We start from the raw sequence: 144,179 nt of genomic DNA on the forward strand, positions 1-144,179 counted from the left end.
TCTTGAATCTCTCCAAATTTCAGAACATTTGGATGTCTGAGTAAAACGTTATGCTAAATCTCCCAACATGTGTCATTGGAGGAACGACGAAACGCACGACACACTTCGGGGCACTTTTGGCTTATCTTCCACAATGATTTGAACAAAACCCAAAACAAGAAAGTTATAGCCTTATTCTTATCTTTCTAATGGAAGAGGCCTCACCTTATTTGGATCTATATACAATTTATCATGAATTTAATCGCAATGCTGCTACAATAGCACTACACATCATCTATAACCAACCATACTAAAATCATAAATCGAAACTCTTAACATCCAAACTATACTTAAACTTGACCAAGTAGTCAATAAACTTATGAAATCTTAAACCGTACCGTACACCAGGCTTGGCTATTACAATCTCCCCTCCTTAAGGAATTTCGTCCTCGAAATTGACGTCACTGCGAAAACAACTCAGGATACTTCTCTTTCATCTCATCCTCTGGTTCCCACGTGGCTTCTTCAATCATATGATTCCTCCAAAGGACTTTAACAATGCCGATCTCTTTGTTTCTCAACACTCTAACTTTGCGATCTAGAATCTGGATCGGAATCTCTTGATACGTCAAATTCGGCATCAAATCCAATGGCTCGTGGCGAAGAACATGGGAAGGATTCGAAATATACTTCCTGAGCATTGATACATGGAAAACAGTATGAACTCTGTCAAGATCTGGCGGTAGGGCTAATTTGTAAGCTCGATCACGAACTCTGTCCAAAATCTCAAATGGACCAATGAATCTCGGACTCAACTTTCCTTTCTTGCCAAATCGCATCACACCCTTAAGAGGTGCTATCTTCAAGAACACATGGTCGCCAACCTCAAACTGCAACGGCATTTGTCTCACATTGGCATAACTCTTCTGTCTTGACTGCGCTGTCTTCATCCTTTCTTGAATAACAACAACAACATCAGCTGTCTGTTGGACCAACTCTGGACCCAACATCTTCCTATCACCAATCTCATCCCAATACAAGGGAAATCTACACTTCCTGCCATAAAGTGCTTCATAAGATGCAATGCCAATCGTCGCTTGGTAGCTATTATTGTACGTGAACTCAACCAGAGGCAATTTGGAATCCCAGCTACCAGGATAATCAATAGTACAAGCTCTGAGCATATCCTCTAAAATCTGAATAACTCTCTCTTATTGACCGTCGCTCTGGGGGTAATAAGCTGTACTAAATGCTAACCGTGTACCCATAGCTCTGTGCAAACTCTTCCAAAACTCTGAAGTAAATCTAAGATCACGATCAGACACAATCGACACAAGAACACCATGAAGTCTAACAATCTCTGCTATGTACTCTTCGGCATACTGGTTCATGGAGTACGTCGTCTTGACTGGAAGAAAACGCGCTGACTTGGTCAACCGATCAACAATAACCCAAACAGAGTTAAAACCTTTCTGCGTTCTGGGAAGACCAGTCACGAAGTCCATCGAAATGTGCTCCCATTTCCATTGAGGAATCGACAAAGATAGCAATGTCCCAGAAGGTCTCTGATGTTCGATTTTCACCTGCTGACAGGTTAGACACTGAGAAATAAACATGGCAATATCCTTTTTCATACCTGGCCACCAATAAAGCCTACGAAGATCCTGATACATCTTGGTACTACCTGGATGTATCGAGTATGGCGCGGTATGAGCCTCTGTCAGGACGTCTCGCCGAATATCATCACCAGCAGGAATGCATATACGACCTCTAAAGGTCATCAAACCATCTCTATTCATCCCAAACTCTGAATTACCTCTCTCTTCTGCTCTGGCTCTCATCTCTATCAACTGTACATCAATGACCTGCTCTCTATGGATCCTGTCCGTCAATGTAGCCCGAATGACCAACGCTGAAAAGCGAGCAATGGTCCCCGGACCCACCAAAGCTATCTCTTCTCGCTGCAAGTCTAACAACAATGGCTTCAGAATCATAGAACTCAAAGAAGAACTCGACTTACGGCTCAAAGCATCCACTAAAACATTCGCTTTCTCTGGGTGGTAACTAATCGTCACATCATAATCTTTGACAAGCTCTAACCACCATCTCTGTCGCATATTAAGTTCTTTCTGGGAAAACAAATACTTCAAACTCTTGTGGTCTGTGAAAATTTCACACTTTTCGCCATATAAATAATGTCTCCAGATTTTCAGGGCGAAAACCACAGCTGCCAGCTCCAAATCGTGTGTAGGATAATTCTTCTCATAGTCCTTCAACTAGCGAGAAGCATAAGCTATGACCTTTCCACGCTGCATTAGCACTGCACCAAGACCTTTCTTCGACGCATCGGTGTAAACAACAAAGTCCTCTGAACCACTGGGCAATGCAAGTACAGGAGCTGTTGTCAATCTATCTTTCAACTCTTGGAATCCACTTTGGCACTCATTGGACCACTCAAACTTCACAGTCTTCCTCGTCAAATTGGTTAACGGCAGGGCAATCTTGGAAAAATCTGAAATAAAACGAAGATAATAACCCGCCAAACCAAGAAAACTGCGTACCTTTGATACAGTGGTAGGGATAGGCCACTTCTGAATCGCCTCAATTTTCACAGGATCAACAGCTATACCATCCTTCGAGACAACATGGCTTAAGAAAGAAATCTGCTCCAACCAGAACTCACATTTCTTCAATTTAGCATACAACCGCTTCTCTCTCAACAACTGAAGAACAACTCTGAGGTGCTCTGAATGAAGCTCTTTGGTCTTGGAATAAATCAATATGTCATCGATGAAAACAATGACAAAGCTATCCAAATACGGCTTGAACACTCGGTTCATAAGATCCATGAAGACTGAAGGTGCATTGGTCAGACCAAATGACATCACAAGAAATTCATAATGACCATACCTAGTCCGAAACGCCGTTTAGGGATATCAGACTCCCTAACTTTCAACAGATAATAGCCAGATCGCAGATCAATCTTCGAGAACATTGTAGCCCCTTGTAGTTGGTCAAAAAGATCATCTATCCGTGGCAACGGATATTTATTCTTGATAGTCACCTTGTTGATCTCTCTATAATCAATACACAAGCCGCAAAGTCCCATCTTTCTTCTTGAAGAAAAGTACCGGAGCTCCCCAAGGCGAAGAACTCGGTCGAATAAAACCTTTATCCAAAAGATCCTGCAACTGCGTCTTCAACTCTTTCATCTCTGTCGGGGCCATTCTATACGGATCCTTAGAAATAGGAACCGTACCCGGAACTAGATCAATCACAAACTCTACATCTCTGTCCGGCGGTAAACCCAGCACATCATCCTCAAATACATCAGGGAACTCTCTCACAACATCAATATCATCAATATTCAACATAACCATTCTATCCATATCAACAATCGAAGCCAAAAACCCATCACAACCTCTAAACAACAACTTCTTAGCCTCAAGACACGAAATAAAAGGAAGGACCAGCGAAGTACTTGCACTGGCGAGCATACCTTCCTTATTGCCATCATCTGCAAATTTCACCGTCTTAGCAACGCAATCAATCACTGCACGATAGGTTGATAGCCAATCCATGGCAAGTATAATATCAAACGCAACCATCGGAATAACAATCAAATCGGCATAAACCACTCGTTCATCAATTTGAATAGAGTACGCATACACAATAGATGTCGGGCACAACACATCTCCCGAAGGCAAAACAACATTAAACTAGAGGGGAAGAACAGAAGAAACTATACCCAAAGATCTCAAAAATAGTTCAGACATAAAAGAATGAGTAGCACCTGTATCAATCAATGTCGTAGCTACTCTGCCTGAAATTAAAATAGTGCTAGAGATCACAGAAGAATCATGGTTTATACCTTCCTTTGTCATGGTGAAGATGCGACCCTGCACCTTCTCTTTGCTCGCTCCTCTTGGACAATCCTTGGCAATATGGCCTGCAGTGCCACATCGATAGCAAGTGTGAGTACCAAATCTGCACTCTCCCCTATGATTCCTACCGCACTTGGGACACAACGGCTTCTCTGGATCCGATGGAACTATCGTGCTTTCGGGCTCGACTCTATCTTTCTTTTCTCTTTGAAATTGCCTTTACCTCTTTGGTTCGAACCCTGGCCTCTTTGAGCAATAACCTGCTGCCTCGCCTGTCTCTCTATGGCAATGTCTTTCTCATCTTGCTCGGCCAACAAAGCCTTAGCCACAATCTATTTGAATTTCACCGCTTTAGACATGTTGATGTCTCTCCTGATTTCTGCCCGAAGGCCTCTAATGAAATGAGCACCCTTGTCCTTGTCATTGGAGGTAATATACGGGGCAAACAGACAGCCCTCCTTGAATTTCAGAATATACTCATCAACATTCATACCTCCTTGACGAAGCTCTAAAAACTCAGTCACCTTCCGAGCTCGAAGTGCATCTGGGAAGTACTTGTCATAGAAAAGATCAGTGAACTCTGGCCACTTCAATGCCGGAACATCCACACTAACCTTGGTAGCATTCCACCAAATGCGTGCAGCTTTGACTAACATGAACACTGCAAAACTGATTCTGTCCTTGTCTTCATAGTTGAGATGATCGAAAATCGCCTCAAGAGCTTTGATCCACTCTACAGCCACCAAAGGATCACTGCTTCCTGCAAATTCCGGTGGATCCATCCTCTTGAAAGCAGTAAAGATCCCATCGGTTCCAACCGCTTGAGCCACTTGGCCTCTCCCTTGACCTCTACCTTGTCCTCTACCTTGTGGTTCACTAGAGATCTATAAATTAGGGTAGGCTAAACGAACGGCTCAGATGATGCGAAAGAAAATGGTTTGAACCTAATGCCTTTATTATTTTGTCTATGCTCCTAATCCACCACAAAGTGTTGACAAAGACATGTATAACAATGCAAGTTCTAGAAAAATTAACAATGCAATGAAAACACACAATCAAAGAAAATGGAGCATGATATCATAATTGCTCATAGACTCAAAGCTCACCCAAGAAAAAAATTATAGCAATTGTGTTAAATCCCACACACTGGTCCTCTCTAACAATCATCAAGAGTAACTTATTCATAAGGCAAAAGTGAGAATGCAAAAAATTTGCACGCGAAGAAAACATGATTTTTTTTTATTCGCATCGGAGGCAATCAGGGTTCAGAAGAAAGAGATAACAAATGAACTAGGTGCTTGGAACTAACAACGTCACTATTTATTTTTTTAACCCAAAATGCAGAAAAATTAAATCAACATCCTAAAAATCAAATAAAAATCTCACAGTCAAGTCAAACTTCTCACACAAACTCCCACACCTAAACTTGGCATTGTCCTCAATGACAAAAAATAGATGCTCAACCAAAACGATAAAATAGTAGGAAAAATTAGAGAACTCCCCTGAAAAATGTTGAGCATCGTAAAGAAACATCATCTACTGCGGCGGTTGAGAGGTGAGAGCGTGGCTGCTGTGGGAGAGAGAAAAAAAAAGTAGGTTATGATTTTTTTTTTGATTAAAAATTTAGTAGAGGTGTTTCAACAAGGCGTGGCCACGCCTTGTGCGAAAACTTCTACTGGGCCAAATTTTATTTATTTATTTTTTCTTTTCAGTAGAGGTGTTCGAACAAGGCGTGGCCACGCCTTGTTCGAACACCTCTACTGGAACAAAATAAAAAATAACAAGAACTAGAATTTGGGTTGCCTCCCAATCAGCGCTTGATTTTTAGTTGTCGGCTTGACCCTCAAAAGCACTCATTCAATGAGTGGCTGACGCCCAAAGTACGTGTCATATGACACCATATATGGGTCTTGGTTCCATGTGCCCTCAAGTTTGGCTTGATGTATGCAATGTAAGCTCGTCTCCTCAACAAAACGTGACTTTAAATAATAGGCATGAGATGAGAGTATCATCGTTGGCTCTTGAAGAACAAAATCTGTTGAAATCGGCAATGGAGGAAGACGAGGATCTCCTAGATGTATGTATGATAATATTATCGATGAGCTCATATCGATAGTCTCAGGAGTTTGTTCATCTCTCAACTTCATTGGTGTCTCATCTTCGTGTGATATTTCTTCCAAAACTTCTTCAGACTGAGGTTCAACAGTTTTCTCATTCAATGCCACACGCTTGTTTACCATATCATTCAATCGACTTATGATTATTTCAAGACTATATCCCTCATCTTCTTGATGCTTGAAAGGTTGGTCTGTAAAATCAGATTGGCTAATTTCTGGAGGGTATTGGTGGCTCTAACTCTGCAGCGAAAGATTCCAATATTGATGGTAGTCAAAGCCGGCCATATCATTTAGCAAATATATCACACCGTCTTCATGTCGACTAAGTAATGGAATACCAGTTGTCAGTGCTCCATTAAATACCCATCTTCGTGTAACTGCATCCAAACCTTTAAGGAAAAGTCGAATAAGAACATAGTTATAAAAATCATGATTCCTGAATTTTGTTATTAAATTATTGAATCTCTCCCATGCTGCGTAGAATGACTCTCCGTTTTGTTGGGCAAAAGTTGTGAATACTTGTCGATGAAATATCTCGAAGTATTTCACAACAAAAAATTCTAAAATTCTTCTTCTGTTGATAATCACCTGTAAGAGAAGAACAAAGCATAAAACAAAAAACAAAACAAAACTCGAAAAAAACTAACCTTGCACCGTTCCCCGGAAACGGCGCCAAAATTTGGTGTGCTGTCGTTGTGCCACCAAACTTAAATTCCTATTCTTTAAATAAAATTAGTATAATGGTGAGCAGTGTCGAATCCACAGGGAACGGGAGGTGATTTCTTTCGAGTAAAAGTGCAAATAAAAGGGGGGATTTTTGGATATGAATTTAATAAAATATTAAAACTAAAATTAGAAAGCAATAAAAAATAATAAATCTAAACTAGAATTAAATTACCAAACTAATTCAAGGGAATTTTCACTATTCAATTGTGTCACTGTTCATCGGCTAACATATTATTTATTCATGCAGTTACAGGTAATAACTTTAGAATTATACGGATAGCCGCTAAAATCCTTGTGTTTTCCTAATTTAATTGACCAAACCAAGCATCCAGTCAAAACTTATCAATAATAAACTAGGCACGATAGCGTTCCATATTAATTAAAAATAGCATTTTCGTTTTGTGAAAACAGTTAACCCTAAATCTAACAACCGAGATAGCTGCAATTGATAGATTGAGTTTCGTTGATTTATTTAGATTAAATATGATATGATAGCACAACACACATAATCTATTGCTACTCATGTACCAATCGTTCATGACAATTACGGATCAATGAATTCATGGATAACAGTAGAAAATTATATATCGAATTAAATTGTCAGATTAATCAACACACAACTTTCATATAAATAAATCACAAATCAACAAATACTTGAACAAAACACGAATATCAAATTAAATCATAAAAGCATTACAGTGATAAATTGAAATAGTAAAAATATCTCCTGAATAGAAATAAAACTTAGCCTAAAAGTGTGGAGAAAAGATGAGAAATTCTCGCGTCTTCTTGTTCTTCACGTTTGTTGTTGGAGAAGGTTGGAGAAATCTTTTCTTGTGTAAAAAATCAGCCGCCTCCAAGTCTTGTGTTATGTGAATAGTGGTCAAGAAAATAAAAGAAGAGAGTGTCTTGTACGTGAGGTAGGGTAGGAAAGAAAAAAAATTGGGTCCAACAAGTTTAAAAGCCCAATACTCAAAAATAAAACCTAATCATATGCAGTAGAAGAGTAGTCACAAGGCGTGGCCACGGCTTATTCTAGAACCTCTTCTGGTTTTGCCAATCTCTTTCAAACCTATATCTTGGAAACTTCAAATGTGATAAACATCGTCTTTTTAACTCAAATTTGCTCCAAGACCGTAAAAGTTCCTCTTACAATAGAAGTACACAAAAATGTATCAACTAAACATATCGGAGGTTGGAATAATGGGAAATATGAAAATAAAAATACTAACTATTACGAGTCTATCACTATCTCACTAAGAGATTCTCCTGCTAGGAGTGATTCTTTGGTTTCTATCGAATTCATGTCGCAAGAAAATTTAACTGATCCCATAAGACTCATTTCCAGAAGTTTAATGAAACTTCTCTGTTGAGATCAAGTGTTCCTGCTGCGATTCTCATAGCGGATGTCCAATCATCTATGGGATCTTCTCTGTTTTTGAAAATCTAATACATCTAGGTTGAGCATAACACCATAAAGATGTATAGGTTCTACAATAGATTTCCCACAGGGTGTTTGATGCAAAGAAATTTAATTCCTCCTTGATCTTGTTCCCGCTGGGTGTGACTCTTTACCAGTATGGCAATCGGTTTGGTATTCTCTCATATTTATATTTTGAGATCCTACACTTTCCCTTGGTGGTTCCTGAGAAGATGAGCAGGTTATGGAGGGTTGTTCACCTCCCGTTGCGTTCATCTTCAGATCCACGATCTTGGGATTTGCAAATGATTCTGCAAGGTCTTGGAGATCCTCGAGACCAATCTTTTCTAAATTTGTCATCAGATTAATTTCTTCTCTGAGACAGATTTAATTAGATTAATCATTTTTTCTTCTTCAGTTAAAAGTTTTGGCATAACTTTGCTCTTTCCTCGTTGATGTAATAGAGGCTCATTACCAAAGGATGTGGTAACCTTCTTTCTGAAGTCCTTTTGTTAGAACTTGGTTGTTGTTCTATGGTTTGAAGTCTTTTTCGAATATTATTTATTATTCCAAGAATTTCTTTCTGGTTTTCGCGGATTTTCTCCATATTTTAGGGTACATAATACATCATATTATCATAATTTTGTACTGTCTTTTGAATTTCTCTAAGATCTCCTGAGAGTTTAGAGGACTCAAGGTACTATTTCTAGGAACAATTTGTTTTGAATCATAAGTTTATCTTAAGACCCTGATAAGTTCCTTCTTCATATCTAACTTTGGTTAGATCTTCTTGTTGCAAATATTTCAGAGTTGTGGAATAATTTCTTTAAATAATTATTCTTGAACCTGTGTTCGGATTCATGTAACTTGAGAAAATTCTCCTCCTCAAACATTTTATTACTTTATAATAATAAATTTTTATATTTGAAATAATTTTACTTCGGTTCTGATAATATTTTAGAGCGAGGAAATCAATCAATTGAATTTATCACATATAATGACAAATATGGGTATTTTTGTCTTTTTCAAATACTTTTAGTGGTGGAACAAAGTTTTTTAGTATAGGGAGAAAATTTAAATTTTAATTTGATTTGGGTATTTTTTTCACAATTTACCCTTAATTAATCAAAAAAAATTAAAAGTAAAAAAAATAATATTGTTTTAAAAAAATTGTACATACATGGAATCGGTATTATTTATTTCTTTTTTACCATAGATTTTCCGACAGCAAAATATATTTAATTATGTTGAAAAGAAAAATTAGGCGAAATGGGTAAAAAATTCAGAAAGTAGAGAAATCTTTGCGAAGTTTCCTTCACAATCTACCCCTCTGGCGTATGCTCTTACAACTCGCAACTGTATGTATGCAAATTATAATTTTTTTTGATCTTTTTCGGCCTCGTTTTTAGTTGTTCTTGTTTTTTGAAGCTTTTCTTGGGAACAAATTTAGTGTGGAGAATTGATGCTTCTTGTTCGAATTTGGGGTGGTTAGTCTGTATTTTGGTTGATCATCTTTTTTTTCCTGTTTGATTAGCTTGTATCAGTTAATAGTTTCTAAGTTGTGGGTGCTGGGGCGTTTGGCTTGTTTTTTGTGAAGTCTGTGTTGGTTTCTGTAAACTAATAAGAATTCGGAAATTTTATGAAATGGAAGTTGCACTAGATAAGGCAACTTGGTTATATGACTGAATTTTGATCAATAAGTTCAAGTTTCAAATGGGAACAAATGTGTTGATATGTTTTCTGCTGCTAACCTGGGTGTGTTTTTTTGGATGTTAGAAGTGTCATGTCTGCTTTGATTGAGACTCGTGGTTTTTTCAATTGATGGAGTGTCAACATTCTTCGGAACTTCCCTTTTCTTGTTTGGTTTGGTGATGGAATAAATTGATCTAAATTTTGATGTGCTGATGAGATTTTTATCTGTTCTGTTTATAGTGTTATTGTGTTTTATTTACATTAAAGAATATTGGTTCTTCCTATTGGTGGTAATTTGTTTTGATTTTCCATAAAAAAATTGATAGGTCCTGCTCAAGTTGCTGCTAATATTTCAACTTGTGCATTTAAATTTCGCGTTGACAAGGGAATAATCTCATCGAAGTCCATTAATTATATTTACAGGGCGTGATCTTCAACAGTGTGGTGCTAGTATTAGCACGTCTATCGTGGTTATCTCATTTTAATCCCATATTCGAGGTCTACAACCTGTTTCTACATTTTCTCATTTGAACTGGTGTTATGAACCACCAACAGTTTGTGAGGTTAGTTCTCATGATCACTCCCCCATCCATTTTAATGAAGTGGTTAAGGTTGAGTTGGCATTTATGGAAATATTTCTCAGTATTTCTGTAGTAATCAAGAAGTAATGATAATGTTCATAGAGATAATAAATAATCTGAATTGAGAGAAAGGGAATAGTACTTCATTTATGAGGCATTGACTGATTCTCGGTTCCTAAATACTAAACGTAAAGATTACATAACTTTTTATTTAAAGGAATACAAGATGGGTTTGGGGTTGTGAGAAAAAGAGAAATGAATCAAAATTGTTCCGTCCTGAGTTTCTTCATGAGCAGTTTAAGTGTTCATAACTTCGCGTGATTTCTTTATTTTCACATTCTTCTCTATATCTATAAAAGGAAAAAGGTGGAAATTCAAGATCTGACATGATACGAGTGATATTCTTTGTGTATTCAGATCTTCGTAAAACTGAGGGCATTGTTAACTTCGTTGTTCCCCAACAATCTGATAACCTTAACTTTAGGTTTCAGAATTGGAAATCAGACAAAAGCTTTGATGGACTAACTCCATCTAAAAGTGGAGCGCAACCGGGGAGATTTAGATCAGTCATGTACTCGGTGTCAGACAAATTTCAGAGAGGGTTAGAGTCGGGCTCTGATAAAGTCAAAAGATCAATAAGATCCTGTTCTTTAAGAAAGTTTCTGGCTGATGATGAAGTATCTCGGAAGAAAAATCTCGATCCTCAAGGATAATTTCTTCAGAAATGGAATAAGATATTTGTACTATCTTTGTGATTGCTGTCTCCTTGGATCCCTTGTTTTTCTATATTCCTATTGTTGATGAGGAGAAAAATGTCTTGATTTGGACCACAAATAGGAAGTCACAGCCAGTATTCTACGTTCCTTTACAGACCTATTTTACCCCAGCCATATCGTTTTTCAATTTCGAACTGGTTTCATTGCCCATCTTCACGTGTGTTTGGAAGAGGTGTTCTAATTGAAGATTCTTGGGAAATAGCAAAGAGATATCTGTCTTCATACTTTATAATTTGATATTCTTGCAGTTCTTCTGCCTCCCCAGGGGAGAAAATTTCCATGAGCACACTATAAGCTGGTTGCTAGCTTGTCTGTTTCTACTGGGATTAAACTATACTTTTCTTGTGAACTTGTTTTGTTACGTGACAAGAAATCCTGAGGCTGTTCCATGCAAATGTTTTAAAACTTCAGAGGAAGATGCTCATCTCTCAAACTTCCTTATGAATATTATTGATGCATGTTTTTTCATATATTGCATTAATAGCAGTTCATATTCAGATTATATTTGGCTGGAACATGTCCATGGATTTGATCATCTCATAACTTTCCCAGGTTATTATTTGGATTATCATTCCAAAATTGAGTGGTGCAACATCATTGCATACAAAGAATCTGTTAAAATTTACGGTGATATTACAATATATACCGAGGGTTCTCCGAATTTATCCTTTTTATAAAGAAGTACTAGAACTTCTGGCATACTCACCAAAACATCATGGGCTGGAGCTGCCTTGAATCTGTTTTTTTACATTGCTTGCTAGTCATGTAAGTCTCCTTATAAAGTGTGCTGTGAAGTTGAATAAATCAGTAACGTACCTTACTTTTAAATTATTTTAAAATTTGCGGAAAAATAATTTTTTTTAAAATATAAAATAAACATTCAAATTGTGATCATAAATAAACTGTCCAACCAAAAGTATTTGCAATAAGATAGATCACATATAAAGTTTGTTAAAAAAAAAGTACTTGTTTAAACATCATAAACCAAAACGTATAATCAGAGTAGATGAAGCATTGCAATAAAAACTAAAAAAAACATGGGCGGTCCTCGGGTTTAGCCTCTCGCTTAGTCCAAGCCAGCTCATTGGTCATCACCTCTCGTCTCCTCAAATTCAGCCTCACTGCATCGGTCAAGTCTAATGAGTCTAAAGACTCAACACATGCGAAAGATTTGCTAGGTACTTTCTCAGTATCGACACGTGTAACACATTGTGTACACCGGACCGATTCGGCGGTAGGGCTACACGATAAGCTAGTGTCTCAACCCTATCAAGAATTTAGAACGGCCCAATAAACCTCGAACTAAGCTTGCCTCTCTTCCCAAATCTCATAACACCCTTCATGGGTGAAATATTTAAAAAAACGTGATCACCTACGGCAAAATCTAGATCCATTCTCCTCTTGTCAGCGTAACTCTTTTGACGACTCTGTGCTGTTTTCATCCTTTCTCGGATCTTGACCACTACGTTTGCAGTCTGCTGAACAATCTCTGGACCAAGCTCTGACCTCTTACCGACTTCATCCCAATGAATCGGCGACCTGCACTTGATCCCATACTATAATGGCCCGAAAATTCGTGTTTGAAAATTTGTCAAAAAATTTAAAATTTTCTTTTTAAAATAATCAAAATGCCTCATTCATAAAATAAACTGATAAATCAAGTTTAATGTTCAGAATAGCAGCGGAAGAAATTATTGTTTGCAAAATAACAAGTTAAAGTAATCCAACAACTGGAAAAAATGTTTGAGCATAACAAAATGGTAAATGCTGAAAATGAGGCCCTCGGGTTCCACTACTGTCGACCCGAGCTGGCTCACTGGTCCCTGCCCTCAGTCCCGTCATCAACAGTACCTACAACAATCAAGTCTAGTGAGTCTAAAGACTCAGCATGCATATATCGTAATTAACAAGTAAATAATATAATAAAATTGCATGGGAGTAAAAATATCATGTCATGAGGCATAATGTGAAAATAACTGATCATGAGCAATTATAATACGTGCATAATTGAAATGAGAATCATAAGTGAAATGCTTGCTCAATAAAGCCCTGTAATGAAATAGCATGTAATAATTTTCTGTTGATATTATGTTCTACGCAAGTGGGCCCTGCACTGAACTGAACTGATCGGTAAGTGACCACCGTGCGAAGTAATAATCCCATGATAGTGAAATGGCCACAATCAATATCGCTTAAATATCAAAAAAATGATTATTTTATATTTTTATGCACGTAATATAATTAAATGACTAATTAAATATCCTGTATTATTTTTACCATATGGGTTGGACCGTTCCCAGGCTCGCTGCGACCTAAATTTAACATGAAAAATAAGCAAATGATTTTCTTGACCAAAATTTGTAATTGAATCCAAAAACGAGACAATTACGCCCAACGACTTCGTATTTAATCATGACTCCGTGTCAGCCCGAACCAACACCGAACCATCATTTAGTCATGATTAAAATACACTTAAAATGATGAAATAATGCTCCTAAAAATGGTAAGAGCCAAAACTTTGGTGAATGGAGGCCAAAACATGAAACGCTCTTTCGAGAGTCAATTTGGCACATCGCACCGTAATTTCTCGTACGACCTCTAAACTTAACCAAATGACAAACGGCCAAAAACATGACCTTCCTAACTCGATGGGGCACTGTGCAGTCCAGGGCCATAGGCTAAAAGCCAACCAAGAACTCAAACGAGCCTCTGAACCGAAGCAGCAAGTTGCTGTCCAGAAATTCCAGCAACCACACCTGTACTTACATCGCTTCGTTTGCGAGACTATTGGTCATTGGGGCTTGAACCACCGACCAGAGCCTCTTCCCAAAATCCTAAGGTGTGGCTTGAACCATGGCTAAGGGCCCTAGGGCAACCACAATCCAATCCAACACCTAGGACAACACCAAGCTTCAACCGAGAACTCAAAATCTATGTTGTGATGTTTCTGAAATTTTATCGTGTTGTTGTCATGCATCATACTAGTGGCCATATGGTTGACCATGGCTTGATCTAGACATCATGGGGTATTGTGTGAACCAGGACTAAGGGCCAGAGGCCAACCAAGTTCCACTCCAAACCACCAAAAACCGAGGGACACATGCAGAAGTGAAATGGGGATCGAAGGGGCTGTTCTTGTTTTGATTTGAAAACCGATTCCACCATGGACCAAGCCTCGAAAGAGCGACTTGGTCACGTATTAGACATGATAGGGGGGTGTTCTAACCATGGCTATAGGCCCTTAGGGCAGCCAAGATCAGAAACTCTGCCCTTGACAGCAAGGTGACAAAAATTCGAACCACAAGTGACTCTAGGAGGGAGTTGCTGTCATATCCGATTTCGAGCATGCATGGGCTTGAACTATTGGACCAATATGATCCTAACATGTCCTAGTACATGTCTAGATGCAGCCTTGGGAGTCTGGACATGAGCCAACCACTTGTACTCACAAAAACAAGCGAACCGTGAAGCATGAAAGGAGTGGCTGAAAATTCTGCACTTCAATTTTTTTTTAAAGTGGTCATGTATTTCGGTTTTGCTTAAATAAAATCATGAGTATGTTGTTTTAAAATGCTAATATGGCTTGATTGAAGAGCAAATAAAAACATATACATGCCTTGGTTCGTTTTGAATAGAAAACGAACGAATATGACGACGCGGTGCGGAGGAGACAGAGTGATCTCTTTTTTCTTGCTTCTACTCGATTTCTCTCTTGTGTTTCTAAGGCTTTCATATGATTTTTTTTCTCTCAATTATCTCTGAATTTCGGTGGTGAGGAGGGGGAATAATGGTTAGGAGAGATGGAGGGGAGTTGCAATATAAAAGGGATTCAAATGGCATGACCAAGTCTTGCTCCCTTTTGAATTGTTGGATGAGGAAGTGGTTGGATATCCAAGAGATTTTTGGAGGTGCAATGACCGATTCTACCATGCTAAAACAAGGCAAGGATAATGATTTATTATTAATTAATGATGATTAAAAGTGAAAGGATTATCATACGAAGGAATAATAAAGAAAGAGTCAAAGGTGGTGAGTTGTCAAAGAAATGTATTATCACTTAAGGGGTGGCTGAAATTAAGCTATTAAGTGGAGGGGAAATATTGCTTAGTTAGTGTATTTTAAATCTTTAGAGCCTTACCTATCCTTTAAATAATTTAGTGAATTAACACATTAATTATGGAACCTAAATGAACTTATTTCCTACTTACCTCAAGTTACTTAAATAATTCCTTAATAATTATTTTACCTTAAATTAACTTATTAGTTAGCTAAAATAAATTATGGAAATGTTTTCTTAATATTAAATTTGATCTCAAAACTCCAACTCCAGTGGTCTCACTTATTTAACTGAAAAGATAATAGTTAAACTACTGCATAAAATAATTAAATTTAAATACTCATGCAATAAAATCATTTTAATTTAAAATACTAAAATTATGCATGCCTTATACGTAGTCTAATTTACGGGTTCTACAACCCTCCCCCTTAAAAGAAATTTCGTCATCGAAATTAAAACTCACCGGATAACTCGGGGTACCGACTCCTCATCTCTGGCTCAGACTGTTAGAGTAGGTGCCCGTCGAGCCAAGTGTTGGCCGAGTGTTCAAAATGAAGCTCTATGTATAAGCAATCTTTATTTTAATAATATTTGAAATTATTGTTTTGGCACATCTTTATCTGTATACTCATGCAAGTTGCATAGATAAAGTCCTTGAATATACAAATAGTAGAAATAATATGAGATGCTCATATGATGAGTATCATGAAACTCATATTTGGAATACTGTATATTCTAAACAGTTCCTAGTCGATTCAGCCGCCGCTAAGAAGGATATAGGCCGCTCGAGTTCGAGACTAGTATTTGCGATGTGAGTACCATGTTTCATTGGTAGGGGACATTGCGATGTCCGAGCATGCAGATAGGTGCTCCTTGTAGAGTGCACTGAACAACCCTCCATAAAGGACTTTCCAAGTGGTTCTCACTTATCGAGTGGAAACGTCCTAGTTTATGGTGGTACACCATTAGTCCTTATGACCCGGGACAACATTGAGACTCTATGTGCTAGCACTACACTTTGACTTGTTTACCGACTCTCAAGGGATCATTAGGTGGCAAGGTTGGATGCTATGTCGAAACATATAGGAGTCGATGCATTGTAGTCGGGGATTCACCGCTTACCTTCGGGTATGGATATCCTATGTGATATCATGTGTATGTAGTTTGAAATCTCTGATCAGAGTATGGTGGTAATTAAGAAAGAGGTTTCTTAGATTACACCATCGATGCAACTACGACATGACACATAGTATCGATTCATTGACAACTCTCGATATACCAATGGTTAGGTATGTAAATGAGCCGAGCTGTTCGCGACTTTTTCGGATCTCGGCTCGTTAAAAAGCTCGTTCGGGCTCGTTCGTTAAGCTTATCGAGCCGAGCCCGAGCCTTATTTTGGGCTCGACAATTTTGTTGAGCCGAGCTTGAGATTAATGATGTTCGGCTCGTTAGATCGTGAACATGTTCGATAATAGGTTCGTGAGCTCAATATTGAGCTCGGCTCGTTTAGTTGGCTCGTGAGCTCGAGTTCGAGCTCGGCTCGTTTAGCTGGCTCGTGAGCTCGAGCTCGAGCTCGGCTCGTTTAAGTGGTTGATGGGCGAAAAAAACGGAAATATCAGCGACGGTTTTTAATAAACCGTCGCTATATAGCGACGGTCTGCATTAAAACAGTCGCATATTAAATTTAGCGACGGTTTATTAAAACCCGTCGCTATTATAGCGACGGTTTACATCAAACCGTCGCTATAATAGCGACTGTTATGAATAAACCGTCGCCGATTAATATAAGCGACGGTTTTAGCAAACCGTCGCTGATGGCAACGGTTTTGGGGTTTAGGGTTTAGGGTTTTAGCAAGCTGTCTATAAATTTTCGCGTTTAGAGTCGTTTGTAACATTTGTACTTAGTCATCCTGAGTGTTTATTAAATAGATATATCCGTTGTCCTTACAATCGAAAAAAATGTCAGAACAAACCATATTTAGACGAAATTACAAACCATTTGTGTTTCCTAATAAAAAGTACAAAATTGTTGATCTCAATCGAAAAAAGAGTCTTGGATACTACGAACCATTTGTGTTTCTTACGCAAGCCTCGCAAGTTGTGTATTTGACTTATCCAACAACGAAGAGAGCAGAATCAGATTGGATGCATGTGAATACTCTACGTAGGCGAGCTTATGTCACTGATGTTGAGCAAAATACTGAGCATAATCAAATTGATGCGAACGATGCATTTCTAAACAACGAAAGTGGACCTCATGACATCTCAACTCAATTTCTTTTATCGTCTCAAAATCTAGTCGATGTTAATGTTATGTACGACAACGAAATTGATTTGAACTGAAAGTGAAATAGAAGAAGTTCAATATTCGAGCGACGATTTTCGTGACATTTATTGAATTATACTTTGGAAAAAATATATATTTCATTAATTATAAATGTTAATGTTTTACAATTATTGAATTTATTTTAGCGAGCACGACATGGCAGAGATCCAACGTCATGGGAGCTATACGTTCACACACATCGACATGCAGATGCATCTTCGTTGACACGCGATCCCGCCTGCTCCACGTAAGTTTATTAAATTTCGTTATTCTCATCAACGTTACATTAAGAAAATTCAATTTGATTCATTTTAAATCAACATCACAGGAGGAGATGTAGCGCTACATGGCTGATTCATTTTGTATGAAACACTTGTATTATTATTTGCAGATTAATAATATGATTACATTTCTCAAATTTTGTTAATTTTTTTTCGATTATACATCACAATATATTTTTATTTCAGATTTAAATAATTATAACATTTTTTAAAAAAACATTTAGCGGTGGTTTTTGTTCAAACCGTCGCGACATTAGCGACGGTCTAAAATAACCGTCGTTTTTTGGCGACGATGTCTGTAACTAGCGCTATTTACGACAGTTGTAGAAAAACGTCGCCGATCCAGATCGGCGACGTTTTTATAAATACCCGTCGCTATTAGCGACGTTTGTGTCAATACCCGTCGTTATTGGCGAACCCGAGCCAGGCTCATTAAACATGATAAACGAGCCATTAACGAGCCGAGCTCGAGCCGAGCCCGAGCTTCATAAATTCCGAACGAGCCGAGCCCGAGCTTCAAACCCGAGGCTCGTAATGAACTCGAGCCGAGCCCGAGCCGAGAAAATAATGAAACGAGCCGAGCCCGAGCCAGCTGTTGCTCGGCTCGGCTCGGCTCATTTACATCCATACCAATGGTTGTCGAATCGGTCGGGATATATGAGTTGAAGGGACCGTACTGTACGCTAATCATAATTGAATGGTTCTTGCAGGCACTATCATTTGATACCTAGGGAATCATGTAAGCGATGCTCCTAGGAGTTTAACATGATTGGTTGGGTACTATCAGACTTGAGTTCTGACGTTCTTGTTATCAAGGAGTTGATAAGTAAGAATGGAGCAATTGGGGTATGCTCATATAAGGACATGTTTAGTCTGAATCACATGGAGATTTGAACCCACAGCTAGTTGTATCAATGAACCATTGAGGACCACACAAGTACTAGCTCTCTAGATCCCATTGAGAAGTAAAATAGTTCAATGTGTTGAACGGCTTATAAACGAGTCTATAAGCGTAAGGAAAAATAGAAGTATGACTTCTATTAGGAGAATGTAACTTTTTAATTTGAGGAAGTGTTCCTAAATTAAAAGTTGGCTAAACAAATAATGTATTTGAAAATTGTGATTTTCATGAACATTATTATGGACTAAATTAAATTAATTCAAGTGTTGAATTAATTAAACACTAGTGGACCTAGTAGAGTCCAAATAATTAAATTAATTCAAGTGTTGAATTAATTAAACAACATTGGGTCTTGTAGAGCCCAATTAGAAATAATTATTAAACTAGTGGGCTTGATTACAACCAAGTAATGGTTAAATGGTCTCAAATGTGTTTGAGACATTTAAATAAAAGTCCATGAGCCTTGTAATTGTTACAAGTCCAAGTAAAATACATGCTTGGAAGGTGAAGGGTTGGAGACAACTTTTGAGTTAATTGCATGGCATGCACATGCAACTTTTTGCTTTACTTTTTCCAAAAACCAAGAAAAGTCTTCCTCCTTCTCTCCCAAGGTGTCATGGCCGAAATTTCACTCAATATTATCACCAAAATTTTGTTCTTCAATTGTTGAGGAAACACTCTCTTCTCAAATGAAAAATGCTCTAATTTTTCTAGTGCAAAATTAGAGTGGATTTAGCTTGTTAGTGGTGGACCTAATTTGAAAGAAAGATTTCAAGAACAAGGAAGCTTGTAGATTGGGTCATCCATTGAAGAGCTTAGTTGTTTGACAACTAAGTTGGAGCCACAATCAATCTTTTAAGATTGATAGGTAAAAATTCTAAAACACCCTATGTATGACATATTTTGGTGTTTTAGTATTTGCTACACACTAGTACATTAGGGTGCTCGATTTTTGCCTTGCAAAACAAATTTTGAAACTTCCGTTGCGTATTCGGGCACCTTAATCGATCCTCTTTCACAGACTCCCACGTAGCTTCCTCCTCTGAATGGTTGAGCCATTTGACTTTCACTCGCTTAACCAGCTTGTTTCGAAGCTTCTTCTCCTGCCTTACTAAGATCTGCACTGCTCACTCCTCATAAGACAGGTTCGGAGTAAGCTGCAACGGCTCAAAGTTCAAGACATGCCAAGTATTCGCCATATACTTCCTCACAATAGAGACGTGGAACACATTGTGTACTCCGGCCAGATTCGGCGGAAGAGCCACACGATAAGCTAGCGTCCCAACTCTGTCGAGGATCTCAAATGGTCCAATGAATCTCGGACTGAGCTTTCCTTTCTTCCCAAATCGCATGACACCTTTCATAGGTGCTACTTTCACAAAGACATGGTCGCCCACGGCAAACTCCAGATCTCTCCTCCTCTGATCTGCATAACTCTTCTGTCGACTCTGAGGAGTCCTCATCCTATCACGGATCTTGACTACTACATTGGCAGCCTGCTGAATAATCTCCGGACCCAACTCTGATCTCTCCCCTACTTCATCCTAATGAACAGGAGATCTACACTTACGGCCATATAGTGCTTCATACGGATCCATACCTATAGACGACTGGAAACTGTTGTTATAGGTGAACTCCACTAATGGCAAGTTCGACTCCCAACTCCCAGAGAAATCAATCACACAAGCACGGAGAAGATCTTCCAAAATCTGAATAACTTGCTCTGACTGACCATCTGTCTGAGGGAGGAAAGCTGTGCTAAACAGCAACTTCGTACCCATGGTCGAATGCAAACTCTTCCAAAACGAGGAAGTAAATCTGGGGTCTCTGTCAGACACGATCGAAACTGGAATACCATGAAGTCGGACTATCTCCCGGATATACAACTCTGCATACTGAATCATGGTGAAAGTAGTCTTAATAGACAAGAAGTGTGCTGATTTGGTAAGACGATCTAAAATCACCCAGATGGCATTTGATCCTCTGACTGACTTCGGCAAACCTGTCACGAAGTCCATGGTAACATTCTCCCACTTCCACTTGGGAATAGGAAGAGGCTTGAGCAAACCTGCTGGTCTCTGATGCTCCGCTTTCACTAACTGGCAAGTCAGACACTCGGATACAAACCGTCTAATGTCCTTCTTCATTCCCGACCACCAATACAATAACTGCAGATCTTTGTACATCTTTGTACACCCTGGATGGATAGAGTACGGCGACATGTGGGCCTCTGATAGAATATCTGCTCGGAGAGAATCACTGTTAGGAACCCACATTCTATCTCGGTATCTCACTATACCATCGCTCACTGTATACAAGACACTTCCCTTGGCCTCATCTCTCTGCTTCCACTTTGCTAACTGCTCATCTGCTGACTGACCACTGCGAATACGGTCTAGAAGAGAGGACTGAATAGTCAAGATAGATAGACGGGGAACTCTACCTTGAGGATATGACTCTAGATCAAACCTCTGCATCTCAAGCTGAAGAGGTCTCTGAATCGTCAAATGAGCCATCACTGCGACTTTTCTGCTCAATGCATCCACAACTACATTAGCATTACCCGGGTGGTAGCTAATGTCACAGTCATAATCCTTCTCAAGCTCCAACCAACGCCTCTGACGCATGTTCAGCTCCTTCTGCGTAAAGAAATACTTGAGGCTCTTGTGGTCGGTAAAGATCTAGCACTTCTCTCCATACAAATAATGCCTCCAAATCTTCAAGTCAAAAACTATGGGGCCAACTCTAGATCATGGGTAGGGTAATTCTTCTCATGAGTTTTCAGATGTCGAGAAGCATATGCTATCACCTCCCCATGTTGCATCAACACTGCGCCTAAACCGAGCTTCGAAGCATCAGTATACAAAACAAAATCTCCGAGCCCTGACGGCATGGCAAAAACTGGTGCTGAGATAAGAGCTTGCTTCAAAGTATCGAAGCTCTTCTGACACTCCTCGCTCCACACAAATTTAGCATTCTTCTTGGTCAATGATGTGAGTGGAACGGCAATAGAGGGGAATCCCTTAAGGAACTTCCGATAATATCATGCTAGCCCAAAAAAACTGCGGATCTCTGATGCATTCTGCGGCACAACCCAATCTCTGACTGCGGCAACTTTCGCTGGGTCTACCTCAATACCACTGCTAGAAACATTGTGGCTTAAAAACGCCACCTTCTCTGACCAGAATTCGCACTTACTGAACTTTGCGAATAACTTGTGCTTCTGCAAGGTCTGCATCACTGTGGTCAGATCTCTGCTGTGATCCTCCCGATTCTTGGAGTAGACGAGAATGTCGTCTATGAATACTATCACAAACTGGTCAAGATACGGCTGAAATACACGATTCATGAGATCCATCAAGATTGCTGGCGCATTTGTCAGACCGAACGACATCTCAAGGAACTCATAGTGGCCATAACGAGTCCTATAAGCAGTCTTGGAAACATCAGCATCTTTCACTCTCAACTGGTGATAACCGGAACGCAGATCTATCTTGGAGAATATCGAAGCTCCCTGCAACTGGTCCAACAAATCCTCAATCCTCGGAAGTGGGTATTTGTTCTTCACTGTAACCCTGTTCAATTCCCGGTAATCAATGCAAAGTCTCATCGTGTCATCTTTCTTCTTTACAAACAAAACTGGCGCGCCCCACGATGAAAACTCGGGCGAATGAACTCCTTGTCTAGAAGTTCCTGAATCTGCTTCTTAAGCTCCGTCATCTCTGTCGGTGCTAATCGGTACGGTGCTTTGGAGATCGGAGCCGTACCTGGCATAAGTGATAAGTGTAATTTATTTCACTTTTATTACTTGTTTTTAACTTAGAATTATATGATTCTTGAGCAGTTTATTTGATTTGTTGTTGTTTTTGTTGTTATAGTTTGGAAGTATAGAATAAGAGTGTGAAGTGTTAAAAGTGTTGAATTGGAAAGTGCAAAAAGATAAAAAAATACAGTAGCTGCAGCGCACCCGCGTTACTTTTTATACCGCATCCGCGGTAAGCTAGTGCACCCGCACTGAAACAGGCAGCGCATCAGCGTTCTTACACCAGAACGAGGACCGCACCCGCGGTCTGTTCTTCACCGCACCCGCGGTCTTCGAAAAACAGAATCCGGAAATTCTGTAACTTTGTGTGCTGCGCGTGGAAGTTGGAGACTTTTGTGTGCTACGACTTCATCTTGTCTGGACTATATGAAGAGATCATTTGCTACTATCTAGGGTATTGGGGAGCCAAGGAAAGGAAGATCAAATTCATCAAGTTTCGAAGAAATCTTTTGTACAACTCCGGGAACGGAATCAGCTCTTCCAAATCTTGTTCTAAGTTCTTCTTTTCTTTGTTTTTCATTTGTTATGTCTTATTTCAAAACCATGTTTTGTTGTTTTGATTGTGTTATTATGAACTAAGTTTTAATTCTAGAGGAATGATGGAACAAAACTAGAAACCATGTGTTAGAAGTTATAAATTAAGTTATTTAAGTTCTTCATATTGTTTATTTGTATTGTTCTAATCTTAATGCTTTCAATTTATTGGTCATATTTTGAATGATTTATATGTTTACAATTTATCACTCGGAAGAGGAAATTATAAACAAGAAAAATATCAAATACATCAATGGTATTTATAGTGTTCGGAAGGCCTATGCTATCGAAGCCTATAAAGAATCTAGTGCTTGTTGTGTTATTTAATTGTAAATTGTTGATGGGAATGTCACAATTCATTTTTAGATAACAAATATCTACTTATTACTTGGAAGAGGGAGTAGATAATAATAGGATTTTTGCTAATGAATAAAAAGGACTTTTATAGCAAAGCTAATAAGAATTACACATGGTGGATAGTTGCGTGAAATCGGACCTCTAGATCATTTATATCATTGTTATTTGCTAAAATTTGGTGTTATATATATATCTATATTTATTTATTTTTAAATCCATTTTCAATTTAGTCATTCATAAAATCAAATCCTTAAATTGATTTTTCTAAATAAATTCAAGACTATTTTAATCACAAGCATTAATATACGTTTATATACACACTCGTCGTGGGATCGACATTTGTACTCAATAATATATTTTACTATAACTTGACGTCATGCACTTGCGAGCAATTAAGAAAACACGCAACAATAAGCTCAATAGAAAACTCCACATCTCGCTCGGGTGGTATACCAGAGACGTCTTCCGGAAAAACGTCTAGAAAAAATTTAACAATAGGAACATCTGCGGCTGACTGACTGGGTGCCTCGGGGACAGATATAAAAGTTGCTAAGACTGCCCGACACCCTCTATGCATGAGCTTCCTAGCCCGGACATAAGGAATAATGCACGGTAAGGGAAAGTACCTGTCCGGCTCGAATAAGAATTGCGTCATTCCAGGCGGTCGGACTAGAACAGATCTCTGCTGGAAGTCAATCAAAACTCTGTTCCGCAATAGCCAGTCCATCCTTAGGATGATGTCAAACTCAGGCATCGGCAACACGATCAGATCCGCATAAACGAGGTTGCCATGGAGCTCAAGATCTATGTCTCGGATCACATTGGTAGCTGCCATCTCCTCACCAGAAGGAAATACTACTGAATAGGCTACATCTAGCTCAACGGTCTTGACCTTGAGGAAATTAGCAAAGACCTCCGAAATAAATGAGTGAGTGGCCCCTGAATCTATCAAGGACTTCGTAGCTGAACTAGATATAAATATTCTCCCTGAAAGGTTGGAATACTAAGCTGAACCCAATAATCACAAGAACTAACTTATAGACATGCAAAGGTCAAAGTTCTTCGAGCTTAAATTCCCAAAATAATAATGAGTAGAGCATGCAATCCTACTGCAATTCTATGTTCAAAAAAAAATCTTAACCCAAAACATTAAATCCCAAATGCAAACTTAAAGCTTTAAGGTACCTGTCATAAGCATGGTCTCCGGTTCGTCTCCGTGGCATGTGAAAGGGATCGATTTTAGGTGCCCGAATGCGCAACGGAAGTTTCAAAATTTGTTTTTCAAGATGAAAAATTTGAACACCTCATACTAGATGTGTAGCAAATACAAAAACACAAAAATGAAATTCATAGTGTGTTTAGAAATGTACCTATCAATCACAATGGATTGATGATGGCTCCAACTTAGTTGTCAAACAACTAAGCTCTTCAAAGGATGACAATCTACAAGCTTCACCTTGTTCTTGAATTTTTCCTTCAAAATTAGGTCCACCACCAACAAGCTAGAACCACTCTAATTTTGCACTAGAAAAATTGGAGGATTTTTCATTGAGAAGTGTAGGCTTTCCTCAACAATTGAAGAAGCAAAAATGGAGAATTTTTGAGCAAAAAATTTCGTCCAAAGGGGTGGGGAGGAGAGAAGGAGGAGTGTTTTTCTTGGTTGTGGAAAAAGTAGTATCAAAAAGTTGCATGCCAAGCCTTGGTTATACAAAACGTTGTCTCCCAACCTTTCACCTCCCTTGCATGCCTTTCTATTTGGGTTTGTAACAATTACAAAGCCCATGGACTTTTATTTTAGTGTCTCAAACACATTTGAGACCATTTAACATTTACTTGATTTTACTCAAGCCCACTAGTTTAATAATTATTTATAATTGGGCTCTACAAGACCCAATATTGTTTAATTAATTCAACACTTGAATTAATTTAATTACTTGGACTCTACTAGGTCCACTAGTGTTTAATTAATTCAACACTTGAATTAATTTAATTTAGTCCATAATAATGTATATGAAAATCACAATTTTCAAATACATTACTCGTTTGGCCAACTTTTAATTTAGGAACACTTCCCCAAATTAAAAGTTACATTCTCCTTATATAAGTCATACTTCTATTTTTATTTACGCTTACAAACTCCTTTATAAGCCGTTTAACACATTGAACTATTTTACTTCTCAACGGGATCTAGAAAGTTAGCACTTGTATGACCCTCAATGGTTCATTGATACAACTAGCCGTGGGTTCACACCTCCATGTGATTCGGACTAAACATGTCCTTATATGAGCATACCCCAATTGCTCCATTCTTACTTATCAACTCCTTGATAACAAGAACGTCAGAACTCAAGTCTGATAGTACCCAACCAATCATGTTAAACGCCTAGCAGCATCGCTTACATGATTCCCTAGGTATCAAATGATAGTGCCTGCAAGAACCATTCAATTATGGTTAGCGTACAGTACGGTCCTTTCAACTCATATATCCCGACCGATTCGACAACCATTGGTATATCGAGAGTTGTCAATGAATCGATACTATGTGTCATGCCGTAGTTGCATCGATGATGTAATCTAAGAAACCCCTTTCTTAATTACCACCATTTCTGATCAGAGATTTCAACCTACATACACATGAGAACACATAGGATATCCATACCCGAAGATAAGCGGTGAATCCCCGACTACAATGCATCGACTCCTATATGTTTCGACAGAACACCCAACCTTGCCACCTGATGACCCCATGAGAGTCGGTAAACAAGTCAAAGTGTAATTCTAGCAAATAGAGTCTCAATGTTGTCCCGGGTCATAAGGACTAATGGTGTACAACCATAAACTAGGACTTTTCCACTCGATAAGTGAGAACCACTTGGAAAGTCCTTTATGGAGGATTGTTCAGTGCACTCTACCAGGAGCACCTATTTGCATGCTCGGACATGACAATGTCCCCTACCAATGAAACATGGTACTCACATCGCAGATACTAGTCTCAAACTCGAGAGGCCTATATCCTTCTTAGCGGCGGTTGAATCGATTAGGAACTGTTTAGAATATATAGTATTCCAAATATGAGTTTCATGATACTCATCATATGAGCATCTCATATTCTTCCTACTATTTGTATATTCAAGGGCTTTATCTATGCAACTAGCATGGGTATACAGATAAAGATGTGCCAAAATAATAATTTCAAATATTATTAAAATAAAGATTGCTTATACACAGAGTTTCATTGTGAACACTCGGCCAACATTTGGCTCGACGGGCACCTACTCTAACAGCATGGAGAGCAAAAACTCTGCCTTGGGTAGGCAGATTCCTCTGAGGGCACTGCAGAAGTAAGTGGTCTGGACTACCACACTTATAACACTTCCCTGAACCATACATATATGCTCCAGGATGGCGGCGTGAGCACTTGGGGCAGACTGGGTGCTCAAAGGTCCTTGGGACTGCACGTCCCTGTTGCTGCTGCCTCTGTCCCCTGTTCTTGGGTGGGCCATGGAAAGGCCTCTTGTTCTGATGCTGCTGCTGAGGAGGAGGAGGGCGGTGTGGTACTGGGACTGGTCGCTTACCCTGGCGATCCCTCTCAATGTCGATCTGATATTGCTCTGCAGCAAGAGCTCTGGAAACCGCGAATTTAAAAGTAGTAGGGCCTGCCACTCTAACATCGCGGCGCAAGATCGGCCGCAGACCATCCATAAAATGTCTCAGTTTGGCTCCAGCATCACTGGCGATCAGGGGCACAAACTGGCAACCCCTCTCAAACTTACGGACGAACTCCGTAACAGTCAGATCACCCTGCCTCAGGGTCATGAACTCCCTGGTCAACCTGGAACGCACCTCATCAGTAAAATATTTGGAGTAAAATACCTCCGTGAAGCACGTCTAACTCAGTGTAGCCAAGTTCAAAGCTACTGATGCTCCTTCCCACCATAAGCGGGCATCTCCTCCGAATAAATAGGTGGCACAATGGACTCGGTCCGCATCTCCAAGCTCCATGAACTCGAAGATAACCTCGAGGGACTTGATCCAGCCCTCGGCAATCATGGGGTCCGTCGTCCCTGAAAACTCCTTAGGACGCATTTTCATGAATCTCTCATAAGTAGCCTCGGGCCCTGGCGGCCTGGCTGCCACAGCATGGTTCACCACAAACTGTTCGAAGAACTGAGTCATCCCAGCTAGTATCTGGGCATTCATTTCAGGTGGAGGTGGTAAGTCCCTCTCCTGCTTCTGGTTCATGCTGTCCTCCTGGCGAGGCTCATCTTCTCTAGTGCGCTCGAGTATGCGTCTAGGGGGCATACTGTTCCATACATAACCCATACGTAACCAACATGCATAATTCCATAATTTATTTAAATTTAAATACTGAATAATAAAAATTTGGACGTAAAATATTTCATGAAAACATGCTGTCCGAATATTTCATGCTTTAAATAAAATGCGTAAATGTAAAACTTACAGACCGAAGACGTGACTCCATGAGCTTCTCGTGGTCAGTAGTAGCACAACTCTTTACAGAACAATTGCTCTGATACCAGCTATAATGGCCCGAAAATTCGTGTTTGAAAATTTGCGGAAAAATTTAAAAAGCAGCGGAAGAAATTATTGTTTGCAAAATAACAAGTTAAAGTAATCCAACAACTGGAAAAAATGTTTGAGCATAACAAAATGATAAATGCTGAAAATGAGGTCCTCGTGTTCCACTACTGTCTACCCGAGCTGGCTCACTGGTCCACGCCCTCAGTCCCGTCATCAATAGTACCTACAACAATCAAGTCTAGTGAGTCTAATGAATCAGAATGCATAAATCGTAATTAACAAGTAAATAGTATAATAAAATTGCATGGGAGTAAAAATATCATGTCATGAGGCATAATGTGAAAATAACTTATAATGAGCAATTATAATACGTGCATAATTGAACTGAGAATCATAAGTGAAATGCTTGCTCAATAGAGCCCTGTAATGAAATAGCATTTAATAATTTTCTGTTGAGATTATGTTCTACGCAAATGGCCCCTGCACTGAACTGAACTGAACTGAACTGACCGGTAAGTGACCACCAGACGAAGCAATAATCCCATGATAGTGAAATGACCACAAGCAATATCGCATAAATATCAAAAAAATGAATATTTTATATTTTTATGCACGTAATATAATTAAATGGCATAATTAAATATCCTGTATTATTTTTACCATATGAGTTGGACCGTTCCCAGGCTCGCTGCGACCTAAATTTAACATGAAAAATAAGCAAATGATTTTCTTGACCAAAATTTGTAATTGAATCCAAAAACGAGACAATTACGCCCAACGACTTCGTATTTAATCATGACTCCGTGCCAGCCCGAACCAACACCGAACCAACATTTAGTCATGAAACACTTAAAATGATGAAATAATGCTCCTAAAAATGGTAAGAGCCGAAATTTTTGTGAATGGAGGCCAAAACATGAAACGCTCTTTCGAGAGTCAATTTGGCACATCGCACCGTAATTTCTCATACGACCTCTAAACTTAACCGAATGACAAACGGCCAAAAACATGACCTTCCTAACTCGATGAGGCACTGTGCAGTCCAGGGCCATAGGCTAAAAGCCAACCATGAAATCGAACGAGCCTCTGAACCGAAGCAGCAAGTTGCTGTCCAGAAATTCCAGCAACCACACCTGTACTTACATCGCTTCGTTTGCGAGACTATTGGTCATCGGGGCTTGAACCACCGACCAGAGCCTCTTCCCAAAATCCTAAGGTGTGGCTTAAACCATGGCTAAGGGCCCTAGAACAACCACAATCCAATCCAACACCTAGGACAACACCAAGCTTCCACCGAGAACTCAAAATCTGTACTGTGATGTTTCTGAAATTTTATCTTGTTACTGTCATGCATCATACCAGTGGCCATATGGTTAACCATGGCTTGATCTAGACATCATGGGGTATGGTGTGAACCAGGGCTAAGGGCCAGAGGCCAACCAAGGTCCACTCCAAACCACCAGAAACCGAGGGACACATGCAGAAGTGAAATGGGGATCGAAGGGGCTGTCCTTGTTTTGATTTGAAAACCGATTCCACCATGGACCAAGCCATGAAAGGGCGACTTGGTCACGTCTTAGACATTATAGGGGGGGTGTTATTACTGCAGCCAAGATCAGAAACTCTCCCCTTGACAGCAAGGTGACAAAAATTCGAACCACAAGTGACACTAGGAGGGAGTTGCTGTCATATCCGATTTCCAGCATGCATGGCATGAACTATTGGACCAATATGATCCTAATATGTCCTAGTACATGTCTAGATGCAGCCTTGGGAACCTGGACATGAGCCAGCCACCTATACTCACAAAAACAAGCGAACTGTGAAGCATGACAGGAGTGGCCGAAAATTCTGCACTTCATTTTTTTTAAAAAAGTGGTCATATATTTCGGTTTTGCTTAAATAAAATCATGAGTATGTTGTTTTAAAATGCTAATATGGCTTGATTGAAGAGCAAATAAAAACATATACATGCCTTGGTTCGTTTTGAATAGAAAACGAACGAATATGACGACACGGCGCGGAGGAGACGGAGTGATGTCTTTTTTCTTGCTTCCACTCGATTTCTCTCTTGTTTTTCTAAGGCTTTCTCATGATTTTTTTTCTCTCAATTCTCTCTGAATTTCGGTGGTAAGGAGGGGGAATAATGGTTAGGAGAGATGGAGGGGAGTTGCAATATAAAAGGGATTCAAATGGTATGAACAAGTCTTGCTCCCTTTTGAATTGTTGGATGAGGAAGTGGTTTGATATCCAAGAGATTTTTGGAGATGAATTGACCGATTCTACCATGCTAAAACTAGGCAAGGATAATGATTTATTATTAATTAATGGTGATTAAAAGTGAAAGGATTATCATGGCAAGGAATAATAAAGAAAAAGTCAAAGGTGGTGAGTTGTCAAAGAAATGTATTATCACTTAAGGGGTGGCCGAAATTAAGCTATTAAGTGGAGGGGAAATATTGTTTAGTTAGTGTATTTTAAATCTTTAGAGCCTTACCTATCCTTTAAATAATTTAGTGAATTAACACATTAATTATGGAACCTAAATGAACTTATTTCCTACTTACCTCAAGTTAATTAAATAATTCCTTAATCAATATTTTAACTTAAATTAACTTATTAGTTAGCTAAAATAAATTCTGGAATGTTTTCTTAATATTAAATTTGATCTCAAAACTCCAACTCCAGTCCGGCCTCACTTATTTAACTGAAAAGATAATAGTTAAATTACTGCATAAAATAATTAAATTGAAAGGAAGAATTTAAATACTCATGCAATAAAATCATTTTAATTTAAAATATTAGAATTATGCATGGCTTATACGTAGTCTAATTTACGGGTTCTACACATACAGTGCCTCGTAAGGAGCCATACCTATAGATGATTGAAAACTGTTGTTGTAGGCAAACTCCACTAGAGGTAGCTTAGATTCTCAAGTCCCATGGAAATCGATCACACAGGCTCGCAACAAATCCTCCAAAATCTGAATCACTCTCTCAGACTGGCCATCTCTCTGAGGGTGGAAAGCTGTACTGAATAGCAACTTCGTCCCCATGGCTGCGTGCAAACTCTTCCAGAAGGACGATGTGAACCTCGGGTTCCTTTCGCACACAATAGAAACTGGGATCCCGTGTAATCGAACTATCTCCCTGATATAGAGCTCCGCATACTGTGTCATGAAGAAAGTCGTCTTCACTGGCAAGAAGTACTCTGACTTGGTGAGTCTATCCACTATAACCCAAATAGCATTAAATCCTCTGATTGACATCGGCAAACCAAAAACGAAGTCCATTGTGATATTCTCCCACTTCTACTCGGGGATAGGGAGTGGCTTAAGTATTCCTGTTGGCCTTTGATGCTTTGCTTTCACCTGCTGACAAGTGAGGCATTCAGATACAAACCGGCAGATGTCTCTCTTCATACCTGGCCACCAGTATGAAATCTGTAAAACTTTGTACATCTTGGTATCCTCCTGAATGAATGGAATACGGAGATGCATGTGCTTTTGTCAGAAAATCCTCTTTGATCGAATCAACACTAGGCACCCACATCATTCCTGTGTATTTTACAATACCATCAGACACTGTGTAGAGTACACCGCCCTTGTCCTCATCCTTCAGTCTCCATTTTTGTAACTGCTCATCTGAAGGCTGACCTTGACGGATTCAGTCAAACAAAGAAGATTGGACTGTCAGATTAGATAGCTTAGGAGCTCTGCCCTTGGGATAAACCTCTAGAACAAATATCTGAATCTCTGACTGAAGAGACCTCTGCACTGACAAATGCACTACGACTGCAACTTTTCTACTCAAGACGTCTGTCACAACATTAGTTTTCCCCGGATGGTAGCTAATCTCACAATCGCAGTATTTTACCAACTCCAACCACCGTATTTGTCTCATATTCAGTTCTTTCTGCGTGAAGAAATACTTGAGACTCTTGTGATCAGTAAATATCTGGCATTTATCGCCGTACAAGTAATGTCTCCATATCTTTAACGCAAAGACAACGACAGCTAACTCAAGATCATGAGTCGGGTAGTCCTGCTCATGCACCTTCAACTGTCTGGAGGCATAAGCTATAACCCGACCAGTACTGCATCAACACTGCGCCTAACCCGAGCTTAGAAGCATCGGTGTACAACACAAAATTTCCTTGATCTTTTGGCATGGCTAACACTGGCGCTAAAAAAAGATCTTGCTTCAAAGTGTCAAAGCTCTTCTGACACTCGCCACGCCAAATGAATTTAGCATTCTTCTTAGTCAATGAAGTGAGTGGAACTACTACCGAAGAAAATCCCTGAATAAATTTCCTTTAGTAGCCTGCTAGGCATAGGAAACTGCGGATCTCAGAAGCATTCTTCGGTTCAACTCATTCCTTAACTGCTGTTACCTTAGTTGGATCCACTTCGATACCACTGCTACATATTATATGACCCAAAAACGTTACCGTCACCAACCAAAATTCACGCTTACTAAATTCACACTGATCTAGTTAGGGCTGAAATATTCGGTTCATGAGGTCCATAAAATCGCTGGAGCATTTGTCAGTCCAAACGGCATCACTAAGAACTCGTAATGCCCAAATATAGTCTTGAAGGCTGTTTTAGTTTTACTTTACAATGACCTCGAATTATGACTTTTCTCACAATCCCCAATATTAGAAATGGAGGTTCAAACTTATCTTATCTTACTTTCCTTATACTATATCCGTAATGTTCATCGATCTATTACATTAGCATTTATGCAGTTTATTCTAAGAAATCTTAGCACCAAAAGTTACTGATCAACTTCTATCCTTGGTACTACAATCAAAAGTTAAACCTTATCTTAACCCCGTAATAATATTGACCTACGATCGTTGAATCGAATCTTTATCTCACGATACCAAACTTACGTAACTTAGCTATTTACAATTACATCTCAAATAAATAGTGTTGCTAATCTTAAATTTCGATTAACATTAATCCATAAAACCCCAAAATATACAATATTGATTATGCTTAGATAATGAAACCTTCCTAGCATAAAAAACATGCTTAAATTACTTCCTTCCCAATTACATTATAGTTGAGGCCTAAGCCACTTAAACCTTCCTCATTGAAACGAATGTCACAATTTGACGTGTACTCAATACTTAATTCATTCTAACGTATAAAGCTTAATAAGTTTCCCTCTGTTAATGATGGACTAATTCTAATATATAAACTTCACTTATAACCCACAGAATTCTAAAATCCTCATATAAAGATTTTAGATTTCTTATTCGATAAAAATCTTAATATTCGACCATTGGTAACCTATGTTGAATACAACTAATTCCTTTTGTTTTTATTTCAGCCAATATCTCCGTATGATCAATTATTTAATAAACTTGAAATTAAAACTTACACAACCCAAGTAGTTTTAGATAAACTAATTCTAGTACTCATATTCACTTAATCCTAAGTTTCTTAATGACTTACAAAGATTCCTCAAAACAAGGTGCCTAATAGGGCCTCTTGCTATGCCTATCGACCTCAATGTCCCTCTGGTCCTGCCCTGCCACCAAAGCTCTCGACACGACAACTGTATAAGTTGTAGGACCAGCAACCCTGACATCACGGCGCAAGATCGGCCATAGACCATCCATTAAATGCCTCAGATTCTCCCGGGCATCGTTAGCAACTAGGGGCACAAAGTGACACCCCTTCTCGAACTTCCTGACGAAGTCTGTCACGCTGCTGTCTCCTTGTCGGAGCGACATGAACTCCCTGGTCAAGCACGAGCGTACTTCTTCAGCGAAGTACTTGGAGTAGAAAACATACTTGAATTCATTCCACATCAGTGTTTGTAAGTTCACTGACACTGACGCGCTTTCCCACCAAAGCCTGGCGTCTCCAGTCAACAAGAAGGTGGCACATATAACTATTTCTGCATCCTGCAGCTTCATAAACGCAAATATTACCTCGATGGACTTAATCCATCCTTCCGCTACCACCGGGTCAGTATTCCCCGAGAACTCCTTCGGATCCATCCTCCTAAACCTCTCGTAGACTGCCTCAGGTCTGGGCCTCGCCTCTGTATCTACTGCAGTCTGGTTCCTCGCAAACTGTGCAAAGAACTGGATCATTCCTGCAAGAATCTAAGCCTGCATATCTGGGGGTGGACGAGGAGGAGTGACCCTCTCCCCATCCTGGGCTTTCCTATTCTAATCGCCTACTTCACGCACAATCCTACGTCTGGGAGGCATACTGTTCCAACATTTACCCCACACGTAACCCAACATGCATGAACATAATATCATGACATAAGATGCACATAAATTGAATTATAAATGCACATGCTGAAATCATGATTTGATGCTTACTACAAGAAATAATTTAAAACCTTAAAACTTACAGACTTGAGGGGTGACTTCGTGAGCTTCTCGCAAATGGCAGTAGGTGTAACCGTACTTTTTACTACTTAAAATTTGCGGAAAAATTAAAAATTTTCTTGAATATGAAAATAAAATCAATACGGTCGTCACTACATCATCCATTCACCAATAAAAATCTTGTTAAAAGAAAAGTTTGCTCAAAGCATCTCGCATCAAACATAAAATCGGAGTATTTTAAACTTGCATAAAAACATTAAAATAATGTGGGCGGTCCTCGGGTCTAGCCTCCCGCTCAGTCCAAGCCTGCTCCTTGGTCTCTACCTCCTGTCTCCTCATAGACATCTTCACCTGCATCGATCAAGTCTAGTGAGTCTAAAGACTCAACACGTATAAACTACGAATAGCAAGTAATACATAATAAAATCGCATGCAACTTTAAAATAAAACATACATACTTGAAGCTTGGATTTGAAATGAACTTGAACTTGCATACATACATAGACGTGCCATAACTTAAAAGCTTTCATAAACATGCTTGCATACTTGATCATACTTAAACATACATGACTTCATTTTGCGTAGAGGCATGTTTCAAAGCAAGTGACCCATACATAATAAACGTTTGATCAAACAAACCACAGTACTGGGCTGACAGGGACGTATCCACGGCCACATACATGAGATCCCCGTTCATAATTTAACGGGCTGGTTGGTCCCCGTTCATAATTTAACGCTTTCCAACCACGATCTAACCCGTTCATAATTTAACGGGGTGGAGAGGTCCTCGGCCACGTTCACCGACTTCCAAACCCATTCATAATTTGGTCACAAGACATTTAGCATACCTCAAAAATAAAATATTTTCTTGCACGTCAACATACCTACTTGGCGTTGAGGGATTCGTTGGATTTCATTTGGGGCCGCTGCTGCACACTAACATGAATTTCAACACTTAACTTGCATAACTTAGACGTAGGTACTCGAGCTCAGCACCGAAGTGCATAAATAGCTTATGACATTCTAGATCACTCGGGACTTGACCTCGTTTAATCATACTAACCAGGACATCAAACCCCGGAACAAACTCTAAGATGCCGTGTGAACATTTCTCAACCATAAAAGGCATGAACTCACTATTAGAACTTGAAAAGAAGAAAGAACAGATTATTTGGACAGAAGGGGTGGCGCTCGGACGGTGGAACTATACCGCTCGGGCGCCAGGGTCCGTGCTCGGGCGGTAACAAACTTCCGTTCGGACGCCGAGGTTACGGGGAAAAACATTCGAACAGGAAGGATGGCGCTCGAGCGGCAGAAAGTTACCCCTCGGGCGCCGAGTAAAATGGACTCCGCGACTTAAAAGCTTATACTCTTCGAATTCGATTACACAAATGGTCAACAACGCCTCGAGACCAATCCTAGGACACTATGGCACTGAATCGACTCCACAAATGTCCCAAACATCTCCAAGGGACGACGCACCCCACGCAACACCATAAACTCATAACTTAAATTTTGATACAACAAAATATTTTTACGACTCCTCGATCTCTAATGTGCCTAACGACGCGAAACAAAAAGTCAAAGACCATCCCCACATCATTATCAATATACCTATACGCAGCAACGATCACCCGTCGATCCCCAACGAAGCATGCAACAACAAAATCTCGAGAACATATCAATACATAATTTCTGAAAACGCAGTTTGAGCAGTCCCACGAAAAACGTCATAACTGACTCAATTTTCATCCAAAAATTTCGAATTTTATCTCAAATCGAAGGTATCGAAAAGTTCTACATTTTTCACGGGGATCGTTTTCTCAGATTCGCGACCGAAAATTCGCAGTTTTAAGAAGAACAATAAAAACGTGATTTAGATCTAAAAATTTTCCTTCAAAATCGATCCAAACGATTAACCGCTCAAACTATGAACATCATACATAAATTTTTACGCATAAAACAACGCAACACATAATATGACAATATCGACGCAGCAAAAGAGAGATTATTCGTGCCTTTTGATGATAAACTTTACCGAAACGACGATACCGATGCGGGAACAGAGCGAGGCTTGATCCGGGACGAACATGGTAATAAAATCCTCAAAGAAACACACGAAAAGTTGCTGGAAATCGAAGAGGGAAGGGGGCGGCTGCTCTAGCTTGAGGAACCCTAGGTTTTCTCTCTCAAAAATAATAAAATCTTAATGTGAAGTGAGTGTGTGTGTTTAGTCGTGTACATGTGTGTGTAAAAGTGTGTGTGTGCATGTGTTTTAGTAATTAGGGAGTAAATTATGCTTAATTAAATAATTAAAAACTAATTAAAATACTAACACTCTTTAAACTTTCATAAAATCCCTCAATTAAAATAACGCACACCAAAAATGCTAATTTTAAAAGTTTTAACCTCTTAAATCACTAAACACATAAATAAAGTTTTAAATGCTAAACTAAATAAATTATTTAAAATGTCTCTTCCTAGCTTATAAAATAAAAATACCGCATTTTAATTTGCCAAGAATCATCCTTGGTCTTTTCCTCGATCCGGCCTCGAATAATCGCCTGAAACATGAAACTCGAAAAACATTTTGACGTGCATCACATAAACATAATTAATTTAAAATAATGCATTTAAATAAATCATGCACTACTAAGACTAATTTTAAAATTTAATAAATACTTTAATGATTAATAAATGCATGGGTTATACGTATACTGAATTTGGGCACTACAGTTCCTCCCCCACTTATAAAAATTTCTTCCTCAAAATTAAGTCTTACCGAACAACTCCGGGTAGCGAAGTCTCATATCTGCCTCTGACTCTGGAGTGGCTTCTTCCACTGCTTGGTTTAGCCACTGGACCTTGACAAGCTTAGTCACTTTGTTCCGGAGTCTGCGCTCCTGTCTGTCTAGGATTTGAATCGGTCGCTCCTCATATGACAGGTTTGAAGCAAGCTGCAACGGCTCGTAGCTCAGAATATGTGAAGGATTCGCGAGGTACTTCCTCAACATAGAAACGTGGAACACATTGTGTACCCCAGCCAGATTCGGCGGAAGGGCTACACAGTAAGCTAATATCCCAACTCTGTCCAAAATCTCGAACGGTCCAATAAACCTCGGACTCAGCTTGCCTCTCTTCCCAAATCTCGTTACACCCTTCATAGGTGCTATCTTGATGAATACGTGATCTCCCACAGCAAACTCGAGATCTCTCCTGCAGTCTTCATCCTGTCCCGAATCTTGACCACCACATCGGCAGTTTGCTGAACTATCTCTGGACCAAGATCTGCTCTCTCACCAACTTCATCCCAATGAACTGGTGACCTGCACTTTCTTCCATGCAAAGCCTCATAGGGAGCCATACCTATAGATGATTGGAAGCTGTTGTTGTAGGTAAACTCCACTAGAGGTAAATTTGATTCCCAAGTGCCCTCAAAATCAATCATACAGGCTCTTAGCAAATCCTCCAAAATCTGAATCACTCGCTCAGACTGGCCATCTGTCTGCGGGTGAAAAGCTGTACTGAACAGTAATTTTGTCCCCATGGCTGCATGTAAGCTCTTCCAGAAGGACGACGTAAACCTCGGGTCCCTATCGGACACAATCGAAATTGGGAACCCATGTAAACGGACTATCTCCCTGATATAAAGCTCCGCATACTGTGTCATGGAGAAAGTCGTCTTCACTGGCAAAAGTGCGCTGACTTAGTGAGCCGGTCCACTATGACCTAAATAGCATTAAATCCTCTGACTGATCTAGGCAACCCAATGACGAAGTCCATAGTGATGTTCTCCCATTTCCACTCTGGGATGGGGAGTGGCTTAACCAATCCTGCTGGCCTCTGATGCTCTGCCTTCACCTGCTGACAAGTGAGGCATTCAGACACAAACCTGCGGATGTCTCTCTTCATCCCTGGCCACCAATACAGAATCTGTAGGTCCTTATACATCTTGGTACCTCCTGGGTGGATAGAATATGGAGATGCATCCGCCTCTGACAGAATATCCTGTCTGATCGAATCAACACTAGGCACCCACATTCTGCCTCTATATCTCACAATTCCATCTGCCACTGTGTAAAGAACAATGGCCTTGGCTTCATACTTCAGTCTCCATTTCTGTAATTGCTCATCTGAAGACTGACCTGCACGAATGCGGTCTAGCAGAGAAGATTGGACTGTTAGATTAGACAGCCTCGGAGCTATACCCTCACGATAAACTTCCAAACCAAACCTCTGAATCTCAGACTGAAGAGGTCTCTGCACTGATAACTGAGCTATGACTGCAACTTTCCTGCCAAGGCATCCGCCACAACATTAGATTTTCCCGGATGGTAGCTAATCTCGCAATCATAGTCCTTCACCAGTTCCAACCACCGTCTCTGCCTCATGTTTAGTTCCTTCTGTGTGAAGAAATATTTCAGACTTTTGTGGTCGGTGAAGATCTGACATTTCTCGCCATACAAGTAGTGTCTCCAAATCTTCAACGCAAAGACGACTGCGGCTAATTCAAGGTCATGCGTCGGGTAGTTCTTCTCATGTACCTTCAACTGCCTGGAAGCATAAGCTATAACCCGACCTTACTGCATCAACAGCTGCGCCTAATCCGAGCTTAGATGCATCGGTATAAAGCACAAATTCACCCTGCCCTGTTGGCATGGCTAGCATTGGCGCCGAAATAAGAGCTTGCTTCAAATTATCGAAGCTCTTCTGACATTCATCACTCCACACGAATTTAGCATTCTTCTTGGTCAGTGAAGTGAGTGGCAACTGCTATGGATGAAAATCCCCGAATAAACTTACGGTAGTAACCGGATAAACCCAAAAAACTTCGGATCTCTGATGCATTATATGGCTCAACCCATTCCTTAACGGCTGCTACCTTGGCTGGATCCACTTCAATGCCACTGCTAGACACTATATGCCCCAAAAACTCTACTTTCGGCAACCAAAACTTGCACTTACTGAACTTCGCAAATAACTTGCGACTCTGCAAAATCTGCAACACTGTCCTCAAATGCTGGCTATGCTCCTCATGGCTCTTCGAGTAAATAAGAATATCGTCAATGAATACTATGACGAACTGGTCGAGGAACGGTTGAAATACTCGATTCATGAGGTCCATGAAAATTGCTGGAGCATTCGTCAATCCAAATGGCATTACTAAGAACTCGTAATGCCCATACCTGGTCCTGAAGGCCGTCTTGTGAACATCTGCATCCTTCACCTTCAGCTGGTGATACCCTGATCGAAGATCTATCTTAGAGAACACTGTGGCTCCCTGCAACTGATCAAACAAGTCTTCGATTCTAGGGAGTGGGTACTTGTTCTTGATTGTTACCTTGTTCAACTCACGGTAATCGATGCACAGCCTCATGCTCCCATCCTTCTTCTTTACAAAGAGCATTGGTGCGCCCCACGGTGAGAAACTAGGGCGGATAAATCCCTTGTCGAGAAGCTCCTGGATCTGCTGCTTGAGCTCTAACATTTCAGCTGGAGCTAATCGGTACGGCGCCTTAGAGATTGGCACTGTGCCTGGCATGAGATCAATAGAAAACTGCACCTCTCTCTCGGGTGGAAGACCTGAAACATCGTCTGGGAAAACGTCTGGGAATTCTCTGACTACTGACACCTTTGATAAAGACGGGGTAGGTATGTCAAGTGCAGAAATAATGCTGGCCAAGAAGGCCTGACACCCCTTAGAAATAAGTCTCCTAGCCTGCATGCAAGAGATCATGCGAGGGAAACTTCTCCATCTGGCTGGTTCAAAAAGAAATTGCTCCATGCTCGGTGGTCTAACCAATACTGACCTCTTCTGAAAATAAATCAGAACTTTGTTCCTTGTCAGCCAGTCCATTCCTAAAATAATGTCGAACTCTGGCATCGGAAGGAGAATCAAATCTGCATATACTAGATGGCCCTGCAATTCCAGATCAATGTCTCTGATCACGCTAGTCACTGACAGTTCTTCCCCGGATGGGACTGTCACCAAAAAATTTATATCTAGGCCAATGGACTTGATGTCCAGATGATTAGCAAAAGTCTCCGAGATAAAGGAGTGAGTGGCTCTGAATCTATCAGTGCCGTTGTGGCTAATCTCTTAATGAAAATATTCCTTGAGAGACGTTAGCACAATCCAAAACTTACATCCCAAATTACTAACATTAACCTCAAGCATAGAAGGAATTAACACTCCAAGTGACCCAAAAGTATTACTAGCACACTAATAACTCCAAATAAAATTCCACATGCAAGGCAAAATAATACCGAGCTTAGGTAGAAAAAGGTTACCGGTCAGTAGTGTAGTGTCTGGGTTCGCCTCCTGAGCATGCATGGCGAAAACTCTCCCTTGAGTTGGTTGCTTCCACTGTGGGCACTCCTTCGGCATGTGGTCACTGGCTCCACATTTGAAGCACTTGCCTGATCCATATAAGCATGGCCCTGGATGCTGGCGGTTGCACTTAGGACACGGGAAAATAAAAGGCTTCTGAGGTGCCCCTTGCTACTGAATCGGACCCTTGCCCTTCGGCGGTCCCTGATAAGGTTTCTTCCCTGGTGGACCCTGGTATGGCCTCTTGTGTTGGGGTCGCTGATGCTGATGCTGCTGGGGTTGCGGTGGTGCCTGATAGGGCCTCTTGCCTTTCCTGTCCGCCTAGATGTCCCGCTGGTCCTGTTCTGCCGCCAAAGCCCTGGATACGGTGAATGCATAAGAAGTGGGGCCAGCTACCCTCACATCACGGCGCAAGATCGGCCGCAAGCCATCCATAAAATGCCTCAGCTTTGCCTGGGCATCATTTGAAATGAGGGGTACGAAGTAACACACCCTCTCAAACCTCCTCACAAACTCTGCGACACTGCTGTCCCCCTGCCTCAGTGTCATAAACTCCCTGGTCAGGCGGGAGCATACTTCCTCAGTGAAGTACTTGGCGAAAAACACTTCCTTGAATTCTGTCCATGACAAAGTATGCAAATTCACTGCCCCCGATGCGCTCTCCCACCATAGTCTAGCGTCCCCTGACAGAAGGAACGTGGCGCACCTGACTCTATCTGCATCCGTCAGCTCCATAAAGTCGAATATTACCTCAATAGACTTGATCCATCCTTCTGCTATCATCGGGTCGGTGGTACCCGAGAACTCCTTTGGACTCATCCTCCTAAACCTCTCATACACTGCTTCCGGTTAGGGCCTCGCCCCCACACCCGCTGCTGTATCCTGGTTCCCCGCAAATTGCGCGAAGAACTGCGTCATACCTACAAGCATTTGTGCCTGCATATCTGGAGGTGGAGGTGGAGGATTGGCCCTCTCCTCATTTCGGGCCTCTCTGTCCTCTTCCCTAGCTTCTCGGTCAACTACACATCTAGGAGGAATTCTTTTCCAACAATTACCCAACACGTAAACCCAGTATACATGAACATGATATTAGTGACATAAGATGCACGTAATATAACTTTAAAACATGCACATGCTGAAATCAGATATTAATGCTTACTACATAACATAAATTTGAAACCTTAAAACTTACAGACTTGAGGTGTGACTTTGTAAGCTTCTTGCGAATGGCAGTAGGCATAACCCTTTACAAGAACACCGCTCTGATACCAACTGTAATGAACCGTACTTTTTACTACTTAAAATTTGCGGAAAAATTAAAAATTTTCTTGAATACGAAAAAAATCAATACGGTCGTCACTACATCATCCATTCACCAATAAAAATATTGTTAAAAGAAAAGTTTACTCAAAACATCTCGCATCAAACATAAAATTAGAGTATTTTAAACTTGCATAAAAACATTAAAATAACGTGGACGGTCCTCGGGTCTAGCCTCCCGCACAGTCCAAGCATAAAAAACATTAAAATAACGTGGGCGGTCCTCGGGTCTAGCCTCCCGCACAGTCCAAGCCCGCTCCTTGGTCCCCACCTCCTGTCTCCTCATAGACATTATAAACTATGAATAGCAAGTAATACATAATAAAATCGCATGCAACTTTAAAATAGAACATACATACTTGAAGCTTGGATTTGAAATGAACTTGAACTTGCATACATACATAGACGTGCCATAAATTAAAAACTTTCATAAACATGCTTGCATAATTGATCATACTTAAACATACATGACTTCATTTTGCGTAGAGGCATGTTTCAAAGCAAGTGATCCATACATAAGAAACGCCTGATCAAACAAACCACAGTACTGGGCTGACAGGGACGTATCCACCGCCACATACATGAGATTCTCGTTCATAATTTAACGGGCTGGTTGGTACCCGTTTATGATTTAACGCTTTCCAACCACGATCTAACCCGTTCATAATTTAACGGGGTGGAGAGGTCCTCGGCCACGTTCACCGACTTCCAAACCCATTCATAATTTGGTCACAAGACATTTAGCATACCTCAAAAATAAAATATTTTCTTGCACGTCAACATACCTACTTGGCGTTGAGGGATTCATTGGATTTCATTTGGGGCCGCTGCTGCACACTAACATGAATTTCAACACTTAACTTGCATAACTTAGACGTAGGTACTCGAGCTCAGCACCGAAGTGCATAAATAGCTTATGACATTCTAGATCACTCGGGACTTGACCTCGTTTAATCATACTAACCAGGACATCAAACCCCGAAACAAACTCTAAGATGCCGTGTGAACATTTCTCAACCATAAAAGACATGAACTCACTATTAGAACTTGAAAAGAAGAAAGAACAGATTATTTGGACAGAAGGAGTGGCGCTCGGGCGGTGGAACTATACCGCTCGGGCGCCAGGGTCCACGCTCGGGCGGTAACAAACTTCCGTTCGGGCGCCGAGGTTACGGGGAAAAACATTCGAACAGGAAGGATGGTGCTCGGGCGGCAGAATGTTACCGCTCGGGCGTTGAGTAAACTGGACTCCACGACTTAAAAGCTTATACTCTTCGAATTCGATTACACAAATGGTGAACAACGCCTCGAGACCAATCCTAGGACACTATGGCATTGAATCGACTCCACAAATGTCCCAAACATCTCCAAGGGACGACGCACCCCACGCAACACCATAAACTCATAACTTAAATTTTGATACAACAAAATAGTTTTACGACTCCTCGATCTCTAATGTGCCTAACGACGCAAAACAAAATGTCAAAGACCATCCCCACATCATTATAAATATACCTATACGCAGCAACGATCACTCGTTGATCCCCAACGAAGCCTGCAAAAAAAAAATCTCGAGAACATATCAATACATAATTTTCTGAAAACGCAGTTTGAGCAGTCTCACGAAAAACGTCATAACTCACTCAATTGTCGTCGAAAAATCTCGAATTTTATCTCAAATCGAAGGTATCAAAAAGTTATACATTTTTCACGTTCAAAGTTTTCTCAGATTCGCGACCGAAAATTCGCAGTTTAAGAAGAACAGTAAAAACGTGATTTAGATCTAAAATTTTTCCTTCAAAATAGATCCAAACGATTAACCGCTCAAACTATGAACATCATACATAAATTTTTACGCATAAAAAACGCAACACATAATATGACATGATCGACGCAGCAAAAGAGAGATTATACGTGCCTTTTTATGATAAACTTTACCGAAACGGAGATACCGATTCTGGAACGGAGCGAGGATTGATCCGGGACGAACGTGGTACTAAAATCCTCAAAGAAACACACGAAAAGTTGCTGGAAATCGAAGAGGGAAGGGGGCGGCTGCTCTAGCTTGAGGAACCCTAGGTTTTCTCTCTCAAAAATAATAAAATCTGAATGTGAAGTGAGTGTGTGTGTTTACTCGTGTACATGTGTGTGTAAAAGTGTGTGTGCGATGTGTTTTAGTAATGAGGGAGTAAATTATGCTTAATAAAATAATTAACAACTAATTAAAATACTAATAATCTTTAAACTTTAATAAAATCCCTCAATTAAAATAACGCACACCAAAAATGCTAATTTTAAAAGTTTTAACCTCTTAAATCACTAATCACATAAATAAAGTTTTAAAATGCTAAACTAAATAAATTATTTAAAATGCCCCGTCCTAGCTTATAAAATAAAGAATCGTCCCCGGTCTTATCCTCGATCCCGCCTCGAATAATCGCCTGAAACATGAAACTCGAAAAACATTTTGACGTGCATCACATAAACATAATTAATTTAAAATAATGCATTTAAATAAATCATGCACTACTAAGACTCATTTTAAAATTTAATAAATACTTTAATGATTAATTAAATGAATGAGTTATACGTGTACTGAATTTGGGCACTACAGTAGGCATAACCTTTTACAAGAACATCGCTACAAGAACACCGCTATGATACCAACTGTAACGTACCGTACTTTTAAACTATTTTAAAATTTGCGGAAAAATAAAAATTTTCTTAAATATAAAATAAACATTCAAATTGTGATCATAAATAACTGTCCAACCAAAAGTATTTACAATAAGATAGATCACATATAAAGTTTGCTAAAGAAAAAAAATACTTGTTTAACATCATAAACCAAAACATAAAATCAGAGTAGTTGAAGCATTGCAATAAAAACTAAAAAAAACATGGGCGGTCCTCGGGTTTAGCCTTTCGCTCAGTCCAAGCCAGCTGTGGGGCCCTTAGCTCCTAATCGTTATTACATTGCAATCTGATTAGGGTTAATTAATCACAGTGGAAAACGAGTTTAAAAATTCCTTTACAATGAGCCCAAAATATCTCTTCTGATATTTAAATACTAAAAATAGTATCTAATCTCAAGTCAAAATACACGCCCACACATTATCAAAACCAATCACATCCAAACATCTCATATCCTCGGGACATGCCCCGGTATATAGATACATATGCATATATACTGGGAACAAGACATAAACATAAACTTCATCTCAACAGTGACTCCCTCCAGAAGTACCCTCTCCGGTCTCTTAATATCCTGGAGTACCTGGCCATTGTCCACACACAAAGACAACAACAGCCCCCCTTGGGGGTGAGCAAAGCTCCGTATGGAACAACCAATCATATATACCACATATATCTAAACAATGATATATGGTATGCAATGCATGTATGTCGTGGAGGTATCAGGTCAAATGCCCATCCACTGAGCACCTGTCAGAATCAATCGAATCGCTATCAAATCAAATCAATGCTCGAGCTGGCACACCGGCCGATATGGGAATACACATATGATAGCGTCGACGAAGCGCCATCAATCCCACATCTCATATCCCATCATATGGGGCCACAATTGTCTATGCTTTACGGGTCATATAATACCGGCATAGCGATTCTGTTCACAAACCCCGGAATCCAATCAAATCATATCAGGGTATCCAAGGATCATTGCTCAACGTGCATGTCATGTATCGATGTATGCATAAAATGATGTGTGTTAACAAAACATTTATTTGGTACATCGATACTCAAATCTCAATGTCATGTATGCCACATCAAATCATCAAATAGGCACATAGACACGTATTCCAATCCAATCAAATCAATCCAATCATATATCATATAATACAGATACCTGTCGTATGTTACTCGGTCGCAACATACCTCAATTCTTCGTTTCCAGTTGATGTAGCCTGAAGATATTGATACTACACTTTATCTACATCAATAACATACTCATTCCAATCAATAACATACTCCAAAATCATTACTATGAGTTTCAAATATTATTTGAAACTTCAAAAATTCATATCAAATCATAATCATATCATAATTCAATTCTGACTTCGAATATGAGTTTCTCGTCGGTTATTCTACTACATATCAGAAATTCAACTTCAAATACATGCTATTCCAGCACTTTGATATTTAAAGCGGCTGAATTCAGAATAAAATTACCTCAGTCAGAAGCCCTCGACGCGAAAATCACAAATATATAATTTATTTCGCGTTTAGACAGCGTTTCGAAGTCGATTCGGAAGAAAGAAATTTAATTTTTCTCGTGTCTCTCGAAGTTGAAACAATAAGAAATGAAGAAAACGAACAACAAAAAGTGTTCTTATCTTGCCACCGCTCTCGCGCTCGGGCGGTAAACTTCTCGCGCCCGAGCGCGAGAGGTTCTGCCCCCGAACTTCAAATACACCGCGCTCGGGCGGTCACATATTGCCGCTCGGGCGCGGCATGTTCTGTCCCCGAGAATAGTTTGTGCCGCGCTCGGGCGGTTAAACAATAACCGCTCGGGCGCGGAGTGTTCTGCCCGAACATCACATTTCGGATACCCTGGCGCTCGGGCGGTAATTTTATACCGCTCGGGCGCCACATGTTCTGTACAGAATGTTTGATTTTGTACTTATTGGCGTCCGGCCTTTCAAATCAAATTCATACAACATCAATTCATATACAATATTCATTTTCTCAATTCCATTGTCATGATATACATCAAATACATAAACACATGACAATCTTCTTAATTATCGATAATCATATAAGATTTACGATAATACAATACACGGTCCTTACATTTCTCCCCCTCTTAAAAGATTTCGTCCTCGAAATCTCAAACATCACTATATACATAACATTGGCAAACATACATATATCACCAGTTATAGTACATATCAAAACTAAAATCAGTAAATGGATCATAATACATCGAATACAATGGAACAGATGTCGTAGAATCAAATAAATGCGGATACGAATCTCGCATCTTGCTCTCCAGTTCCCACGTTGATTCTTCAACCGTGTCGTGTCCATTGCACTCGTACCAAAGGAATCGATTTGTTTCTCAATATCTTTTCCTTTCGATCCATAATGCGAACAGGTTGTTCAACATAGGAAAGAGAAGGATCAATTTCAACCTCATCTGGTGCAAGTACATGTAATGGATCTGGTTCATATTTCCTCAACATAGAAACATGAAACACATCGTGAATGGCAGATAGAGCTGGTGGCAATGCCAATCGATACGCAAGATCACCAACTCGATCGAGAATCTCGTACGGACCAACATATCGAGGAGATAACTTCCCTCGCATGCCGAATCGAACAGTGCCTCTAAAGGGAGATATTTTCAAAAACACTCTGTCACCTTTCTGGAATTCCAAGGGTCGTCTTCGTTTATTCGCATAACTCGTTTGACGATCCTGAGCAGCTTTCATCCGCTGCCGAATCAACTGAACCTTATCGTTCATTTCCTGTATCATTTCAGGTCCAGTCAATTGTCTCTCACCAATTTCATCCCAGAATAACGGTGATCTACATCGTCTCCCATATAGAGCTTCAAACGGTGCCATACCGATACTCGTCTGAAAGCTATTATTATAAGAAAATTCAACCAATGGTAAGGCATCTTGCCACCCCATTCTGAAATCCATCACAATCGCACGTAACATATCCTCTAGAGTCTGAATCGTACGCTCAGTTTGGCCATCAGTTTGAGGATGATAAGCAGTACTCATAGCCAAACGCGTACCCATCGCTTCTTGAAAACTACCCCAGAATTTAGAAGCAAACCTGGGATCACGATCAGATACAATTGAGACTGGCACACCATGCAGTCTCACAACATTCTCAATGTATAAACGGGCCATTCTCTTATAGGGATAAGTCCGCTCATACGGAATAAAATGCGCAGATTTTGAAAGCCGATCAATAATAACCCAAATAGCATCACAGCCTTTGGGCGAACGAGGTAAATGAGTCACAAAATCCATAGCAATATGCTCCCAATTCCATTTCGGGATTTTAAGACTATGGAGCAATCCTCCAGGTTTCATTCTCTCGGCTTTCACTTGCTGGCAGACAAGACATTTCGAAATAAACTCAGCAATGTCCTTCTTCATACGTTTCTGATAGGATCGGTTAACTCAAGGTGAAAGTGTTTAGAAGGGGGGGGGGGTTGAATAAACACTTTCTAAATTAAAACTTCTTCGAAAGGTTGGGTTCAGTTTTGTTACAAACTGACTCTAGTATCTCGTCGGTCGATAACAATCAGTTAAACTGAATAAAACAGTTGCGGAAAACTAACTGACTGAAAGATAGAATGGATAACTGAAAGTAAATAACACAGGAAATGTTTCTGGATGTTCGGAGACTTGAATAACTCCTACGTCACCCCTTCTATCACAAAGATAGGATATTCACTAAAAGACTTTGATCAAATACAATAACGTGTACTGACCCACTTCAGTTTGGACTTATCTATTGCCAAAACTGAAACTCTTAGTTAACAACTCTTTTACATATCACAACTGATCTTAGCACAACTTGTACAATTTATCGAAGATTACAAAGTGCTTTTTCTAGCTCAAAACGTAGCCTGAATGCTACTGATAAAACTGCTAAGCTTGAGCTTTGATTTGACGAAGTTGAGAGAATATTTTCGCAGAGTAACAGCAAGTAAAATGAGTAGTTCAGAATCGGTAGTTCTTCAGCTGCTCTCTTCGACTATTTATAGGCTTCTGTCAACGGTAACATTTATTTGAATAACAGCCATTGTTTGCCACGTCGATATTCTCTGACAGATCGTACACTGCAACTTTCTGAAATGCGGCGTTCCACTACTACTGTTGCAGTTAGACTGTACTATATGTCGGTTGTCGCAATCAATTGATGACGTGTTCAGTTAGGAACACACTTTACTGATCGATGGTTGAGGTGCTTAAATAATAGCTGAACGATCAGTTACGTAACCAATTAGTAACTTCACTGCGTAAATCAGTTGCTTGATTCAGTTACTTGGTTCAGTTGGTTAATTTGTCAAACTCCGGAATAAGATTTCCAACAATTTCCCCCTTTATGGTGTTTGACAAAACTTAGTAACATAGGAAATAGTAACTGACTCCATTGTAACTAACATAAACTGAATAGATTCTCATAACTGAATCATACAATAAACAAGAGATTTAGGCTTCTCTCTGTTTCTTCAGTAGTTCTTTCAGTTCATCCCTGATTAGCTCTTTCAGTTCTTCCCCCTTTTTGTCAAACAGGGCTACTTGAACTGATAATCTCTGCACGTGATTTGATAGAACGGAGATGGAGGTAGAAAAATTTTCGATTGAAGTCTGGACGAGCAGCTGTAGCGCATCCATTTTTCTGGACATAAGTGTCTGAAATGCATCAATTTTACTGTTAGAAGATTTCTGAGAAGTAGTAATACAAGCAGCTATTCCTTTGAATTTTTGAACTTCGAGGAACTGCTGCACATAATAACGAATGTCCGCCTGTATTTTAGTCAATTGCTCTTTATTGAATTCATGAGACTGATCTTGTTTCAAGGTGTGGGACAGCTGAGTGTTTTGCATATTCGTCATTGCTGTCACCAAATTGTTCATGTTATTCTGCATATTTTGGATCTCTTTAAGAACTAGATCCATGTCTGAGACTTCTGGAGGATGAGAGAAATCTGATCCTTTTGTAGCTTGATCAAAAATGATCAACGATTTATCAGTCTTGTCCATCTCATGAGAAATATTGACATCAGTTGTAGCAATCTCTGCCTATACTGAATGAGGTGAAGAGAGAATTTGAAGAGTAGGCGATCCAGTGGTCTCTATAACTGGTACCTCTTTAGAATGATCAGTTTCGGTAACTGGTACTTCAGTTGGAGATAACTTCTCAGCAGATACATCTAGCTGAGCTAATGTAGAATCTTTTGAAATAGAGTGATCAACGGAGTGATCAACTGAATCAGTTCTAAGAGCATCCTTCGGAGATTCTTGCATTACTGTCTGGATTATTTCATCGATGGTGGCAAAAGAGAGATCAGCCTCAGAGTATAGTTGTTTTTCAGCAGCTGGTGAAGTCTGAACTGGCAGTTCAGTAGAAAGAAAAACCTGTTCAGTGTTTATAGTTTGCTGCTGTGGTTCCTCAGTCACCATCTCTGTATTGCTTTCATCATCAGCAGACGTGCCTTTGTGAAACACCAATTCCTGATCTAATTCCCAAAATTTGATTTGAGATTGGATTCCGATTAGATCAGTATCCAGCTGAGTGATCACGGCTCTATCGGAATAAGCAGTTGGATCAGTGGGAGTGTAGTTCTTTTTCAGAGATTCCAAAATCTACGCCAACTTCTTGGCCCTTACTTGATCAAAGAAATAATTCCTGCGATGCAGAGCCTGGACAATTGTAGCTGCCTTGACAGTTTTGAGAACGATGTCTTCCAACTTAATAAATTTGTCCAGTTGGGACTTTTTCTTCAGTTGTTTAGCAAAAACTTCTGTCCTGAAGGCTGTCCAGCTATCATATGCCACAAGTTGTGTAGCAGCAAAATCATTGACTTGTTCCCATACAAGATCAATGTGAGTTTGAATGGAGTTGGTGGGTCTGGGTTCTTCAATCAGCTTCTCTTTTCCCTTGTCTGAACTTAATATATGAGGAATATCAAGTCCAGTATTCGTTGTTTCAACTCTTTCAATAATTGAAATACCCTTTGGCCTAGCATGGGCTAATACAGCAGGGGTCTTGACCTTAGTCTGAGGAGCTTTGATCAAGACTGATTTTTCAGTTTGGCCCGGAATAACCACTTTTAAGGGCACTGCTTCAATGGGCTTTTGAGTGCTTGAAGAAGGAGGCTTTTCAGCAAGAACATTGACCTCAAATTTTGCTGGTTTGGACTTACGAGTCCTTGGTTTCTTTGATATTGTAGGTGAAGGAGTTTCCTCGGACTCAGATTCAGTTATTATCAGTTTTCTCTTAACTGATTTCGATTGAGCCAAAGACTTGGCCTTCTTAACTGATTTTGGAGCAGTCTGTTGATCTCCTATCTCCTTCTTTACTTCAATAAAGTTAGCAGGGGAGATATCCAATTTGATTTTGATGGGCTAGGAGTTTTTGGCATTAAAGACCTTGAACTTTGCCGTTGTCTCAGAATCATCACCCACCAAACCTTTGACTTTCATCAAATAACTGATCTGCACAGCAAATCCTTTAGACTTTTTCGGTGAGACAAACATATTCTTCAAAATTGTAAACAGAAAATGTTTCCAGTTAAACTCCCGTTCCGTCATGATGATCGTCATGGCTTGAAATTTCTCAAGGGTCAAAGCAGCGAAAGAACCTTCTTTAGCGAGAAGACCCTTTGCAACAATATCTGCTAACAACTGTACCTCTTGCTTTAGTTCCTTCTTTGGGTCTGAGACTTTGATCTTCTGCCCATCAGTTGAGAGTTTAGTTTGCATCTCCTCTACGTCTGATGCTTTTACCTCTGATAGAAGAGTCATGCCATCAGATGGCAGTAGAAAGGCTTCTCCGAATAAATCCTCGGATATTATCAGTTGTTGGTTGTTGATTGTTGAAACAATTTCTCCAGCATCATTGATTTGCCCAGAAGAATAGAATTCTTGAATCTCCTTTACGTATATTTCCTGAGAATATTGGCCCAAGAATTTCTTCAACCCAGCTGTGTCTAGTTTTTGAAATACTTTCTTTACTTCAGTGTCCCCAAAGGATAGAATGGATCCAAAATTTATCGCCATTGCATTCATTATGTATGCTGGTGTTTGATTCGCCATTTCTGAAGATGCGTAGATTCCTGAAACGAAGAGAGAATAAGTTATGTGATAAACTCTGAGAACTTAGAATAGCTGAAAGCGTAAGGACGATGAACTGAATTTAAGCGGGTAAAGTAATGAAATGTGTGACTGTTTGAATTATCGGACACGTGTCAGTCCATGAAAAATTTAAAAAAAAACGTGTGTATGTGTGTACTAAGCAAGTGGATAATTCAAATGATTTGGAAAGTGTCACGCTGTAACCTCTGATTGGTTGTCAGAGAGCATTTAATGCTGGTAAATCAGTCACGTTGGTACATCTGAATAAAATATGATTAAATGAATAACGTATGTGAGAAGATTAGAAAAATTCTCAACTGAACTGTCAGTTAATAAAAATTGAGCGAGTTCAGTCGAGACTTTGCTAACAACTGACTTCTCAGTTATCATTTTAAATCAGATTATTCCCCCTTAAAACATGCAGAAACTGAAGGTTTAAGCATTAAAACAGAAGATAATCTTATTGCTTAGGAGATTAATCGTCGGCTGACGTCATCAATTCATCTTGCGTCATCCTGTGCTATAAATACAAGTAAATCAGTTAGATTTAAACATATATCATTTAAGCAACAAACACAAATGGCAAGAGCTGGAAGTTCAAGAGTTCCTGACGATGCTACGACTTTCATGGAAGCAGCTGAGGCCAAAATGAGATCTGCTATAGAAGAGCAGATATATGATGAGGTGCAAGGCCTTTGGGAAAGACTGCAGGAGCTTCAAGTTTTGTACTATAGTGGAGAGGTGAATACTCCACGACTGATGGCCAAAATAAGCAAGTACCGGGAACGTTTGCACGTTTCCGAAACTTTTGATTTCTTTGATGACCCGCATATCTATCAGTTGATTGTGTACAAAGAAAGAGGAGCTTTGAGGAAGCTCATCCGCTCACACAGCTATGGCAAGAGTTCTACTCCAGCAATAAGAGGATGGGTGTCCATATGGATGAGCTATATGGAACAAAAATATCTTGATGTAATCAGAGAGAATTTCTTCAGATCCTGTTAATGAATGAATCTTGTTTCTTATTTATCAACTGCTGTCTTGTCAGTTAACTTCTTAACCCTTAATGTTCCCCCTTAATACAAGCATTAATAAGAAAGACAACACTTAGGACCAGATTAAATAAATCCTGAAATTTAGAAGATTGATCGACGTCGAAAAAGTAGAGTCCTTTCGTCTTCCTCATCCTGTTCTATAAATAAGATTGAAGCGGTCAGTAACAAATATCTTTATGAAACAAGGTTAGTAGAAGAAAATGGCAGGTGCTGGTACTTCTAAAACTTTGATGAAGGTAGAAGAGATAATGAAGACAGCTTTGGAGCGCATGAAGATGCAAGTAGAAGACGAAGTTTTCCTGTATATCCTACAATATCAAGAAAATCTCCAGGGGCTCCATTTCCTCTGGGAGAATGAAATGGCTACCACTCCCAAACAACAGAGAAAGCTCGAGAAGTATCGAGCCCGACTGCATGAGTTCAACGTGGAAGACGTTTTCAGACCTGACAATCTTTACGAGTTAATGCTCCGTAAAGAGAAGAAACTCCTGGAGAATGTAGCTGCATCACCCAGCTTTGTTTCCATTCAAGTTGAAGACTTGGGAGCATGGTTAAAGAACTGGAAGGAGTCTGTTGATCAAGAACTGAAGGATGTAATCAAAAAGAATTTTTACAGTTATTAATGAAAAGCTAGTATTTTCAGTTTTGTTATATTTTGCAAAGATCAGTTTTATCAGTCTCAGAAATTGATAAGATGCTAAAACAGAACGAAACAAAACTAATAAGCGACAAAAAAAATGAACAGCTGATGTACGTCCATTGAGCTGATTTAAGATAACTCAATTAAACCAAGTATATTTCTAAAATGAGAAAACTTAGTCTCGGGTAGTGGTTTGGTGAAGATATCAGCTGCTTGTTGTTCAGTTGAGACGTATTCCAGTCTGATTTCCTTCTTGAGAGCATGATCTCTGATGAAGTGATGTCTGACATCTATGTGTTTGGTTCGAGAGTGAAGAACTGGATTGTAGGTTATAGCAATTGTGCTTGTGTTGTCACAAAATATAGGTGATTCTTTAGCAGCAACTCCATAATCTCTCAGTTGTTGCTGAATCCAGAGCAGTTGGGCACAACAGCTTCCAGCAGCAAGATATTCTGCTTCAGTTGTGGAAGTTGCTATGGATGTTTGCTTTTTGCTGAACCAAGAAATTAGTCGGTCTCCTAGAAACTGACATGATCCACTTGTACTTTTTCGATCAAGTTTACATCCTGCATAGTCTGCATCTGAATAACCAACTAAATTGAAAGATGAGTCTTTAGAATACCATAACCCAACATTTTGTGTGCCTTTAAGATATTTCAAAATACGTTTGGCAGCAGCAAAATGTGATTGCTTAGGATTTTCCTGAAATCTAGCACACATACAGACAGCAAACACAATATCAGGACGACTAGCAGTTAGATACAATAATGAACCTATTAAACCTCTGTAAAGCGTCGTCTCAACTGATATTCCCCCTTGATCAGTGTCTAGTTTAACTGATGAGCTCATGGGAGTGCTTGCAGCTGAACACGATTCCATGCCAAATTTCTTTAGCAATTCCTTTGTATATTTTGTTTGACTGATGAAGGTGCCTGAATCCAATTGTTTCACTTGTAATCCAAGAAAGAATGCCAGTTCACCCATCATGCTCATTTCGAATTTTTCCTGCATCAACTTAGCAAATTTCTCACATAATTTGGGGTTAGTTGACCCAAATATGATATCATCAACATAAATTTGAACAAGTAAGATATGATCATTCTTAGAAAATTGAACAACGTCTTATCAACTGATCCAACAGAAAAATCATGATCAGTTAGAAATTTTGAAAGAGTTTCGTACCAAGCTCTTGGAGCTTGTTTAAGACCATATAAGGCTTTGTTCAAATGATAGACATGATCAGGAAGGTGATGATTAACAAAACCTGGAGGTTGTTCAACGAAGACTTCTTCCTGCAACTGTCCATTCAGAAATGCGCTTTTAACATCCATCTGGTACACTTTGAAATTTTTGAATGATGCATAGGCCAGGAATATTCTTATTGCTTCCAGTCTTGCAACTGGTGCATATGTCTCATCATAATCAATTCCTTCTTCCTGCCTGTATCCTTGTGCAACTAGCCTTGCTTTGTTGCGCACAACTGAACCATCCTCGTTCAGTTTGTTCCTGTATACCCATTTTGTACCTATAACAGTTTTGGAAATTGGTTTTGGAACTAAGTTCCAGACATTATTATGGATAAACTGATTTAGCTCTTCTTGCATAGCATTTATCCAGTTAGGATCAGCAAGAGCTTCATCAGTTTTCTTTGGTTCCAGTTGAGATACAAAAGCTGAATGAATGAATAAGTTAAGCATTTGATTTCTCGTTCTTACCGGATCAGATGGATTACCTATCACCAATTCTGGAGGATGTGATTTCTTCCATCTGAGTTCAGCATTTGTTGATTCCAAATTGGTAACTGCTTCAGTAGGTAACTGATTGGTTTCAGTTTTAGTTGGAGCTGTTTCAGTTGGCAACTGAATCTCATTTGTTTGTTCTACTAACTGATTAGCTTCCAATTCAACAGCCTGATCTAATATCTCAGGTTCAGGTGTTTGGAGATTGCTTTGATTAATATGAATATCTTCTTCATCATCATCCTCCAAACTGATATCTGTAAATCTGTCAGCTAGCTCAACTGTATCAGTTGGCTTATCAGTTAGTACAGTTTCATCAAAAACAACATGAATAGATTCTTCAACATTTAAAGTGTTTTTGTTGAAGACTCTGTAAGCTTTACTTACTGATGAATAACCAAGAAATATTCCTTCTGCAGATTTAGCATCAAAAGCTTTTAAATGAGTTTTACCATTGTCGAGTATAAAACATCTGCAGCCGAATATTTTAAAGTAAGAAACCACACTTTTTCTTCCATGCCAGATCTCATACGGTGTTTTCAAATGATTCTTATTAATCATTGATCTGTTTTGAGTGTAACACGCAGTGTTTACTGCTTCTGCTCAAAACCTTTGAGAGATACTAGAATCAGCAAGCATTGTTCTAGCAGCTTCCTTAAGTGTTCGATTTCTCCTTTCAGCTACACCATTTTGCTGAGGAGTTCTTGCTGCTGAGAGCTCATGTTTGATTCCAGTATTCTCTAAATAGTTTGAAAGAATTTGATTGATGAATTCAGTTCCTCGATCGGATCTGATTCTATCAATTCCAACTGATTTTTCATTTAATAATCTTTTGAAAAGCTTGATCAGTTGAGCAGCAGTTTGGTCTGTGGTCTTGAGAAAAATGACCCATGTGAATCTAGAAAAATCATCTACAACCACCAAGGTGTATTTCATTCCCCCTAAGCTCATGACTGGTATTAGACCAAAGAGATCCATATGTAACAGTTCTAAGCATCGGGAAGAAGATTTACGACCCTTGTTCTTAAAAGAAGATTTTATTTGTTTGCCAAATTGACATGCTGAGCAAATTTTGTCTTTTGTAAAATCCATTTTGGGCAGCCCAGTAACAAGATCATGTTTACTCAAATATGCAATAGATTTGAAATTCAGGTGGTTTAATCTCTTATGCCATAACCAGTTTTTGGTAGATTTTGAAGCAATAAAACATACTGGTGCATAAGGTTGATTATTCCAGCTGACTTTGTATGTGTTTCCACATCTTTTGCCAGTTAGAATGATCTCATCAGTTGAGTTTTTGACTGAGCAAATAAGTTTGTCAAATTGAACTGAAAATCCATTATCGCATAACTGACTGATGCTTATCAGATTATACTTAAGATTCTCGACTAACAAAACATCATTAATGGTGAAGTTACCATGGATAAGCTTACCCTTACCCACAGTTTTACCTTTCGAGTTATCTCCAAAACTGATGTTTGGTCCAGTGTATTTGACTAGTTGAGATAATAACCTTGAATCTCCTGTCATGTGGCGTGAGCATCCACTGTCTAGATACCATATAGATCCAGTGCTTGTACCTGTTACCTGCAGTCAAATACAAAATAAGATTGTGGTACCCTTTGTTTATTTGGGTCCAAAGTTGATTAGTCCTTTAGGAATCCAAACTTGGATCAGTCTGACTGACCGTCCAGTTGCTGTATTCCATATGGTCTTTCTCGTTTTGTGTGTGCTTTGTGTGTGATGCATAGGTGAAACAATATGTGATTTTGCCTTTCCCAACTGATTGTTCAGCCTATATCGTTTCTGAACAGGCTTACAGTTATAGTAGTTGGAGTATTCATTTGAAAATCGTTTTGAGATTCTTTTCGATGTTTGACCACGAGAGTCAGTTGAAACTTTTGGACTATATCCAATACCATATCTATTTGCCTTGTTCTTGTTCTCAATGGGCGGTTCAATCAGTTTACTTGGTTCAAGCTGTTCTTGTTCCACGACTGATTTGACAAAGCGAATGAATTTTCCTTTGTCCATATTCAGTTGTGGTTGAGTATCATTGGAAGGTATCTCACTTTGACTACTGAACCCTAGTCCAGTCTTGTCAGCAACTGATTTTTGCGAATTTTGAATATCAGTTAGAGCTGCAGAAGATTTATTCCAAGCCTGAATGAGCTCGTTGTGCTTTGCATTTTCAAGCATCAATTTTTGAATCAACAATTGATTCCTGCTCTTTTCAGCATTGAGCTCAGCAATTTCCCTTTTTAGACTCAACATATCAACTGACTGATCAGTTTTAGTATTGTTGTCCAAGGGATCATCTTGCTTTGCTCTGGCTTTATCAAATGATAAAGCAAGCTTTTGATACTCGCTGACCATGTCATGAAGAGTCGAAATAAGCTCTTCTCTAGTGAAATCAGTTGAGCTAAAGTCGAATACCTGCTGATTGTCTGATTGATCTTCTGTCTCATCAGCCATCAGACACTTGACTTCTTCCTCTTCTTCACTAGAACTGTATGAAGTTTCTGCTTCTGACTCATCACTGTCAGTCTCTGCCCATTTGGCTTTGCTATCCTCAGCTAGGAGTACTTCATGCTTCTTTTTATAGGTTTTCCTTTCATCCTTAGGTCTCCTTTTGTGCTCATATGATTTCTTTTTTCGTTCAGTTGAGACTTGACTGTCCTTCTTTGGTTTTGGGCAGTCAGCAACGAAATGTCCTGGCTTTCCACAGTTATAGCAAGCGTTTGAATCTTCTCTGGAGTTATTTCTTTGGTAGCTTTTCTGAAAATTTCCTTGATTCTTCCTCATGAATCTACCAAACTTTCTGATAAACAATGACATAGCATCATTGCTCAATTGATCTGCAGCTTTCTCAACTGAACCAGTTGGTTCTGTTCTTATAGCAGTTAGAGCAGTAGTTGCTGAAGGTGCTGATGGTTCTGCTTCTCCTCGAGTTTGTAACTCAAACTCATAAGCTTTCAGATCAGCAAACAAATCATGAATTTCAACTTTGTTCAAGTCTTTTGATTCCCTCATGGCCATTGTCTTGACATCCCATTCCCTGGGAAGTCCTCTGATAATCTTGAGAGCCACTTCTTTATTTGTATACACTTTTCCAAGTGCATTCAGTTCATTTATGATTCCACTGGTTCTTTCATCATATTCAAGCATTGATTCTCCAGCTTTCATTTTGATGTTGTCAAACTTCTGTACAGCAACATAAAGTTTGTTTTCCTTTGTTTGCTCATTTCCCTCACATAACTGAATCAGCTTTTCCCATATCTCTTTTCCTGTCTTGCACATCTTGATCTTACTGAACGTTATCTTGTCCAGTGTTTTATACAGTATGTCCTTGGCTACATTGTCAAGGTTTGCTTTTCTTTTATCTTCAGCAGTCCACTCATCTCTGGGTTTTTCGATTCTATGAGGTGCCCCTTCGGTGATGGCAACTGCTGTGTTTGCTTTCAGAATTTTCATTGGCCCGTCAGTTATGACGTACCACATATCATCATCTTGTGCAGCTAAATGAGCCTGCATTCTGATTTTCCAGTCGTCAAAGTCTTCCCTGGAAAACATAGGAATTTTGTTGAAAGAAGACATAATGAATCAGTTGAGAGAATATGTTCTATGACAAGATAAACTTCGCTCTGATACCACTTGATAGGATCGGTTAACTCAAGGTGAAAGTGTTTAGAAGGGGGGGGTTGAATAAACACTTTCTAAATTAAAACTTCTTCGAAAGGTTGGGTTCAGTTTTGTTACAAACTGACTCTAGTATCTCGTCGGTCGATAACAATCAGTTAAACTGAATAAAACAGTTGCGAAAAACTAACTGACTGAAAGATAGAATGGATAACTGAAAGTAAATAACACAGGAAATGTTTCTGGATGTTCGGAGACTTGAATAACTCCTACGTCACCCCTTCTATCACAAAGATAGGATATTCACTAAAAGACTTTGATCAAATACAATAACGTGTACTGACCCACTTCAGTTTGGACTTATCTATTGCCAAAACTGAAACTCTTAGTTAACAACTCTTTTACAGATCACAACTGATCTTAGCACAACTTGTACAATTTATCGAAGATTACAAAGTGCTTTTTCTAGCTCAAAACGTAGCCTGAATGCTACTGATAAAACTGATAAGCTTGAGCTTTGATTTGACGAAGTTGAGAGAATATTTTCGCAGAGTAACAGCAAGTAAAATGAGTAGTTCAGAATCGGTAGTTCTTCAGCTGCTCTCTTCGACTATTTATAGGCTTCTGTCAACGGTAACATTTATTTGAATAACAGCCATTGTTTGCCACGTCGATATTCTCTGACAGATCGTACACTGCAACTTTCTGAAATGCGGCGTTCCACTACTATTGTTGCAGTTAGACTGTACTATATGTCGGTTGTCGCAATCAATTGATGACGTGTTCAGTTAGGAACACACTTTACTGATCGATGGTTGAGGCGCTTAAATAATAGCTGAACGATCAGTTACGTAACCAGTTAGTAACTTCACTGCGTAAATCAGTTGCTTGATTCAGTTACTTGGTTCAGTTGGTTAATTTGTCAAACTCCGGAATAAGATTTCCAACAGTTTCCACCAGAATTGAGGTCTCAGTGTCAAATACATCTTCCGACCTCCAGTGTGAATACTGTATTTGCTGCAATGTGCTTCTCGAAGAAGGGCAGATCTCAAATCAGAGTCGTCAGGAACTACCAGCCGACCATTAAGTCGTAAAGAACCATCAGAAGAAATCTGAAATCCAGACTGATGTCCTGCAGATACAAGTTCTTTCGACTTTTGGATCTGAGCATCGCTTCGTTGAGCCTTTAGTATTTACGATATCAAATTTGGCTCAATTTGCAATGCTGAGACAGTGGCAGAATTCCAATTCGAGTGAAAAGTCCAGCCAGAAGTACATATATCTTCATGTACTTTGGTGACATTGACAGAAGCTAAAGCAGAATCATAGACTTTCCGGCTCAGGGCATCCGCAGTAACATTCACCGATCCAGGGTGATATTGAATCTCACAATCAAAATCCTTCAGGAGATCCATCCACCTGCGTTGCCTCATATTCAAATCGGATTGAGAAAAGAGATATTTCAGACTCTTATGGTCTGAATAAATAACAAACTTTTCTCCGTACAAGTAATGGCGCCAAATATTCAAAGCGAACACAATGGCGGCCAATTCGAGATCATGAACAGGATAACGTGTTTCATGAGATTTCAATTGACGAGACGCATAAGCAACCACCTTGCCATGTTGCATCCGAACACAGCCCAAACCTTTACCAGACGCATCTGTACACACCACAAATCCTCCGCTACCTGAGGGAATAGTAAGCACAGGTGCTGTGGTCAATCTCGTCTTCAATTCAAGAAAACTAGCTTCACATTCATCTGACCAAATGAATCGCTGATTCTTCTGTGTCAGTTGAGTAATAGGTTTAGCTATCTTCGAAAATCCTTCAATAAAACGACGATAATATCCAGCTAAACCCATGAAGCTACGGATCTCAGGAACATTCGTAGGTCTCGGCCAATTCAATACAGCTTCGACCTTCGCAGGATCAACAGATATGCCATGTCTCGAAATGACGTGGCCCAGAAATACCACTTTGTCCATCCAGAATTCGCATTTGGACAATTTGGCATACAAATGACTAGTACGAAGAGTTTGAAGTACCAGTCTCAGATGTTCAGCATGCTCCTTTTTCGATTTCGAATAGACAAGAATGTCATCAATAAACACAATAACGAATCGGTCAAGATAATCTCGAAAGACCCGATTCATTAGATCCATAAAAATAGCAGGAGCATTCGTAAGACCGAAAGGCATAACCAAGAATTCATAATGGCCATACCTCGTACGAAAAGCAGTTTTGGGCACATATTCGTCTCGAACTTGTACTTGATGATACCTAGAACGAAGATCAATCTTCGAGTAAACAGAAGTACCCTGAAGCTGATCAAACAAGTCATCAATACGCGGAAGTGGGTACTTGTTTTTCACAGTAGCCCGATTCAACTGCCTATAGTCGATACACATTTGCATCGTACCATCTTTCTTTCGAACAAATAAAACTGGAGCTCCCCAAGGTGATACACTCGGTCGAATATATCCCTTATCGAGAAGATCCTGTAATTGTTCTTTCAATTCTTTCAATTCCAGGGGTGCCATGCGATAAGGAGCTTTAGAAATAGGCGCAGTCCTCGGCACAAGATCAATACTAAACTCAACTTCTCGATGAGGAAGAAAATCAGGAATCTCATCGGGAAATACATCTGGAAACTCTTTCGCAACAGGAATCTCAGACAAGGAAGACTCCTTCTTCGAAATATCAATAGCGTAGATAAGATAACCCTCATCTCCGCTAGTCAACAATCGAGACATTTCCATGGAAGATACCAATGGAATTTTGGCTTGGGAACCCTTGCCATAAAAATTCCACTTGGGTCCATCAATCGGTCGAAATCGAACCACTCCGTGACAACAATCAACGGTAGCTCGATTTGTCATCAAGATATCCATGCCAACAATACAATCAAAGTCGTGCATTGGGAGGACAATCAAATTCAGAAATACCACATTATCCTCATATATCAATACACAATTATGCACAACTTTCTCAGACAATATAACCTTCCCTGCTGGCGTGGCTATCGACAAAGTATCATAAAACTGGGGTACACTCAATATCGTGAGATGCAACAAATGAATGAGATATGAATGAATGAGATGCTCTTGTATCAAATAAAACACGTGCAGGATAATCGCAAAGCGTGCAAATACCTGCAATCACACCACCAGGAGCTTCTCTCGCCTGATCCTCAGTCATGGCATACACTCTCACTTGAAGAGGAACTTGGGCACTCTGACCACCCGGTCCTCGATATCGTGGGACACTCGACTGCTGAAAAGATGGAACAGGAACAGCAGGTCTCATCATACCAGGGCCACCTCTAAATCCTGGCTGGGGTTGAGCAGAAGTCGTACCCCTGTTCGGACATACTCGAGAGAAATGGCCTTCCTGCCCACATTGATAACAAGTACCAAACATACCTCGACACTGCTCGATAGTATGTTTGCCTCCACAATGGCTACAGTAGGGAGCAATCACAGGACTCCCTCTCTGTGATCCACTAGAACTCGAAGAAGACGAAGAAGCAGAGCCGGTCTTCTTGAACTTCTTACCCCTCGGTCGCAAAGTAGGCTGCTGAGCTGACACCGGTGGTGGAGGAGTATACTGTGGACCTCCCCGCCTAAGTCCAGCCTCGGCTGCCTTAGCTCGTTCAACTGCCTCTGCGTAGCTGGTAGGCAATACAGAAACAACATATGTATATAAAACAGGATGTAAACCATTTACAAACCTGTTATATTTTGCCCTCGCATTTCCAGCTACGTGAGGTGCATGCTTCAATAAGGTAGAAAACTTCGAAGCATACTCTGCAACAGACATCGTTCCCTGCTGCAGATTATTGAATTCATTCTCCTGAGCAGTATAATAAGAAGGAGGGGAATACTGCTCCAAAAACTGGGCGTTGAAGACATCCCATGTGATTTCAGTCCCGACCTCTTTCAATCCAATCTCAGCGGCTTCCCACCAAGATTTAGCTCGGTCCTTCAACTGATAGAGAGCAAGTTTCAGTCTCCGAGCCTTGGAATATTCCACAATATTAAACAAGTGCTCGATATCCTTCAGCCAGGCCTCAGCTCTTTCAGCACTCTCAGTGCCAAAGAACCTCGGTGGTTTCAGATCCTGGAATCGAGCCATCACTACATCCATGGACAATCCTTCAAATTGCCCAACAATCCTCTCAGTACTGCTACTCGCATTTTCATTTGTGTGATCCATCTACAAATCAAAAGATGACATCACAGTTTCATATCAATTCATAATCTCATCATCTCATATCATCAATCTCATCAGATACTTACTCAAATCAAATCACATAAGAGCAAGTAATATAAATAAGTCAAACAAATACGCACAATTCATTTGTGCCTACTCAAGTGTACACAAGACTCAACAGAGCATTCCCAGCTATGCTCTGATACCACTCTGTGTGGGGCCCTTAGCTCCTAATCGTTATTACAATACAATATGATTAGGGTTAATTAATCAAAGCAGAAAACGAGTTTAAAAATTCCTTTACAATGAGCCCAAAATATCTCTTCTGATATTTAAATACTAAAAATAGTATCTAATCTCAAGTCAAAATACACGCCCACACATAATCAAAACCAATCACATCCAAACATCTCATATCCTCGGGACATGCCCCGGTATATAGATACATATGCATATATACTGGGAACAAGACATAAACATAAACTTCATCTCAACAGTGACTCCCTCCAGAAGTACCCTCTCCGGTTTTTTGATATCCTGGAGTACCTGCCATTGTCCACACACAAAGACAACAACAGCCCCCCTTGGGGGTGAGCAAAGCTCCGTATGGAACAACCAATCATATATACCACAGATATCTAAACAATGATATATGGTATGCAATGCATGTATGTCGTGGAGGTATCAGGTCAAATGCCCATCCACTGAGCACCTGTCAGAATCAATCGAATCGCTATCAAATCAAATCAATGCTCGAGCTGGCACACCGGCCGATATGAGAATACACATATGATAGCGTCGACGAAGCGCCATCAATCCCACATCTCATATCCCATCATATGGGGCCACAATTGTCTATGCTTTACGGCATAGCGATTCTGTTCACAAACCCCGGAATCCATTCAAATCATATCAGGGTATCCAAGGATCATAGCTCAACATGCATGTCATGTATCGATGTATGCATAAAATGATGTGTGTTAACAAAACATTTATTTGGTACATCGATACTCAAATCTCAATGTCATGTATGCCACATCAAATCATCAAATAGGCACATAGACACGTATTCCAATCCAATACAATCAATCCAATCATATATCATATAATACAGTACCTGTCGTATGTTACCCGGTCGCAACATACCTCAATTCTTCGTTTCCAGTTGATGTAGCCTGAAGATATTGATACTACACTTTATCTACATCAATAACATACTCATTCCAATCAATAACATACTCCAAAATCATTACTATGAGTTTCAAATATTATTTGAAACTTCAAAAATTCATATCAAATCATAATCATATCATAATTCAATTCCGACTTCGAATATGAGTTTCTCATCGGTTATTCTACTACATATCAGAAATTCAACTTCAAATACATGCTATTCCAGCACTTTGATATTTAAAGCGGCTGAAATCAGAAGAAAATTACCTCAGTCAGAAGCCCTCGACGCGACGATCACAAATATATAATTTGTTTCGTGTTTAGACAGCGTTTCGAAGTCGATTCGGAAGAAAGAAATTTAATTTTTCTCGTGTCTCTCGAAGTTGACAAAATAAGAAATGAAGAAAACGAACAGCAAAAAGTGTTCTTATCTTGCCACCGCTCTCGCGCTCAGGCGGTAAACTTCTCGCGCCCGAGCGCGAGAGGTTCTGCCCCCGAACTTCAAATACACCGCGCTCGGGCGGTCACATATTGCCGCTCGGGCGCGGCATGTTCTGTCCCCGAGAATAGTTTGTGCCGCGCTCGGGCGGTTAAACATTACCGCTCGGGCGCGGAGTGTTCTGCCCGAACATCACATTTTGGATACCCTGGCGCTCGGGCGGTAATTTTCTACCGCGCGGGCGCCACATGTTCTGTACAGAATGTTTGATTTTGTACTTATTGGCGTCCGGCCTTTCAAATCAAATTCATACAACATCAATTCATATACAATATTCATTTTCTCAATTCCATTGTCATGATATACATCAAATACATAATCACATGACAATCTCCTTAATTATCGATAATCATATAAGATTTACGATAATACAATACACGGTCCTTACACCAGCTCACTGGTCCTCACCTCTAGTCTCCTCAAATTCATCCTCACCTGCATCGATCAAGTCTAGTGAGTCTAAAGACTCAACACATGCGAAGGATTCGCTAGGTACTTCCTCAGCATCAAAACGTGGAACACATTGTGTACACCGGCCAGATTCGACGGTAGGGCTACACGATAAGCTAGTGTCCCAACCCTATCAAGAATTTCGAACGGCCCAATAAACCTCGGACTAAGCTTGTCTCTCTTCTCAAATCTCATAACACCTTTCATGGGTGCTATCTTTACAAAAACATGATCACCTACGGCAAACTCTAAATCCATTCTCCTCTTGTAAGCATAACTCTTTTGACGACTCTGGGCGGGTTTCATCCTGTCTCGGATCTTGACCACTACGTCTGCAGTCTGCTGAACAATCTCTGGACCAAGCTCTGATACCAATTGTAACGTACAGTACTTTTAAACTATTTTAAAATTTGCGGAAAAATAAAAATTTTCTTAAATATAAAATAAAATTTCAAATTGTGATCATAAATAAACTGTCCAACCAAAAGTATTTGCAAAAAGATAGATCACATATAAAGTTTGCTAAAGAAAAAAAAATACTTGTTTAAACATCATAAACCAGAACGTAAAATCAAAATAGCTGTTGCATTGCAAAAAAAAAAATTTGATGTTATGTATGCTCAAGTATGTATGATGCAAGTATGTTTAAGAAAATTCTTATGATGATGGCACGTCTACGTTTATGCTACTACGTTCATGTTTCAAGTACGTTTATGCTATTACGTTCAGGTTTCAAGTATGTACGTCTTATTTTAAAGATGCATGTGGTTTTATTACGTATTACTTGTTATTTAAAATTTATGCATGTTGAGTTTTTAGACTCACTAGACTTGATCGATGCAGGTGAGGATGAATTTGAGGAGACGTGAGGTGAAGACTGGTGAGCTGGCTTGGACTGAGCGGGAGGCTAAACCCGAGGACCGCCCATGTTTTTTTTAGTTTTTATTGCAATGCTTCAACTACTCTAATTTTACGTTTTGGTTTATGATGTTTAAACAAGAATTTTTTTTCTTTAGCAAACTTTATATGTGATCTATCTTATTGCAAATACTTTTGATTGGACATTTTATTTATGATCACAATTTGAAAGTTTATTTTATATTTAAGAAAATTTTTATTTTTCCGCAAATTTTAAAATAATTTAAAGGTACGGTACTTTACAAAATCTGTCTGTCCCTTCTTTATTTTTTGAAAATAGAAGTAAAACAGTGAAATGGATTTTGAATAAAATTTCCTCTTCAGTACTATACTCACAAAAGGCTGTGGTTCACCATATGTTTTTGCTTGATTTAGATTCTCCTATGTTAGGTATTAGGTGCCTTTTGGTATTTGTTTTCCATAGAATGCGAAACTGCTTGTTGGGAGGAAGCTTGTCATGGCCGACCTGATTGTCGGCATGCCTTATTTTATTGCAGGGATGATCACAATGTATTCAGCCATAATTTGAATGATTCCTGCCCCATACAGACTGCTAATGTGACCGCTTTTGACTTCGGGATATTTCTTGATGCTCTTCAAATTGGTGTTGTTGCATCTGAAGATTTTCCGCAGAAGTTCTTCTATTGTTTCTGGTGGGGATTGCAGAACTTAAGGTATGTTCCTCCTAGATTCAGTGTACTTACATCTTGCTGGCATATTGGTTTGGCCTTAGGAGAGGGGTTGTAATCTTCAACATTGATTCATGGTATTGTGAAATTTTCTGCGTTTATTTGCGTTTGAATATTGATAGATTGGAACTCTTTTTCTAGAGAACTAAAAACCTACCTGTTTTTCTAAAGTTGGAAATATCTGTGTTATTATACTGTATATTTTCCTTGATTATATCCTTGTATTGTAATGATCATAAGCAATTAGGCTGAACCAACATGAGTCTCGGCCCATACCCATGCATCCTTACTGATCGTGGGTCGTTAGGATGGTCCAGCATGAGCCCATGCTCATGCACCGTCACTCATACAATATCCCACTCTTGAAAAATGGTTTTTTTTCACATTCCCTAACACTTGAACCCAGGACCTCCAAGCTTAAGTACCTAAAATCTTAAAGTGTTGGTACAAGTTGAGCTCCATGTAACCTCATGGCACCCGCGATCACCCCCGCCCTCTTCGGCCAAGGGCCTCACATGCTAGGAGAGGTCGGCTCTGATAACAACTCGAACCAGCCTCGAACCACCACACCTAGCTCACCACTGGACCCCTCCTGGATCAATCTAGCCAAGAACCCTAGCCCCATGCATGCTGTAAGACACACACACTCTCGGGATGTAAGACACACACCCGAGAGTCACCAAATGAACCCCACCCACGACTAAACTTTGAACAACTCGTTGGATCATATTTGTGGTCAATTCCAGCAGCATTCGAGCCATCTTAAGCCTTGATTCAGACCCACCAGGGTCTGGTCCATCGCTAGGAACGGCCCTTGCGCCACCGGCTCGCTCAAATCCTCCGATCTAGCCACTTCTGACTCACGCAACCAAGAAAAACCCCACGACCTTCGCTAGTGTTCGACCTCCAACCGATTCAAGCCCCATGACACCATATCCCACGCCAAGAACAACCCTTAAACCAGTAGCCATGGTAGCCCCTTGCACCAATATCAAGAGATCGTGAGTCATGATCAAAAGTATGCAATTCTTTCATGTCAAACCATGACAAAAAACGTTGATACATGCTAGATCAAAGGTTTCCTCATGCAAATGTATAAGCATCAACATACATAGTGTGAATGTTGAGAAAAAGAATGATACAAGGCTTGCCGTTGGGTTTATCCACTCGAAAACGTTGATAACTTCGCATAGGACGAGCACCAAAGAGACGGGGAAACATTTCTCTTGAAAACATTGAGGGAGAACGACATGGCTACAGAATATTTTTGAGTGGGAGGCCGAGTGCTTTGAGGTAGGATTAAGTAATTATATGATTAAAGAGGTTTAAAAAAGGTTTTTGGCCCATTATGAGATAAAGTAAGCACGACAAGCCAAATAACTCTCCCAAAAAATATTTCGTTTTGATATGTATTTGAAAATATTGACTGAACCCTAAAAAAATCTTTCAAATCGATAAAATTTGCGTACATGTTTAAAATACGGCCTAGCGAGTAAAATACCCAATGAAGGCTCATTTTAGAAATTTCCCCTTAAATACACCATATATTAAATAATTATTTTTAATTATTTAATAAAAAAGTTTTTCCTAATTATCTCTGGTCTTCGTTCCTCGTTCGAGTGCGAAATACATCTTAAAACCCTAATGCATGAAACTTTAAAGTAACCATGAACTAAACACTTATCCATGCAATAATCTTGCGATAATGCATAAAAATCATTAAACACATATTTTAAATAATAGAATTGCATACTTTTTGAAACGTTTGTTATTTGTTTTCATAAGAAGTACTACGAAATTTTTTTTTAAACCTTCGGCCGACCCTTACAAAATATATAAAATATTTTTGCAGCATTTTTAAAATAAAACAACCAACTATTATTTGAAATTCAAAGGAAATAGTCAAATCGTAAAATCGTCAAACATTTACCAAACCTAAAAAGTAATAAACTTGAAATGTATCATCATCTCAAAAACCACTCAAAAAGCATAAATAAAATAGTCTTAAAAATCTTTAACATAAATCATAAATATAAATCGTAACTGCGGAAAAGTAGAAGCACCGGTCTTAGGGTTATGTGCACCGATAGTCCAGCAAAGTCTACCATCAAGACCTCCAGTAATATTAACATCATAATCACCTGCATCCATCACACCTAGTGAGTCTAAAAACTTAACACACCATAATCTTGATAACAAATAATAGGTATAAAACCACAAGCAACAGTGAAAATACTTTTATGTAAAAATAACATTTCATGACAGACATAACATAAACCTCAACACTTTTCCTTTTCCTTATTCATAACATATATCCTTTCATCATGAGCATATACATTTTTCTTTTTTATTGAATTCATATTGTTAATTGTGACTTTCCTCATCCTCAAAAAGTCGATGGATCCATCTACATGTAACCACAGTACTGGGCGGCGGAGAACATCAGCGACAATCTCATCCGTCAACTGAGCCTTGGCCTATCTTCATCGAATGGAAATACGATCGTCAGGCTTCCTTTAGAGACTTCTCCCATAAATGGACTCCCTCTAGGGCCTCTTCCTTACGATATCCTCATTAATATCCTCATATCCTGAACGGCCACAATTACTTCACCTCCTCCAATATTTTACATATTCATCAGTTTATAAAAATCATGCATTTAATACCATTTTTTTTAAAACAAGCATGCCATATCTTTTAACTTTATCGTTTCATCATAAAAATCCAAAACGTTTGAAATAAACATTCAACATCATAAAAATTCATAAACATTTAAAATAATCATATTATTATATAAAATAGCATTCAGAGCACTGCTATGACGTTTACTAATTTTCGGGTGTAAAATTACCGTTTTACCCCTAGACGCAAAATTTCCCTCTTTTGACTTTATCTTAATTTCATTGACTCTAACATGTCCAAGATAATTATTTAAGCTTAAAATAATTTTCCCATAATTTTATTTAGCTTAAATAGTAGACTTTTAAACTAATCTTTAATTATTCGTTTTTAATACGTTTTAATCCCGAATAATTTCAAAGTTAAAAATAAAATTCCTAAATTTATTACTTAGAATTATAATTATTTGGCCCTCGTGAACCATGACTCGACCACCGTGAGCCATGCTTCAATTTATTTTTACAAAGAAAACCCTAGTTTCGAATATGCTTGTTAACCCTCGAGCCAACTTGTGATTCCATCGTGCCAAGCTAGAGCCACCCCGAACCAGCCCCTTCCTAGCCCTTCTATGGACCCTACTGGACCGACATGACCCCATGAACCTGACTCTAGCTCGAAACCGAAGGCAAACAACTAGCTCATGCACTCGGCCGAGAGACCTACTTAGCATGGACTTTACTTTTACTCGCCAAAGACCTATCCAACCCAACCAGCCTTGAACCGGATTCTTGTGCACCTTCCTAGGATGCTAAGGACTCACCCTAGCCCAGCCCTAAGCCCATAGGCTGAGCCATCTACCCTGCCCAAGCCGCGCAGCCCTGCGCATCTCTCCTAGGAGCTCTCGGGTGGGAGTCCTAGCTTGTTAGGACTCCTCCCAGCCCTCTTGACTCGAGCCCTAGCATGGCCAGGGCTCTTCCCTCGACTCAACCAGACTTTGGCCGAGCCCTAGCCCCAAGCCGTGACCAAGACAAGCGCCCAAGTCCAAAAACTGAGCCCTATGATCAACCCTTACCAGCTTTTGGTTCCAGCTTGTGTAATGTGCATGTTCAGCGTGAGTGATGTGTCTTAGGACTCTTTAAAAGATGTAGAAACACCCTTTCCTAATCATGGCAGCCCCTTAGAAACATGTTAAACATAATTTAGGATCAACACACATGATTTAAAAATCTTTCTAGATTCAAAAACGAAAATATAACCAAGTGTCCCTTATTTTTCATGCAAAACATGTTGAAGAAATTACTATGGTGTGATATATGAGTATAAAAAGAGAATATGGCGTGCCTTTGCGTTTTAAATGCACGAATATTCGATGGCAATGCGGAGAACTTTGACGTTAGAGACCCTAGGATGAATTCTCTTAAAAACCGTGGTTGTTTCCTCTTTAAAGTGGCGTGCGTGCGTCTGTCTTTTGATGGGGAGGGTCACGTATGGGTTGTGGGGGAGAGGGCGTGAGTTATGAGGGTTTGGGGGTTGAAATTTGTATTTTAAATAGTTAGTTAGTATACTAACCCAGCTTAGGCCCATCAGTGGAGTTAATTAGGCCCATTAAGCACAATTGTGCATTTTTTAAAATATTAAAAATTATTTTGAGTAGAAAAGTTTGTGAATTTATTAGTCGGGTTGCCAAAACGTTCGTGTTTTTGTTGAAAAACAAACACTGATAAAATTTACGTCACGGCGTAGAAAATAACCTCAAAACCCCTTGTTCTCAAAAATACGAAAAATCATCATTCATATTTCAAATAATTAAAATTAATTATTTAATAAAAACATTTTCTATTTTTTCAGCCATCGGTCTCCGTTCCTCTATCGAAACTCGAATAACCCTTAAAAATACATTTTAATGCATGTAAGTAGAAAACTATTAAAACATTACATAAACGTGTCATATAATCAGTTTAGCAATTAAAATATTTTAATTACTCATTTGTCATATTTCTTATATTTACATGGAGTTTGATTACGTCATCTTAATTTTGGACCTTACAATTCCTCCCCCCTTATATAAAATATCGTCCTTGAAATTAAAACTTACCAAATAGCTCTGGATAGCGACTCCTCAAGTCCCTCTCGATTTCTCAAGTAGCTTCTTCTTCCGAGTGATTCAGACACTTGACCTTCACAATTGAAATGACTTTGTTTAAAAGTCTTCTTTCTTGTCTTGCCAAGATTTGGACAGGTCTTTCTTCATATGCCATATTTGGAGCCAATTGTAGATGTTTATAATTTAGCACATGTGATGGATTCGAGATGTATTTTCGCAGCATCGAAATATGGAACACATTGTGAACTCCAGAAAGTATCGATGACAATGGCACTCTATAAGCTAGTATCCCAATCCTCTCCAAAATCTCAAACGGACCTATAAATCTTGGACTAAGCTTGCCTTTCTTACTAAATCGCATGACACCCTTCATAGGTGCTATTTTCACAAACACATGATCTCCTACTGCAAACTCTAAGTCTCTTCGTCTCTTGTCAGCATAACTCTTTTGTCTGCTTTGTGCAGTCTTTGTTCTTTCATGAATTTTGACTACAAGCTCGGCGGTCTCTTCAATCACATCCGGAAAATCTCTCTTCTTTCACCAACCTCGTCCCAATGAATAGGAGATCTACATTTCCTTCCATAAAGTGCCTCAAAAAGAGCCATCCCAACTGATGATTGATAGCTATTATTGTAGGTGAACTCTACCAGAGATAATTTTGGTTCCCAAATGCCTTGGAAATCAATAACAGAAGCTCGCAGTAGATCTTCTAAAATTTGAATAACTCTTTTGGATTGACCATCGGTTTGAGGATGTAATGATGTGGTCCCCATCGCTGGATGCAGACTCTTCCAAAAAGATTATGTAAATCTCAGGTCTCTGTCAGACACAATCGATACAGGAATATCATGTTGACGAACTATCTCTTGAATATATAACTCTGCATATTGAATCATGGTGAAGGTCGTCTTGATAGGTAGAAAATGTGTTGATTTCGTAAGACGATCAACTATCATCCATATAACTATAAATTCTTTAATAGTTCTTGGCAATCCACAACAAAGTCCATAGTGATATTTTCCCATTTCCACTCGGGAATAGGAAGTGGCTTAAGTTTCCCCGCTAGTCTTTGATGCTCTGCTTTAATTTGTTGACAAGTCAAACATTCGGTCACAAATCCCAGAATATCTCTCTTCATGCCTGGCCACCAATATAACAACTGCAAATATTTGTACATTTTCGTGCTTCCCAGATGAATGGAATATGGTGTGTCATGAGCTTCCTTCATAATGTGATCTCTCAAAGAATCGTCACTAGGAACCCATAGGCAATCTCAAAACGAACTATACCATCCACCTCGGAATATAACTTTCGATCCTTGACTTCATCTCTAGCTCTCCATTTCAGTAATTGTTCTTCAGTAGACTACCCCTCACGGATTCTATCCTTCAAAGTCGATTGTACTGATAAAATGGCAAGATTAGGGGACTCGCCCTTAGCATAAACTTTAAGCTCAAACCACTGTATCTCGGACTGCAACGGTTTTTGAAGAGATAATTGTGTAATAACTACTGCTTTACGACTCAATGCGTCTGCCACTAAATTAGCTTTTCCCGAATGGTAGCTAATGTCACAATCATAGTCCTTTACTAACTCAAACCATCTACACTGTCTAATGTTCAATTCTTTTTAGGTGAAGAAGTACTTCAAACTTTTATGATCGGTGAATATTTTGCACTTCTCCTCATATAAGTAATGTCTCCAAATCTTCAATGCAAAAACTACTGCTGGAAGCGCGAGATCATGAGTATGGTAGTTTTTCTTGTGAATTTTCAATTGTCTCGACGCATAAGCTATAACTCGATCGTTTTGCATCAGAATTGCACCAAAACCAAGTTTAGAAGCGTCGGTGTACAAAACATACTCTCTGCCCTGATGGCATAGACAACACTGGCGCTAAAATCAATGCTTGCCTTAATTTTTCAAAACTGTCTTGACACTCAGATTTCCAAATAAACTTTGCATTCTTCTTAGTCAAGGATGTCAAATGCACTGCAATAGATGAGAATCTCTTGATGAAATTGCGACAAATGCCAGATAGTCCCAAGAAACTGCGAATCTCGGTAACACTCTTTGGTACTGGCCACTCTTTCATTGTCTCAACTTTACTTGGATCATCTTCAACGCCATCACCAGAAATAATGTGGCCTAAGAAAGTCGCTCTATCAAGCCAAAACTCGCACTTACTTAATTTTGCATATAACTTTCTATCTTGCAATACTTGTAGTGATGTCAAATGGCGATTATGCTCCTCTATGCTCTTAGAATAGATCAATATATCATCAATGAAGACTGCAACAAACTGATCCAGATATGGCTGAAATACGCGATTCATGAGATCCATGAAGATCGCTGGCGCATTGGTCAACCCAAATGGCATGACCATAAACTAATAATGCCCATATCTAGTACGAAACATTGTCTTATGCACATCAGACTCTTTCACTTTCAATTGATGGTATCCAGAACGAAGATCAATTTTAGAAAATATCGATGCTCCTTGTAACTTGTCAAATAAATCTTCAATTCTTGGCAGTGGGTACTTATTCTTGATAGTGATCATATTAAGCTCTCGATAATCAATGCAAAGTCGCATACTATCAACTTTCTTCTTCACAAATAATACCGATGCGCCCCAAGGAGAATAATTAGGGCGAATGAAACCCTTGTCTAGTAATTCTTGGATTTGATCTTTTAATTCTTTCATTTCGGCAGATGCTAGACGATAAGGTGCTTTAGATATAGGTATTGTTCCCGACATTAGTTCAATAGAGAATTTCACATCACGATCGGGCGGAATGCTAGAAAGGTCATCGGGAAAGACGCTAGGAAAATCTCTGACAATATCAACATCTTCTAACTTCTGGCTGATAGGAGCATGTGCGGTAGTGACACATTCTAGAAAAGCTTGGCATCCATGTTTAATAAGCTTCCTCGCACATAGACAAGAGATGATGTGCGGCATTTGCTTGTTTCTCACCGCCTCAAAGACAAAAGATTTACCACTAGGCGGTCAAATAGACACTGATCGCTGAAGAAAATCAATCGAAGCTCCATTCACTGATAACCAATCCATACCGAGTATAATATCAATTCAGCATAGGAAGCACAATAAGATCTGTCCGAACCACATCTTTGAATAAACGAAGCTCCAGATTTTTGATAATTTTTTAGGTGAGCATTTGATCACCGGAAGGGATATAAACTTTGAAACCCAAACCCATATCTTCAGGAATAATATTCACGTTTCAGATATAAAGGAATGTGTAGCTCCTAAATCTAGTAGTGCATAGGTCGCTACACCTTGAATGATAATCCTCCTCGTGATGAGAGTAGTGTGTGGCTTCTCCTCCGCTTCTTCTGCATGCATGACATAAGCTCGTCCTACAGTAGATGCTTTTCTCTTCGGGCAATCAGCATCCTTGTGCCCATCCTCCTTGCAATATAAACATTTGAATGTCCCCCATTCCCATTTGCCAAGATGCGGAAGATCGCACTCCTTGCGTGGTTGCCTCTCGGCAGACTTTAGTCCTCCAGGATTTTGTGGCTTTTGTGGTGCTTGTTTCTTGACTTGACCTGGAGGCTTTTGAGGCCCTTGAGGTGTAGGAGGATCCGTATATGGTTTCTTGTTTGGCTAGTCGTTATTTTGGTGTTGTAGCCTCTTGCGCTGCATCTCAAACTCAATGTCCCTCAAAGATTTCTCAAAATGGAACGCATAAGTAGTAGCAGTGGCATAGTCAAAAGGACTCATCATCATAACATTATTTCGTACGGTGGGTCGTAGATCATAAATGAAATGCCTAAGCTTCTCCGCAGCATCCCTCGCAATAAGGGGTACAAAGTGACAACCCCTATCAAATTTCTTCACAAACTCAGCAACAGTCGAGTCTCCCTGACGGAGGCTCGTAAACTCTCTCTTTAGCTGCCCTCTAACATCAGCAATAAAGTACTTCTCGTAGAATATCTCCTTAAATTGAGCCCAAGTAAGAGTAGCAATATCAATACCATGCTCGGATCCTTCCCACCATAAAGAAGAATCATCCCTAAACATGTAAGTGTCACATTTCACACAGTCCACATCCCCCATATTCAGATATCGAAAGTGTACCTCGAGTGCACGAATCCAAGCCTCAGCAGCAAACGGATCAGTGGTGCCAGAAAATTCCTTTGGCCTTAGCCTCCTGAACTGATCATACACGTCATGATGTGGCCTAGGTGCTTGCTGTAACTGTTGTTGCAACTGCTGCTGTTGTAACTGCTGCTCGATGAAATGAGCCATCCCCTCTAAGGCACTAGTAGCAGCATACCCATTAGGAGGTGGGGGTGCATTCTCTTGTCAGTTCACACTGTTCTTAGCTTGATTCTCAATAACATGGGCACGTCTAGGAGGCATTTTATCTGAATGTTTTCCAAACTGTAAAGTGACCAACATGCATTTAAATCTAAGTTTTCTAATCATGTGACATATCCTAAATCTTTTAGCAATTTAAGCATGCAAGCATATATACTCAAAAAGCTAGTAAACATGTAACGTAAACATATTATTCATGTCATCATGCAGGTAATATTATAGTAAATCGTATAAAGCATGTAAACTTATAGATGGTATCTTGACGACTGATCTTTCCGGTGCTGATGGTGGCACAACCCTTTACAGGACCTTTCCTCTGATACCAACTGAAACGTCTTATATTCGTTTTCTTAAGAACTACTAGATTTTTTTTTAAAAAAACCTCTCATGATTTCGGCCGAACCCTTACAAAATATATTAAATATTTTTGCACCTTTTTAAAAATAAAAACAACCAACTAGTATTTGAAATTCAAAGGAAATAGTCAAATCGTGAAATCATCAAACATTTACCAAACCTGAAAAGAAATAAAATTGAAAAGTAACATCCTCTCAAAAATCACTCAAAAAACATAAATAAATAGTCTTAAAAGGCCTTAACGTAAATCGTAAACATAAATCATAAGTGCAAAAAAATAGAAGCGTTGGTCTTCGGGTTATGTGCAACGACATTCCATCTAAGTCAACCATCAAGACCTCCAGTAATATTAACATCATAATCAACTGCATCCATCACACCTAGTGAGTCTAAAGACTCAACAAACCATAATCTTGATAAAAAATAATACATATAAAATCATAAGAAACAATGAAAATACTTTTATGTAAAAATAACATTTTCATGACATGCATAACATAAACCTCAACACTTTTCCTTTTCCTTATTAATAACATATATCCTTCATCATGAGCATATACATTTTTCCTTTTTATTGAATTCATATCGTTAATTATGACTTTCCTCATCCTCAAAACGTCAATGGATCCATCTGCATGTAATCACAGTACTGGAGGCGGGGACATCAGCAACACTCTCACTTGTCAACTGAGCCTTGGCCTATCCTCATCGAATGAAAATACGATCGTCGGGCCTCCTCTAGGTCTTTTCCCATAAATAGGCTCCCTCTCGGGCCTCTTCCTTACGATATCCTCATTAATATCCTCATATCCTGAACGGCCACAATTACTTCACCTACTCGAATATTTTACATTTTCATCACTTTATAAAAATCATGCATTTAATATCCTTTTCTTTTAAAAACAAGCATGCAAAATATCTTTTAACTTTATCGTTTCATCATAAAAATCCATAACGTTTGAATTAAACATTTTAATATAATAAAAATTCCTAAACATTTAAAATAATCATATTAGAATATAAAACAGCATTCAACACACTTCCATGACGTTTACTAATTTTCGGTGTGTAAAATTATCGTTTTACCCCTAGACGTAAAATTTCTTGTTTTTGACTTTTTCTTAATTTCATTGAGTCTAACATGTTTCAAATAATTATTTAAGCTTAAATTAATTTTCTCATAATTTTATTTAGCATAAATATTAGACTTTTAAATTAATCTTTAATTATTAGTTTTTAATGCTATTTAATCCCGAATAATTTCAAACTTAAAAATAAAATTCCTAAATTTATAACTTAGACATATAATTATTTGGCCCTTATGAACCATGACTCGACCCCCGTGAGCCATGTTTCAATTTATTTTTACAAAGAAAACCCTAGGTTCGAACATGCTTGTTAACCCTTGAGTCAACTTGTGATGCCATCGAGCCAAGCTCGAGCCAGCCCCTTCCTAGCCCTTCTATGGACCCTACTGGACTGACATGAACCCATGAACCTGACCCCTAGCTCAAAACTAAAGGCACACAACCAGCTCATGCACTCGGCCGAGAAACCTTGTAACGTCCGAATAACCAGTCCACGTAAACCACATGCATGCAAAAATATTTTAATTTCTTAATTGTTTTATTTAATTGTTTTTAAATGCTAGCATGATGTTTTATATGATTAAATATAGGATTGCATGATTAAATGATTATGTGACATGTTTTCATGAAATTAAGGATTTTTACCCGAATATTCGATAATAGACAGTGAAAAAGAGACTGGGGACGACCAAGACAAGAATATGTAATTTTATTTAAATAGTGGCAAGGATTCCTAGTATGATTTAAAATGATTTAATTTTTCTAAAAATGTTGGAGTTCGAATTATTTTACGAATCGAGTTCGATTTTTCCCGGGAAGCCGGTTTTGGGCAAACAATGAGTTTTAAAAGATCAAAAATATTATTTTATGGAAACTAATTTTATAAAATTTTATATATGAATTAATTAAGAGTTATTGGGCCCAATTTAATTAATTTAAGTAGGCCCAATTACCCTTAAGCAAGTGTGGGGACCCGGGCTCTAACTCAAATCTTTTGGGATTTATTGGATCTTTGCTCGAAAATGTGGGTCAAAATTTTGCTTTTAACATAATTCAAATGTATAATTAAAGCATAACATGTCTTTATATTAATTAAACAACATAACGAACATACACGTCTGTTTAGTACAATCTTACGCTAATGTTCAAATACCAACTACAAACATCAGTAGCACAAGTCTAATAAGCAACCACTAGAAATCTTCAATGCCCGAGATCTCCACGCTATCCTCAATCTCTCATCTAGCTCGAGACCCCGATCCTGCCCCACCTGTTGCCATGCACACATACAGACACGACAACAGCCGGATAACTCCGGTGAGAACAAATGCCAGTATAAAACATGTATGCATGCACTGTAATAAATCATACACCAATGCATAGCATATATCAATGCACATGAATATAAAATCTACAACATGTAAAGGAATACAAGTCTGTATTCAACCTCTGATTCTTGACTCGATTCATTTCTACTCTAGGGATCCCGATGTGAATAAGACAGTATGTCACCTACCCAACCACTCGTGGTGACGGTACGTCTTATTCCTAGACTTCGGTCAACTCTGTATCGAGGGTCTGCACATAGAGAAAATCTACTACTATGCGCCGATACACCGAAACGTCTAGTTTTGGCCGATCTGCCAATATCTCCTATCTCAGGACTTGAGTTTAAATCAATAAACAAGACATTACATAATCAAAGGTAATAACAATCTAGTATGTGATTTAGGGAAACTCGTATCAAATCTGAATCGAGTTGTGCAATCCCGTGACCACATGAATTATAACTTTCTTGTCGAATAGTCGGTGTCGTAGTCGGAGTCTTGCGTTCACAATAGCCAATACAAATCTGAAAGAGCATAATCAATGTGCACTCTATCAATATATATCTCAAGCAATTCAATATACAAGGCTGAAATCGGTTTCAATATAATTCGACGGCGTAACGACGTAATTCTTTGATACCAGTCAATCCAATCTCAACATGTATCAACAATATACAGTCTTCAACTCATAAACGGTATCATAAGCATTGGACAATACTCAGAATCTGTATCACTTCAATCTATACATGTTGTAAACTACCCACCATAGCATATAACATCCGTTTTTTGATCCGATTGCAAATATATCATGTTCGATACGTCAAGAACGCAATATAACCAACATATTACAATTTTCCCAACATCTATAATTCAAACCATACTGAAACTGAAAGAAACTTACATCCCCTTGAAGCTAACGATGAGAGGAGCTCAAAATCGAAATCGGATTAAAGTTTGGATGTATGAATCTTACAAAATCACAATTTAAAAGCATGAGGAATAAAGCTTTCTCTCTCCCTGGAATCCTTCGGTTCTTGCTCCTGAATGAGGAGAAACGAGACACCTCTATTTATATCTTGCATGTTATATAACACATGGCTCATTCTTCAAAGGGCACGCATGACCGCGGGTGCGGTAGCTCAGGAGCGCGGGTTTGCTGTGCCCATGGCATGCCTAACATTTTTCCGGAATTCTCCGACCGCGGGTGCGGTCATTGCAGGACCGCGGGTGCGGTCACACCACCGTGGGTGCGGTCTTGCTCGCACCGCGGGTGCAGTCTTGCTTCGCACAAATCCACCAACTTTCTGTCAATGCACCGCGGGTGCTGTGTCTCCTAGCACCGCGGGTGCGGTGTAGCTTCGGCCATGCTCGCTCAAAATTCCATAATTCATGCAATAGTTTCTACTTTCATCTTATAACATGCATTCTCCTATCTTCCAAGTCTCTCATGAATGAAAACTAATGAATCTCGAGCCTTACATTTCTCCCCCTCTAGGAAATGATTTCGTCCTCGAAATCACACATAATTCTTTTAATGTAAGCATCAAAAGTAATAACATAAAAGTTAGATTAATACTTACATCATTGGAATAACTCGGGATGCCTCTGTCTCATCTCAGACTCTGTTTCCCAAGTTGCTTCCTCGATGCCATGACGACTCCATTGAACCTTCACAAGCGGAATAGTTTTGGTTCTGAGCTGTTTTTCCTTCCGATCAAAAATCTGAATCGGTTGTTCAATATAGCTCAGAGACTGATCCAACTCGGCTTCTTCAGGCTAAATAACATGAGAATCATCCGGCATATATCTGCGCAACATCGAAACATGAAAAACATCATGTATTCCCGACAAAGAAGGAGGAAGAGCAAGTCTGTAAGCTCGATCGCCAATCTTCTCAAGGATCTCATACGGACCGACGTATCTAGGAGACAATTTTCCCCGCTTGCCAAATCTGACAATGCCTCTGAAAGGTGAAATCTTCAAAAATACTCTGTCTCCCTGCTCAAATACCAACGGTCTACGTCCAACATTGGCGTATTTGGCTTGCCTATCCTGTGCTGTCTTCATTCGTTTCTGAATGATCTTCACTTTCTCGGTCATCTCACGAATCATATCAGGCCCCAACTCTGTTACCTCAGAGATATCAACCCAGTACAACGGAGATCTGCACTTCTTTCCGTATAAAGCTTCGAACGGTGCCATCTCAATGCTAGTCTGATAGCTGTTGTTGTATGAAAACTCACACAACGGCAATGAATCTTGCCAACTAGTACCAAAGTCTAGTACTACAGCTCTTAGCATGTCCTCTAAAGTCTGGATAGTCCGCTCTGACTGTCCGTCCGTCTGAGGATGATAAGCAGTGCTCAGGTGTAAAGTCGTACCCAAAGCCTGCTGCAAACTGTGCCAAAAGTGAGAAGTAAATCGTGGATCACGATCTGATACGATCGACTTCGGCACACCGTGCAATCTGACGACCTCTCTGACATATAACTCTGCCATCTGATCATGTCGATAGGTCATTCTGTACGGAATAATGCACGCTGACTTGGTCAGTCTGTCTATCACAACCCAAATCGCGTCACAACCCCGCGAAGATCGAGGTAACTTCGTCACGAAATCCATGAAAATGTGATCCCATTTCCATTCAGGAATAGACAAACTCTGAAGTAAACCTCCAGGCTTCTTTCTTTCTGCCTTCACCTGCTGGCAATTCAAACATTTAGACACAAATTCTGCAATATCTGTCTTCATCTGCTTCCACCAGAATTGCGTCTTCAAATCATTGTACATCTTCCTGCCACCAGGATGAATGCTGAACCGGCTACAGTGTGCCTCTAACATAATCTGTCGTCTCAAATCTGAAATCTCTGGCACTACTAGACGGTTATTCACATACAGAACAGAATCTCTCACCTGATACTCTGATATATGACCAGCTCTGACCATATCCATCGATCTCTGAATACTCGAATTAGTTCTCTGCGCCTCTTTGACCCTCAAAATCAAATCTGGCTCAATCTGAATTGTAGCAAGTCGCAACGATCTATTCTCTGTATCAAATGTCAACCCAGACATGCAACAATCCTCTACTAAATTCGATACACCTACTGTCGACAAGGAAAGAGCACATACCTTTCGACTCAAGGCGTCTGCCGCTGCATTCGACTTCCCTGGATAGTACTTGATCTCGCAATCAAAATCTTTCAGCAGATCAAGCCATCGTCGCTGCCTCATGTTCAACTCTGACTGAGAAAAGAGGTACTTCAGGCTCTTATGATCGGAGTAGATCTCAAATTTCTCGCCATACAGATAATGACGCCAGATCTTCAAGGCAAAGACAATCGCCGCCAATTCAAGATCATGAATCGGATAACGGGTCTCGTGCGGCTTCAGCTGTCTAGAGGCGTACGCTATCACGTGCCCTCGCTGCATAAGAACACATCCTAACCCTCTGTGAGATGCATCACAGTATACAACGAACTCACCTGTACCTCAAGGAATCGTCAAGACAGGCGCACTAGTCAGGCTCTTCTTTAACTCTACAAAACTGGCCTCACAATCTTCGGACCACACAAATGGCATGTTCTTCTGTGTCAACTGGGTGATAGGCTTCGCTATACTGGAGAAATCTCGGATAAAACGACGATAATACCCTGCTAGACCCATGAAACTGCGTATCTCTGGTACAGAAGTTGGTCTCGGCCAACTGATCATAGCCTCAACTTTACTCGGATCTACCGCAATACCATCTCCAGATATAATGTGCCCCAGAAAGACAACCTGTTTCAGCTGGAATTCGCACTTGGACAATTAGGCGTATAACTGCTCTTTTCTCAAAGTCTGTAATACAATCCTCAGATGATCTGCATGTTCAGTCAGACTTTTCGAATACACCAAAATATCATCAATGAACACGATCACAAAATCGTCTAAATATCTCTGAAAGATGCGGTTCATCAAACTCATAAATACCGCTGGTGCATTCGTTAAACCAAAAGGCATAACAATAAACTCGTAATGCCCATACCTGGTCCGGAATGCAGTCTTCGGAATATCAACGTCTCTAACTCTGAGCTGATGATACCCTGACCTCAAATCAATCTTCGAGTAAACCAAAGACCCCTGTAACTGGTCAAACAAATCATCGATGCGAGGCAAAGGATACTTGTTCTTTACTGTTGCCTTGTTCAACTGTCTGTAATCAATACATAACCGCATCAAACCATCTTTCTTCCGAACAAATAGCACCGGAGCACCCCAAGGAGATACACTGGGTCTGATATATCCCTTGGACAGAAGATCTTCCAACTGTGCTTTCAACTCTTTCAGCTCTATCGGTGCCATCCTATACGGAGCTCTCGAAATAGGAACACTACCTGGCACAAGATCTATGCTAAAATCAACCTCTCGAACTGGAGGCAACCCCGGTATCTCATCAGGGAAAACATCTGCAAACTCGCAAACCACTGGCAGATCTGCCAATGCTGGGCTCGACTTCAGTAGGTCTACTGAATATAAGAGAAAGCCCTCTGCTCCTCTCTGAAGCAATCTACTCATAGTAGAATACTAAAGGAATCCAATATCTGGAACCCTTGCCGTAGAATTTCCACTCATCTGTCATCTCGGGTCTGAATCTGACAATCTTATGGAAACAATCTACAGTGGCCCTGTACTTGGTTAACATATCTATGCCAACTATACAGTCAAAATCAGCTAAACCAAGTACTACATAGTCTAAATCAATCTCATGCCCCTCAAACTGAAGCATACAGTGTCTAACGGTAGTTACAGATATCAAACCACTTCCCAACGGCGAAGCTATAGACACTATTGTGGACAAAGACTCAACAGGCAATGAATGTCTCAATGCAAAATGTTCGGATATAAATGTATGTGATGCACCTGTGTCTATCAACACATATGCAGGATAACCGCAAAGAGAACAGTTACCTGCAATGACGTCATCTGGTGCCTCCTGCGCCTGCTCCTCTGTCAGCGCAAATACTCTAGCCTGCTGTCGGGGAGGTTGACTCACTGTCTGACTACCTCCTGGTCTCTGCTAGTTCTGTGTAGATGGTGGCTGGAAAGAGTGTTCAGAGGATGCCTGTCTCTCCATCTGTGGCACTGGTGTTGATGACCCTGTACTCTGGAATCGTTGTGCACCTCTCTGAGGACAAACTCTGACGAAGTGTCCCTGTTGCCTACAGATGTTGCAGCGTCCCATAACTCCTTGACACTGCTCCGTGGCATGTCGCCCTCCGCACGAACTACAATACACGCCACTATAATCGGAACCCTGACCTCTCTGTCGAGATCCACTCGAACTCGATGAACTGCTCTCGGATTTCTTAAACTGCTTGCCCTTAGCCTTCAGAAATTCCTTCTTACCACTACTACTAGATCCACTATCGAAGCGAGGAGGAGGTGGTGGAAACTGGACGGCGGTAGGCTGTGGCTGTCTCTGCCCCTGAGCACTGTAAGAAGCGCCTCGCTGCCTGATCAGGCCAGCCTCTGCTCCCTTCGCTCGATTCAGTGCCTCTGAAAAAGTATTAGGCCGTCCCGGGTTCACCAAAGTAAAGACATCCGGATTCAACCCATTGATGAACTGATCGGCCACTGCCTCGTCGTTCTCTGCCACATGAGGTGCAAATCGTAGTAATGCAGAAAATTTAGCAACATACTCCTCGATGTTCCACTGTCCCTGCCTCAGATTCGCAAATTCAGCTCCTTTATCTTTTCGGTAGGAGACGGGGAAGAAACGCTGATAGAACTCATCCTTGAAAACTTTCCACGTAATGTCAATGCCTCGGTGCTCCAAGGCTCTCTTCGCAGTCAACCACCAGCTCTTTGCAACCTCTTGCAGCTGATGCCCTACCAATTTCACACGTCGCTCATCAGTATAGGCCAAAGACTCAAACAACATCTCGATATCATCAAGCCAGCTCTCGCACTCTATTGCACTCTCTGTTCCTTTCAGCGTAGGAGGATGGAAAGACTGAAATCTCTTCAATAAGGTCTCCATCGGCGTAGCGGTGACATCCATCTGTGCACCTGATGTGCTACCCTGCTCCGGCTGTGGTATACGTCTAGGCGGCATAAATCTGATTATCAAACTGATTAGTACACAATCACTATCATCTGTCTCAGCGCTCCTCTGATCATAACCTCTGATCTAGAATCAGTTCTGATTCAGGCTTGACAAGTATACGCTGTAATTCAATTCAGATAATACAGCAACACATAATATAGAAAGCAAATAATCATGCTAGAATCTCAAAAGCAAGGAAGATGACTCGATCAACCCCGCTCATTCTATTCTATCTCAGTCTACAGAACCTACTGCTCTGATACCACCTGTTGTGGGGACCCGGGCTCTAACTCAAATCTTTTGGGATTTATTGGATCTTTGCTCGAAAATGTGGGTCAAAATTTTGCTTTTAACATAAATTCAAATGTATAATTAAAGCATAACATGTCTTTACATTAATTAAACAACATAACGAACATACACGTCTGTTTAGTACAACCTTACGCTAATGTTCAAATACCAACTACAAACATCAGTAGCACAAGTCTAATAAGCAACCACTAGAAATCTTCAATGCCCGAGATCTCCACGCTATCCTCAATCTCTCATCTAGCTCGAGACCCCGATCCTGCCCCACCTGTTGCCATGCACACTTACAGACACGACAACAGCCGGATAACTCCGGTGGAAACAAATCCCAGTATAAAACATGTATGCATGCACTGTAATAAATCATACACCAATGCATAGCATATATCAATGCACATGAATATAAAATCTACAACATGTAAAGGAATACAAGTCTGTATTCAACCTCTGATTCTTGACTCGATTCATTTCTAATCTAGGGATCCCGATGTGAATAATGTTGGGGAAATACACCGAAGCGATGCCGACCGAGATGATAATATAGTACCCAAACTTGCGGAATAAAATAACCAACAAGAACACAAAGATTTACGTGGTTCACCCAATATAGGCTACGTCCACGGAGCACTGCAACTATTATAACCGGAAGAAATTTTACAACAAGTGTATACAACAATACACTCAATATCTCACACTCCCAAACCCTGAGTATAACCGAGAAAATATTTTCTTTAACTCACACAAGAGAATACCCGCACTCAAGAAAAATACACTCTTTTTTTCTATGCACTCTCTATTTATCAAAGCTAAAAAGCTTTTGATTTTGGGATACTAAAAGCAAACAAGGAAGACTCAATTTATAACTGAATTCCTAAGCCAAAAATGAAAATCTCCCGATGTGGGATATGTGAGAAAACAGTTTTAAATTTCGCGTGGGTCCCACCTCCATTTAAAATCCCACCTAACAATTCTCCCACTTAAAGACTTGATTTCAATCATGTCTTCACACCATCAGTGCAGCAGCTCATACATCCTATTTATACTTGCAGTCCGACTGAAGTTGAACACAACTTCAGTTTGTCAATGGTTACCGTCTTTGTGAGCATATCAGCTGGATTTTTACTTCCAGGAATCTTCTCAAGCATCAAGACTCCATCTTCCAGCACTGATCTGATGAAATGGTACCTTACCTGTATATGTTTTGTCCTAGCATGATAAACAGGATTTTTTGCTAAGTGAATAGCACTCTGACTGTCACAGTGTAATGTGCTATCTTCAAGCTTCTGACCCAATTCCTCCAGAAATGATCTCAACCATATCATTTCCTTGCTAGCTTCTGTAACTGCAACATACTCAGCCTCAGTAGTCGAAAGCGCAACAATCTTTTGCAGCTTAGACACCCAGCTTACAACTGTACCACCTAATGTGAACACATATCCAGTAGTACTTTTCCTGCCATCCAGGTCACCACCCATATCGGCATCGACAAAACCCTGTAAGCCCAATTTTGACCTCCTGAAGCATAAAGAACAACTAGCAGTACCTTTCAAATACCTGAGAATCCACTTAACTGCTTCCCAGTGTTGCTTTCCTGGATTACTCATAAACCTGCTCACGACTCCCACTGCATGTGCTATGTCTGGTCTTGTACACACCATTGCATACATGAGGCTTCCGACAGCAGAAGCATAAGGAACCTTATTAATATAAGCCTTCTCCTGCTCCGTCGATGGTGATTGTGCTTTGGTTAGTTTGAAATGGCTAGCCAAAGGAGTACTCACAGATTTAGCTTCATCCATATTAAATCTGCTAACCACCTTTTTTACGTACTCTTCTTGAGATAACTTCAAGAATCCATTCACCCGGTCTCTAAAGATCCTCATTCCAAGGATTTGCTTTGCAGCACCCAAATCCTTCATGGCAAATTCCTTTGATAAATCTTTCTTGAGTTTATCAATTTCTTCCGGACAAGCTCCAGCTATCAGCATATCATCTACATATAGCAGTAGTATGATATAAGAACCGTCAAACTTTTTTACATAACAGCAGTGATCAGCTTGACACCTTAGGAAACCATTTTCACTCATGAATCCATCAAACTTCTTGTACCACTGTCTTGGAGCTTGTTTGAGACCGTACAAGCTCTTCTGAATTTTGCACACCATTTTCTCTTTTCCCCGTACTTCAAAGCCCTGTGGCTGCTTCATATAAATTTCTTCATCTAGGTCACCATGAAGAAACACAGTCTTTACATCCAACTGCTCCAAATGTAAATCTTCCTTCGCCACTAGTCCAAGTACTGTCCTGATAGTGGTTAATTTAACCACCGGAGAGAAAATTTCGGTGTAATCAATTCCTTCCCGTTGTTGGAAGCCTTTTACAACAAGTCTTGCCTTGTACCGCTTGCTACCATCATGCTCTTCTTTTAACCGGTACACCCACTTGTTATGTAACGCCTTTTTGCCTTGTGGAAGTTCTGTCAACTCCCACGTCTGATTGGATGACAGTGAATCGATCTCATCTTCCATGGCCAACTCCCACTTGACTGAATCATCATTTTTCATTGCCTCTTCATAAGTCTCCGGTTCACCTTTGTCTGTCAGGAAAATATAGTGAAGTGCAGGGGAGTATCTGTCAGGTGGTCTAATGGTTCTCAAAGATCTCCTGAGTTCAATCACCGGAGTTTGTGGGTCATCATCTTGTGCAGTTTCTTCTTCATCTTCCTAGTCACTGGTTTTCGATTCATTCACAGGAATATGTGTCAATGGCACTTCATCAGTCTTCTTGACTTCAGGACATTCATCTCCAGCTCCAATGTCTGATTTGTCCTTGTACAAAAGTTTCTCATTAAAGATTACATCCCTGCTTCGAATGATCTTCCGATTTTGGTCATCCTAGAAACGATAACCAAACTCATTATCTCCATAACCAATAAAAGAAGCACTTCTTTGATTTCAGATCAAGTTTTGTTCTGCTTGCTGAATCAATATGAACATAGGATAGACATCCAAACACTTTCAAGAAAGAAAGATTTACTTCTTTGCCGCTCCATACCTCTTCGGGTATTCTGCAGTCAAGCGGTATCGAAGGTCCTCTGTTGATCAGATATGCTGCAGTGTTAACAGCATCAGCCCAGAATGATTTTGGCAATCCAGAATGCAATCTCATGCTCCTTGCGCGTTCATTCAAGGTCCTGTTCATCCTTTCAGCTACACCATTTTGTTGAGGTGTACCAGGAATGGTTTTCTCCATCTTGATCCCGTTCTGTGCACAATATTTCTTGAACTCATCATCTTCATATTCTCCACCATTATCAGACCGTAAGCACTTCACCTTCAAGTTGGTCTCATTTTCCACCATGGCTTTCCACCTTTTAAAGGTCTCGTAAACATCAGATTTATTTTTCAGAAAATAAACCCAAACTTTTCTACTAGAGTCGTCAATGAATGTGACATAGTATCTCGAGCCTCCAAGGGATGTCACAGGAGATGGTCCCCATACATCAGTATGAACCAGCTCCAACTTTGCTGCTTTCGGTTCTCTACCACCTTTTGAAAAGCTTACCTTCTTCTGCTTTCCAAAGATACAGCTTTCACATAGTTGGTGTTCAACAGTCTTTAATTCTGGTAGCTTTCCTTTTGACACCAATATCTTCATTCCCTTCTCACTCATATGTCCAAGTCTATAATGCCATAGACTTGAATTGGCTCCAGCATCCACAGCTGCTAGTGTGTCTCTGCAACTGGAAGTCATATACAGTGTTCCAGTTTTCTTTCCTCGAGCAACAATCATGGCTCCTTTGTTTACTTTCCAGGAACCATCACCGAAGGTCACATTGTGGCCTTCATCATCGAGCTGTCCCACCGAGATCAGATTGCGTGTCAATTTTGGTACATGCCTGACTTTGTTGATTTTCCAGACAGATCCATTTGACATCTTCATCAATACATCACCCATACCAACAATTTCCAAGGGTTTTCCATCAGCCAGGAAAACTTTTCCGTAATCGCCAGCGATGTAATTGTCGAACACATCGCGATCACCAGTGGTATGAAACGAAGCTCCCGAATCCATAACCCAAGAATCAACAGGGCTTTCCATGGATAATAGCAGAGCATCATGTACTTCCTCAGTTACTGCATTGGCATTATTCTTCGTTGATCTGCAGTTCTTTTTCAGGTGACCAGTCTCACCACAGCTCCAGCACTTCAAATTCTTTTCAAAGTTACTTTTGTCTTTACCATTTCTTGACTTGGACCTTCCGCGCCATCGGTTGGAACTCCTTTCACCACTCCTGCCTCTTCCTCTGTTATCAAGATTTAGAGCAGATCTCGATGATGTTGCTTCACCCGAGTCTTTCCTGCGAACTTCTTCAGCAAGGATTTGATCTCTAACATCATTGAGTTGTAGTTTCCCTTTTCCAACAGAGTTGCTAACCGCTGCCCGCATCGGTTCCCAACTGTATGGTAAAGACGCCAGAAGAATAAGTTCCCGAATCTCATCATCAAATTTGATGTCCACCGATGTCAGCTGAGAGACAATCGTGTTGAATTCATTTATGTGTTTTGCCACCGAAGCACCTTCTCCCATCTTCAAGTTGAATAACTTCTTCATGAGATGTACTTTATGGTTTGCTGATGGCTTCTCGTACATGTCTGATAAAATAGACATCATCTCCTCCGTTGTTTTTGCCTCCGCCACGTTATGTGCCACGTTATTTGTTAGGGTCAATCGTATGACACCTAAAACCTGTCGGTCAAGAAGCTCCCAATCATCATCCTCCATCTTTTCCGGTTTCTTTCCTGATAGAGGTTGATGCAGCTTCTTACTGTACAAATAATCGCTTATCTGTAACCGCCAGAACGAAAAATCTGTTCCGTCGAACTTGTTGATTCCCGGTCCCGATCCATCATCTCCGGCCATCACTTCTCTAGCCTTAGCAAAAAATCTAAAAAAAATCTTTTCTGATGTGGAAGATCAGACAAAGCTGCAACCACAGAGCATACTCAGAATTTTAAAGAATTTTTCACAACAAGGCTCTGATACCAGTTGTTGGGGAAATACACCGAAGCGATGCCGACCGAGATGATAATATAGTACCCAAACTTGCGGAATAAAATAACCAACAAGAACACAAAGATTTACGTGGTTCACCCAATATAGGCTACGTCCACGGAGCACTGCAACTATTATAACCGGAAGAAATTTTACAACAAGTGTATACAACAATACACTCAATATCTCACACTCCCAAACCCTGAGTATAACCGAGAAAATATTTTTTCTAACTCACACAAGAGAATACCCGCACTCAAGAAAAATACACTCTTTTTTTCTATGCACTCTCTATTTATCAAAGCTAAAAAGCTTTTGATTTTGGGATACTAAAAGCAAACAAGGAAGAATCAATTTATAACTGAATTCCTAAGCCAAAAATGAAAATCTCCCGATGTGGGATATGTGAGAAAACAATTTTAAATTTCGCGTGGGTCCCACCTCCATTTAAAATCCCACCTAACAAATAAGACGGTCTGTCACCTACCCAACCACTCGTGGTTACGGTACGTCTTATTCCTAGACTTCGGTCAACTCTGTATCGAGGGTCTGCACATAGAGAAAATCTACTACTATGCGTCGATACATCGAAACGTCTAGTTTTGGCCGATCTGCCAATATCTCCTATCTCAGGACTTGAGTATAAATCAATAAACAAGACATTACATAATCAAAGGTAATAACAATCTAGTATGTGATTTAGGGAAACTCGTATCAAATCTGAATCGAGTTGTGCAATCCCGTGACCACATGAATTATACATTTCTTGTCGAATAGTCGGTGTCGTAGTCGGAGTCTTGCGTTCACAATAGCCAATAAAAATCTGAAAGAGCATAATCAATGTGCACTCTATCAATATACATCTCAAGCAATTCAATATACAAGGCTGAAATCGGTTTCAATATAATTCGACGGCATAACGGCGTAATTCTTTGATACCAGTCAATCCAATCTCAACATGTATCAACAATATACAGTCTTCAACTCATAAACGGTATCATAAGCATTGGACAATACTCAGAATCTGTATCACTTCAATCTATACATGTTGTAAACTACCCACCATAGCATATAACATCCGTTTTTTGATCCGATTGCAAATATATCATGTTCGATACGTCAAGAACACAATATAACCAACATATTACAAGTTTCCCAACATCTATAATTCAAACCATACTGAAACTGAAAGAAACTTACATCCCCTTGAAGGTAACGATGAGAGGAGCTCAAAATCGAAATCGGATTAAAGTTTGGATGTATGAATCTTACAAAATCACAATTTAAAAGCATGAGCAATAAAGCTTTCTCTCTCCCTAGAATCCTTCGGTCCTTGCTCCTAAATGAGGAGAAACGAGACACCTCTATTTATATCTTGCATGTTATATAACACATGGCTCATTCTTCAAAGGGCACGCATGACCGCGGGTGCGGTAGCTCAGGTGCGCGGGTGCGCTGTGCCCACGGCATGCCTAACATTTTTCCGGAATTCTCCGACCGCGGGTGCGGTCATTGCAGGACCGCGGGTGCGGTCACACCACCGCGGGGTGCGGTCTTGCTTCGCACAAATCCACCAACTTTCTGTAAATGCACCGCGGGTGCTGTGTCTCCTAGCACCGCGGGTGCGGTGTAGCTTCGGCCATGCTCGCTCAAAACTCCATAATTCATGCAATAGTTTCTACTTTCATCTTATAACATGCATTCTCCTATCTTCCAAGTCTCTCATGAATGAAAACTAATGAATCTCGAGCCTTACAGCAAGCAAGCCCAAAACCAAAGCCCATTAATAGGTAATTAAGTTTATAAATAACTAAACCTAGTCTTCAAACCCTCATATTTCAGCCTCCATCAGCCGAGAACACCTTGCACACACTCACATAATTTTCGAAAATATAAGGAGAAGGAAAGCTTGTGTTCTTCGTCGCCCGTTCGTCCTTCCTCGCCAACGATCGTATATTCGAGCGTTATAAACGCAAAGGCACGTTTCTTAAACTCTTTTAACATCATACAAATCATAAGATGCTTGATTTAATTGTTTATACATGGAAAATATGATGGTAGAATAATTTTTACGGTAGAACGTTTATTTTCAAAAATACGACGATTTTACGTTTATTTTAAAAAGTTTTGAATCCAACGGACATGCTGCCAATACATGATAAAATATGAATATATGAGGGACGAAACATGATAAATTAATCAAGAGAACAAGCTGGAACCGTAAGATTTATTTTGAAAAGAAGGGACCGAGAATTGCATGGCTTGTGGTGTCTTCAAGTTTTAGATATTGTGCATGGGGGGGCTGGCCTCGGCCAGGGCTGGTTGGGCCTTGGCTAGGGTCGTAGGTTAGGTCCTAGGAAGAGTCCTAGGAGGGCTAGGGCTCGAGCCAGGGGCTGGGGAAGAGTCCACGTGAAGTGGGACTCTCCCCCAAGCCACGCGCAGGTTTCAGGAGGGGGCCGAGAGTTCTAGGGGCTATGGCTCGGGTTGGGGCTAGGCTAAGTGGTTCATCAGGGCCCTATGGTGATGGGCAGGGGTCGGTCCAGGGTTTGGGGTTGCTGGGCGAGCTGTGACTCGAGCTAACGCAGATCACGTGAGGGAAGAACTAAGTGATCGCGCGCGGCTACTTCTGGTGCAGGGCTTCGTAGGCGCGGTCAGGGGCTGGGCTAGGCTTGGGTATGGTATGGGCGTGGTCCAGGGATGGTGAGATCGTGTGGGCTCGGTGGTGGCTCGGTTGGGAGAGTCCTAGACTAGTTAGGAGTCCTATTGCACCAAGGAACTCACACGCAACATGGTTTGGGCGAGCAAGGGCTAGGTTCAGGGGCTTGGGCTTGGTCAGGAGGGTGCCTAGATGAGTTGGCTAGGGTTTGGCTCGAGGTGGCTCGGGCGTGGCTCAAGTAAATCGGGAGATGGCTCGGGTTGATCGGTTAAGGGTCAATTTCGAAAATTAAACAACTAAAATTGAATCCATGGGTCCACGGGTGTGATTCATGACTTGGAAGGGTATAATAAATACTAAAAATGTTAAGTTTAAAATTTGGGATTAAAGTAACGAGTTTTGGAATTTTCCGTGATTTAATCGTCCACACGAAACACTAATTAACGCATTAATTGAAACACCTAGTTTTAGGAATTATAAAATTATGAAAAATTAGGTTTAAGCTTAAATAATTATTAAAAGTCTAATTTTTTAATTTGGGAATTTTATATGAAGGTTTGGTTTAATTCGGGATTAAAACGCGTTAATATGTCTTATTTAAATATTAATTTAAAAGTCATCGATTTAAGCCAAATAAAAATATGAGAAAATTCATGTAAGCCTAAATAATTAGTTAGAATAATCCCATGTCATTAAAAGTGAGAAAAAGATAAATTCGAGAATTTTAAGTCCAAGGGCAAAACGATCTTTTTACACTTAGGAAAATACTAAAATGCTTGGCAGCGTCCCGAAGGATCATAATGCTTGTAAAATGATATTTTATGATTTATTATGATGATTTTGATGATAATATGTATTTTAATGATTTATGGTCAAGCTGTGTAATTTATACTGTCTAAAATGTTATTTTTGGAAAGCTGTCTTATTTTATGATTTTTAAAGAAAAAGAAAAATATTTTGAAGGATGTGAATTGACTGTGACAAAAGATATTATTTATGATATATGATTTTGTGGGGATAACGTGAGGGGAAAAGGCCCCAGAGGGAACCCATCTACGGGAAAAGGCCCCCGAGGGAACCCATTTATGGGAAAAAGCCCCAGAGGGAACCTGTTTATGGGAAAAGGCCCCCGTGGAGCCTAGTGCACACCCCCATGGTCCATGTGGAGCTAAGACTGCAGTCGACCAAAGGATAAAATCTAGTCACTTTCAAAGATCAAACTTCACTCAAAATGATATATGATTGAAAGCTTTACGATTTTAATGATTTTATGATATAAGATATTTGATAATGATTAAAGCTATTTTTAAATGATTTTTTTTAAAAGATTTATTTATGCTTGAAGTTATTTTAAAATTATTTTACTATTTATGATTATTTATGCCCAAATAATTTTTAATGGTTTATTTATGTTCAAAAGATTATTTTAAATAAAAATATGATTTTTAAATGTATGTGGATGTATATGTATTATTTGTTATCTATATTTAGAACGTGTTGAGTCTTTAGACTCACTAGGTTTGTATGATGCAGGATTTGACGATTTTGGAGGCGGTGACGATTGAGTCAATCGAGTGCAGCAGTACACACTCGAGGGCCTTAATGTTTCCGCACTAGCTAGATAGATTTCTGATTTAAAAATTTTGCTAATGATTTTTATTAGAGATATTTTTATGCTTTATTTTTATTGTTTGCCGATCTTTTCAAAGGTCGATTTAGGAATTTTTGGTTAGTCGATTATTCAGGATTTTATTTGATGCACTTGAGATTTAAATTGTTAAATTATTTTATTTAGTTTAGTATTTAGAATTTATGATTTATGATTAAAAAAAAATATCGAGGTCGTTTCAGTGGGTATCAGAGCCGAGGTTTTCCCAAAGGGTTGTGTACTATCACTTCGAGAAGCTCAAGAAGTCAAACCTCAAATATGTGAGTCTTTACTGCATTATATTTTATATGCTTAAAATTCTTTAAATGCTTATATGATGCATGATATAAATGTTAGTTTCATGCTGCATGAAAAATTTTAAAATGCATGTTGGTTACGTGGTTTGGACGACGTACATAGAGATGCCTCCTAGAAGGAATGTGCTTAGGACTGATGAGGTTAGACAGGAGGAGAATATTCCACAGCCTCCACCTGTTCAGGATGCTAGTGCCCGTGTACTAGCCGGTATGGCCCGTTTCTTTGAGCACCACGTAGGGAATGGAGCAATGGGTAGGCCAGAGCAAGTATATGAGTGTTTCAGGAGGATGCACCCCGATGAGTTCCATGGCACTACTGATCCATTCGTGGCTGAGGGATGGATTAGATCATTAGAGGTAATCTTTCGTTATATGGACATGGCGGACACCGATCGCGTTCAATGTACTATCTACCTGTTGAAAGGCGACGCTTCCTTATGGTGGGAGGGAGCGAGCGAGGAGTGAATATGGCGACTTTGACTTGGGAAGGATTCAAGAGAGTGTTCTATGACAAGTACTTCACATCCGATGTTCGTTCTAGGCTAAAGAGAGCGTTTATGAGTCTCCGTCAGGGGGATTGGACTGTTGCCGAGTTTGTGTAGAAGTTTGATAGGGGCTGTCACTTTGTGCCCTTGATTGCCAATGATGCTGCTGAAAAATTACGACATTTTCTAGATGGTTTGAGGCCGACTATCCGACGCGATGTGATGCTTGTCGATCCTACTGATTATACTACTGCTGTGGCCAGAGCTTTTAGAGCCGAGCAGTAATTGAAGGATATCGATTGGGAGATGCAGCGAAAGAGGAACCGTGCTCAGAAAGCTAATCAGAGTAATAAGAAGCCTTATATGGGACCTTTTAAGCAACCAGAACCACCAAAACCACAAGGGCAACCACCTAAAGGAAATGTTCCGAAGACTGATAACAAACCACCGTGCAAGGTGTGCAATCGTCCACACAGTGGCAAGTGCATGTGGGGCACCTACAAGTGCTTCAATTGCGGACAGTGGGACAAGATGTGAAAGGGATCGATTTTAGGTGACCGAAAACGCAACGGAAGCAACAAAAATTTTCGAGAAACACATGAAAAATTCGGCTACCTAGTACTAGGTGTAGCATATACAAAATCTCAACTTTTTCATACATAGAGTGTTGAGAAATAGTTACCAATCAACCTCTTGAGGTTGATGATGGCTCCAACTAAGATGTAAACACCTTAGCTCTTCAATGGCAAGACAATTTTCAAGCTTCCCTTTGAGCCCACCTTGCTCAAATATTAAGCCCACCAATAACAAGCTAGAACCACTCTAATTTTGCACTAGAAAAATTAGAGCATTTTTCTTTGAGAAGTGTTTTCTTTCCTCAACTATTGAAGAAGAAAAATTGGAGAATTTTGGGAGAGTATTGCCCTAGGAATTTCGGCCATTGCATGTATCAGACAAGGGAGGAAGACTTTTCTTGGTTGTGGGAAAAGTTGAGTTAAAAAGTTGTGCCAAGCCTTGGTTATACAAAAAGTTGTCTCCCAACCTTTCACCTCCCATGCATGCAATGTTATTTGATTTTTATCAATTAAAAATCCATGGACTTATTTTACTTATCTCAAACATATTTGAGACTAATTAAACATTACTTGAAGTTACTCAAGTCACTAGTTGAATAATTATTTTAATATTGGGCTCTACAAGACCCAATATGATTTAATTAATTCAACACTTGAATTAATTTAATTATTTGAACTCTACTAGGCCCACTAGTGTTTAATTAATTCAACACTTGAATTAATTTAATTTAGTCCATAATAATGTTTATGAAAATCACAATTTTCAAATACATTATTTATTTGGCCAACTTTTAATCTAGGAACACTTCCACAAATTAAAAGTCACATTTCTCTCATAGAAGTCATACTTCTATTTTATTTATGCTTATAAACTCATTTACAAGCCGTTCAACACATTGAACAATTTTACTTCTCAACGGGATCTAGAAAGCTAATACTTGTGTGGCCCTCAATGGTTCATTGATACAACTAGCCGTGGGTTCACATCTCCATGTGATTTGGACAAAACATGTCATTATATGAGCATACCCCAATTGCTCCATTCTTAATTATCAACTCCTTGATAGCAAGAACGTCAGAACTCAAGTCTGATAGTACCCAACCAATCATGTTAAACGCCTAGCAGCATCGCTTACATGATTCCCTAGGTATCAAATGATAGTGCCTGCAAGAACCATTCAATTATGGTTAGCGTACAGTACGGTCCCTTCAACTCATATATCCCGACCGATTCGACAACCATTGGTATATCGAGAGTTGTCAATGAATCGGTACTATGTGTCATGTTGTAGTTGCATCGATGGTTTAATCTAAGAAACCCCTTTCTTAATTACCACCATACTCTGATCAGAGATTTCAACCTACATACACATGAGAACACATAGGATATCCATACCTGAAGGCAAGCGGTGAATCCCCGACTACAATGCATCGACTCCTATATGTTCGACAGAACACCCAACCTTGCCACCTGATGACCCCATGAGAGTCGGTAAACAAGTCAAAGTGTAATTCTAGCACATAGAGTCTCAATGTTGTCCCGGTTCATAAGGACTAATGGTGTACAATCATAAACTAGGACTTTTCCACTCGATAAGTGAGAACCACTTGGAAAGTCGTTTAGGGAGGGTTGTTCAGTGCATTCAACCAGGAGTACCTATCTGCATGCTCGGACATCACAATGTCCCCTACCAATGAAACATGGTACTCACATCGCAGATACTAGTCTTTAACTCGAGCGGCCTATATCCTTCTTAGCGGCGGCTGAATCGACTAAGAACTGTTTAGAATATACAGTATTCCAAATATGAGTTTCATGATACTCATCTTATGAGCATCTCATATTCTTTCTACTATTTGTATATTCAAAGACTTTATCAATGCAACTAGCATGGGTATACAGATAGAGAAGTGCCAAAAAAATAATTTCAAATATTATTAAAATAAAGATCGTTTATACATAGAGTTTCATTGTGAACACTCGGCCAACACTTGACTCGACGGGCACCTACTCTAACAATCTCCCACTTGCACTAGAGCCAACTACCCATATGCTTCAAACCCATTGACTTCGCGATGCATCTCGAACAATGGTCTAGGTAAACGCTTAGTTAGCGGATCAGCAACATTATCTGATGAGTCGACTTTGTCAATCATGACATCTCCTCTTTCCACGATCTCTTTGAGGATGTGGTACTTTCTCAATACGTGTTTGGACTTCTGATGAGACCTCGGATCTTTTGCTTGAGCAATGGCTCCCGTGTTGTCACAAAACATCGGGACAGGAGCAACTCCATTAGGAATGACGCCCAACTCTTGGACGAAATTCCTTATCCAAACAGCCTCCTTTGCTGCAGCTGATGCAGCAATGTATTCTGCCTCATTGGTGGAATCTGTTGTACTGTCTTGCTTGGAACTCTTCCAAGAGACAGCAGCACCATTGAACATGAATATGAATCCAGATGTTGACTTTGAGTCATCTATATCGCTTTGGAAGCTAGTGTCGGTATAGCCTTCCAATTTTAGTTCTCCACCCCCATAGACCAAGAACAATTTATCGGTTCTCCTAAAATACTTGAGGATGTCTTTAACAGCTTTCCAATGTGGACGACCATGGTTTGATTGATATCTACTCACTACACATAGTGCGAAAGCCACGTCAGGACGTGTAGATATCATCCCATACATGATGCTACCAATTGCAGATGCATATGGAATGCGTGTCATCGCCGCTATCTCTGCATCAGTCTTGGGAGACATAGACTTGGATAGGGACACTCCATGACACATTGGTAGATGTCCTCTCTTGGACTCATCCATCGAGAACCGCTTCAGGATGGTATCAATGTATGTGGACTGGGTGAGACCAAACAATCTCTTTGATCTATCTCTATAGATCTGTATTCCGAATACAAAAGATGCTTCACCCAAGTCTTGCATCGAGAATTTACTTGCTAACCATATCTTAGTTGATTGCAACATTCCTACATCATTCGCAATGAGTAGAATGTCATCAACATACAGCACTAGGAATGTCACAACACTCTCACTGACCTTCTTATACACACAGGGTTCCTCAGGATTCTTAGTAAAATCAAACTCTTTGATTGTACTATCGAATCTAAGGTTCCAACTCCTAGATGCCTGCTTGAGACCATAAATAGATCTTTGAAGTTTGCATACCATATGCTCACTCCCGACAGATGTGAACCCTTCGGGTTGAGACATGTAAATCTCTTCCTTAATATCCCCATTAAGAAAGGCTGTTTTAACATCCATCTGCCATATCTCATAGTCATACCATGCAGCTATGGCTAGCAAAATCCTTATGGACTTGAACACTGCAACTGGAGAAAAGGTTTCCACAAAGTCAACTCCTTGTCTTTGAGTATATCCTTTTGCCACCAATCGCGCCTTGAAGGTCAATACCTTCCCATCCGCCCCAAGTGTTCTCTTGTAAATCCATTTACACCCTATGGGAACAATTCTCTCAGGTGGATCAACGAAATTCTACACTTGGTTCGAATGCATGGAATTCATCTCAGATTCCATTGCTTCAAGCCACTTGGATGAATCAGCATCAGATAATGCTTCCTTGAAGGTCCTTGGATCACATCCGTGGATAGGCTCATCATGGCCCTCTTCAAGAAGCAGACCATACCTCATAGGTGGTCTCGAGACTCTCTCGGATCTTCTAGTAGCTTGTATCTCCTCTCTTGGCTTTTTGGGTGTGGGTTCTATAATGGTGGGTGTCTCTCGAACCTCTTCGAATTCTATCATCTCCCCTTTTCTATCCAATAGAAATTCCTTTTCCAAAAAGGTTGCATTCCTCACTACAACAAAAACGCCCTACGACAACGGATTTTATCCGTTGTCGTAGGCCATTTTCGACTGTTGTAACTGAGGGTGTTGTTGAAAGTGTCTTCAACGACAACGGTTTTAAACCGTTGTCTTTTCTTCCAACGACAACGGTTTCACAACGGTGTAAAACCGTTGTATTTTCTACCAAAGACAACGAAAAATGCTATTAAAATTTGCGACGGCATTGAAAACCGTCGCAAAAGAAATCCGTTGTCGTAGGTGCACTTTGCGACGGTTTTCAGAAACCGTCGCTAATATTTTGCGACGGTGCTAAAAACCGTCGCAAATTACAGTGGCGACGGAAATCATAAAAAGCTGTCGCTAAATGTAGCGACAGTTGTCATGTGGAAATACCGTCGCTATATTGCGACAGTTTACAGGTCCGTCGCTAATATTTTAGGTAAAATAAAAAAAAATTTAAGAATTTTATTAATCTGTGTTGTAAATTGGTACAATCTTGTAAGAGATAAAAACTTTAAGTGTCGTGAAGTGATAAAATCGTGTGAAAGATAAAATTTTAATTGTTTTGAAATGGTAAAAAAATCGTGTAAGATATAAAAATTTTAAGTGTTGTGGAGTGATAAAATTGTGTAAGAAATAAAAATTTTAAGTGTTATGAAGGTGTAAATGAGAAAAATTTAAGTTTGGGGAAGTGAAGTGGAAGAAAATAGAGTGAATTTGTATGTATTTATAGAGAGTGGTGGAAAAAAATGGAGGGAGAAATAGGCGGGATCGAATTTTTGAAATTTGCGACAGGTATTTGCTAAACCGTCGCTAAATATAGCGACGGTATATTGTACACGTCGCTAATTGGCGACGGGTATTTGTTAAACCGTTGCTAAATACAGCGACATTATATTGTATACGTCGCTAATTTGCGACTGGTGTGTGCTAAACTGTCGCTAATGTGCGACGGCTTTTTCTAAACCGTCGGTATTTTGCGACGGGTATTTTCATAACCGTCGCTAGAAATGAGGGACATTTATGCGGGATTGAATTTTTGAATTTTGCAACGGATTCGGCTAAACAGTCGCTAATAGCGACGGTTTTGTTTTCTAAAACCGTCGCTAATTAACGTTGTGTTTTCTAAAACCCTTGTCCGTTGTTAAAAAATACACGCAAATACTACAAATTATTTTAAAAAAATTCTACGACAACGGTTTTTAAAAACCGTTGTCGTTGCCCAAAAAAAACAAGCTAATAGACAACGGTTATGAAAAACCGTTGTCGTAGGCCAAAAAAAACACGCTAATAGACAACGGTTTTTAATAACCGTTGTCGTAGACCAAGAAAACACGCTAATAGACAACGGTTTTGATAAACCCGTCGCGAAATTTTGATCGGCGACGGTTTTATTTAAACATGTCGCAATATTTAGCGACGGATATAGAAATGCCGTCGCTAAATATGGATTTGTCTTCTTGTTTTCTTTAAAACACGATACATTAGCGACGGGTTATATAAAAGCGTCGCCAAATGTAGATCGGCGACGGAATTTGAATAAAAACCGTCGCTAAATTTTGTTTTATCCCAAAAAAAAAAACTCAAAGACAACGGTTTCTAAAAACCGTTGTCGTAGCCCAAAAAAAACACGCTCAACGACAACGGTTTTTAAAAACCGTTGTCGTAGCTAAGAAAAAACACGCACAACGACAACGGGTTTAAAAACCGTTGTCGTTGAGCGTGTTTTTTTGTGGGCTACGACAACGGTTTTTAAAAACCGTTGTGGTAGACCATAAAAAACACGGTCATAGACAACGGTTTTTAAAAACCGTTGTCGTAGACATATCAACGACAACGGTTTTTAAAAACCGTTGTCGTAGACATATCAACGACAACGGTTTTTAAGAAACTGTTGTCTTTTAGCGGGTTTTTTAAGCCTACGACAACGGTTTCAGGAGAAACCGTTGTTAAATGACATACCACAACGGTTTTTTGTAAAAACCGTTGTCTTTGATGTGTTGTTGAAAGCCATATTTCTTGTAGTGCCTAGAAACAAACACATTTGTTTCTTGGGGATGATAGAAGTAATATCCAACAGAATTCTTTGGATATCCCACAAAGTAACATAAAATGGATCGACTATCAAATTTATCTCCCACTACCTGCTTCACATAAGCAGGGCACCCCCATATTCTAAGATAAGAATATTTGGGTGGCTTACCCATCCATATCTCATATGGAGTCTTGTCAACTGCCTTTGAATGGACATTGTTCAACAACAGTGCCGCTGTCTCAAGCGCATATCCCCAAAAGGATAACGGCAACTCCGTGAACCCCATCATAGACCGAACCATGTCCATTAAAGTCCGGTTACGACGCTCCGAAACACAATTCAACTGCGGTGTAGCGGGCGGAGTCCACTGCGAGAGAATCTTGTTCTCCCTAAGATACTCTTGGAACTCGGCACTCAAGTATTCACCACCTCGATCCTATCGAAGTGTCTTGATGCTTCGTCCCAATTGCTTCTCTACTTCACTTCTGAATTCTTTGAACCTTTCAAAGGCTTCAGACTTGTATTTCATCAAATACACATACCCATACCTCGAAAAGTCATCGGTAAAGGTGATGAAGTAGGCATGTCCATGCTTAGTGGTGATGCTAAGTGGACCGCACACATCGGTATGGATCAAATCTAATAACCCTTTGGCTTGCTCCACATGGCCCTTAAAGGGAATTTTGGTCATCTTTCCTTTTAGACAGGATTCACGAGTCGTGAGAGCATTAATATCAGACATATCAAACTTGCCCACTCCCACTAGCTTGTTCATCCTTCTTAAGGAAATATGTCCTAATCGAGCATGCCTTAATTGTGCCGAATTTAGAGTATCTTGCTTGCACTTGTTTGTTGTTGTTATAGCTTTGACATTGTTAAGTGGAATATCTTTTAATTTTAAGTTGTAGAGATCGTTTTCTAGTTCTCCGGTACCAATTAAACATTCGTTCTTGTAAATGTTGCAAACACCTTTGCTAAATAAACAAGAAAATCCATCTTTATCAAGCATAGAAATGGAAATAATGTTTTTCACCAAGTCTGGTACAAACAAAACATCTCTTAAAACAAACTTAAAATCATTGTTCAAATGCAAGTAAACATCTCCAACAGCCTTGGCAGCAACCCTTGCTCCATTGCCCATCTTCAAGAAGGTCTCACCTTCCCTGAGCCTCCTACTTTTTCCCATCACCTGCAAATCATTACAGAGATGTGAGCCACAGCCGGTATCCAATACCCAAGAAGTAGAGTTAATTGAAATGTTTACTTCAATGTAGAACATACCGTTTCCAGAACTTTTCTGGGCAAGATATTCCCTGCAGTTACGCCTCCAATGTACAGGCTTCTTGCAGTGATGACAGATGTCAACAGTCTTGTCAGCCTTCACTGGTGTGGCTGCCACAACGGGACCCGGAGTCTTCCTCTTCAAGGGCACGTTCTTCATGGGACGTTGGAAGGAACGCTTCTTTCTCTTCCCACGTGGATCGGTCTTCGTACCAGATGAAGAACCCACATAAAGAACCGACTTCTCTTTCTCGATGGTGGACTCAAAAAGTCACGGGCATGTTCACCAACTCCTCAAGGGTCGGATCCATCTTGTTCATATTGAAATTCCCCACAAAAGGATGAAATGAGCTAGGCAGTGACAAAAGCAACACGTCGGTGGTCAACTTCGAAGGCAACATCAAATCCATGACAACGAGCTTGTCCACGAGCCCAATCATCTTTAGGCCATGCTCATGGACTGAAGCCCCATCTCGCATGCGTAAAGTGATCGGCTCCTTGACCGTAGCATGCCTAAGAGGCCGAGTTTGCTCACCAAAGAGCTCCTTGAGGTGCAAATGAATGTCAGCAGCACTCTTTGCACCCTCAAAACGCCTCTGTAGCTCATCATTCATAGAAGCTTGCATATAACATTTGGCCTTCAAGTCATGGTCACACCAATCCTTCTAGGTCTGCAATTCCTCAGGAGTGCAGTCAGTTGGAGCCTTATCATGGGCGACTCAGTCAGTGTATATGCAATCTTTTCCGAGTTCAAGACGATTTTCAAATTTCTTAGCCAAGTGAAGTAATTAGGCCCGGTTAATATGTGTTTTTCCAGTATGGCAGAAAGCGGATTGCGAATTGAAGACATTGTCAAATAGTACTGAAAAGTAAACTGGTAATTGTTAATGACTATTTTAAAATATTTAGTAAGATATAAAGTATGGACTATAAATTTATAAATGTTTACTCCCACTGTTTTGACATATTTCACTATCCTCTAGTGAAAACGGAAAACTCCTTTCCTCAGTAGGTACGCAAGGTCCAATAATATCAGCCAATCACAATTCCTAAAAGGTAGTTTCCAATTGCATCACAATGCTATTAGAGTAGGTGCACGTCGAGCCAAGTGTTGGCTGAGTGTTAACAATGAAACTCTATGTATAAACAGTCTTTATTTTAATAATATTTGAATTTATCATTTTGGCACTTCTTTATCTGTATACCCATTCTAGTTGCATAGATAAAGCCCTTGAATATACAAATAGTAGAAAGAATATGAGATGCTCATATGATGAGTATCATGAAACTCATATTTGTAATACTGTATGTTCTAAACGGTTCCTAGTCGATTCAGCCGCCGATAAGAAGGATATAGGCCGCTCGAGTTCGAGACTAGTATCTGCGATGTGAGTACCATGTTTCATTGGTAGGGGACATTGTGATGTCCGAACATGCAGATAGGTGCTCCTTGTAGAGTGCACTGAACAACCCTCCATAAAGGACTTTCCAAGTGGTTCTCACTTATCGAGTTGAAAAGTCCTAGTTTATGGTTGTACACCATTAGTCCTGATGACCCGGGACAAATTGAGACTCTATGTGCTAGAATTTACGCTTTCACTTGTTTACCGACTCTCATGGGGTCATCAGGTGGCAAGGTTGGGTGTTCTGTCGAAACATATAGGAGTCGATGCATTGTAGTCGGGGATTCACCGCTTACCTTCGGGTATGGATATCCTATGTGTTCTCATGTGAACCCACGGCTAGTTGTATCAATGAACCATTGAGTGCCACACAAGTACTAGCTTTCTAGATCCCGTTGAGAAGTAAAAATAGTTCAATGTGTTGGACATCTTATAAATGAGTTTATAAGCGTAGAGAAAAATTGATGTATGACTTCTATGAGAGAAATGTTTTTTTTAATTTATGAATGTGTTCCTAAATTAAAAATAGGCCAAGTAAATAATGTATTTGAAAATTGTGATTTTCATAAACATTATTATGGACTAAATTAAATTAATTGAAGTGTTGAATTAATTAAACACTAGTGGGCCTAGTAGAGTCCAAATTATTAAATTAATTCAAGTGTTGAAGTAATTAAATAACATTGGGCCTTGTAGAGCCCAATTAGAAATAATTATTTAACTAGTGGGCTTGAGTAAAATCAAGTAAAGTCTAATTGAGCTCAAATATGTTTGAGACAATTTAAATAGTCCATGGGCCTTGTAATAGTTACAAGCCCAAGTCAAATTGCATGCATGGGAGGTGAAGAGTTGGGGAATACTTTTGATTAAAATAATGCATGGCATGCAATTTTTTGGATCAACTTTTTGCACTACCAAGACAACTCTTCCCTCCCTCATTTTTCTATCTACCTTGGCCGAAATCTTTGTGATATTCTCCCCAAGTTTTTCTTTTCTTTTCTTCTTCAAGTGTTGAGGAAGAAATATTCTTCTCCTTGAAAAATCCTCTTAATTTTCTAGTGCAAATTAAGAGGGGATTTACTTAGCAAGTGGTGGGCCTAATTTTTGAAGGAAGGAGAGCTTGTAGACTTGTCATCCTTGAAGAGCCAAGTTGTTTACAACTTGGTTGGTGTCATTCATCAATCTCTTGAGATTGATAGGTAAATTCTAAAACACACTATGTAAGATATTTGGTGTTTGTTGTATTTGCTACACAAAATAATATGAGGTGGCCGAAATATCCCATAAAAATTAATTTTAACTTCCGTTGCGCTTCCGGTCACCGTAACCGATCCCCTTTCCAGTGATATCCGAGCTATGGTTACGATTTTGTGTAGCAATTACAAGATATTATATTGAGATTGATTTCTAACCGCATGAGATCAAAATTCTGCAACAAAAGAGGCCGAAAATTTTTCATGTTTCGGGCAGCCCGGGCTGCCCATTTCGGGCAGCAAGGGCAGCCGAAGGTTCCTTTTTTAAAAAAAAAATTTGTTGTCAGAATCCGGCGACGGAGCTCCGGCGACGGCGATGACGACTAGGGTTTCCAAAAGTGTTTTGGATTATCAAAGTGTCATGGGCCTTGAGTTGTTGGACCATTGGATGGCTAACATATTTGTGAATTTTAAATGGGCTAAAATGTTTTTGGTTAAAAATAAGTTTTTGGGCCCTTAAGTTTAAAATTACAAAAGTTGCTAATTTTCTCATAAAATGAATAACTGAAGTTGGACTTTAATTATTTATAGTAAATTGTGATTTATAAGAAATTCGGTTATAAATAAATTAATTTGAAAGTAGACAAAGGTGTTTGTATACTTTGTTAATTTAGTTTATAATTGTGGCGGTTAGTGATTGGATCAAGATATATAATATTGGATCAATTAATTATTGTGATAATTAATTGATGGTGTATGATATGTGATATTATGCATGAAGGTTGATCAAAAGCCCAAGCCCAATTTGCTAGGTGTATGCTAGGATATTTTGTGTTAAATTATTGTCATAATTATCAATTTATAAATTGGGCTTGGTTTATGGCCCGTTCCCACCCCCATGAGATGTATCCCTATTTGTCCATGGATATTTATTTGTAAATATTAGTATAGTGGATGATCAAGATTGGAAGATGGTGGCCATGATGATTATGAAGATCGAAGACATGTAAATATTGGAAGCTAATGTAATAGTTGCATTTGCATCCCATGCATTTCCCTAGGATTGGACCTAGGCCCGTGTTTAGCTCACACGGGCCATTAGTTTTGGGGCGATTGATCATCCTTGTTTTGTTTACTGTTTATAATATATCCATGATATGTTATAAATAATGAGTATGTGCGTTATTATTATGATAATAACAAAGTTGCATGAATCCGGCAAACATACGATCAAACATGTTGATCTTTTAAATAAAATTAATGATTAGACCTTTCAAAATTAAAAACCCTCATTTTGAATAAGATTCAAAATTAATATCATGCCCGAAAAGGGGAATTATAAATTTGTTTATAATTTCCATGTCTTCCATCGAAAATGGGTGCATGATGAACGCTACCCGTACTCGAGGCTCGGCTCATATTATTGGGGGGGGCCCTGGGTGCTGGAAAGCTGTGACATCCATTGACATGGTGATGTGAACTACGTGGAACTCCCATGATTTCGGCTCATATTATTGGGGGAACTCATGGCGACCGTCCATTAAGGTTCAACATCGATGGGTAAGGCTTGACACGTGAAGATGAGCGACGTCATATTATTGGGTCCTAATCAAACGTGAGACAAAAGTTTACGTAAAGGGTTGCATGGCGATGCAATTGGAAACTACCTTTTAGGAATTATGATTGGCTGATATTATTCGGGATCATAATTCGCTAATTGGACCTTACGTACCTACTGTAGAAAGGAGTTTCCCGTTTTCACTAGAGGTTAGTGAAAATGTCAAAACAGTGGGAGCGAAAATTTATAAAGTTAAAGTCCAAACTTTATATCTTATTAAATATTTTAAAATAGTCAATAACATTTATCTGTTTTACTTTTCAGTACAAAACTTTGACAATGTCTTCGATTCGCAACCCGCTATCCGCTATACTCGAAAACATGTGTTAACCGGACCTAACTATCTCACTTGGCTAAGAAATCTGAAAATCGTCCTAAACTCGGAAAAGATTGCATATACACTGACTGAGTCGCCCCCTGCTGAGGCTCCGACTAGCTGCACTCCTGAGGAATTGCAGACCTACAAGGATTGGTGTGACCATGACTTGAAGGCTAAGTGTTATATGCAGGCTTCTATGAATGATGAGCTGCAGAGGCGTTTTGAGGATGCAAAGAATTCTGCTGACATTCATATGCACCTCAAGGAGCTCTTTGGTGAGCAGACTCGGCCTCTTAGGCATGCTACCGTCAAGGAGCTGATCACTATGCGCATGCGAGATGGGGCCTCGGTCCATGAGCATGTCCTGAAGATGATTGGGCTCGTGGACAAGCTCGTTGGCATGGATCTGATCTTGCCTTCGGAGTTGACCGCCGACGTGTTGCTCTTATTGCTGCCTAGCTCATTTGATCCTTTTGTGGTGAACTTCAACATGAACAAGATGGAGCCGACCCTTGAGGAGTTGGTGAACATGCTTGTGACCTTTGAGTCCACCATCAAGAAAGAGAAGCCGGTTCTTTTTGTGGGCTCTTCATCAGGTACGAAGATCAGGTCCACCTGGGAAGGGAAGGAAGCGTTCTTTCCAACGTCCCAAGAAGAACATGCCCTTGAAGAGGCAAACTCCGCGTCCTGTAGTGGCAGCCACACCAGTGAAGGCTGACAAGACTGTTGACATCTGTCATCACTGCAAGAAGCCTGGACATTGGAGGCGTAACTACAGGGAATATCTTGCCCAGAAGAGTTCTGGAAACGGTATGTTCTATATCGAAGTAAACATTTCAATTAACTCTACTTCTTGGGTATTGGATACCGGCTGTGGCTCACATCTCTGTAATGATTTGCAGGTGATGGGAAGAAGTAGGAGGCTCAAGGAAGGTGAGACCTTCTTGAGGATGGGCAGTGGGGCAAGGGTTGCTGCCAAAGCTGTTGGAGATGTTACTTTACTTTTGAACAATAATTTTAAGTTAATGTTAAGAGACTTTTTATTTGTACCTGAGTTGGTGAAAAACATTATTTTCATTTCTATGTTAGACAAAGATGGATTTTCTTGTTTATTTAGCAAAGGTGTTTGCAATATTTAAAAGAATGAATGTTTAATTGGTACTGGAGAACTTGAAAATGATCTCTACACCTTAAAATTGAAAGATATTCCACTTAACAATGTCCAAGCTATAACAACAACAAACAAGCGCAAACAAGATACTCTTAATATGGCACAATTATGGCATGCTCGATTAGGACATATTTCCCTAAGAAGGATGAACAAGCTAGTGGCAGTTGGCATGTTTGATATGTCTGATATTAATGCTCTCACAACTTGTGAATCCTGTCTAAAAGGAAAGATGACCAAAATTCCCTTTAAGGGCCATGTGGAGCGATCCAAAGGGTTATTGGATTTGATCCATACCTGTAATGCCCGAGAATTATAGAATTGTTAAACCAAGATTATTAATCTTCATTAACGTAGGACTCGGAAGATATGAGAATGCATGACATGCAATGAAGGAAGAAAAGACATGAGAAAATAAGAGTTTTTATTTGAGATAAGACCGCACCCGCGCCCATAACGGGAGTGCACCCGCGGTCATAAATTATGAAATTTTGGTAAGAAATTCCGTAGCATCACTGCACCCGCGGTGTTAGCCAGAGCGCACCCGGAGACACCGCACCCGCGGTCTCGTACGTACCGCACCCGCGGTCTCAGCTTTGAGAGAATGGATAGGAATCACCGTTTGAGCGCACCCGCGGTGCATATGTTACCGCACCCGCGGTGCGACGTGCACTAGGAATATGTTGCCACTTGTTTTGCATGCAATTGAACTATATATATATATGGTCGTTTTCTTCAGAATCAGAACATAAGAGCCGAGAATTCCTTTAGAAATCCCTTCAACTTTCGTTGCTTTGATTTGTGATTCCGTGCGAACCGGTTATCAGAATCCGAATCCGAAAGTGGTATCGTTCTCCTCGTACTACGAGCTACACAAGGACGTAAGTTTTGTTACGTTTAGACAAGATGTGATTTTATGATGTTGTCAGAATTGAATAGAATTCAGATATGGTGTTTCTACTGCCGTAGATATTATAGAATTGAAGTCAGATTTAGAAACAGACTGTTTATGGAATTGTTATGATTTTCAGAAATGATTTGATTGAGAATTGATATCAGAGTTGTGTTATTATTGCTTAAAGTGTACAGAATACTGAAGTTATAGATTGTACTGAGATATATTATGAATTCTGTATGATATTGTGATGTTGAGACTGACGGGATTACAAGACTGTGTTATTATGCCATTGAAACATCAGTTGAATTAGATTGATCAGATTCAGATATGATTTAGATTATATCCTGATGTTGTTGATATGAATCAGATGGTATTTTGTTCAGATATTGATCAGATTATGTACTGAGTTGAGTATTGATCAGAACAGATTGTGAATACAGATTGTGATTTGAACTACACATTGATACAGTGTATTTGTTATTGTCATTTCAGATCGGATATGGACAGACTGGACTTCGAGACTTCGTCTTCCTCAGACGGGGAAGATAAAGGTATAATTCATGTGATATCTGGGAAGATATAACTCAAATCAGATCTTATTTGAGTTTCCCAATAAAATCACATACTAGACTATTATTTATGTTTTGATATGATTGTTTATAGATTTGTTTATAGAACTTGTATACAAATCTTGCTATGCTTTGTTTACAGATCTTGTGGCATTGCATTAGAATGATTATATTTGTTTACAGATTGTGTATTCATGCATTAAGATAGGACAGTCTGGAGATCAGGCAGACTTCTAGATGTTCGGCGATATCACAGCTTAGGGGAAGATCACCGCCCCTATTGTAGATGCGGATACAGATCAGGCCGAAGTCTAGGAATAAGACGTACAGCACCTCGATTGGTAGGGTAGGTGACAGACAGTGACGTCTTATTCACACCGGGATCCCTAGAGTTATAGATCGAGTCAAGTCTAGACATGATTTGATTAGAACTGCATGCTTATATGGATGTGGCTCCTAGATCATGGGACCCATCATTTCTGCTTTCAGTTGGGTCAGCATGTTTTATGATTAAGATGGTTTATATGCATGTTTATCTGATTTGAGCTGCATGCTTGTTTGATTAATTTCATAGACTTTGAAATAGATTGTTTCTATACATGATAGCATGTTTTATGATTTAGTTTGTTTATATACATGCTTACCATGTTTTATACTGGGATTTATTCTCACCGGAGTTATCCGGCTGTTGTCTTGTTTTGTATGTGTGCATGACAACAGGTAGGGCTGGATCAGGGTCGAGATGACGATGAGAGAAGACGAGTTAGCGTGGTGATTCCGGACTTGTAGCAGACTTGGTTTATTACTTGAATTTAGTAGTTGAACCTTAGACTAGTTGAATTAGAGTGTGTTGTACAAGACTTGTATAATTATTATACTAATTTGTATAATAGATAGATTCCATTACCTTCCGCATTTTCATATTAAAAAGAAAAATTTTTAGACCCTGTTTTTCAGAACTGATTAATTAAATCCCAACGATGATTAAGAAGATGATTAGCGTCCGGGTCCCCACAACAGGTGGTATCAGAGCGATAGATTCTTTAGCTTGAGATAGTCAGAGTTGATAGATTCTTTTAGACTGAGATAGAAGAGAATGAGCGGGGTAGATTGAATTTTCTTTCCTTGCATGTGATTGCTAGCATGAGAATTATGTTAATATTGATTTTCATGATGTGTGCTAGCATGATTTATCGCTTTCCCTATTACATGTTTGTTATCTGAGTTGATTGCAGCATGTAATGGTTAAGCCTGAATCAAAACCGAGTCTGGATCAGAGGTATATGATCAGAGGAGGGCTGAGACAGAATATATAGATTGTATATTGATTTGTTTGATATTCAGATATACCGCCTCGGAGATTTCCAGGAAAAGGGTAGCACTTCGTCTGAACAACTAGATGCATCAGAAGCTCAGCTAGAAGAAAAGATGAAAGAATTTGAGTTATTACAGCCGCCGACTTTGAGTGGTATTGAGACATCTGAAGATTGCCAGAACTGGTTTGATGATATAGAAATCTTGTTTGATTTGCTTGATTGTACAGATGAACAGAGGGTTAAAATGGTGCCTTATCAGTTACGAGAAGCCGCCAGGAGCTGGTGGATTACCAGTAGAAGAATGTGGGCACAGAGAGGTACAGTAATATCGTGGGAAATATTCAGAACTGAATTCTATCGAAGATTTTCTCAGCTTCGTACCGAGAGAACAAGAAATTAGAGTTTGAGAATTTGAGCCAAGGGCAGCTGAATATTGACCAATATATTGCTAAATTCTCTACTCTACTGCATTTTGCTCCTCATTTAGCTGGGAATGATGAAGCTGTAGTGAATCAATTCATCAGAGGGTTGAATTCAGAGGTAGTTGCATTTATGAATTTGCAACGACCTTACCATTTTGCTGACATTCTGAGTAGAGCAAAGAGAGCGGAGGCGAGCCTGATTAGACAATTGACAAGGTTGTGTGTGAAGCCACCCCAGACACAGCAATCCCCTCTTCGAATTGAGCGTGGCAGCACGAGTGGAAAGCAAGATTTGCTGAAAGTTCAAAAGAAGACATTCAAGAAGTTGGGAAGTGGTTCCTCTAGCTCGAGTGGTTCCAGTCCAAGCCATACTGATGTCTATTGTAGGAATTGCGGAGGGAGACATTCCTCAGAGCAATGCAAAGGAGTACTGGGTAGATGCAATACCTGTAAACAGCTGGGGCATTTTGCTAAAGTTTGTCCCCAGAAAGGCTTCCGAAGAGGTTAGGGAGCAGAGTCATTGGTGTAATGACAGAAGAACAGACTCAGAACACGTCATAGGTACTATTCTGTTATGATTATATTGCATAGGTATTGATATGTACTAATGCATTTTTATGAGTATCTATGATTGATTAGCATGGAGATATGCTGTACCTATTGGGTTTGTTGTACTGTAGTATTATTTTCCTTGATGGTTGAGGAAAATGAGGATATCTAAGATTTTTATGATATATATATACTACAGTAAGATAAGAATGAGATAGAGATTGATTATGACGTACTTGTGTTTTCTGCTTTGGATGCATTGTTGATATGTATATGCTGAACGAGTACAGACATATTGTAGAATATGTTCCAGACATGGTAAGATTCAAATTAGAGATAGCTAATGAGTAGAGATTTTGCAATAAGGATTTTAGATTTAGAATTCCCTTGATATTGTCGTATATGACCCGATTGTTACAGAAAGGAACAGATGGTATCCTTATGTACTCAGTAGATGTACTGAAATCGAGCTTAAACATTGGCAGATTTGCCAGTGATATACGAGTTGGCAGATGTTTGCCTAGATAAGATTTTAGAATTGCTTTATATCAGAAAGATAGATTTCAGAATTGAATTCAGATCAAATACTGATTGTTGTTTTAAAATTCAGAACAGAATGATATTAAGTGTACAGAATGTCACAGAAAGAATTGAAAGATCAGTAGAAGAGTACCAACCAGGAGTTACATTCGATTTTGTGTGGCTCTTTGGCATGTTTCAGTATATTCAGAGATGTTCTGATGATTCTATGCTTGATATATTTATGAGATTTTGATATGTTAACAGCATTTGATTGATTAAATGAAATATTTGAAGATTTATTGAATATTCAGAGAACCGTGATTATTGTATACAGAAATTAGTCAGGTATGAATCATAATTGAAACAAATTGTATTCAGAATATGTGATATCTGCAGTTTGTATATTGATTCATTTGCACAGTTGAGACAGAAATCAGTGACTGTAACCGACACAGGTAACAAATATATCAGAATTAGCAGAGATGTCAGAAAGTCAGAATTGCTGCGTTTTACAGATTTAAACTCACTAGATCTGTATAGGCTGTTTTTATCTCGAATCTGATTGATATTACTGTAGTTTGCATGTATGTTTGATACAAAATATTGTAAACAGTTGAGAGTTGCAACAGTTCAGAAATGTGATTAGAATGCTCAGAATTGTATTTTGATAATCAGAACAGAGTTTCGATTAGGGCAACCGATATGTGAATTGTGTTTGTATAAGATTGATTATCTTGTGATATCCGAATGTTTCAGAATCTTATAACAGAATTGATATTTATAATCAGAGCCGAATACCAGGTAGGTATTTCTTCTTTATTTTATTATTAACTGATTGTTTATACAGAATAGTTCGAATCTGAAAGCACAGATAGTGTCAGAAATGCACAGTAGTGAGTTCAGTTTTCATTCAAGTGATTGTGAATGTATTATATTCGAACAGATATTTGTGATATAAACAGATTAGATCAGTTATGGCAGAAATTGTACAGAAATGTTAACAGAAATTGTACTGATAGGTCTGAATGGCTAACAGAAAAATACAGAAAGATAGAAATCAGAAGATTATTACAGAATGTGTATAATTCTGAATAGAAATGGGAGTACATTTCTATGGTTTTGTAATGACATTACAGCCATTTTCTTTAGATCTTGATGTGATATGATTATGATTGACAGATTTCTCAATCTATATCTATCAGTTTGTAACGTACAAACAGAACTAGATGACATAGATCGATGTCACAGAAATAATCAGATGGATTAGAATATTGAAGTAGATGATATCAGATTGTGATTTTGATGGAGTTGTACTTGTGATAGACTCTATCATAAGCTCTCTTGTGTAGATTTATTACAGATTGGCAGGTAGTCAGAGACATTGACAGATAGTCAGGGTGTAATAATCAGATATTGGCAAATATTGGTAGGACTGTAGTGCTGGATGTTAGCACTAGTTATCCAGATAGTTCAGCATGAATAGATGTTATAAACCAACATCGGATGATGATGATTGGTATTTGGGGTCGAAGATTGTATATGTCTTTGTTTGAGATAAATAGAGGTGATAACAGCTGAAGATACGGATATGTGATAAGCTGTAGATTGGTTTGTACAGATGTTGTATAACCAGCATGGCAAGATTGATTCTGTCAGAGTTAGTTTAAGAAGTATTATGATAGGATACTTCATGAATTCTTATTCCAGACTGGAATTAGAGAGTTGAGTTCGAATTGAACTCTAGTATACATTTCTTCTCGTACAACTGAATTGATTTCTTGAGAGTTCGAGGACGAACTCAGATCTAAGAGGGGGAGAAATGTAATGCCCGAGAATTATAGAATTGTTAAACCAAGATTATTAATCTTCATTAACGTAGGACTCGGAAGATATGAGAATGCATGACATGCAATGAATGAAGAAAAGACATGAGAAAATAAGAGTTTTTATTTGAGATAAGACCGCACCCGCGCCCATAACGGGAGTGCACCCGCGGTCATAAATTATGAAATTTTGGTAAGAAAGTCCGTAGCATCACCGCACCCGCGGTGTTAGCCAGAGCGCACCCGCGGTGAAGACACCGCACCCGCGGTCTCGTACGTACCGCACCCGCGGTCTCAGCTTTGAGAGAATGGATAGGAATCACCGTTTGAGCGCACCCGCGGTGCATATGTTACCGCACCCGCGGTGCGACGTGCACTAGGAATATGTTGCCACTTGTTTTGCATGCAATTGAACTATATATATATGGTCGTTTTCTTCAGAATCAGAACATAAGAGCCGAGAATTCCTTTAGAAATCCCTTCAACTTTCGTTGCTTTGATTTGTGATTCCGTGCGAACCGGTTATCAGAATCCGATTCCGAAAGTGGTATCGTTCTCCTCGTACTACGAGCTACACAAGGACGTAAGTTTTGTTACGTTTAGACAAGATGTGATTTTATGATGTTGTCAGAATTGAATAGAATTCAGATATGGTGTTTCTACTGCCGTAGATATTATAGAATTGAAGTCAGATTTAGAAACAGACTGTTTATGGAATTGTTATGATTTTCAGAAATGATTTGATTGAGAATTGATATCAGAGTTGTGTTATTATTGCTTAAAGTGTACAGAATACTGAAGTTATAGATTGTACTGAGATATATTATGAATTCTGTATGATATTGTGATGTTGAGACTGACGGGATTACAAGACTGTGTTATTATGCCATTGAAACATCAGTTGAATTAGATTGATCAAATTCAGATATGATTTAGATTATATCCTGATGTTGTTGATATGAATCAGATGGTATTTTGTTCAGATATTGATCAGATTATGTACTGAGTTGAGTATTGATCAGAACAGATTGTGAATACAGATTGTGATTTGAACTACACATTGATACAGTGCATTTGTTATTGTCATTTCAGATCGGATATGGACAGACTGGACTTCGAGACTTCGTCTTCCTCAGACGGGGAAGATAAAGGTATAATTCATGTGATATCTGGGAAGATATAACTCAAATCAGATCTTATTTGAGTTTCCCAATAAAATCACATACTAGACTATTATTTATGTTTTGATATGATTGTTTATAGATTTGTTTATAGAACTTGTATACAAATCTTGCTATGCTTTGTTTACAGATCTTGTGGCATTGCATTAGAATGATTATATTTGTTTACAGATTGTGTATTCATGCATTAAGATAGGACAGTCTGGAGATCAGGCAGACTTCTAGATGTTCGGCTATATCACAGCTTAGGGGAAGATCACCGCCCCTATTGTAGATGCAGATACAGATCAGGCCGAAGTCTAGGAATAAGACGTACAGCACCTCGATTGGTAGGGTAGGTGACAGACAGTGACGTCTTATTCACACCGGGATCCCTAGAGTTATAGATTGAGTCAAGTCTAGACATGATTTGATTAGAACTGCATGCTTATATGGATGTGGCTCCTAGATCATGGGACCCATCATTTCTGCTTTCAGTTGGGTCAGCATGTTTTATGATTAAGATGGTTTATATGCATGTTTATCTGATTTGAGCTGCATGCTTGTTTGATTAATTTCATAGACTATGAAATAGATTGTTTCTATACATGATAGCATGTTTTATGATTTACTTTTTTTTTATACATGCTTACCATGTTTTATACTGGGATTTATTCTCACCGGAGTTATCCGGCTGTTGTCTTGTTTTGTATGTGTGCATGACAACAGGTAGGGCTGGATCAGGGTCGAGATGACGATGAGAGAAGACGAGTTAGCGTGGTGATTCCGGACTTGTAGCAGACTTGGTTTATTACTTGAATTTAGTAGTTGAACCTTAGACTAGTTGAATTAGAGTGTGTTGTACAAGACTTGTATAATTATTATACTAATTTGTATAATAGATAGATTCCATTACCTTCCGCATTTTCATATTAAAAAGAAAAATTTTTAGACCCTGTTTTTCAGAACTGATTAATTAAATCCCAACGATGATTAAGAAGATGATTAGCGTCCGGGTCCCCACAATACCGATGTGTGCGGTCCGCTTAGCATCACCACTAAGCATGGACATGCCTACTTCATCACTTTTATCGATGACTTTTCGAGGTATGGGTATGTGTATTTGATGAAATACAAGTCTGAAGCCTTTGAAAGGTTCATAGAATTCAGAAGTGAAGTAAAGAACCAATTGGGACGAAGCATGAAGACACTTCGATCGGATCGAGGTGGTGAGTACTTGAGTGCCGAGTTCCAAGAGTATCTTAGGGAGAATGGGATTCTCTCGCAGTGGACTCCGCCCGCTACACCACAGTTGAATGGTGTTTCGGAGCGTCGTAACCGGACTTTGATGGACATGGTTCGGTCTATGATGGGGTTCACGGAGTTGCCGCCATCTTTTTGGGGATATGCACTTGAGACAGCGGCAATGTTGTTGAACAATGTCCATACAAAAGCAGTTGACAAGACTCCATATGAGATATGGATGGGTAAGCTACCCAAATATTCTTATCCTAGAATATAGGGGTGCCCTGCTTATGTGAAGCAGGTAGTGGGAGATAAATTGGATAGTCGATCCATTTTATGTTACTTTGTGGGATATCCAAAGAATTCGGTTGGATACTAATTCTATCATCCCCAAGAAACAAAAGTGTTTGTTTCTAGGAATGCAACCTTTTTGGAAAAGGAATTTCTATTGGATAGAAAAAGAGAGATGATAGAACTCGAAGAGGTTCGAGAGACACCCACAATTATAGAACCCACACACGAAGAGCCAAGAGAGGAGATACAAGCTCCTAGAAGATCCGAGAGAGTCTCGAGACCACCTATGAGGTATGGTCTGCTTCTTGAAGAGGACCATGATGAGCCTAACCTAGGATGTGATCCACGGACCTTCAAGGAAGCATTATCTGATGCCGATTCATCCAAGTGGCTTGAAGCAATGGAATCTGAGATGAATTCCATGCATTCGAACCAAGTGTGGAATCTCGTGGATCCACCTGAGGGAATTGTTCCCATAGGGTGCAAATGGATTTACAAGAGTAAACTTGGGGCGGATGGGAAGGTATTGACCTTCAAGGCGCGATTGGTAGCAAAAGGATATACTCAAAGACAAGGAGTTGACTTTGAGGAAACCTTTTCTCCAGTTGAAATGTTCAAGTCCATAAGGATTTTGCGAGCCATAGCTGCATGATATGACTATGAGATATGGTCGATGGATGTTAAGACAGCCTTTCTTAATGGGGATATTAAGGAAGAGATTTACATGTCTCAACCCGAAGTGTTTACATCTATCGGAAGTGAGCTTATGGTATGCAAGCTTCAAAGATCTATTTATGGTCTAAAGCAGGCATCTAGGAGTTGGAACCTCAGATTCGATAGTACAATCCAAGAGTTTGGTTTCGCTAAGAATCCTGAGGAACCCTGTGTGCATAAGAAGGCAGTGGGAGTGCTGTGACATTCCTGGTGTTATATGTTGATGACATTCTACTCATTGGGAATGATGTAGGAATGTTGTATTCAACTAAGATATGGTTAGCGAGGAAGTTCTCAATGCAGGACTTGGGTGAAGCATATTTTGTATTGGGAATACAGATATATAGAGATAGATCAAAAAGATTGCTTGGTCTCACCCAGTCCACATACATTGATACTATCGTGAAGCGGTTCTCGATGGATGAGTTCAAGAGAGGACATCTACCAAAGTGTCATGGCGTGTCTCTATCCAAGTCTATGTCTCCCAAGACTGATGCAGAGATAGCGGTGATGACAAGCATTCCTTATACATCTGCGATTGGTAGCATCATGTATGGGATGATATCTACACGTCCTGACGTGGCTTTCGCACTAAGTGTAGTGAGTAGATATCAATCCAACCTTGGTCTTCCACACTGGAAAGCTGTGAAAGACATCCTCAAGTATTTGAGAAGGACCAATAAGTTGTTCTTGGTCTCTGGGGGTGGAGAACTGAAATTGGAAGGCTATACCGACTCTAGCTTCCAAAGCGATATCGATGACTCGAAGTCAACCTCTGGGTTCGTATTCATCTCAATGGTGGTGCTGTCTCTTGGAAGAGTTCCAAGCAAGACAGCACTGCGGATTCCACCACTGAGACCGAATACATTGCTGCATCAGCTGCAGCAAAGGAGGCAGTTTGGATAAGGAATTTCGTCCAAGAGTTGGGCGTCATTCCTAATGGATTTGCTCCTGTCCCGGTGTTTTTTGTCAACACGGGAGCCGTTGCTCAAGCAAAGGAGCCGAGGTCTCATCAGAAGTCCAAACACGTATTGAGAAAGTACCACATCCTCAGAGAGACCGTGGAGAGAGGAGATGTCACGATTGACAAAGTTGGCTCCGCAGATAATGTTGCTGATACGCTAACTAAGCCTTTACCTGGACCATTATTCGAGAAGCATCGCGAATCGATGGGTTTGAAGCATATGGGTAGTTGGCTCTAGTGCAAGTGAGAGATTGTTAGAGTAGGTGCACGTCGAGCCAAGTGTTGGCCGAGTGTTCACAATGAAACTCTATGTATAAGCAATCTTTATTTTAATAATATTTGAATTTATCATTTTGGCAATTCTTTATCTGTATACCCATGCTAGTTGCATAGATAAAGCCCTTGAATATACAAATAATAGAAAGAATATGAGATGCTCATATGATGAGTATCATGAAACTCATATTTGTCATACTGTATATTCTAAACGGTTCCTAGTCGATTCAGCCGCCGATAAGAAGGATATAGGCCGCTCGAGTTCGAGACTAGTATCTGCGATGTGAGTACCATGTTTCATTGGTAGGGGATATTGTGATGTCCGAACATGCAAATAGGTGCTCCTTGTAGAGTGTACTGAACAACCCTCCATAAAGGACTTTCCAAGTGGTTCTCACTTATCGAGTGGAAAAGTCCTAGTTTATGGTTGTACACCATTAGTCCTTATGACCCGGGACAACATTGAGACTCTATGTGCTAGAATTACACTTTTACTTGTTTACCGACTCTCATGGGGTCATCAGGTGGCAAGGTTGGGTGTTATGTCGAAACATATAGGAGTCGATGCATTGTAGTCGGGGATTCACCGCTTACCTTCGGGTATGGATATCCTATGTGTTCTCATGTGTATGTAGGTTGAAATCTCTGATCAGAGTATGGTGGTAATTATGAAAAGGGTTTCATAGATTACACCATCGATGCAAATATGACATGACACATAGTATCGATTCATTGACAACTCTCGATAACCAATGGTTGTCGAATCGGTCGGGATATATGAGTTGAAGGGACCATACTGTACGCTAACCATAATTGAATGGTTCTTGCAGGCACTATCATTTGATACCTAGGGAATCATGTAAGCGATGCTGCTAGGCGTTTAACATGATTGGTTGGGTACTATCAAACTTGAGTTCCGACGTTCTTGTTATCAAGGAGTTGATAAGTAAGAATGGAGCAATTGGGGTATGCTCATATAAGGACATGTTTAGTCCGAATCACATGGAGATGTTAACCCACGGCTAGTCGTATCAATGAACCATTGAGTGTCACACAAGTACTAGTTTTCTAGATCCCGTTGAGAAGTAAAAATAGTTCAATGTGTTGAACGGCTTATAAATGAGTTTATAAGCGTAGAGAAAAATAGAAGTATGACTTCTATGAGAGAAATGTATTTTTAAATTTATGAATGGGTTCCTAAATTAAAAATAGGCCAAGTAAATAATGTATTTGAAAATTGTGATTTTCATAAACATTATTATGGACTAAATTAAATTAATTCAAGTGTTGAATTAATTAAATACTAGTGGGCTTAGTAGAGTCCAAATGATTAAATTAATTCAAGTGTTGAATTAATTAAATAACAATGGGCCTTGTAGAGCCCAATTGGAAATAATTATTTAACTAGTGGACATGAGTAAAATCAAGTAAAGTCTAATTGGGCTCAAATATGTTTGAGACTATTTAAATAGTCCATGGGCCTTGTAATAGTTACAAGCCCAAGTCACATTGCATGCTTGGGAGGTGAAGAGTTGGGGAATATTTTTGATTAAAATAATGCATGGCATGCAACTTTTTTGGATCAACTTTTTGCACTACCAAGAAAACTCTTCCCTCCCTCATTTTTCTATCTGCCTTGGCCGAAATCTTAGTGATATTCTCTCCAAGTTTTTCTCTTCTTTTCTTCTTCAATTGTTGAGGAAGAAATATTCTTCTCCTTGAAAAATCCTCTTAATTTTCTAGTGCAAATTAAGAGGGGATTTACTTAGCAAGTGGTGGGCCTAATTTTTGAAGTAAGGAGAGCTTGTAGACTTGTCATCCTTGAAGAGCCAAGTTGTTTACAACTTGGTTGGTGCCATTCATCAATCTCTTGAGATTGATAGGTAAATTCTAAAACACCCTATGTAAGATATTTGGTGTTTGTTGTATTTGCTACACAAAATAATATGAGGTGGCCAAAATATCCCATTAAAATTAAAAAATTTAACTTCCGTTGCGCTTCCGGTCACCGTAACTGAACCCCTTTCAAATGCAACCCTCTACGTAAACTTTTGTCTCACGTTTGATTAGGACCCAATAATATGACGTCGTTCATCTTCACGTGTCAAGCCTTACCCATCGATGTTGAACCTTAATGGACGGTCGCCATGATTTCCCCAAATAATATGAGCCGAAATCATGGGAGTTCCACGTAGTTCACATCACCATGTGAATGGATGTCACAGCTTTCCGGCACCCAGGGCCCCCCCAATAATATGAGCCGAGCCCCGAGTACGTGTAGCGTTCATCATGCACCCATTGTCGATGAAATACATGGAAATTATAAACAAATTTATAATTCCCTTTTTCGGGCTTGATATTAATTTTGAATCTTATTCAAAATGAGGGTTTTTAATTTTGAAAGGTCTCGTCATTAATTTTATTTAAAAGCTCGCCATGTTTGATCGTATGTTTGCCGGACTCATGTAACTTTGTTATTATCATAATAATAATGCACATACTCATTATTTATAACATATCATGCATATATTATAAACAGTAAACAAAACAAGGATGATCAATCGCCCCAATACTAATGGCCCGTGTGAGCTAAGCACGGGCCTAGGTCCAATCTTAGGGAAATGCATGGGATGCAAATGCAACTATTACATTAGCTTCCAATATTTACATGTCTTTGATCTTCATAATCATCATGGCCACCATCTTCCAATCTTGATATTCCACTATGCTAATATTTACAAATAAATATCCATGGCAAATAGGGATACATCTCATGGGGTGGGAACGGGCCATAAACCAAGCCCACTTTAAATTTGATAATTATTACAATCATTCAACACAAAATATCCTAGCATACACCTAGCAAATTGGGCTTGGCCTTTTGATCATCCTTCATGCAAAATATCACATATCATACACCATCAATTAATTATCACAATAATTAATTGATCCAATATTATATATCTTGATCCAATCACTAACCGCCATGATTATAAACTAAATTAACAAAGTATACAAACACTTTTGTCTACTTTCAAATTAATTTATTTATAACCGAATTTCTTTTAAATTTTAAATAATTAAAGTCCAACTTCAATTATTTATTTTATAAGAAAATATTTGCAACTTTTGTAATTTTAAACTTAAGGGTCCAAAAACTCATTTTTCACCAAAAATATTTTGGCTCATTTAAAATTCATAAATATGTTATCCATCCAATTGCCCAACATAATCCAAAACACTTTTGGAAACCCTAGTCGTCATCACCGTCACCGGAGCTCTGTCGCCGGATTCCGGCCAACATGCCAAATTTTTTTTTATTTTAAAAATAGGGGCTGAGGGGCTGCCCTTGCTGCCCGAAATGGGCAGCAACATGCTGCCCGAAATTGCCAAAAATATGGCCTTGGTTTTTGTTGCAAACACTCATCTCTTGCGGTTATAAATCGACCTCAATATAATATCATGTATATGCTACAAAAACTAGTACCCTTAGCTCTGATACCACTTGAAAGGGATCGATTTTAGGTGACCGAAAACGCAACGGAAGCAACAAAATTTTTCGAAAAACACATGAAAAATTCGGCCACCTAGTACTAGGTGTAGCATATACAAAATCTCAACTTTGTCATACATAGGGTGTTGAGAAATAGTTACCTATCAACCTCTTGAAGTTGATGATGGCTCCAACTAAGATGTAAACACCTTATATCTTCAATGGCAAGACAATCTTCAAGCTTTCCTTTGAGCCCACCTTGCTCAAATATTAAGCTCACCACCAACAAGCTAGAACCACTCTAATTTTGCACTAGAAAAATTAGAGCATTTTTCTTTGAGAAGTGTTTTCTTTTCTCAACTATTGAAGAAGAAAAATTGGAGAATTTTGGGAGAGTATTGCCCTAGGAATTTCGGCCATTGCATGTATCAGACAAGGGAGGAAGACTTTTCTTGGTTGTGGGAAAAGTTGAGTTAAAAAGTTGTGCCAAGCCTTGGTTATACAAAAAGTTGTCTCCCAACCTTTCACCTCCCATGCATGCAATGTTATTTGATTTTTATCAATTAAAAATCCATGGACTTATTTTAATTATCTCAAACATATTTGTGACTAATTAAACATTACTTGAAGTTACTCAAGTCAGTAGTTGAATAATTATTTTAATATTGGGCTCTACAAGACCCAATATGATTTAATTAATTCAACACTTGAATTAATTTAATTACTTGGACTCTACTAGGCCCACTAGTGTTTAATTAATTCAACACTTGAATTAATTTAATTTATTCCATAATAATGTTTATGAAAATCACAATTTTCAAATACATTATTTATTTGGCCAACTTTTAATCTAGGAACACTTCCACAAATTAAAAGTCACATTTCTCTCATAGAAGTCATACTTCTATTTTATTTATGCTTATAAACTCATTTACAAGCCGTTCAACACATTTCACAATTTTACTTCTCAACGAGATATAGAAAGCTAGTACTTGTGTGGCCCTCAATGGTTCATTGATACAACTAGCCAAGGGTTCACATCTCCATGTGATTTGGACTAAACATGTCCTTATATGTGCATACCCCAATTGCTCCATTCTTAATTATCAACTCCTTGATAACAAAAACGTCAGAACTCAAGTTTGATAGTACCCAACCAATCATGTTAAATGCCTAGCAGCATCGCTTACATGATTTCCTAGGTATCAAATGATAGTGCCTGCAAGAACCATTCAATTATGGTTAGCGTACAGTACGGTCCCTTCAACTCATATATCCCGACCGATTCTACAACCATTGGTATATCGAGAGTTGTCAATGAATCGGTACTATGTGTCATGTTGTAGTTGCATCGATGGTGTAATCTAAGAAACCCCTTTCTTAATTACCACCATACTCTGATCAGAGATTTCAACCTACATACACATGAGAACACATAGGATATCCATACCCGAAGGCAAGCGGTGAATCCCCGACTACAATGGATCGACTCCTATATGTTTCGACATAACACCCAACCTTGCCACCTGATGACCCCATGAGAGTCGGTAAACAAGTCAAAGTGTAATTCTAGCACATAGAGTCTCAATGTTGTCCCGGGTCATAAGGACTAATGGTGTACAACCATAAACTAGGACTTTTCTACTCGATAAATGAGAACCACTTGGAAAGTCCTTTATGGAGGGTTGTTCAGTGCATTCTACCAGGAGAACCTATCTGCATGCTCGGACATCACAATGTCCCCTACCAATGAAACATGATACTCACATCGCAGATACTAGTCTCTAACTAGAGCGGCCTATATCCTTCTTAGCGGCGGCTGAATCGACTAGGAACTTTTTAAAATATAGAGTATTTCAAATATGAGTTTCATGATACTCATCATAAGAGCATCTCATATTCTTTCTACTATTTGTAAATTCAAGGACTTTATCTATCCAACTAGCATGGGTATACATATAAAGAAGTGCCAAAATAATAATTTCAAATATAAATAAAATAAAGATCATTTATACATAGAGTTTCATTGTGAACACTCGGCCAACACTTGGCTCGACGGGTACCTACTCTAACAAGATGGTGGAATGCACAAAGCCTAGGCAACCCATGACCGGAAGAGTCTATGTGATGCAAGCTGCAGAGGATGAGACAAAGCCGACACTACACTGATTTCGAGGTAACCTAGCTATTTAAAATTTTTCGATGCTCTTCTTGCACGAAATGTTAAATTGGGTGATGAGATTTGATTGGGATATTGAAGAACTTAGAGGAAAATAGGATGCATGCACTACTTGAGCTGGATTTAGGAGTCGACTTTGGAAATATTTTTGAGTTAGAATTGTAATTTTCAAGATTTTGAGGACCGAATTGTAGAGTTAGAGGTTAAGTTTGAGATGAATAAGGGAATCTAAGCTTTGCAATCATCAAGTCAAGGAAAATTTCGAGGACGAATTCAATTTAAGGGGGGGAGAATTGTAACGTCCGAAAAATCAGTCCACACAAACCACATTAATGCAAAAATATTTTAATTTCTTAATTGTTTTATTTAATTGTTTTTAAATGCTAGCATGATGTTTATGATTAAATATAGGATTGCATGATTAAATGATTATGTGACATGTTTTCATGAAATTAAGGATTTTTACACGAATATTCGATAATAGGCAGGAAAAAGGAGACTCGGGACGACCAAGACAAGAATATGTAATTTTATTTAAATAGTGGCAAGGCTTCCCTGTATGATTTCAAATGATTTAATTTTTCTAAAAATGTTGGAGTTCGAATTATTTTACGAATCGAGCTCGATTTTTCCCGAGAAGCCAGTTTTGGGCAAACAGTGAGTTTTAAAAGATCAAAAATATTATTTTATGGTAAATAATTTTATAAAATTTTATATTTTAATTAATTAAGTGTTATTGGGACCAATTTAATTAATTTAAGTAGGTCCAATTACCCTTAAGCAAGCAAGCCCAAAACCAAAGCCCATTAATAGGTAATTAAGTTTATAAATAACTAAACATAGTCTTCAAACCCTCATATTTCAGCCTCCATCAGCCGAGAACACCTTGCACACACTCACATAATTTTCGAAAATATAAGGAGAAGGAAAGCTTGTGTTCTTCGTCGCCCGTTCGTCCTTCCTCGCCAACGATCGTATATTCGAGCGTTATAAACGCAAAGGCACGTTTCTTAAACTCTTTTAACATCATACAAATCATATTATGCTTGATTTAATTGTTAATGCATGGAAAATATGATGGTAGAATTATTTTTACGGTAAAACGTTTATTTTCAAAAACAAGACGATTTTACGTTTATTTGAAAAAGTTTTGAATCCAACGGACATGCTGCCAATACATGATAAAAATATGAATATATGAGGGACGAAACATGATAAATTAATCAAGAGAACAAGCTGGAACCATAAGATTTATTTTGAAAAGAAGGGACCGAGAATTGCATGGCTTGTGGCGTCTTCAAGTTTTAGATACTGTGCATGGGGGGGCTGGGCTCGGCCAGGGCTGGTTGGGCCTTGGCTAGGGTCGTGGTTAGGTTTTAGGAAGAGTCCTAGGAGGGCTAGGGCTCGAGCCAGGGGCTGGGGAAGAGTCCACGTGAAGTGGGACTCTCCCCCAAGCCACGCGCAGGTTTCAGGAGGGGGCCGCGAGTTCTAGGGGCTATGGCTCGGGTTGGGGCTAGGCTATGTGGTTCATCAGGGTCCTATGGTGATGGGCAGGGGTCGGTCCAGGGTTTGGGGTTGCTGGGTGAGCTGTTACTCGAGCTAACGCAGATCACGTGAGGGAAGCACTAGGTGATCGCGCGCGACTACTTCTGGTGCAGGGCTTCGTGCGTGCGGTAAGGGGCTGGGCTAGGCTTGGGTATGGTATGGGCGTGGTCCACGGATGGTGAGAGTCATGTGGGCTCGGTGGTGGCTCGGTTGGGAGAGTCCTAGACTAGTTAGGAGTCCTATTGCACCAAGGAACTCACACGCACACACATGCAGATTATGGGGTCAAGTTGCAACATGGTTTGGGCGAGCTTGGGCTAGGTTCAAGGACTTGGGCTTGGTCAGGAGGGTGCCTAGATGAGTTGGCTAGGGTTTGGCTTGAGGTGGCTCGGGCGTGGCTCGAGTAAATCGGGGTCGGGTTGATCGGTTAATTAAGGGTCAATTTCGAAAATTAAACAACTAAAATTGAATCCATGGGTCCACGGGTGTGATTCATGACTTGGAAGGATAGAATAAATACTAAAAATGTTAATTTAAAATTTGGGATTAAAATAACGAGTTTTGAAATTTTCCGTGATTTAATCGTCACACGAAACACTAATTAACGCATTAATTGAAACACCTAGTTTTAGGATTTATAAAATTATGAAAAATTAGTTTAAAGCTTAAATAATTATTAAAAGTCTAATTTTTTAATTTGGGAATTTAATATAAAGGTTTGGTTTAATTCGGGATTAAAACGCGTTAATATGTCTTATTTAAATATTAATTTAAAAGTCATCGATTTAAGCCAAATAAAAATATGAGAAAATTCATGTAAGCCTAAATAATTAGTTAGAATAATCCCATGTCATTAAAAGTGAGAAAAAGATAAATTCGAGAATTTTACGTCTAAGGGCAAAACGGTCTTTTTACACTTAGAAAAATACTAAAATGCTTGGCAGCGTCCCGAAAGATCATAATGCTTGTAAAATGATATTTTATGATTTATTATGATGATTTTGATGATAATATGTATTTTAATGATTTATGGTCAAGCTGTGTAATTTATACTGTCTAAAATGTTATTTTTGGAAAGCTATCTTATTTTATGATTTTTAAAGAAAAGGAAAAATATTTTGAAGGATGTGAATTGACTGTGACAAAAGATATGATTTATGATATAAGATTTTGTGGGGATAACGTGAGGGAAAAAGGCCCCAGAGGGAACCCATCTACGGGAAAAGGCCCCCGAGGAAACCCATTTATGGGAAAAGGCCCCAGAGGGAACCTGTCTATGGGAAAAGGCCCCCGATGAAACCCCAACGATCGTATTTCCACGGTGGAGCCTAGTGCACACCCCTATGGGCCATGTGGAGCTAAGACTGCAGTCGACCAAAGGATAAAAGCTAGTCACTTTCAAGGATCAAACTTCACCCAAAATGATATATGATTGAAAGCTTTACGATTTTAATGATTTTATGATATATGATATATGATAATGATTAAAGCTATTTTTAAATGATTTTTTTTAAAAGATTTATTTATGCTTAAAGTTATTTTAAAATTATTTTATTATTTATGATTTATTTATGCCCAAATAATTTTTAATGGTTTATTTATGTTCAAAAGATTATTTTAAATAAAAATATGATTTTTAAATGTATGTGGATGTATATGTATTATTTGTTATCTATGTTTAGAACGTGTTGAGTCTTTAGACTCACTAGGTTTGTATGATGCAGGAATTGGTGATTTTGGAGGCGGCGACGATTGAGTCAATCGAGTGCAACAGTACACACCCGAGGGCCTTAATGTTTCCGCACTAGCTAGATAGATTTCTGATTTAAAGATTTTGCTAATGATTTTTATTAGAGATATTTTTATGCTTTATTTTTATTGTTAGCCGATCTTTTCAAAGGTCGATTTACGAATTTTTGGTTAGCCGATTATTTAGGATTTTATTTCATGCACTCGAGTTTTAAATTGTTAAATTATTTTATTTAGTTTAGTATTTAGAATTTATGATTTATGATTAAAAAAAAATATCGAGGTCGTTTCAGACCTACTTAGCATGGACTCTACGTTTTGTGACACCTCGACCCAATTTAATAAAATACAGCGGAATTTAAAATTTTCTTACAAAGTGGAAGGACGTTCCAAAATGCATTTCCATAAAATCCTTAAAAGTAAATACATGATCATTTAAATGATAACACAAAAATACAAACTATCATTCATATGATCATGTCCAAAAATACTTGCAAAATAATCATTCATCCTTCCAACTTCGTATGCATATGACTCCAATCCACCGTCAACGTCCTGGTCCGTCGCTCTTAGCTGCATCACATGAAATAACTGAAATGAGTATAAAACTCAGCAAGTGGAATTCTTACATAGCAATGATCATATCATACTCTGAAAACATAGCTTTGAAATCATTAAATACCATCAACTCTGAAACATAAATATCATAGCAATAGCATAACAATGAGATGGTATTTCACTTTACTCTGGTTGGATTGATATCAATAGTAACTCTGTCTGTGGTGCTCGTATCCCATCGATATAAATCGACAACTCTGAGGGATATAAGCCTATGGTCGTTGATCAACTAATTGCATGCAATCTCTGACTATGTATCTATCAATCCATAAAACATTTAAACTCTTTCTTGGGACATTTAATCAAACACTTTGAATGCTCTAATCTCTTGTATTCCCTTTTTATAATTGAGACATTAAATTGTCTCCAATATACATGACAATGAAATCAATACATACTCAAGAATCAAATGAAGGGAATAGCATATTAAAACCTTTGGAATTGTTAGAGTAGGTGCACGTCGAGCCAAGTGTTGGCCGACTGTTCACGATGAAACTCTTTGTATAAACGATCTTTATTTTAATAATATTTGAATTTATTAATTTGGCGCATCTTTATCCTTATACCCATGCTAGTTGCATAGATAAAGTCCTTGAATATACAAATAGTAGAAAGAATATGAGATGCTCATATGATGAGTATCATGAAACTCATATTTGGAATACTGTATATTCTAAACCGTTCCTAGTCGATTCAGCCGCCACTAAGAAGGATAAAGGCCGCTCGAGTTAGAGACTAGTATCTGCGATGTGAGTACCATGTTTCATTGGTAGGGGACATTGTGATGTCCGAACATGCAGATAGGTGCTCCTTGTAGAGTGCACTGAACAACCCTCCATAAAAGGACTTTCCAAGTGGTTCTCACTTATCGAGTGGAAAAGTCCTGGTTTATGGTTGTACAGAATTAGTCCTTATGACCCGGGACAACATTGAGACTCTATGTGCTAGAATTACACTTTGACTTGTTTACCGACTCTCATGGGGTCATCAGGTGGCAAGGTTGGGTGTTCTGTCGAAACACATAGGAGTCGATGCATTGTAGTCGGGGATTCACCGCTTACCTACGGGTATGGATATCCTATGTGTTTTTCATGTATGTGTGGGTTGAAATCTCTGATCAGAGTATGGTGGTAATTATGAAAGGGGTTTCATAGATTACACCATCGATGCAACCACAACATGACACATAGTATCGATTCATTGACAAATCTCGATAGACCAATAGTTGTCGAATCGGTCGGGATATATGAGTTGAAGGGACCGTACTGTACGCTAACCATAATTGAATGGTTCTTGCAGGCACTATCATGTGATACCTAGGGAATCACGTAAGCGATGCTGCTAGGCGTTTAACGTGATTGGTTGGGTACTATCAGACTTGAGTTCTGACGTTCTTACTATCAAGGAGTTGATAAGTAAGAATGGAGCAATTGGGGTATGCTCGAATAAGGACATGTTTAGTCCGAATCACATGGAGATGTGAACCCACGGCTAGTTGTATCAATGAACCATTGAGGGCCACACAAGTACTAGCTTTGTAAATCCCGATGAGAAGTAAAATAGTTCAATGTGTTGAACGGCTTATAAATGTGTTTATAAGCGTAAAGAAAAATAGAAGTATGACTTCTATGAGAGAAATATAAATTTTAATTTATGGAAGTGTTCCTAAGATTAAAATTTGGCCAAGTAAATAATGTAGTTGAAAATTGTGATTTTCATAAACATTATTGAGGACTAAATTAAATTAATTCAAGTGTTGAATTAATTAAACACTAGTGGACCTAGTAGAGTCTAAATAATTAAATTAATTCAAGTGTTGAATTAATTAAATAATATTGAGCCTTGTAGAGCTCAATTAAAATAATTATTTAACTAGTGGGACTTGAATAAATTCAAGTAGTATTTAATTAATCCCAAATGTGTTTGAGATAATTAAAATTTAGTCCATGGTTTTTAATGTGTTAAAAACCATATTATATATGCATGACATGCTAGGGTTTGCATGCTTGGGAGGTGAAGAGGTGTGGAATATTTTTTATTAAAAAATTCAAAAGGCATGCAACTTTTGAGAGACAACTTTTCACAATACCTAGGCTAGTCTCCCACTCTCCCTAACACTCTCACTTGGCCGAACACACACACACACACAATTCTCTCCATTTTCTTCTTGTTTTGTTCTTCAAGTGTTGAAGAATAAAAATCATTCTCATTGAAAAATCTTCTAGTTTTTCTAGTGCAAAACTAGAAGGGATTTACATAGCTAAGTGGTGGGCCTAATTCTTGAAGAGGAAGAAGGTGTGCTTGTAGATTTTCATCCATACAAGAGCTAAAGTGTTTACACTTTAGTTGGTGCCATTCATCAACTCTAAGGGGTTGATAGGTAAATCTTTCTTAAACATCCTATGCATGTTTTTGTGATTTTGTAAATATTACACAAAATATATATGGTGGCCGAATTTTTGTGCTAAAATTAAAAATTTTTTACTTCCGTTGCGCTTCCGGCCACCGTAACCGGTCCGCTTTCAAGTGGTATCAGAGCTTAGGTTACGGCTTTGTGCAATATTTGCATAATATTATGTTGAGATCGATTTCTAACCGTTTGAGAATTTTTGTGCAATAAAATCTTCAAGGCCGAAATTTGAAAAACAAAAAAAATAAAAAAAAAAACATTTTTTCGGGCAGCCGAGGGGCTGCCCGAGGGGGCTGCCCGAAAATTTCGGGCAGCCGAGGGGCAGCCCCCGAAATGCTGGTTTTTTAAAAATAAAAAAAAAAAAATTTTTTGTTGCCGGAATCCGGCGACGGAGCTCCGGCGACGGCGATGACGGCTAGGGTTTCCAAAAGTGTTTTGGATAATCTTAGTGTCATGGGCCTTGAGATGTTGGGCCATTGGATGACCAACATAATTTGTGAAATTTAAATGGGCCAAAATATTTTAAGTGAAAAATGGTTTTTTGGGCCCTTAAGTTTAAATTTACAATTGTTGCACATATTTTCTCATAAAATAAATAATTGAAGTGGGACTTTAATTATTTATAGTAAATTGTGATTTACAAGAAATTCGATTATAAATAAATTAATTTGAAAGTAGACAAAGGTGTTTGTATACTTTGTTAATTTAATTTATAATTGTGGCGGTTAGTGATTGGATCAAGATATATAATATTGGATCAATTAATTATAGTGATAATTAATTGATGGTGTATGATATGTGATATTGTGCATGAAAGATGATCAAAAGCCCAAGCCCAATTTGCTAGGTGTATGCTAGGATATTTGTGTTGTATGATTGTAATAATTATCAATTTAAAGTGGGCTTGGTTTATGGCCCGTTCCCACCCCATGAGATGTATCCCTATGTGCCATGGATATTTAATTGTAAATATTAGAATAGTGGAAGATCAAGATTGGAATATGGTGGCCTTGGTGATTATGAAGATCGAAGACATGTAATATTGGATGCTAATGTAATAATGTAGTTGCATTTGCATCCCGTGCATTTACCCTAGGATTGGACCTAGGCCCGTGTTTGGCTCACACGGGCCATTAGTATTGGGGCAATTGATCATCCTTGTACTGTTTTCTATTTATAATATATGCATGATATGTTATAAATAATGAGTATGTGCGTTATTATTATTATAATAACAAAGTTGCATGAATCCGGCAAACATACGATCAAACATGGCGAGCTTTTAAAATAAAATTAATGATGAGACCTTTCAAAATTAAAAACCCTCATTTTGAATAAGATTCAAAATTAATATCAAGTCCGAAAAGGGGAATTATAAATTTGTTTATAATTTCCTTGACTTCCATCGACAATGGGTGCATGATGAACGCTACCCGTACTCGGGGCTCGGCTCAGATAATTGAGGGGGCTCTGGGTGCCGGAAAGCTGTGACATCCATTGACATAGTGATGTGAACTACGTGGAACTCCCATGACTTCGGCTCAGATAATTGAGGGAACTCATGGCGACCGTCCATTAAGGTTCAACATCGATGGGTAAGGCTTGACACGTAAAGATGAACGACGTCTATAATGGGTCCTAATCAAACGTGAGACAAAAGTTTACGTTAAGGGTTGCATTGTGATGCAATTGGGAAACTACCTTTTAGGAATTGTGATTGGCTGTATAATCGGGATCATAATTCGCTAATTGGACCTTACGTACCTACTGAGGAAAGGAGTTTCCCGTTTTCACTAGAGGGTAGTGAAAATGTCAAAACAGTGGGAGCGATTATTTATAAAGTAAAAGTCCAAACTTTATATCTTATTAAATATTTTGAAATAGTCATTAACATTTATCTGTTTTTACTTTTCAGTACAAATCTGTGACAATGTCATCAATTCGCAACCCGTTTTCGGTTATTCTCGAAAAACACGTTCTAACCGGACCTAACTATATCACTTGGCTAAGAAATTTAAAGATCGTCCTAAACTCGGAGAGAATCGCATACACACTGACTGAGTCGCCCCCTGATGAGGCTCCGACTGACTGCAGTCCCGAGGAACTGCAGACCTACAAGGATTGGTGCGACCATGACTTGAAGGCCAAGTGTTACATGCAGGCTTCGATGAACGATGAGCTGCAAAGGCGATTCGAGGATGCAAAGAATGCTGCTGACATTCATTTGCACCTCAAGGAGCTCTTCGGTGAGCAGACTCGACCTTTGAGGCATGCCACAGTAAAGGAGCTCATCACTTTACGCATGCGAGATGGGACTTCGGTCCATTAGCATGGCCTAAAGTTGATTGGGCTCGTGGACAAGCTCGTGGGCATGGATTTGATCTTGCCATCAGAGTTGACCACGGATGTGCTACTGTTGTCACTGCCTAGCTCTTTCGATCCTTTTGTCGTGAACTTCAATATGAACAAGCTCGAGCCCAGCCTTGAAGAGTTGGTGAACATGCTTGTGACCTTTGAGTCCACCATCAAGAAGGAGAAGTCGGTTCTTTATGTGGGCTCTTCATCTGGCACGAAGACCGGTCCACATGGGAAGGGAAAGAAGCGTTCTTTCCAGCGCCCCAAGAAGAGCGAGCCCTTGAAGAGGCAGACTCCGAGTCCCGTAGTGGCAGCCGCGCCAGCCCAGGCTGAGAAGACTGTTGACATCTGTCACCACTGCAAGAAGCCTGGACATTGGAGGCGTAACTGCAGGGAATATCTTGCGCAGAAGGGTTCTGGCAAAGGTATGTTCTACATTGAAGTGAATATCTCCATTAACTCTACTTCTTGGGTATTGGATACCGGATGTGGCTCACATCTCTGTAATGATTTGCAGGTGATGGGAAGAAGTAGGAAGCTCAGGGAAGGTGAGACCTTCTTGAGGTTGGGCAATGGAGCAAGGGTTGCTGCCAAGGCTGTGGGAGATGTTTATTTATGTTTGAACAATGATTTTAATTTGGTTTTAAGAGATGTTTTATTTGTACCAGACTTGATCAAAAACATTAATTCCATTCCTATGCTTGATATCGATGGATTTTCTTGTTTATTTGGCAAAGGTGTTTGCAATATTTACAAGAATGAATGTTTAGTTGGTACCGGTGAACTTGAAAACAATCTCTACACCTTAAAATTAAAAGATATTCCACTTAACAATGTCCAAACGATAACAACAACAAATAAGCACAAACAAGATACTCTTAATGCGGCACAATTATGGCATGCTCGATTAGGTCATATTTCCTCAAGAAGGATGAACAAGCTAGTGGGAGTTGGCATGTTTGATATGTCTGATATTAATGCTCTCACGACTTGTGAATCCTGTCTGGAAGGAAAGATGACCGAAATTCCCTTTAAGGGCCATGCGGAGCGAGCCAAAGGGTTATTGGATTTGATCCATACCGATGTGTGCGGTCCGCTTAGCATCACCACTAAGCATGGACATGCCTACTTCATCACCTTTACCGATGACCATTCGAGGTATGGGTATGTGTATTTGATGAAATACAAGTCTGAAGCCTTTGAACGGTTCAAAGAATTCAGAAGTGAAGTAGAGAAACAATTGGGACGAAGCATCAAGACACTTCGATCGGATCGAGGTGGTGAGTACTTGAGTGCCGAGTTCCAAGAGTATCTAAGGGAGAATGGGATTCTCTCGCAGTGGACTCCGCCCGCTACACCACAGTTGAATGGTGTTTCGGAGCGTCGTAACCGGACTTTGATGGACATGGTTCGGTCTATGATGGGGTTCACGGAGTTGCCGCCATCCTTTTGGGGATATGCGCTTGAGACAGCGGCACTGTTGTTGAACCATGTCCATACAAAAGCAGTTGATAAGACACCATATGAGATATGGATGGGTAAGCCACCCAAATATTCTTATTTTAGAATATGGGGGTGCCCTGCTTATGTGAAGCAGGTAGTGGGAGATAAATTGGATAGTCGATCCATTTTATGCTAGTTTGTGGGATATCCAAGGAATTCAGCTGGATATTATTTCTATCATCCTCAAGAAACAAAGGTGTTTGTTTCTAGGAACGCAACCTTTTTGGAAAGGGAATTTCTATTGGATAGAAAAGGCGAGATGATAGAACTCGAAGAGGTTCGAGAAACACCCACAGTTGTAGAACCCACACCCGAGAAGCCAAGTGAGGAGATACAAGCTCCTAGAAGAACCGAGAGAGTCTCGAGACCACCTGTGAGGTATGGTCTGCTTCTTGAAGAGGGCCATGATGAGCCTAATCTTGGATGTGATCCAAGGACCTTCAAAGAAGCGTTATCGGATGTCGATTCATCCAAATGGCTTGAAGCAATGGAATCTGAGATGAATTCCATGCATTCGAACCAAGTGTGGAATCTAGTGGATCCACCTGAGGGAATTGTTCCCATAGAGTGTAAATGGATTTACAAGAGGAAACTTGGGGCGGATGGGAAGGTATTGACCTTCAAGGCGCGACTGGTTGCAAAAGGGTATACTCAAAGGCAAGGTGTTGACTATGAGGAAACCTTTTCTCCAGTTGCGATGTTCAAGTCCATTAGGATTTTGCTAGCCATAGCTGCATGGTATGACTATGAGATATGGCAGATGGATGTCAAGACTGCCTTCCTTAATGGGGATATTAAGGAAGAGATTTACATGTCTCAACCTGAAGGGTTTACATCTATCGGAAGTGAGCATATGGTATGCAAACTTCAAAGATATATTTATGGTCTTAAGCAGGCATCTAGGAGCTGGAACCTCAGATTCGATAGTACAATCAAAGAGTTTGGTTTTACTAAGAATCCTGAGGAACCCTGTGTGTATAAGAAGGTCAGTGGGAGTGCTGTGACATTCCTTGTTCTTTATGTTGATGACATTCTACTCATTGGGAATGATGTAGGAATGTTGCAATCAACAAAGATATGGTTAGCAAGTAAGTTCTCAATGCAGGACTTGGGTGAAGCATCTTTTGTATTGGGAATACAGATTTATAGAGATAGATCAAAAAGATTGCTTGGTCTCACCCAGTCCACATACATTGATACCATCGTGAAGCGGTTCTCGATGGATGAGTCCAAGAAAGGACATCTACCAATGTGTCATGGCGTGTCCCTATCCAAGTCTATGTCTCCCAAGACTGATGCAGAGATAGCGGCGATGACACGAATTCCGTATGCTTTGGCTATTGGTAGCATCATGTATGGGATGATATCTACACGTCCTGACGTGGCTTTTGCACTAAGTGTAGTGAGTAGATATCAATCCAACTCTGGTCTTCCACACTGGAAAGCTGTGAAAGACATCCTCAAGTATTTGAGAAGGACCAATAAGTTGTTCTTGGTCTATGGGGGTGGAGAACTAAAATTGGAAGGCTATACCGACTCTAGCTTCCAAAGCGATGTTGATGACTCGAAGTCAACCTCCGGATTCATATTCATGCTCAATGGTGGTGCTGTCTCTTGGAAGAGTTCCAAGCAAGACAGTACTGCGGATTCCACCACTGAGGCAGAATACATTGCTGCATCGGCTGCAGCAAAGGAGGCCGTTTGGATTAGGAATTTCGTCCAAGAGTTGGGCGTCATTCCAAATGGAGTTGCTCCTATCCCGGTGATGTGTGACAACACGGGAGCCATAGCTCAGGCGAAGGAGCCAAGGTCTCATCAGAAGTCCAAACACGTATTGAGAAAGTACTACATCCTCAGAGAGATCGTGGAAAGAGGAGATGTCAAGATTGAAAAAGTCGGCTCCGCAGATAATGTTGCTGATCCACTAACTAAGCCTTTACCAGGACCATCGTTCGAGAAGCATCGCGAATCAATGGGTCTGAAGTATATGGGTAGTTGGCTCTAGTGCAAGTGGGAGATTGTTAGAGTAGGTGCACGTCGAGCCAAGTGTTGGCCGACTGTTCACGATGAAACTCTTTGTATAAACGATCTTTATTTTAATAATATTTGAATTTATTAATTTGGCGCATCTTTATCCTTATACCCATGCTAGTTGCATAGATAAAGTCCTTGAATATACAAATAGTAGAAAGAATATGAGATGCTCATATGATGAGTATCATGAAACTCATATTTGGAATACTGTATATTCTAAACCGTTCCTAGTCGATTCAGCCGCCACTAAGAAGGATAAAGGCCGCTCGAGTTAGAGACTAGTATCTGCGATGTGAGTACCATGTTTCATTGGTAGGGGACATTGTGATGTCCGAACATGCAGATAGGTGCTCCTTGTAGAGTGCACTGAACAACCCTCCATAAAAAGACTTTCCAAGTGGTTCTCACTTATCGAGTGGAAAAGTCCTGGTTTATGGTTGTACAGAATTAGTCCTTATGACCCGGGACAACATTGAGACTCTATGTGCTAGAATTACACTTTGACTTGTTTACCGACTCTCATGGGGTCATCAGGTGGCAAGGTTGGGTGTTCTGTCGAAACACATAGGAGTCGATGCATTGTAGTCGGGGATTCACCGCTTACCTACGGGTATGGATATCCTATGTGTTTTTCATGTATGTGTGGGTTGAAATCTCTGATCAGAGTATGGTGGTAATTATGAAAGGGGTTTCATAGATTACACCATCGATGCAACCACAACATGACACAAAGTATCGATTCATTGACAAATCTCGATAGACCAATAGTTGTCGAATCGGTCGGGATATATGAGTTGAAGGGACCGTACTGTACGCTAACCATAATTGAATGGTTCTTGCAGGCACTATCATGTGATACCTAGGGAATCACGTAAGCGATGCTGCTAGGCGTTTAACGTGATTGGTTGGGTACTATCAGACTTGAGTTCTGACGTTCTTACTATCAAGGAGTTGATAAGTAAGAATGGAGCAATTGGGTTATGCTCGAATAAGGACATGTTTAGTCCGAATCACATGGAGATGTGAACCCACGGCTAGTTGTATCAATGAACCATTGAGGGCCACACAAGTACTAGCTTTGTAAATCCCGATGAGAAGTAAAATAGTTAAATGTGTTGAACGGCTTATAAATGTGTTTATAAGCGTAAAGAAAAATAGAAGTATGACTTCTATGAGATAAATATAAATTTTAATTTATGGAAGTGTTCCTAAGATTAAAATTTAGCCAAGTAAATAATGTAGTTGAAAATTGTGATTTTCATAAACATTATTGAGGACTAAATTAAATTAATTCAAGTGTTGAATTAATTAAACACTAGTGGACCTAGTAGAGTCTAAATAATTAAATTAATTCAAGTGTTGAATTAATTAAATAATATTGAGCCTTGTAGAGCTCAATTAAAATAATTATTTAACTAGTGGGACTTGAATAAATTTAAGTAGTATTTAATTAATCCCAAATGTGTTTGAGATAATTAAAATTTAGTCCATGGTTTTTAATGTGTTAAAAACCATATTATATATGCATGACATGCTAGGGTTTGCATGCTTGGGAGGTGAAGAGGTGTGGAATATTTTTTATTAAAAAATTCAAAAGGCATGCAACTTTTGAGAGACAACTTTTCACAATACCTAGGCTAGTCTCCCACTCTCCCTAACACTCTCACTTGGCCGAACACACACACACACAATTCTCTCCATTTTCTTCTTGTTTTGTTCTTCTAGTGTTGAAGAATAAAAATCATTCTCATTGAAAAATCTTCTAGTTTTTCTAGTGCAAAACTAGAAGGGATTTACATAGGTAAGTGGTGGGCCTAATTCTTGAAGAGGAAGAAGGTGTGCTTGTAGATTTTCATTCATACAAGAGCTAAAGTGTTTACACTTTAGTTGGTGCCATTCATCAACTCTAAGGGGTTGATAGGTAAATCTTTCTTAAACATCCTATGCATGTTTTTGTGATTTTGTAAATATTACACAAAATATATATGGTGGCCGAATTTTTGTGCTAAAATTAAAAATTTTTGACTTCCGTTGCGCTTCCGGCCACCGTAACCGGTCCGCTTTCAGGAATACCATACATATATTATCATGTGAGCACAAGAATGAAATTCCACTTACAACCAACAAGAACACCTTCAACTAATCTCTTGGTTGAATTCCTACAACAATAAACCATATATAACACCATCAATAACCCAATAATCCAACAATCAAACCATTTAATCCAAAATACCAACACAATCAACAAACCCAACAATTCTCCCAACACCAAACCAAGAATAAATCATACCAAAAGCTTACCTTAGCTTCCTTGATCCCAAAATAACTTAGTTCTCTCAACAATAATCCACCAAGAGGCTTGAATCAAAGAAAGGAAATGATAGGAAATGGAACCCTAGCTCTCCCTTGAAGAGAAGAATCGAGAAGAATGAAGAAATGAGGCAAAAAGTGAGCAACTCAACCACTTAAATAACTAAAAATCCGAAAACTTGCTTATACTGTGCCCGGCGCTCGGGCGGTCGAAAATTACCGCTCGGACGCCAATGTTTCTGCCTGAAATCCAAAAATCCAGAAGTGGTGGCGCTCGGGCGGCCAAACATTACCGCTCGGGCGCCACTCTGTGCACTGCAACGCTAAAGATCGCTTCAGAAACCCCTCTTCCAGTCCGAATTAGAAAAAGTGGTAAACTACAAAGTTGTAGCTCTATGTCTTATCTTGACTCCCTCAAAATTTCAGATCATTTGGAGGTCTGAGTAAAAGGTTATGCCCATTCTCCCAACATGTGTCACTGGAGGAACGACGAAACACACGACACATTTCGGGGCTCTTTTGGCTTATCTTCCACAATGATTTGAACAAAACTCAAAATAAGAAAGTTACACCTTTATGTCTTATCTAATCACTCCAATTAGCCTCATACCAATTGGCTCAACATACGAATTATCATGAATTTAATCGTAACGCCGCTACAACTGCACCACCCATCATCTATAACCAACCTTACTATAAATCCTAAATCGAAACTCTTAACATCCAAACTATACTTAAACTTGACCAAGAAGTCAATAAACATACGAAATCTTAAACCGTACCGTACACCATGCCTGGCTATTACACGTTTACTCGCCTGAGACCTAGCCAACCCAATGAGCCTCTCGTGCACCTTCCTAGGACGCTAAGCACTCACCCTAGCCCAGCCCTAAGCCCCTAGGCCGAGCCATCTACCCTGCCCAAGCCGCGCAGCCTTGCGCATCTCTCCTAAGAGCTCTCGGGTGGGAGTCCTAGCTTGATAGGACTCCTCCTAGCCCTCTTGACTCGAACCCTAGCGTGGCTAGGGCTCTTCCCTCGACTCAACCAGACTCTGACCAAGCCAAGCACCCAAGTCAAAAAACTGAGCCCTATGATAAACCCTTACCAGCTTTTGGTTCCAGCTTGTGTCATGTGCGTGTGCAGCGTGAGTGGTGTGTCTTAGGACTCTTTAAAACGTGTAGGAACCACCCTTAAACATTTCGTAATCATGGAAGCCCCTAACATGTTAAACATAATTTAGGATCAACACACATATTTAAAAACCATCCTAGATGCAAAAACGAAAATATAACCAAATGTCCCTTATTTTTCATGCAAAACATGTTCAAGAAATTACTATGATGTGATGGATGAGTAGAAGGAGAGAATATGTCGTTCCTTTGCGTTTTAAACACAAGAATATTCGATGGCGATGCGAAGAATTTTGACGTAGGAGACCCTAGGATGAATTATCTTCAAAAGTGTGGTTGTTTCCTCTTGAAAGTGGTGTGTGTGTGTGTGTGTGCGTGTCTTCTATTGGGGAGGGTCACGTATGAGTTGTGGGGGAGAGGGGCGTGAGTTATGAGTGTTTGGGGGTGGAAATTTGTATTTTAAATAGTTAATTAGGATACTAACAAAGCTTAGGCCCATTAGAGAAGTTAATTAGGCCCATTAGAGAAGTTAATTAGGCCCATTAAGCCCAATTGTGCATTTTTTAAAATATTAAAAATTATTTTGACTAGAAAAGTTAGTGAATTTATTAGCCGGATTGCCAAAACGTTCGTGTTTTTGTTGAAAAACCAACACCGATAAAATTTACGTACCGGTGTATAAAATCACCTCAAAACCCCTTATTTTCAAAAATATGAAAAATCATCAATCAGATTTTAAATAATTTATAACAGTTATTTAATAAAAATGTTTTCTATTTTTTCAGTCCTCGGTATTCATTCTTCGATCGCAACTCGAATAATCCTTAAAAATACATTTTAACGCATGAAAGTAGAAAACTACTAAAACATTACATAAGTGTGTTACATAATTATTTTAGCAATTAAAATCTTTTAATTACTCATTTTTCATATTTCCTAGATTTGCATGCAGTTGGATTACGTCGTCTTAATTTTGGACCTTACACTTTTGATCATGACTCTCGTTTTCTTGATATTGGTGCAGGGGATACCATGGCTGCTGGTTTAGGGGTTGTTCTTGGCATGGGATATGGTGTCATGGGGCTGGAGACGGTTGGAGGTCGAGCACTAGCGAAGGCCGTAGGTTTTTCTTGGTGGCGTGAGTCGGGAGTCGCTAGATCGGAGGATTTGAGCGAGCCAGTGGTGCAAGGACCGTAACTAGCCTTGTACCAGACCCTGGCGGGTCTGAATCATGGCCTAAGATGGCTCGAACGCTGCTTGACTTGACCACAAATCTGATCGAGAGAGTTTTCCCAAGTTTGGTCGTTGGTGGGGTTCTTTTGGTGACTCTCATGGGGCTAGGATTCTTGACTAGATTGGTCCAGAAGGGGTCCAATGGTGAGCTAGGTGTGGTGGTTTGAGGCTGGTTCGAGTTGGTTAAGAGTAGGGTAGAAGTTAGCTTATATATGTTTGGATGTTATTCTGTCACAAGGTTAGCGCCGCGGCGCTGCCCTTTTGGCGCCACAGCGCCTTGACTTCGAACTGGTAGCGCTGATGCCGGGCGCCTAGGCGCTAACCAAGCGCCGCAGCGCCACAGTGTCAGCGCTAGTCCAGGGTTTGAGGGGCTTTGGTTTAAGCGCTCTTGTTTCGTTTGGGTATTAACACGTCTTATGGCTGAGCTTAATAAGGGTTAGATTATGTCATAAGAAGCTTGATTATGAGCAGTTGAATTATGATTTAAGCATGGTCATATTCAGGTAGAGATCACGTATATGAATTTTTATGTAATTATGAAAAAATACTTTGCATGCTTGATTTTAAGAAGAAATTACGTATATGCATGGTTTTATAAAGTGATAAATATGATGACATGTTTTGAAGGATGAGAGTTGGTTGTGAGTAATACGATAACACGATGACATGTAAGGCCAATGATCAGTGGACGGGTAATGCGGTCGCTGATGTCCCCGTTGCCGAGCACCACGGTTACACGTAGATGGATCCATCGACTGACACGATGATACGAAAGCACAACAATTGAACGAAATTCAAATAAGAACAGCGAACATGTATATGCTGATATGATGTGATATGTTATGAAGATATTTGTGCTTCGACAGGTTATGATTATATATGCGACTTTTACGATCATGAAATGTATGTTGATTACAGTACTTTTCATTGTTGTATGAATTGTATATGTACTCGTTATAACGTTACAGGTTTGTTGAGTCTTTAGACTCATTATGAAACGTACCGTACATTTACTACTTCAAAATTTGCGGAAAAATTAAAATTTTTCTTTAATATAAAATAATCTTCAATATTTGCCATAAAATACCACAACCATATCCCCCATAAGAAAAGGTTGTCGAAAGAGTCGTTCATAAAATATTTGAAATTCAACAACACCAATAAAATCTGCTAACAAAATACTTGCTCAAAACATCTCCCATCACATCATATAAATCAGAGTATTTTTAAACTTTGCATAAAAACTTGAACTTTCATAAACTTGAGCTTTGCATAAACTTTGAACATACATGCATGAAAGTGGATCGGTTACGGTGACCGGAAGCGCAACGGAAGTTTAAAAATCAAATTTTTCATGTAAATTTTCGGCCACCTCATGATAATGTGTAGCAAATACAATAAAACACAAAAATGACATTCATAGTGTGTTTAGAATTTTACCTATCAATCTTAAAAGATTGATGATGGCTCCAACTTAGTTGATATACAACTAAGCTCTTCAATGGCTAGACAATCTTCAAGCTTCCTTTGAGCCCGCCTTGCTCAAATATTAAGCCCACCACCAACTAGCTAGAACCACTCTAATTTTGCACTAGAAAAATTAGAGCATTTTTCTTTGAGAAGTGTATTGTTTTTCAACAATTGAAGAACAAAAATTGGAGGAGAATAATGAATAGTATTTTCGGCACTATTCATCCTAGGAGAGAAGGAGAGACTTTTTTTTTGGTTTTGCAAAAAGGTTGTGGTGTCCCAAAGCATCCCATGCCTTGGACATTGAAAAAGTTGTCTCCCAACCTTTCATCTCCCTTGCATGCCTTCCTATTTGGGCTTGTAACAATTACAAGGCCCATGGACTTTATTTAAATGTCTCAAACACATTTGAGCTCATTTAAAGTTTACTTGATTTTACTCAAGCCCACTAGTTTAATAATTATTTCTAATTGGGCTCTACAAGGCCCAATGTTATTTAATTAATCCAACACTTGTATTAATTTAATTACTTGGACTCTACTAGGCCCACTAGTGTTTAATTAATTCAACACTTGAATTAATTTAATTTAGTCCAAAATAATGTTTATGAAAATCACAATTTTCAAATACATTATTTATTTGGCCAACTTTTAATTTAAGAACACATTCATATATTAAAAGTTACATTTCTCTTATAGAAGTCATACTTCT

General features: G+C 39.4%; 1 pseudogene; it reads left to right on the top strand.

Moving 5' to 3' along the window:
• The first annotated feature begins 10,785 nt into the window (after positions 1-10,785).
• Positions 10,786-67,086, top strand: LOC140816083 (cyclic nucleotide-gated ion channel 1-like; annotated as a pseudogene).
• The last annotated feature ends 77,093 nt before the right edge of the window (positions 67,087-144,179 follow it).

This window comes from Primulina eburnea, chromosome 16, assembly GCF_022965805.1.
Source record: "Primulina eburnea isolate SZY01 chromosome 16, ASM2296580v1, whole genome shotgun sequence".
Lineage (NCBI taxonomy): Eukaryota > Viridiplantae > Streptophyta > Magnoliopsida > Lamiales > Gesneriaceae > Primulina > Primulina eburnea.